At 53.9% G+C, this 139,190-nt stretch overlaps 4 protein-coding genes across 6 annotated transcripts; 2 read left to right on the top strand and 2 right to left on the bottom strand.

Moving 5' to 3' along the window:
* Positions 1-69,332: 69,332 nt before the first annotated feature.
* Positions 69,333-79,544, bottom strand: RHBG (Rh family B glycoprotein). Its single transcript, XM_030965267.1, has 10 exons — positions 79,349-79,544; positions 76,442-76,628; positions 74,537-74,687; positions 73,667-73,820; positions 73,208-73,374; positions 72,087-72,224; positions 71,837-71,970; positions 71,507-71,628; positions 70,679-70,746; positions 69,333-69,401 (listed from the first exon to the last, which is right to left on the bottom strand). The coding sequence occupies exons 1-10, from the start codon at positions 79,527-79,529 to the stop codon at positions 69,333-69,335; spliced, it is 1,371 nt and encodes a 456-aa protein (XP_030821127.1). The 5' UTR covers positions 79,530-79,544.
* Positions 79,545-83,741: 4,197 nt separating this feature from the next.
* On the top strand, positions 83,742-88,962 carry HAPLN2 (hyaluronan and proteoglycan link protein 2). The gene is made up of 5 exons (XM_030965268.1): positions 83,742-83,892; positions 84,615-84,965; positions 86,250-86,366; positions 86,994-87,179; positions 88,679-88,962. Exons 1-5 carry the CDS (start codon positions 83,751-83,753, stop codon positions 88,960-88,962), a joined length of 1,080 nt encoding a protein of 359 aa, XP_030821128.1. The 5' UTR covers positions 83,742-83,750.
* A 2,762-nt stretch (positions 88,963-91,724) lies between these two features.
* BCAN (brevican) lies at positions 91,725-120,141 on the bottom strand. 3 transcript variants are annotated; one of them, XM_030965264.1, is made up of 15 exons: positions 120,010-120,141; positions 113,163-113,255; positions 112,680-113,072; positions 111,550-111,724; positions 109,254-109,381; positions 107,745-108,038; positions 105,996-106,241; positions 105,053-105,169; positions 104,540-104,896; positions 100,283-100,390; positions 99,557-99,715; positions 97,133-97,215; positions 95,116-95,260; positions 93,542-93,724; positions 91,725-92,182 (listed from the first exon to the last, which is right to left on the bottom strand). In XM_030965264.1, the coding sequence occupies exons 2-15, from the start codon at positions 113,245-113,247 to the stop codon at positions 92,157-92,159; spliced, it is 2,499 nt and encodes an 832-aa protein (XP_030821124.1). In that variant the 5' UTR covers positions 113,248-113,255; positions 120,010-120,141; the 3' UTR covers positions 91,725-92,156. The 3 variants fall into 3 exon arrangements, with proteins under 3 accessions (XP_030821124.1, XP_030821125.1, XP_030821126.1); XM_030965265.1 differs by lacking the exon at positions 105,996-106,241; XM_030965266.1 differs by lacking the exons at positions 91,725-92,182; positions 93,542-93,724; positions 95,116-95,260 and adding an exon at positions 96,856-96,882.
* Positions 120,142-126,609: 6,468 nt separating this feature from the next.
* On the top strand, positions 126,610-138,626 carry NES (nestin). Its single transcript, XM_030965258.1, is given in 10 exon segments — positions 126,610-127,445; positions 127,447-127,530; positions 128,964-129,088; positions 130,282-130,355; positions 132,164-132,742; positions 132,745-132,956; positions 132,959-134,419; positions 134,421-135,549; positions 135,689-136,603; positions 136,606-138,626. Coding segments are annotated over 10 exon segments (6,555 nt in total). The 5' UTR covers positions 126,610-126,716; the 3' UTR covers positions 137,853-138,626.
* The last annotated feature ends 564 nt before the right edge of the window (positions 138,627-139,190 follow it).

Genomic DNA, 139,190 nt, shown 5'->3' with positions numbered 1-139,190 from the left:
TCTGGAGTGAAAGCAGGCTGCCTCCCTCCTCTGGTGCGAGGGATGGCCACGGAGCAGGTTGCCATGGAGAACGGGGATTATTCTGCGCGTGTGTGTGTGTGTGTGTGTGTGTGTGTACAGGCTGGGGGGGAACATCGTAATTTTTTTTTTTTTTTTTTCTCAAAAAAACCCCCCATTTCTGATGGAGGGTGATGCCGTCAGCGGCCGTGCTCACCCGACCTTGGGAGCTACAACCTCCAACCCCATCCCCATCCCCTCCTCCCCTGCTGCTGCTGCCCCAGCCCCTCCATCGGACTCTTATCTCCAATAATCCCCCCTAAGAGGGCTTTCTGCTTGTTATGACACCCAGTGAAAGCGTGGGAGAAAGATCCTTTCTTCGCCCTTGTCCTCCACAGCCAGCCACTAGCCTGAATGGGAGGCTTTTTTGTGTCTCTGTGTGCCTGACTAATTGAGCTGAAGGACTTGCGTCTGGAAGGGCTTGAAAGGGACTTTTGTTGCCGCTGTGGAGTTTGTGGAAGGAGAACGAGCTCTGCTTTCTTAGGGAACGCGGCTCCTGGGCAAATTTGACTCTCGAGTGCTCACGCCTCCCAGTTCTTTGGGAAAATAAGAAAAAAAACAAAAAAGGGTGGTGGGATTGGATTTTTTGTGTTGTTTGTGTGGTTTTTTGGGGGTGATTTTTTTTTTTCAGCGCTATTGGTGCTGGAGAATTGAGTCTGGCAAAAAAATAAAATAAAATAAAATAAAAACCACCCCGGCCCTGGACGGTTGGTGAGCTAGCTGTAAAAAAAAAGCGCTTGGTGAGATGAGTTAAAACTGGCGAAAAATAACAGTATCAGAAGCCCTCCAAAAATAACAGTATCGAGAGCTCTTGCCTCCAAAAATAACAGTATCGAGAGCCTGTGCCTCCTGCAGCTTTTAAAGCCTGATAATCCAACCCCAAATCTTCTCTTGGATTCCATGGGAAATTCCTTTGTGGTCCAAGGATGCTTTCACATCCTGCTGCATCCAGAGAGGAGATGAGCACCAGCCATTACAAGAGTTTAAGTGGCTGCTGCAAAATTCCTCTTTTCCTCTCAGCCTTAACAGGAGTGCTGAGAAGTTGGGATTCTGCCTTAAATTGGTGCCAGGTGATGCCCAGGTGGCTCCTGGCAGCACCAGTGGCAGTGTGGGCATCAAGAAGGGACCTTTCTTCTACCTGAGACAGCCCCAACCCTTTATCTTCCTTAAAGCACCCAACATCCTGCTTGGTAGGAAAACCAAGAGGTTTTTCCATAGCAATTTGGGAATTTAAAGGCTTTTTTTCCACTGGGAATTTTGGTTTGGGGCACCTGGGCTGTCATCCCTGTTGGTATCTCCTGCTGCACTTTGTTCCCATCACAAGAATTTGGTGTTTCCACGTGTCCAGGATATTTTCTTGCTGTCTTTGCTAATTTTTCACGATACTGAATTATTTCAAAGACCTTCTTCAGCCTGAATTTTCCCCATGGTGTGGCCGTGCAAAACCAACTGCTAAATGTCTCTCCTGAAAAACACCCTCTGGCAAGGAGGGAACGTGGGGTTTGGGAGGAAAAAACGGCTTTTGAGGCAGAAAACTTCTTGGCATGTGGCAAAGAAGGGTTTTGAAGTGGCTGGTGGGAGAAATGGGGAAGAAAGTGGCTGTATGGGGTCACTTTGTTCCTGCTGCTTATTTCTCATGGGTTGTGCAGCCCCTGCACCTTGTTGAGAAGCTGCTTGAAATTATCGTCCAAAATATATTTTCAATAAATATATTTCCACTGTAATTTCACAACACCTCCCCTTGCCCCTTCTTCCTTTATTCCATAGATCTTGCAGGTCCCTCCGCACAAAAAATTACTGTAGAAGCTGCCAGGATCCATTCCATCCCCTGTGTGGATAAACCCTCACAGGTGTATTATTGATTTCTAACAACAAGGGATTAAAATGTATTGAAAATTGTGTTTTTAATGGGGTGATGTAGAGGCTGCAAATGCCCAGGGAACCTCTTTTTCCACCCTGCACCCAAAGGCTGCAGTTGGGTGTCTTCAGGAGTTTTCCAGGGCCAAAGAGGTGCATCAAGGATGGGGGAAAACCAGAACAAATGGGTTTGAAACTGATGTAGACATGAGTGGTGAAATTTGATAGAGAGGGAAGGTGAAGGTAAAGCGAGCTGAATGAACAGGAGGCCTTCTAAATAAAAAAAAAAACCCTATCAAAAATTTAAAATTCACTTTTGGAGATGGAACCAAACCCTATTTTCTTGTGACTCCACTTGGAGTTTTTAAATCCAGCAATTTCTGCACTGCTTTCTGCCAACATTGTGCTAAACCCAACCTTGGTTTTGTGTCCTGCAGCCCGAGGCCTGTCCTGCCGCAGATCCTGGGATGCCCACAACACCAGGTATGTGTTAATGCATCCTGACTCCTTCCTGGGCCAGGAAATGACAATTTCTGGGTGTCTGGGTGCTCATCAGGCAGCATCTGAGGAGTTTGTCCTGTCAGCCCCACGCCAGGATAATCCAGTATTGGTCATTAGTGATGAGCAGCTCCCGGCCACGCCTGGGCATTGCTGCACCCCCAGCATCCTCCAGCCCCTTTTTATATTTTTTTTATATTTTAATTTTTTTGTGTGTGTGTGTTTGTTTGTTAGTTTTGTTTTTTTTAATATATGCTTTCCAATAACTAATTAAAAAAGAGAAAAATCACCCAATTCCACTTTTGGAATGATGTGTGAACTTGGAAATTGGGGCTTGGAATCAAAACAAGATGAGGAGAGCAGAGCAAGGCTGCTGCTCCAATGGGCTGGAGGCCAGAAGATGTAAAGAAACCCAAATTACTAGTGCCTCTTTTTTAAAAAATATTACTCTTTTTATATTTTTAATTATTTTTTAATTTTATTTTTAGTAAGGAAAGGGGTTTGCCAAAGTGCACACCTCAAATATATTTCACCCTCTGCAGAGAGGCCTTATTATGCTGGAACCAGCTTAATGAAATAAAAGGGTTTATTTTTTTTTATAACTGACCAGTAGTTCTCCACTTGTGCATTTCGGAGCACAGCAAAGTGACTCTAAACCAATAATCTTTGTAATGTTTCAAACCAAACCCCCAAAATGTGGGAAATTGTCCTTGCACAGATTATTGCTGCTGCACTTAATCACTTACAGCTCAAATAACAAGAGATTTTGAGCAGATCGGGAAAAAAGATCAAATGTAAAAGGAGGCATAGAAAAGAACAGAAAAATCAGGAGGTTTTGGAACAGATAAGGAATAATTCTTGGGCAAAACACAGCAATAATCCCTAAGTGCTTTATTATTGTGAATCAATACAATGTTGCTATAAAATATTTAGAATTCTGCCATGCATCCATTTCTCTGTAATATTCATAATTCCTGCAATCCCAACATTCCGTGAGCACGAGGTCACTACCCAGAATTTCCTTGTTTCAGTTCCCAGCTCTGGGGCATTCTCATCTTTGGGGCAGGGATCAGGAATCAGGATTTTTACAAAGGTCTGGAGGAGTGGGGCACCGATGCCACAAAGGTTTTTAACGCACTCTGGGCATGCCAGGATGCTGGACAGGTCACAGAGATGTGGATTGGGACCCCAAGGCCGCCACTGCCACCCTCTGCTCCTCCCTCCCTCTCTCCCCGGAGGACCACGGGCTCACCCAGCACTGGGGGAAATCGTAATTTAATTTTTTTCCTCAATGAAAACACTGTGAAGAAAAAAAAAAGGGGAGAAGAATGGAATCGTGGTGCATTTTGTGACTTTATTCCCAGCAGAAGAAGAGCCAGGGGCTCCAAGGCCAGCCCAGTGAGCGGGTTCGATGTGAGCAGCCAAACCCTTGTGGCTGCCAGGACCCTTCTCTGCTGCACCACCGGAGGGTTTCTGCCAAGAGCGGCCTGCTCCTCTTCTTTCCCTTCCATTCCTTTTCTTTTCTTTTCTATCCTTTCCTTTATTTTCTTACCTAATATTTCTTTAATTTTATTTTTCAATTTATTTTTTAATTTTCATTTTTCTTTATTTCCCTTTTTCTTTCCCTTTTTCTTTCCCTTTTTCTTTTCCTTTTTCTTTTCCTTTTAATTTTCTTTTTTAATATTTAATTTCCCTTTCATTTTATTTCTCCTTTTTTGTTGTTGTTGTGGTTTTCCTATTTTTTTCCCTTTGTTTTCTTTTCCCATTTTAATTTCCATTTTCCCCCCAATTTCAAGCTTAAGCCTGCTTTGTCTTGTCTCCCCTGCCGGGGCGTTTAACGAAGGGCCAGCCGCTCCCACGCCAGTAGGGTTTTTTTAATTGTTGTTGTTGTTGGTATTTTCCTGATGCTTTGTTCCACCCTCCCCACCTCGGTGCCCATCGAGGGGTGCGGGTCAGGGTGCCCACCATGGATGGGGAAGCACAAAGCCCCAAGGAAGACACGAGGGCTCTTGTTATCCTGGCCGCGCAGGAAAGAGTTAACCCATTAGAGATTCCGAGCCCTTCTTCCGATAGTTAAACCTGATTTGCATGCATTTGCATAATGAATGTCATTTGCATTCTTGGAGGTTGGCTACTTCTGTGGGAAAAGTCAAAGCGGGATTGCGGGGAGGGTGAAGGGGGGTCGGTGAAGAAAGAAGGGAAGATTTTTTTCCCCGCACCCCCGCGCATCCCTGCCCCTCGCCGTCCTCACCCAAACGCTCTTTTCCTTCCCCTCTTTTCCCCCAGTTTTCCCCCCTCGAGGCCTTCCTCCCTTCTCCCTTCCGCAGGACACAAAGGCAGCCATCGCTGGCTAGGCCGTGCTGAGGCCAGGCGCATCCTCTCCCGCTTGCCCCCCTTCCCCTCCTTTAATTTCTGCCTCTAATTCCATCTTGGCTCCCGTTCCCGGCGCCCTCGCGAGCGGGGGGCTGCGGCCCCGGCCCTCCCCTCCCCGTGGGTGCATGCGTGCTGAGGGGAAGGCAAGGTGGGAGCCACCATTTTAGGCAGCTGCTGTGTAAAATGGCCGATTCCCCTCGGCCGGGCCCAGCCATGCGGGCGGGAGCGTTCCGGCGGCTTCCATCGTGTTCTGATGGCTTCTGTGGGATGGGACAGGGCTGCTTGCGGTGCTTCGGGTGCTGCAGCTTCGCCATGGAGCCTTCGGCCTCAAGGGGCTCATCCCGGTCTCACTGTGGGGTCTTTGGCCTTGAGGGGCTCATTCCAGCCTCGAGGGGCTCATCCCAGCCTCATCCCGGGGCTTTCGGCCTCAAGGGGCTCATCCCGACCTCAAGGGGCTCATTCCAGCCTCGAGGGGCTCATCCCAGCTTCATCCTGGGCCTTTTGGCCTCAAGGGGCTGATCGCAGCCTCACTGTGGGGCCTTCAGCCTTGAGGGACTCATCCCGGCCTTGCTGCGGGGCCTTCGGCCTTGAGGGGCTCATCCCTATCTTCGGCCTCAAGGGGCTCATCCCAGCCTCGAGGGGCTTAACCCAGCCTTCAGCCTTGAGGGGCTCATCCTGGCCTCAAGGGGCTCATCCTGGCCTCACCACGGAGCCTTTGGCCTCAAGGGGCTCATCCTGGCCTCACCAGGGAGACTTCAGCCCTGAGGGGCTTGTCCCGGCCTCACCGTGGGGTCTTTGGCCTCAAGGGGCTCATCCCATCCTTGAGGTGCTCATCCTGGTCTTTGTCCTGGAGGGGCTCATCCCGGCCTTGCTGGGATTTGGGATTTCCCTCTTCCCGCCATCACTGGGTGTGTCACCCACAAAACCCCCCAGCCAACCCACACCCCAAAATCAGCCGCTTTTCATTTCATCTCCAGGTTTTGCACCACCAAAGGCAGCTCTATCATCTTTTTTTGCTGTATTTTTAAAAAATTATTGTCCAAAGTACCCTCCGTGCCTCCTGTGGGGCTTGAGGCTTGGCTGCAGAATTTTTTCCTAGATGCACTAGATGACGTTTCATTCTTTGTGTACTGTGATAACATTAGCGAAACAGCTGTTTAATTAATTTTTTTTACCCCTCCTTCTTTTGGACTAGAAAAATTCAATAGCCTCATTTTTTTCTGTTGCTGAAACCATTTCACGGCTGTTTAAGAAATGGGGGAAGAATCAATGTAAAACAAGAGTGACTTCATCCCCTCCTGCCATCCTGGGCTGAGGTATGAGAAGCTTCACCTGGTCTAAGAGATTTCTGGGCAAAAAGTTAAGGGTAATCTCAGAGAGGAGAAAAATTCTCTTCACACAACTGGTGGGATGTGATTAATTTTACCACAGCACCTGAAATATATTGGGGTGTTTTATCTGAAGACCCATTGCAAGGGGTTTGTGGTTTTTAGGTGAAAATCTTGGTGTTCCATGAGGCCGCGTTTGTTGTTCTTTTTAATTTCTCCCCATCCCTCTGTTGCCATGAGACCTGGAAACTTAAAAGCCTAAATATGCTAAGTGAGTTTAACCCTGGTGTGACGGGAATTTTGAAAGCAGATTAAAACCAACTCGAAATTTATCCCTAGAAGGAAAATAAATCACATTTTTTTGCTTGCGGGCTGATGCTGGAGTCCCAGACACACCTGGCTGGGGGCAGCCCCATGGGGAACGGGGCTGGGCTTGGCTCTGGCCTGGTCCCTGGTGGGGCCTCTGGGGTGGCAGGGGCTGGGGAAGGGGGGACGTCACTGCTGTGTCCCTTTAGCTGGAGCTGGGAAGGGCCACGCGCTCCCCTCTGCCTGCCAAACGTGCTTAGTCAGGAATGGGAAATACTTCCCTAAAACTTGCAAAAATGCACTAAGGCTCTTAGCTCTTGGGCTAAGCTGCAGCTACTAAGTCCATTTCTCACTGCTTTTATTTATAAACGTCAGGCTGTGCTGGGGGATTTTTTTTCCTTTCCTTTTTTTCTGGTTCTTTCCCTGGGATGGGGCACAGGAACGTGTTGGAAGCGGAGCTGGAAGGAGAGGATGGGTCTGGGCATTGCTACCAGTGCCACTCACTGGCTTGGCACCACTGAATTTCCACAGGATCAGATTGTGTCTGATTTCTGTGGTGTTAAGGATGATTTATGGGACTAATGGCCAGCAGAACAAGCTCTTTCTCTGGCCCTTCCTCAGTTAAACCACATCAGTTCTGCACTGGGTATCTAAATCCATGTGTAGCCTGGGAGTAGCCATGGCTGGAGGCAGAGAAATCTTAAATTAGCCAACCAAAACCACTACACAGAGTTTAGACACATGGAAAGTACATAAAGTGAAGATTAATATATTATTAAAATATAAACCAACTCTGTAAGGACACTCCAAAGCATCCAAAGGGTCAGGGCTGCTCACTTTTGGTATTTTCAAGCAGGTATGAGCAGTGCTGGAGGTTTTTCTCTTAGTTCCTGCTGCATTGAGGGTGGCAGTCACAGAGTGCACCTGAGAGGCTCCTCCTTTGGTCCAGGACTCTTTCCTCAATGGGAACCAAAGTGCTCAGGACAGCCAGAATAAATCCCCCCAGCCTCAGGGGGCTCTGGGCTTGGGTTTGCCTTTGGGCTGTGGTGCAGCAGCCACTGCCCTGGGCAGGGAGGGAGACCTGGAGAACACAGCTCCCCAGAAGACAAAGAAAGAATAAAGAAAGTGTTGTTTGGTTTTTTTTTTGTTTTTTTTTACTTAGATTTAGAGGTTTTGGCCCTGCTTGTGGCTTTTGAGTACCTGGAGTTGGTTTTGCTACACAATGCAGTGAGATGCTGGCTGGCACAACAGCTGGCGGGGACAGGGAATGGTGCAACGAGAAATTTAAAATTTCATTTCATTTCAAATTTGATTTCGTTTCAAATTGCCCCAGAGCAGATCCCAGCTCCTCTTGCTCCCTACAAGGCTAAGGCCCCACACAAGCATCTCAAATTAGGAAACCAGCCCAGTTTCAAAGATGCTGAGAGTTTTCCAGACAAATTCTCTCTTCTTCATTCCTCTTTCATGTCAGAAGTATGGCTGTAATCTCCCTGTCCTGGTGTAATCCAGCCAGAGAACATGAGTCTGACATGCAACATCCTCTTTTCTCTCTCTTGCCAGGCTGGATGTGGGTTCACCCTACCTGCTGCTGATGAATTGTCTCTGGCCCTGGTGAGAGTTCATGGGAACATCCTGGTAAGGGGATTTTTAAAAATTTTGGATTTTTTTAGAAAACATTTCCCTAAACTTACACTGGGTCTGGTACCAGCAGGCTGCTGGGATGGGCTGAGTGTCTCCTGACAAGTGCTTGGTGACTGGTGAGACCTCATGGTGACCATGTGGTAGGGGAAAAAGAGGAGCCAAAATCTGCATGGTCACCAGCACCTTCCATGCTGACCATTTGGCCCAAAGTGTCAAACATCTGGATTTTTTTCTGTGTTTAACATCTTTTTTTGTGGGTTTGTTAACTGGTAATGCCCAGGCCCTGGGAGAGGTGTCTGTCTCATTTTCAGGAATAAAGAAAAACAGGGGAGGGGGGATTTCCTGTTAAATAGAAAGGGGATAACAAAGGTGTTTCTGTTGTGTTTGGTTTTAGCTCAGATTGTCTCATTACTACATGAATTAGCAGTGGGGGTTATATGGTGAACCCCACACTCCAAAATCCACGAGGAGATGCCAGCAGGACCTTGTCTTGAGTGACCCTCAGCAGAATCCCCTCACCACGGCTGATCCCTCCTCATCCTCCTCATCCTCTTCCTCCTCTCCCTGCACTGCTGGCCTGGAGCATGATGTGGATCCTGATTGACACCAGTGCCTGTCCAGGCTGACCAGAGCTGCTGACCAGCACCAGACCAGCTTGGGGACACAGCACCAGTGCAGACACACACAGGGTGCAGAGGACACCAGGACATGCCCACCCTGCCCGCTGCGCTGTGGGCACTCACTGGTGAGCCTGGGGATGTGGAACCACCGTGCTGGGTCACACTGGGCTGTGGGGAAGAGATCCACCTCAAGGGATGGTGAGCCTGGGGATGTGGCACAACCATGCTGGGTCACACTGGGGTGTGGGGAAGGGATCTACCTCGAGGGATGGTGAGCCTGGGGATGTGCACAACAGTACTGGGTCACACTGGGGTGTGGGGAAGGGATCCACCTGGAGGGATGGTGAGCCTGGGGATGTGGAACCACCATGCTGGGTCACACTGGGGCATAGGGAAAGGATCCACCTCGAGGGATGGTGAGCCGGGGGATGTACTGGGTCACACTGGTGCATGGGGAAGGGATCCACCTGGAGGGATGGTGAGCCTGGGGATGTGCACAACAGTGCTGGGTCACACTGGGGTGTTGGGAAGGGATCCACCTGGAGGGATGGGGATGGCAGGTAGAGCCCACAGCGGTGGGCAGCTGGCCCGAGGAGGAGCTGATGGCCAGGGGAGAGGTGCTGGGAAGGGACAGTGTGTTTATTATGGAGGCGCAGCTGAAGCGGGTCCTTTGCCAGTGGTCAAGTCTGAATCACAAACTCTGCATTGTTTCCGAGTGTGTTCAGCGCATTTCCCTTCTCCCCCTCCCTTTCCCTTTCCTCTCCTCTCGCCCTTGCACAAAGCTGTCATTGTGCCGGGGACTTGGTGATGGCAGCGTTGTTATTTGGTCAGAAAAAAAAAAAAAAAAAAAAAAAAAAAAAAAAAAAGAAAAGAAAGAAGTGGGGAGGGGGGACCCAACAAGGTGAAGAGGTTTAAATCAGCTTAGCCCAAATGCCAATTAAAAACCAAAGAGGATTAGGCTTGTGATCAGCAGAATAGACAGTCATTGTACCCGGAGGAGGTTCCCCCTCCCCAGGCCCGGCGCGGCCGTGCCGCAGGTTTGGCTGGGATCGGCACCGCGCTGCTCCCCCGGCAGGACGGGCAGGGCAGGGGCTGCCCCTGAGCCGGGGCTGGGCTGGGCACCCGGCAAGGCACTCGGCAGGGCACAGACAGGTTCCTGCTGCAAAGAGCTTTTCTCGCATTTTTTAAGGACTCTTGTCCCGCCTTGAGTTCGGCTGAGCAAGGAGAGGTTTCAGCCTCTCTGCCAAGGGGGAGGTCTGCCCTGAATCAGCTCTTGGGCTGGAGCATCCTTTGGCCAGGGGCTGGTGCAGGGTCGCTGGGGTGAGGTCCTGGCAGACACTGTCCCCACCTTGCCAGACCCCCAGGTGTATCTCAGGTGCTCGTGCTTGCTGAAGGCTCTCTCCAGCTGGAGGAGCCTTGGTCAGACCTTTGCTCCCCAGCAGCCAGCACATCACCCTCGGCCCCAGGCCAAGGTGACAAAGTGCCAGGACCATCACACGAGTTCTACTCCAGTGGGCAGGCAGAGAAGACTGGTTCTCTGTTCCATGGATGGAGATGTGATGTCAGTGCTTTCTGCCTGGTTTAGCTGTCTGCACTGCCCACAAACTGCTGGTTACTGTCAGGTAGCCAGAACTCCTTGTAGCCCCCTCGCCTGTGAGAGGAACCCAGGCTGGCTGAGGTGTGTCTGGGTGATTCCTTGGGCTCAGAGCCATGTGGCTCACCCAGTTCTCTCCCAGTGTGTTGGTAAATTGGTAAACCTCCAGGAACAGGAAGATGCTCTGCACCATGGTGGTAACAGGGGTCAGTCTCATTCCTGACTCTACTTACAGTGCAGTGAAGGCAAATCCCCTGCAGCCAGAATGGCCACACTGGTGTGAAAAGGGTGTTGTCAGAGCTGGAGTGTCCTGATGCCACACTGGCTACTTAAAATGAGTCCTCACTTAGGCAGAAAATGTAATTCTAGACTGACTTTGAGGTTTTGTAAAGGAAAGTTACCAAGTGTAGGTGGGAGCTGGGCCAAGCAGGGAGAGGTTTAAGGGACATCAGCAGCAAACTCAGGTGGAGCTTGAGCATCTCATGTCTGAGTGGGGGTGAGCAGCCTGAGCCCCCCTCTTTTACCCTGGCAGCTGGGGGTGCAAAGAGAGCCCTGCACTCCTGTGCTGCCTCTTCTCAGTGGCTCTGCCAGGTGGATCCTTTCTGCTAATGGGGGCCACCTCCTGGCTTGGTGGCTTTGGAGCTTGGTGGATCCCAGTGTTCTGCTTTGCATGGGAGCCCAGGGATGGCTGTGGCTCAGCTGGTCCAGCTCCAACCATCTCCTGGAAGTCACTGAGCTGAGACCTTGCCTTGAGACAGGGAGAATCAAAAGGGAGTGAAAGGGCCTTTCCCCTCCAGAGCAGAAGAAGGAGAGACCCTCCAGCTTCTGCACCAGGAGCTGCTTGTCCCCGATCCTGGGCACGGCCAGCACTGGCCGAAGCACCAGAGTCCTGGTGCAACAGGCAGCTCTGGTGCTGAAAAAAACAAAAAGCAGAAAAGAAAGCAGAAAAGCTGTGAAGCAAAGGAAATATGCTTTGAGGAGATGGGGAAAGGGTGAAGGGGATGCCGTGGGCTGGGAGTTGCAGCTCCTCCACCTCCCCTCCTCAAATCCCCGGTGCCACCGCCATCCCCATGCCCGGGGATGCCCAGCGAGCTGTGGGAGCGGGGGAAGAGGGCAAGATCCGCTGCTGCTTTTTTTTTTTTTTTTGTGGCTGCCGTGTAATTTATGATATGAGAGCGAGAGCCATTGTCTGGACCCATCCTGTATTTTTCCGAGGGCTTTGCCTCTCTTCCCAGCCCCCCGCGGCGCTGCCGCTACTGTACGGTTGCTATGGGGCTGCTCCCCGCGCCGCGGCTATGCGGGCCAGGGCCGGGGAGGGCTGCCCGCATCGCCCGGACCCATCTGGAGCCCCGGGCCCGCTGCCGCAGCCCGGCGGCCCCGCTGACGTGCCGAGGGCCTGGGAATGGGGCTTTGGGCCCATCCAAGTTCACGGCCACCGGAGGCATTCAGCTGTTGGAGGAGCGGGGGGGCGGCAGTGGGATCTGGGGCGTTTGGCTCCATTCTCCCTTCCCTTTCAGCGCCGGCAATGTCCTCGGTGCATACAGATCCCCCGTCCCTTTCTCCTCCTGACAAGTGCGCACATAAATAAATTACCCCACCGGGCGAGTGTGGAACAATCTGTCCCCTAAATTCTATTCATCGCCAGACAGGACTCATTATTCCCCCGATTAAAGCCGCTGGAGTAGCTTGCAAGGGTTACAGTTACTCTGTCAAACTGTAAATAAGACACTAAAAATAAAGGGCGCTGGCGAGGGAAGGGGGAAAGGGAAGCCAGACTAATGCCTGCTGCTAGGGAAACCGAATGAATCCCTAATGACGCCTGTGTACAAACTGCAAATAATGAAGGAAAAGTGACAAACAGACCTCAGCCGGGCTGTGGCGAGGTCTTCTCTCTGTGATGGCAGTGGGGACCAACTCACCCCTTCCTCCAGGGACAGCCAGCAGGAGAGCTGGACCCCCTCACACACCCCTCTGAGCAGAGCGTGTCAGCCCTTGTCCTTCTCTTGCAGGAAGGTTTGGCTCTCGTGGGTGTGTTGATTTTTTTAGGCACAGAACCCACCTCTGCCTGAGCCCACATTTTGATGTTTTAGAGAAAAAAGTCCATTGCTTGTGGTCTCAGAGCAGCCCCCAAAGTTGAGTTTGTGCCCTGCTGTTAGAACAGCTCAGAGCTCTGAGCTAGGACAGGGCTAGGACCAGGGGGTTAAACCCATCCTGCCCAGAGCCCTGAGGGATGCAGCCCAGGCTCCTTCCCACCTGCAGCAGGGCATCGCTGCCATGGCTGAGATGGAGATGCAGGGCTGAGTCCCAGGTCTGAGCAGCCTGGGCCATGATAGATCACAGGGGAGGATGTGTCCAGCCCTAGAAACCTCTTTGGGTAAAACACAGTCCCTTCCTGGCTGGTCTCTTGCCAGACAATAAAGATAGGGATATTTGCCTTGCAGCAGATCCTTTTTCTCCTTTGATATCTTAGACCTGAAGAAATGAGGCAAAAAAAAAAAAATCAGCTATAGGCTTGTTGTGGGTGTTTCTCAGTTCCAGAGGGACTGAAATGTGAGAGTTTTATTTCAGGCCCTGCTTGAACTATTCCCACCACCCTCACTGGGTGAAAGAAATGCTGTAATTCTCTGTGTTGCTCAGGGGAATATTTTGATTCACGCCCCCCAAGCCTGTAAAAGAGAAAAGACAGCTCTGGCTGTGTCCCTCCGGGTGGATTCTTGCTCTCCAAAGGAGAGCACCAAGCAGGGAAGGTCCTGGCAGGGCTGTGCAGTCCTTGGGAGCCAGAGCAGAGCAGGCTGGACTCTGAGCCCTCATCCCCCAGATCTGTGGGGATGCCTCAGTGCTCTCCCATCCTCCCCCAGAGGCCAGCAGTGCTGGGGCCTCTCTGGAGCCTCATCTCCAGCAAGAGCAGGGGGAGCAGCAGTGCTGATGATCCCTGCCCTGTGGCTGCTGTTCAGCACAGCACCCACCTGTCCTCCCAGCAGCAGCAGAATTGCAAGGGGCCTCATGCAGGCAGAGGGTTTTTTAGAGCCTTGTAATGCTTCTACAAGGCTCAGACATCTTAAAAGGGATTTTTCAGGCCAGCTGAGCTAGTCTGGAGCCCAGTTGCATTTCCCAGTCAGGTCAAACCAAGGCTTAGCAGATTTCTTTCCTTTCTGTCTTGGGGGAAACAAACCCTTTTCACCCACAATTCCTGGCTGTGAGGCCTCATGACTCCAAAGCAGCATTCCTGGGACATTCCTGGTGCCATGGTATGTGCAGAATTTCAAACAGAAGCTCATGGCTCCACATCTCCATGTGCTCTCCCTGCTGGACTCTGTTATTTGGGAGAAGCTCCAGGATGGAGCAGGAGATTCATGATTGCCATTGGTAATAATTTAATAATTGGCATTGCCACTGCTCATGGCAGAGTCTGTGCAGCTCCTACAGCCCCAGGAGGGTGTGTGCAGGTGCTGATGAAGGAAGAGCTGTGCTCCTGTCCCTCCCCTGCAGCATTTACCAGCTTAGCTGGAAAAAGAGCAATTTGAAATGATCTCCTGACCAGCCAGACCCGAGCAAGTCAAACCCATACTGGGTTGTCCTGGTGCTCCCCAGCCATGGAAATTGGGCAGCTCTTCGCCACACCTGCTCCCTGGAGTTTGCCTTTAGAAGAGTTTTGGGCGTAGGGAACCTCATGGTAACCTGGGAGAGAGATTTGGGGTTTTGTTCCCTACCAGGAAAGTCTTTGCTTGCAGGCTCAGGTGCTGGGAGCAGCATCAGGGCCAGGGATGGAATTGGGAATACTCAATCCACTTGAGATCACACCAGCAATGGCAAAAAGGAACTTATTTGCCTTTCCCTGCCTGAACCTCTTGGGTCACATTTTCCAAGGTTTCTCTCAACCTGTAAAAATAGGATTATCACTACTTTTTAATGGAATCTGTGATTCCCCTCCATGTGAATCCCCAGTGCCAGAAACTCAAGCTCTGCCATGGTGTTTGAGGAGACTGGGTGTTGCTGGCCCTTGAGCAAAGCACATGCTGACCAGAATTGCCCTGGAGAGATGAGGACAATCAGGGAACGCTCCATTTTAGAGCTCTTCATAGCAGTTCTGAGAAGATTCTGTGCCTTCCTTCATTTCCTCAAGACACCTGACTGTGCTTTTCACCCATCCACGGATGTCACCTGGATGTGTCCTTGAACCAGGAGCTGCCAGCTCGCTCTTGGACCTCCAAAGCTGTCTCAGCAAGGTCCAAAGGGCCGTGTTCCAGCCACGCCCCTGTCAGCTCCCTTTCCTTTTCAAGGATTAGGATGAGGCAAATACCTCCAGTCTGCTTTAATCCTCAATACCTGATTCTGCAGGAGGCGCACACGTAGCACACACACATCTCAGTAATAGCCAGGTAACTCGCAGGGCTAAATCACTCTGGGTTTTTTTTCATCATAACCTCCCTTTAAAGCACATTTAAATGCTTCCCTGCAGGCTCATGTGAGGGCTGTTAAGGGCTTCATTTGAATAAATAAGGGCACAGGTAGAGGAGGAACATCACCACAGCCCCTGGAAACCCAGAGCCAGCCATGGCAGCGGTGGGCTGGCCAGTGGCAAAGGGCCTCCATGTTATATATTCCATAAAGCAGAGTAATTAAGTATTACTAGTTTTGATGACTTCAAACAGAGTGACTCCAGGAAATAAGCCCCTTCTTTATAATTAGTGGGATTTCCTCTGCATCAAACGGAGAGATTGATTCTTTAATCTGCTCACATGCTTTTGATTTGGTCTTTCAGCTGCTTGTACCAACTGCTTCTACTCCCTGCTCTTGCCGATAAAACCTTGCAAAGGAGATTTTAGGAAGGCATGACCTGAGTTGAGGTCCAAGATTTTCTTTGTGTGTGGCTGTTTTGTGAATTCCTAATTTGCCAGAAATTATGATCACGATGATAACAAGAATAAAAAAAGTAACACAGACACGGCTTTTAAACATCTACCAATGTTTAGGTCAAATAATTGTGGTTTGGGGTTTTGTTTATTGTCTTCTCAGCACACCTCTTAGCTCTGGCTCATGCTTTTTAATACCTGAAAAGGTAATTTTGGCTTCCTGTCTGCAGGTGGGCTGGCCCAGGTTGGGCTCCCTGCATAATTTCCTCTTGTAAGAGCACACCCCTAATGCCAGGTCTGCTGGCATCCCAAGGGCTCCACTGAAATGAGGGCTGGACATGTGCAGAGTGGCTTTGGATATTTCAGGGGTTGGGCCTGATTCAGAACTAAACACAGGAACTTGGGAAGCTCTGTCTGAAATTAAACAGATTGTGGCTGCCCCATCCACGGGAGTGTCCAAGGCCAGGCTGGACAGGGCTCATGGCAGGGGATAAATGAGATGAGCTTTAAGGTCCCTTCCAATCCAAACCATTCCACAATTCTATGGAAATCCCTGCAAATGTTGCTGGTTTCCAAATGAAGAGATCAGGAAAAAGTGAGAACTTGCCCCCTGCAAGAAGCTGATGTGAACAATCACCTCCCTCCTGGGCATCTCCATGGGGTCAGTGGTGCTGCGTCAGTCTTGTGGGAAATGTGGGCTGGGGTCTGTGCTGGTTCCAGGCATGGCCTAAACCTCCCATGTGCTTCTCCCACCTCCAAAGCAGCTCAGACCTCGAATCATCTCAGCAAACAGCCCCTAGCTGGGTTTTCTTCTGCCATGTGAGGTTCTTCTGGGACTGCTGAGGAGATAAAAAAGGGGGAAAAATTGGGAATGTGCTGCTTTCCATCCACCTTTTGACGCTGTTGGAAATGTGCAGGATGAGCAAGAGAGGCTGGTGGGCCTCATGTGCACCCCAGAGGGTGAGAATGAGAGGCCAATGGCTCAGTTTTGGCAGCTGCAGGGCAGGGACTGGCGCCACAAAAAAGGTGGGAAGGGCACACGGGGCTGTGCCAGCCCTGGCAGGTGGCACCAGCCTGCAGGGAGGAGCTGTGGGGAGGGGATGGATCCCCCTGGGCTCACCTGGAGCAGGAGCAGGAGCAGGAATGCTGGAGCAGTGGTTGGTATGCCCTGCACAAGCCTCCCCGCGTCGGGAGCGGTGTCGAACACAGATCGTATAATTAGGGAGCCAGTGAATACGTAACTGTACATTATGCAAATAGTGATCAAAATCACTGTTTTCAGCAGAAATGCCTGAAGATCAAGACAGAAGCTTCATGCAACCTTAATTTAATCTGGTCCTGCAGGAGTGGGGAGGTCTGATGGATGACCCAACCTTGTGCCTGCCCGTGTTTAGCAAGGCTGGGGTGGGAGGCGGGGGGGAGGAGTGCTGGAGCATGCTAAGCGAGGGGGAAGTGGCACTGAAATCATGTTAGCAAACAGGGAAAAAGGGCAGAAAGAGCTGATGTTTACAGTAATTTTATTTTTCTTTGAATTTCAGGTGAAGAGCATAAGGCTGGAAGAATAGGAAAAATTAAAAAAAAAAAAAAAAAAAAAAGAAAAAGAGTCTCCAACCCCAGGAAATCTGTGTTAATTGCTTATGAATGTCTCTGTCTAAAAAATTATCGAATTGATGTTGTCGTGCTTTTTTTTGACAGCCTGTCTGTTACATTTTTTTAAAATATTCATGCACCAAAATCTAATTACTAGGCAAATTTAATGATAATGAAATGAAGGCACTTTAGCAGAAAGCATAGGGCCTTGTTAATGTTTTCTCAGCCTCTGTCTTGTTCATATTTTTAAAATTATTTTTTTACAACTGTCTTTCTTGCGTATGAAAAAAAAAAAAAGATTGCTGAAAATAAAACCCAGATTGCCGATAATGTTTGTGGTGGTTCTGTTTGTAATGATGGGGAATTTGCAAGGTGATTAAAGGTGTTTTGCAAAAATCAAATGAGCCTAACCTAATCAGATAAGGCAGATGAAATATTATTATTAGAGGGGTAACATTAAGAGCATGCCTGGAGGCTTTAACGAAGATGAAGCGTCTCGTGCACCGTGCAGGGCCAACGACAGCCTTGCCATCCTCAGGGCCCCTCCTGCCCCTTTCCAGGGCAGAGGCATCAGGCAGGCCTTGGTTGTGCTCTGCTTGGAGGCCAGGCAACAGTGGATGGTTGCAGGATACATGGATGGCGAGGTGTATGTGGTTGGAGGATAGGATGGTGATGGTTGGAGGATGGATGTGATGGTTGAAGGATGATATGATGGTTGGAGGATGGATGTGATGGTTGGAGGATAGATATGATGGTTGGAGGACAGATGTGATGGTTGCAGGACACTGTGATGGCTGGAGGATAGATGTGATGGTTGGAGGATAGAGATGGTTGGAGGATGGATGTGATGGAGGATGCACATGATGGTTGGAGGATGGATGTGGCGGTTGCAGGATGGATGTGATGGTTGGAGGATGCACATGATGGTTGGAGGGTGCGTGATGGTTGGAGGACACGTGATGGTTGGAGGATGGATGTGATGTTTGGAGGATGGATGTGATGGTTGGAGGATGGATGTGATGGTTGCAGGATGGATGTGATGGTTGCAGAATGCACATGATGGTTGGAGGGTGCACATGATGGTTGGAGGACACTGTGATGGTTGCAGGATGTATGTGATGGTTGGAGGACAATGTGATCAATGGGGAATGCAGGTGATGGATGGAGTGTGCAGGCCATGGTGGGTCTCCATGCTATGGTGGGTGTCCATGATGGTGTCCATGCCATGGTGGGTGTCCATGCTGTGGTTTGTGTCCAGGCCATGATGGGTGCCCATGCCATGGTGGGCGTCCTTGCCATGGTGGGCGTCCTTTCCATGGTGGGCGTCCTTGCCATGGTGGGTGTCCGTGCCATGGTGGCGTCCATGCCATGGTGGGTGTCCATGCCGTGGTGGGCGTCCTTGCCATGGTGGGTGTCCGTGCCATGGTGGGTGTCCATGCTGTGGTTGGTGTCCATGCCATGGTGGGTGTCCATGCTGTGGTTTGAAGTGTTTTTTCCATGCTTGTCCAAGCCATGGTGGTGTCCATGCTGTGGTTGGTGTCCATGCCGTGGTGGGTCTCCAGGCCTTGGTGGGTCTCCAGGCCATAGCCTGTCCTGCCCTGCAGCTCTGCCCCTGCTATTTCTATGACCTAAAGGCTCTGGCTGGTGCTGAGGATGGTGTCAAAGGTTTTACTGGGGGTTCTGGTGACCCCAAACATTTCTGTAGAATTTCCACTTCTGGAAGGCCATCAGGAAATTTGCTGTGGTTGGAGTGACCACCACCTGGAGGAGGGGGTGTGGGTGGGAAGAGATGTGCCAGCTGGGCTTGTTGGCTGTCCTGTGGTGGGTGGCTGGAGGCCAAGCTCACACCCTTGTGCTCGTGCCCCCCAGGCCTCCCCAGCACAAAGGGAGGGCTCTCTGTGGTCCTTGTTCCTGTGGGAATGAAGTGTGTGGGAATTCACAGGTTTGCAGCCCTGGCTGTGGATGTGGCTGGTCAGAACTGGTTTTTCCTCCCCAGAAATGCTGCTCTGCATCCTGGGCTCACCAGCGGCAGGTCAGTGGGTTGGAACAGCTGTGCCAGGTCTTGGGGTTGCACCAGTACAGGGCAGGATGTATTTTGGACCTCCTTTGATTCTCAAACTCCCTCAGCCAGGGCAAGGCTCCCTGCTCAGCCCTCCTGCACTGCAGCCCAGATTTCTCCAATGTGGCAAATCTCCTGGAAGTAGCTCCCAGACCACGTTAATCCCCTTAATCCTTCCTGCAGCCCTTCCCTGCTGGTGCTCAGGCACTGAAAGGCTCCTGACACATCTCTCAAGTGCTGCAGCTGCCTGAGGAGGGATCCCAGCTCCTCAGAGCCAGGGCACCAGCCCTGCCTCCCTTTGTGCCTCTGGTTTCCACACCTCCTGCTGCAAAGCCTTGGGCACTTGTAGGTCTGAGTGCAGGACAGGGAGAGCTTCCTAACTGCTCCCAAACCTGCCACACACATTTGGGGTCTGGATTTCCAGGCTTGCAGCGAGGAATTCTCCCCCTGCACTCAACCCTTGATAAAAGATTTGTCTCCCTCCTCTCCCCAGCCCCCACCATCAGAGCTGTGCTTGCCCCTGCCCTGAGGAGGTGGCAGGAGCAGTTCAGTGACACGGGGAGGGCTGGCAGACTCTGCCATGGGGACCCCACGAGTGCTTTTGCCTCCCTTTTCTTCTGTGCTTCTCTACCCGTGTCTCCTAAAGCGCCTCATGTGGTTTTTCTCTGGCCTTCTGCTCACGTCACGGGGGAGCAGAGCAATCCCTGGGTTCACTGCATGGGATCATGGAATGGTGTGGGTTGAAAAGTGCTTTAAAACCCATCTTATTCTGCCGCTGTCCCAAGCTGCTCCAAACCCCATCTAACCAGGCCTTGGACACTCCCAGAGGTGGCACAGCCTTCTCTGGACAACCTGTGCCAGGGCCTCACCACCCTCATTGTAAAAACCTCCTTCCTTAGATCAAATATAAAGGTCTTGAATATAAATATAAAGTTCTTGTGATATGTGGGAGGCTGTTTCATGCTCAGCTGTCCTGAACAAAAGCCTGAGTGGACTTAGGAGTGCTCCCAGGCTTGCAGACACACACACACACAGAGCTCCTGAGCTGTATTTTTCCTCCAAAGTGACAGTTTTCTATTAGAGAGCTGCAGCCCAGCACGATGATTATAATTGTCACTAATTTCTTTCTTTAGCAATCAGGTTTGTACCTTGACACTGTGGCATGGAACGAGGCAGATTCCCCCCATTCCAGGCTGGATCTCGAAATGTTTGCACCCCCTGATTCCCCTCAGCGAAGCTGCTGCTGATGCCAACTTTTGGTTGATGGTGGGAGAGGGACAATATTAATAAAAATATGGGCAGGGAGTGGGAGTGCCTCATGCAAACCCCTTCTGCAGGGGCAGTCACCCTCAGGAGCAGACAAATCCCAAACCCACCCCAGAGAAGGCTGGATTCAGGAATGGAAGGCACTTCCCTGCTTTTGCTTTGGGCTGGGGCATCCCAGGACCAGCAGAGTTCTGTGTAGGTGTCCCCTCCCTGAGCAGACCTTCACTCTGGTGCCCTTGGCAAGAGGAACCTTCTGCTGGTCAGGCCTTTCCCAATTAACCCATTAAATGAGTGCAAATGGGATGGGATGGGATGGGATGGGGTGGGATGGGATGGGATGGGGTGGGATGGGATGGGATGGGATGGGACGGCAGGAGGGCAAGGTGGGATGAGTGAAAAGCGGCTGAGAAGCTCATGGGGGTTCAGAGATGGGGGTGAGATGAGCTCCTGCATTGCTCCTGCACTTCTATCAGGGTCACCAGAATTTGGCCCTCTTATTTATTTATTTATTTATTTATTTATTTATTTATTTATTTATTTATTTATTTATTAGCTTAAGCCTCTGAAGAGAGTGCTGCAGAGATTCCCAGGGGGTATTGGCTGGCAGAGCTCCCATGATACCCTCCAAAATATCCCCCCCAAAAAAACCCCAGAAATAACTCAGTAAAACAAAGCAATGGATTGTTCAGCCAACTAAAATTACCAGCATGTCAAATAAAATATGTACAGCGTTAAAATAAAATTTGCATTGCAATAATGCTTTATTAAGCACATTAGGAGATTAAAAGAATCAACCCATTTGTTCCCATTCACGTTTCGTCAGGATTTGCATTTCTTTTTTTTTCCCCCACCTCCAGCTCGCCCCTCTCCCCTCGCTTGTTTGGGAGTGATTTTCTCAACGAGCCCTGCAAAGCTCTGCCCCAAAGAAGGTGTGTGTGTGGATATGCCGAGGGGTTTTTAAATCAAAGCACTTGACTTGGTGCTGTTTGTCTGCGTGAGTGTGCGGCAGAGGAGGGCTGGGATGGAGAAGAAAAGGTTTGTCTGCTTCCATTGCAGCTAAAATGGTTAATTAAGACAATAGAGGCTCTCTAACAATCGGGGCCGGGGCTGTGAATGCTTGTCTAGACTCTATAGTTCAGCTGCAACTTCTCTGTCGGAATTTTAACTTGGCCCGGCTCGTTTCCCCTCCCCTCTTTCCCCGCCTCTCAGCTCATGCCCATAAGTTCTCTTTTCTCTTTTGTTTGTTTTTTTTTTTTTTTTTTTTTTTTGTCCTTAATCAATCTTTTGAGAGCTCGGGGCCGGATTGACAGCTCTGCCTGTCTGAGGGTTTGTGTTTGCCACGGCTCTGCCTTCCCAGCACGGCAGGAGTCATTGTTAGCAGGGTGCTCTGTGTGCTCTGTGCCCGCCTGCCTGGGGCTGGGCTCAGCTCCTGGGGCTCCCTGGAGCTCCCCAAAATCCTGGGAGCGATTTTATCTTTATGGCTGCAAGCCTTGGAAAGGACTGGGGAGGAACTGGGGAGACACCAGGGCTCGGGGTTCTGGGGTGCTGGCACACAGGGTGGCATTTCTCTGGCTCCTGCAGCCCAGGGTGCTCTGAGCTGGGGCTGATCCTTCTCTGGGTGAGGCTGGGGGAGGCCAAAATCTGCTCCTGGTTGTGCTGGGCAAGGTGTGCCAGGTGGGTGAGACAAAATCTGCCCCTGGCTGTGCTGGGCCAGGTGGGTGAGGCTAAAAACTGACACTGGTTCTGCTGGGTGAGGTGTGCCAGGTGGGTGAGGCCAAAATCTGCCCCTGGTTGTGCTGGCAAGGTGGGTGAGGCCAAAATCTGCCCCTGGTTCTGCTGGGCAAAGTGTGTCAGGTGAGGGAGGCCAAAATCTGCCCCTGATTGTGCTGGGCAAGGTGTGCCAGGTGGAAGAAGCCAAAAACTGCCACTGGTTCTGCTGGGCCAAGTGTGCCCGGTGGGTGAAGCAAAAAACTGCCACTGGTTGTGCTGGGCAAGGTGTGCCAGGTGGGTGAGACCAAAATCTGCCTCTGGTTGTGCTGGGCCAGGTGTGCCAAGTGGGTGAAGCAAAACAAATGCCATTGGTTCTGCTTGGTGAGGTGTGCCAGGTGGTGATAAATTGTCTGGTTGTGCTGGGTGATAAAAAATGCCACTGTTGTGCTGGAGGTGTGTGGGTAAACACTGGTTATGCTGGGCAAGTGTGCAGGTGAAAAATGCCCCTGTTCTGCTGGGCAAGTGTCTCGTGGGTGAGTTTAAAATCTGCCCCAGGTTGTGCTGGATGAGATGTGCCCTGCCGAAGTGACCTGGCTGCCCTTCCCCCTGGGTTTGCAAGGAGCTGCTGTGGCCCCAGTAAGCAGCAGGTGCCCCCAGGCAGGGTCACAGCTTCCCCTGGGGCTCCTAAAGCAGCTCTGAGAGGCCTCCAGGCTGTGAGGAGGGACAGCTGAGGACAGACCCCAAGTGACACCTGGATTTTGTGCTTTTTTGGCAATTGCACCAAAATGATCCTAAAAACACCAAACAAAGGGCACGCCAAGAGTTCAGCTTGCAGCAGAGGGACCTGGCGCAACGTTTGGAGCCCATAAACCTGAGATCAACCCCAGGGCAGGAGAGGGGTGGCTGTTGGCTGGAGCAGCTCCCCCAAAGCCCAGGGATGCTCCCCAAAGCTGAGATGTTGGGGTCTCACAGCGTCCCCCACCACACCCCATCAGAGTTTCTCTATTTTACCGCACATGGGGCCTCAAACCTCTCTTTCTCCAGCCCAGGGAGAGGCTCCTGTGGGGCTGCAGGAGGCTGCCTGGTGTCTAGGTGGCTTTAAAGGCAGCCTGAAGTGGCTGCACTCAGATAATGGATGCACAGCGGGAGGGAACCTCTCTGGAGGAGGACTCGGGGATGCAGCCACACGCTGAAATATGGACGAGATTATTCCGAGTGCATACATGCAAATGAGGCCCGTCTGCAGACAGGAGAGACAAAAGGTCATTAGCTTCCCATGTAGAACCCTCCGTGCAGGGCCTAATTTACTGTCTTGCCCACCCTTTTCTACAGATCTTGCATTTTTAGGCTTAAAGCTGCGGATATTTTGGCAGGTTTGATGGGTGTCGAGCAGCTCGGGGTTTATTGGATGTTGTGGTGTGGGAGGGAACGCAGGAGTTCAGCTTTTCCTCAAAAGCTGCTTCCACACTGCAGCTTGCCTTCTCAATTCTCCTGGTGCATGAGATTCCCCAGGTTTCCCCCAAAATCACAAATTTCTGCCTGCCCAGAATCTTGCTAGCAGCTCTTGGGGAATTTTTGATGATGCTTGATTTTCCAGTTGAAGCTGGAGTTGAACACAGGAGTTCAGCTTTTCCTCAAAAGCTTCTTCCACACCCCAGCTTGCCTCCTGAATTGAGGTGCACTCCTCCTGGCAGATGAGATCCCCCAGGTTTCCCCCCAAAATCACAAATTTCTGCCTGCCCAGGAGCTTGCTAGCAGCTCTTGGGGAATTTTTGATGCTCTGGATGATGCTTGGAGCTGCTGGAGGGGGATTGTGAGGCCATTCCTGTGGCTGCTGGATGGAGGGGGGGGGGGGGTGGGGGAGAGCGGTGTGGAAAAAACCCCCCTCCCCCGGTTTTTCTTAAAAACAAAAATTTTTTTTTTTCCTGGGGGTTTGTTAGCAGCACTTGTGGAATTTTTTGGATGCTTGATTTTCCAGTTGAAGCGGAGTCGAACACAGGAGTTCAGCTTTTCCTCAAAAAGCTGTTCCACACCCCAGAGCGCCGACCCTCCGCGCATCCCCCCAGGTTTTCCCCAAAATCACAAATTTCTGCCTGCCCAGGAGCTTGCTAGCAGCACTTGGGGAATTTTTGATGCTCTGGATGATGCTTGATTTTCCAGTTGAAGCTGGAGTTGAACACAGGAGTTCAGCTTTTCCTCAAAAGCTGCTTCCACACCGCAGCTTGCCTTCTCAATTCTCCTGAAACATGAGATCCCCCAGGTTTCCCCCAAAATCACAAATATCTGCCTGCCCAGGAGCTTGCAACAGATGTTGGGGAATTTTTGATCTCCTGGATGATGCTTGGAGCTGCTGGAGGGGGGGATTGTGTGGCCGTTCCTGTGGCTGCTGGATGTGGAGGAGCTGGAAGCGTCCTTGGGGCACCCAGCTGTGCCCAGAGCACCCATCCCTGCCCAGGCTGCTGCAGCAGTGCTTGCACAGGGAGCTCCCCTCGATGCTTCTGGAGCTGCTGCCTGAGTTTTGAGCCCTGAGCTAATGGGGAAAACTCACAGCATTTCCCTTAAAATTCAACACTTTAAAATAAATGGATTAAATAAATTATTTTAAGACATCCATTGATTTTTAAGAAATACATTGCTTTTTAAGAAATAAATGGATTAAATAGATTATTTTAATACATCCATTGATTTTTAAGAAATACATTGCTTTTTAAGAAATAAATGGTTTAAATAGATTATTTTAATACATCCATTGATTTTTAAGAAATACATTGCTTTTTAAGAAATAAATTGATTAAATAAATTATTTTAATAAATAAATTGATTAAATAAATAATTTTTTTTTAATAAATACATTTATTTTAAATAAATGATTAAAATAAACATCCTTAAACATTGAATTCTGCCACTCTGCCTACCTGAAGGTGCCATGGGCAGGTGGCAGCGGTTGGGGTGAGGTGGGGATGGGTACAGGCAGGGCAGGACTGGGCTATTTTAAATAAATGATTAAAATAAACATCCTTAAACATTTAACTTTGCCCACCTGAAGGTGCCATGGACAGGTGGCAGAGTTGGGCTGAGGTGGGATGGGTGCAGGCAGGGCTATTTTAAATAAACTATTAAAATAAACATCTTTAAACATTTCATTCTGACACTTTGCCCACCTGAAGGTGCCATGGGCAGCTGGCAGAGGTTGGGGTGAGGTGGGGATGGGTACAGGCAGGGCAGGACTATTCTAAATAAATTATTAAAATAAACATCCTTAAACATTTAACTTTTCCCACTTGAAGGTGCCATGGGCAGGTGGCAGTGGTTGGGGTGAGGTGGGGATGGGTACAGGCAGGGCAGGGCTATTTTAAATAAATGATTATAATAAACATCCTTAAACATTTAACTCTGCCCACCTGAAGGTGCCATGGACAGGTGGCAGAGTCGGGCTGAGGTGGGATGGGTGCAGGCAGGGCTATTTTAAATAAAGTATCAAAATAAACATCTTTAAACATTTCATTCTGACACTTTGCCCACCTGAAGGTGCCATGGGCAGGTGGCAGCGGTGGCAGTGGTTGGGCTGAGGTGGGATGGGTGCAGGCAGGGCTATTCTATATAAACGATTAAAATAAACATCCTTAAACATTTAACTCTGCCCACCTGAAGGTGCCATGGACAGGCGGCAGCGGTGGCAGAGGTTGGGGATGGGTACAGGCAGGACTATTCTAAATAAATTATTAAAATAAACACCCTTAAGCATTTAACTCTGCCACTCTGCCCACCTGAAGGTGCCATGGACAGGCGGCAGCGGTGGCAGGGGCTGGGGCTGGCACGGGCAGGGCAGGGCAGGGTGGTTTGCCTGGCACAGCGCTGAAGCTGCTGCGGGTTTGGGGACCCTGGGGCCAGCCCGGGGCGCAGGAGCAGAGCGTTTGCTGGCAGCCCTGCCTCCCCCAGGCGGGCTGGGATTGAGAGTTTATTCACGCACTAATCAAAGTGACATGATGGTCGTGGCAGACTAAAGCCATTCACTCCCCGAGCTGGCGAGGTCGGGAGGTCGCCCAAGTTCACAAGAATGGCGCTTTTGTGATGCAGATGGGCCGAGAGCGGCCAGACGAGCGTGGCAGGGTCCCCCCACGGTGACAGGGGACCCGAGTTCTCCTAGGGCTATTACCCCAGAGAGGCACAGAAAGCTCTAGAAAAAGTTCAGACAGCGATGGCCACAGGACAGGCCAAGCGATGTCGGCCTGAGCTGCCGTTCAAATTTCTCATCTCAGGTAAGTTGCCAGAAAGAACAAACACCTAAGGCAAAGGAAACACCTAAAAAGGGCCAGGGCTGGGGGCTTTGGGGTTTTCTTTCCAGCATCCCTGTCAGCTTGGTGCAGGCAATTCCTGCTGGGATCGGCATGGGGTGATGTGGGACCTCTTTTCACCTTGAGACCCCCAGGGTGTCTGTGGGGACCAACAAATGTATTATCTCAGGTAAGTTGCTCGCTTGTTCATTTATAAGAATACAATGCATAAAACCCTATTCATAAATTCAACTTTGCTTGTAAAAACTTTTTGCAACTTAGAAAGCGATTTCGAAACACTAAACATAAGTCTATTGTTCTATTCCTCACATCTTCCTACAGCTAACAAGATGCATCAGCAATATTCATAATTCTGCCATAACTGAAGCCTGTCTTTTTTCCCACAAACCTAAAACCTTTAACTTTAGAGATTCTCACAACTGAAGGCAAAGGAAACACCTAAAAAGGGCCAAGACCAAAGGGACCCTCTCTTGATCATAGAATGGGTTTTCCTCTGTCACCAAAGGTCCAAGAGAATGACAAAGCCCCAAGAGCTGGTAGCAGAACTGATTCAGAAAGCTGGGATGCAGGTCAGGGAGCTGGCAGGATGTGATTTGAGTGCATTCACATTCCAATCAGGTTAAAATTGGGCACAGAAGGCTCTAGAAAAAGTTCAGACAGCAATGGCCACAAGACAGGCCAACCAATGTCAGCCTGAGCTGCCGTTCAAATTTCTCATCTCAGGTCAGCTGCCACCCCTCCATGGAATCATTTCCCAGTGGGAGCAGAAACAAACACCGAAGGCAAAGGAAACACCGAAAAAGGGCCAGGAGCAGAGGGACCCTCTCTTGATCATAGAATGGATTTTCCTCAGTCACAAAAGGTCCAAGAAATGACAAAGCCCCGAGAGCTGGTAGCAGAACTGATCTGGAAAGCTGGGACCCGGATCAGGGATGGGGCAGGATGTGACTTTGAGTGCATTCACATTCCAATCGAGTTAAAATCAGGCCAAATTACTAAGAAAGTGTTGAAACATTTGCTTCGGGAAAATGAGGCGTTGCAGTTTGCTCTGGATTCCTGCTCAGGACGAATTTCTATCAATTGGGCTGCCCACAAACTTTTCTAACAAGAAGTTCCATTTACTTTGAAGTTGTGGACGCTGGGCTGTGCCCTCTGCGGGTTCATGGGTGGGGGCTGCAGGTGTGGGCACAAAGGGGGTGAGGTGACAAACATCTGGGGCACAGCTGGCCATGGGATGGGACCTTGGGCAGGCACCCAGCACCCCCTGCCCACGGCTGGGTCTGGGGGCTTTGGGGTTTTCTTTCCAGCGCTGGTGTCAGCTCCAGTTCCTGCTGGATGGGGTGAGGTGGGATCTCTTTCCACCTTGAGACCCCCAGGGTGTCAGTGGGGACCAGCTGAGCTGGGAGAGGCCAGAAACCCTTTGCTGTGGTCCTGAGGAGCCAGGCCTGGAAGGGGAGATCACGTCCCATTCCACCCTCCCCAACCCGAGGATTTAATTTTGTTGGATAATTCCTCCCAAGGCTTTCCATCCCAGCAAAAAGGAACCAGTTTTGCTCAAATTGACTGGTTTTTGTTTTTAGGCAGAGCAGTGCTCAACCCTAAACTGACACACAGATGCTGCTGGGCAGGAGGGATGAGGACAGAGGGACGAGGACAGAGGGACGAGGACAGAGGACAAACTGCCTTCCTGCAGCAACCTTTGAGCATCGCCAGCCTCCCCTCCCTCTGCCTCCTGCCCAGCCTGTGCAGGCCCATTTGATAGCTTTACAGATGTGATGACAATTTTAGCACCTCTAAAGCTAAGCAAACCCCCCAACCCAATTTTTATAATTGGCTCTTGACCAAAATGAGAGTTTCTTTGAGGGTGTTTCGAACAAAGCGCGCTGATGGAAGGGGCACCCTGAGCCACAAAAGGCCTTGGCTTTGATCCTTTCTGCTTTTATTGTCAGTGGAGGTAAAATAAATGGTTTAAAAATTAAATTGGTGCAGGGTTTTTTTTAAATTTAAGCAATGCTTTCATGGCAGATTTGAGGCAGGGACTGTGCTCAGGCACCTCTGTGGGTGAAGCAATGAGGAGTGAGGTCAGTTTAGGGTTGAGCACTGCTCTGCCTAAAAACAAAGGCCAATCAATTTGAGCAAAACTGATTCCTTTTTGCTGGAAAGGGAAGCCTTGGGAGGAATTATCCAACAAAATTAAATCCTCGGGGGGGGGGGGGGGGGTTGGGGGTGGAATGGGACACGACAACCCTGGAGGAGAATTTGTTAAAAAACACGAGCAAACTCTGCAAGAAAGGGAGGTTTTCCCTTTCTGGGGGTGAGAGCTGAGGTTATAACCCCAAAGTGCTGGGTTTGGACTGGCACAGTTGCACTTGGTGTGACTGTGGGACGTCCTGGGGCTCAGCAGGTCTTGGCTGTGGCGGTGCAGGGCAGGCTGAAGGTCTCCCCTGGATTGCAGGATCCCTGCTGGCCTCCCTGATAGAGAGATCCAGGCAGTGGCAGGGCATGAAATCTGCTTGAATTGGCAACTCCCAGCTCGTGCTGCCTGATGTGCCTAAAATGACTAAATTACCTCTGTGTGCCCAGGGTGGGCAAAGCTGCTCAGAGGGGACTTTGGAGACAAGGCCTGGTCCATGTTGGGGGGTGAGCTTGCTCAGCAGTTGGGGAAAATTGAATTTATTCCTCTTCAAATCGTGCCTCAAGTATGATTTCTCTCTATTTGAGGTGTGCTCCTTGGCATTTTTGCTGCTGGTCAAGATGGAAATGTCCTGTTCAGCCTGGTTCTGTGAGGACAGGGATGTGTGTGCCCAAATGTGTCATAGAGAGATCTGGGCAGTGGCAGGGCGTGAAATCTGCTTGAATTGGTGACCCCCAGCTCATGCTGAAACGACTGAATTACCTCTGAAATGACTAAATTACCTCTGTGTGCCCAGGGTGGGCAAAGCTGCTCAGAGGGACTTTGGAGACAAGGCCTGGTCCATGCTGGGGGGTGAGCTTGCTCAGCAGCTGGGGAAAATTGAATTTATTCCTCTTCAAATCGTGCCTCAGGTATGATTGCTCTCTATTTGAGGTGTGCTCCTTGGCATTTTTGCTGCTGGTCAAGATGGAAATTCCCTGTTCAGGCTGCTGGAAATTCCCTGTTCAGCCTGGTTCTGTGAGGACAGGGATGTGCGTGCCCAAATTTGTCTCTGCTTCCCAAAAAACCCTGTTGGGACCCCTTGGCTGCAAGTCCTCATCTATCCAGCAGCACTGGGGAGGAACGAGGGAGAAGAGCAGGCTGGAGGGGTAGGGAGGGATTTACTGCCACATTTTCTCATATCTGCTTTTTAAAATGATTCTGAGGAACTTTTTGGTGCTCCCTTGGTGCTGTTGGGGAGATCCAGGAGGCCCGATGGGGTGAAGTGCTCCTTGCCAGGGCTGTGCCATGCCTGGGGAGGGGGGATGGCACTGCCAACACCAAATGAAGCCCACAGGGACCATGCCCTGGGCCAGGGAAAGCAAAGGAGAGGCACAAAGGGGTGGGATGTCCTTTCTTCCCCCGGTGGAACACAATGTGATGGATTCAGCGAGGGCCAGCACCACCCTTTAATGCACTTCCAGCTGAACGGGGGTTTCTATGGCAGCAGGGAGAGCCAGGCAGGGCCTGGAAAGCTGTTAGAGCAGAGCTGTGCCAGGGGCATGGGGGGCACTGGTGCCATTGTGTGTGCAGGCTGTGCCAGGCGCATGGGGGGCACTGGTGCCATTGTGTGTGCAGTGCTGTACCAGGGCCATTGGTGGTGCCATTGTGTGTGCAGGGCTGTGCCAGGGGCATTGGTGCCATTGTGTGTGCAGGGCTGTGCCAGGGGCATTGGTGGTGCCATTGTTTGTGCAGAGCTATGCCAGGGACATTGGTGGTGCCATTGTGTGTGCAGAGCTGTGCCAGGGGCATGGGGGGCATTGTGTGTGCAGGGCTGTGCCAGGGGCATTGGTGGTGCCATTGTGTGTGCAGAGCTGTACCAGGGGCATTGGGGGCATTGTTTGTGCAGGGCTGTGCCAGGGGCATTGGTGGTGCCATTGTGTGTGCAGGGCTGTGCCAGGGGCATTGGTGGTGTTGTGTGCCAGGGCTGTGCCAGGGGCATTGGTGGTGCCATTGTGTGTGCAGGGCTGTGCCAGGGGCATTGGTGGTGCCATTGTGTGTGCAGAGCTGTACCAGGGGCATTGGTGGTGCCATTGTGTGTGCAGGGCTGTGCCAGGGGCATGGGGCCATTGTGTGTGCAGAGCTGTGCCAGGGGCATTGGTGGTGCCATTGTGTGTGCAGGGTTGTGCCAGGGGCATTGGTGCCATTGTGTGTGCAGGGCTGTGCCAGGGGCATTGGTGCCATTGTTTGTGCAGGGCTGTGCCAGGGGCATTGGTGGTGCCATTGTGTGTGCAGGGCTGTGCCAGGGGCATGGGGGGCATTGTTTGTGCAGGGCTGTGCCAGGGGCACTGGGGGCACTGAGGGACACTGGTGCCAGCCACTCATGCGCTGACAGCCCCAGTGCCCCCAGTGCCCCCAGTGCCCCTGGTGCCCAAACCTTCCTGGGTTTTTCATGTCCTCACACAAAGGGGTGGCAGCTTCAAACTGGGCTGTGCCTGGCATTGCTCTGCCACCGTGCCCGAGCCATTGTGTGGTGACAAATATGCCAGGGCAGCAGGAGGCAGAGGTGCCCCCAGGCAGGAGCAGGGCACGGTGTGTGCCAGGGCTGGGCCATCCCCCCGCTCTGTCCTGTTGTGCTGTCTGTGGCTGGAAGGGCATCACCTGTGCCCGTGCCAGGGCAGGATCTCCTGAGCTCCGGTCTGGCTGAGGCTCAGTTTCTGTGCCAGTGCCACCCACCCAGGGCAGGGATGGGTGCTCTGGGCACAGCTGGGTGCCCCAAGGACGCTTCCAGCTCCTCCACATCCAGCGGCCATGAGCAGCTCCAGAGGAATGGCCACACAATCCCCCCAGCAGCTCCAAGCGTCATCCAGGGCATCAAAAATTCCCCAAGAGCTGCTAGCAAGCTCCTGGGCAGGCAGAAAATTGTGATTTTGGGGGAAAACCTGGGGGATCTCAGGCGCCAGGAGAAGTGCTGTCACAGACATCTTTTATGAAAAATCCTTTTTTCAGGATTTTTCCTCCTAAAAAGCTGAGAGGCCTCAGGAACAAAATGTGAACATTGATTATCTGCTGCTGTGGAATGCAACAGGGGCATCTGTGATTGGTCTCGTGTGGTTGTTTATAATTAATGGCCAATCACAGCCCAGATGGCTCGGACTCTGTCTGAGACACAAGCCTTTGTTATCATTCCTTCTTTTTCTATTCTTAGCTAGCCTTCTGATGAAATCCTTTCTTCTATTCTTTTAGTATAGTTTTAATATAACCTATATCATAAAATAATAAATCAAACCTTCTGAAACATGGAGTCAGATCCTCGTCTCTTCCCTCATCCTCAGACCCCTGTGAATGCTCACAAAGTGCACCTCAGTTCAGCAGGCAAGCTGCGGTGTGGAAGCAGGTTTTGAGGAAAAGCTGAACTCCTGCGTTCAACTCCAGCTTCAACTGAAGAAACAAGCATCATCCAGGGCATCAAAAATTCCCCAAGAGCTGCTAGCAAGATTCGGTTCTCCCAAAGCAGGAGCAGTGGAAGGGTTGGTGTTGCTGGATTGTTTCTCTGCTTGCAAGGCTCCTCCTGGGGCTGCCTGGGGCTGGGTGCACGCTCAGGAGGAAGGAACAAGCACCTCCTTGTCCCCACTGCTGTCTCCTGCCAGGATCTCAGGAGGTGGTGACAGTGGTGTCCCAGGACAAGGGAAGAGATGAGAACCTTGACTCCATGTTTCAAAAGGATGATTTATTATTTTATGATATATATTAAAAAAAAAATGATATACTAAAACTATACTAAAATAATAGAAGAAAAGGTTTCATCAGAAGGCTGGCAAAGAAAGAAATGATAATAAAAATCTTGTGACTGACCAGAGTCCCAACACAGCTGGACTGTGATTGGTCATCAAGTAGCAACAATTGACATGAGACCAATCAAAGATGCACCTGTTGCATTCCACAGCAGCAGATAATTATTGCTTACATTTCATTTCTGAGGCCTCTCAGCTTCTCAGGAGAAAAAAATCCTGGCAAAAGGGTTTTTCAGAAAACGTGTCTGTGCCAGGTGACAGTGGCACTCTGGTGGAAGGGAACCCCAGCTCTGCCCTCAGGGATGCAGCAGCCTGAGCTCAGCTCCCAATCACCCATCTGGGCACAATTTTGCCACAGACCTCCAACATCTTGTGGCCTCCTCCTCCAAGGAGATATTCACCTCAATCCTCCTTCAAGGAGAAATGCACCTCAGTTCTCCCTCAAGGAGAAGTGCACCTCAGTTCTCCTTCAAGGAGAAATGCACCTCAATCCTCCTTCAAGGAGAAGTGCACCTCAATGTTCCTTCAAGGAGAAATGCACCTCAATTCTCCTTCAAGGAGAAATGCACCTCAGTTCTCCTTCAAGGAGAAGTGCACCTCAATGTTCCTTCAAGGAGAAGTGCACCTCAATGTTCCTTCAAGGAGAAGCGCACCTCAATTTTCCTTCAAGGAGAAATGCACCTCAGTTCTCCTTCAGGGAGAAGTGCCCTGTCACTCCGGAGTTCCCTCCACATGCAGGAGTTCAAACTGGACACGTTAATTACTTGTCCATCACGTGTTTCCAATCCCAGCTGCACTTAGAATATTTGTGAGTTAAGTTTCCAGCAGATCCATCCTATCCACAGTTATTCTGAAATGTTGGTTCACTTTTCAAACAAAGCAAAAAAGGGGCAGGGGAAAAAGCAAGCAAGGGAAGGAACTTCAGGTATTATGTCTATGCTGGTGCATTCCATAAGAATGGAAAACAGGAAGATCAGCAACTCCAACCCCTGGAAAAACCCTTTGCTGCTCTAGACTTTTGTGGTCACTTTGAAAAAGTGCAGCTGAAGTCTCAAGGGTCCCATCTGTCGCTTTTGGGAGGAGATTTCAGGTGAAACATTTGATTCAACATATTTAAAACCCCAGAAATAATACACAGAGTAGAACTAACTGTAAAGTAACTTACCTTTGATTTTTTGCCCAATGGCCTAGAACAAGAAAAAAGAATTGTGCAGATAAGAGAGAAACCACATGTACACATACCACTTCATAAAGCAGCATTAGCTTTTGACTTTCCTCCTTTTAAATGGTTTCAAGTTATTTAATTATCTACTGTCACTATAGGACACGAAGCAGAAAGATGCAGACACTGGATTTTCCAAGGCAAAAAAGAGAGATGTTTAATTCTGACTCTGACATTTATAGATTTCCAAAAGTGACAGTGGATTGGAGGGTGACAGTGCCACCTCTCCAGTGACACTGGACAAACCAACAGTCCATCAAATTTCTCCTCCTCCATAAAAGAATGCAAACCAATAAGTTATTCACAGAAAGTGTGTGAGAAAGTTCCTTACAAGAATGTAAACATCAGAAGGCTTAGAAAATCTTAAAAAATCAGGGTGACTGCACCTCAATTCTCCTTCAAGGGAGCAGCTATGCTCAGCTGTGCCTCTCCAGCAGCTGCAGGTTGAGTTGCTGCTCCACTTCATCCAGGAGAACTTTTTGAACTCTTCCTATTCCATCTGCAGTGCCTGGGCTGGAGGTTTGGAGCTGGAGCTCCCTGGTGCAGCCAGAGACAGAAGAGCTGCTCTGGGGGGAGACCTGGGTGGGTTTTGGGGGGTAATTCAGTCCTGCTCCCAACCAAGGGAGGGGTTTGGGGGAGCCCTGGGCTGGCTTTGGTGGGGTGTTCAGGGCTGCTCCTACCCAAGGGAGGGGTTTGGATGAGCTCTGGGTGGGTTTTAGGGGGTGGTTCAGGCTGTTCCCATTGGAGGGAGGGGATTTGGGGAAGCCCTGGGCTGGTTTTGGGGGGTGATTCAGTGCTGCTCCCATTGAAGGGAGCGGTTTGGGGGAGTCCTGGGCTGGTTTTGGGGGATGGTTCAGGGCTGCTCACTGAAGGGAGGGAGTTTGGGGGAACCCTGGGATAGTTTTGGGGGGTGATTCAGTGCTGCTCCCATTGAAGGGAGCAGTTTGGGGGAGCCCTGGGCTGGTTTTGAGGGGATGATGGGTGGTTCAGGCTGCTCCAGCTGAAAGGAGAAGGTTTAGGGGAACCCTGGGCTGGTTTTGAGGAGTGGTTCAGGCTGCTCCCACTGAAAGGAGAAGGTTTAGGGGAGCCCTGGGCTGGTTTTGGGGGATGGTTCAGGCTGCTCCCACCCAACGGAGGGGGTTTGGGGGAGCCCTGGGCTGATTTTTGGGGGTGGTTCAGGCTGCTCCCATCAAAGAGAGGGTGTTAGTGCACCCCCACATGCTTCATCTACTGCTGCTCCTCCTGATCAACCACAAGTGGTTCCAGATGGGCCCTTCCCCCATCCCAGGGGACTCCTCATGCTCGTCCTCACCAAAAGCTCCCTCTGCCTCACCAAAAAATGGCCACCAACCTCCTCCTTTCCCACGGGCATTTCCAGCCCTAATCTTCCGTTGTTGTTGAGAAAATATTTGGAGTGAGATTTTTCCTGAATCCTATAAATTCAGGGCTGATCTCATGAAGGCAGCCGGAAGGGGAAGAGGATGTTTTAAATTCATTGGCAATACTTGGGGTTTTTCTTCCCTTCTCCTTCTCTCTTTCTTCCACTTCTGAGGGAGAACAAGAGATGAAACTTCAATGTTTTTCTCAGAGTGAAATTGCAAAGTAAATTACTTTAGACTCTATAATGTGAAATATTAAAATGAAAAGTGATTTTTTTTTTCAACAAGCTCAGTCTTCCTTCTTGAAAAGCCCAAAGCAAAATGTGTTGATCTCATTTCAGCGCTTCTCCCCTCACAATTTCTTTTTCCAAACAAGCTCTTTGTAGGCATGGACTGTGTTTAGGCATGACATCTTGCTTTTGATGAATTGTCATTTTCCATCAGAAAAATGTCCAGCCAGCTCCACCCACTAATGGTGATGTCCCCAACAACCTCAGTTTGTGCACAACTGCAGAGGGGAGCTCATCAGGATTAAAAGATTGCTGCCATCCCTGCACCGGTCTAGAGTTGGATCTCCAAAATCCAAAATTGTAAGAGCTGAAATGAGAGATGTGAGACTCCAGGGGCTCTTCAAATTGCCGGTTATTGTATCCAAGGTGTCACAGCAATCCAGGGTTGTGGGTGACAGAGCTGTGCCTACAGCTGTCAGCTCCAGAAGACCGTGTCCCTCATTCAGGCTCTTAATAAAGGCACCCCACGTTGGGCGCCACTGTAAGAGCCTAAATGAGAGATGTGGGGCTCCAGGGGCTCTTCAAAATGCAGTTTATTCCATCCAAGGTGTTACAGCAGTCCAGGATCGTGAATGACAGAGCTGTGCCCACAGCTGTCAGCCCCAGCTGCAGGCAGGCCTGGAGACCCTTTGGTTTTTGTTACATTGCATTATAGACTTTTTTTTGCTGAGCATCTTAATACAGCAGAACCAATCTATACCTTAACTTTTACCTACAGCCTATCATAACTGCTATAATTACCATATTCATGTTACTGTTCTCCAATCACTAAAAGTCAGTACATTACAGTTTAAGCCAGAAGTTGTTTTTCAGTTTTCTTGCAGGGGAAAATTCTGAGACCTTTTTTCTACCTGCCACATTTGCTGACTTGTTTGCCTGTGCTGTCTTTCTGCTTGGTAAAAACATCTTCTTGTCTGAGGTGGGTTTATCCTTTGCTCTAAGCCATAAAAACCCCTTCTAACTAACACAAAATACCCATTGCCTCCTTGGTTATCCAGCAAGATTGCCTCAGCAATTCTTTTCTTCCATATCAAAACTTTCTTCCATCTCTATTCCTTCATCAGACTCTACATTCAAAAGTCTTTCTGCTAAGCATCTGTGAGACTTTCTTGTCAAACTTTCATCCTTCCCAACACAGAATAGTGCTGGGGCCACTTCTGGGTGCTGAGGCTTGGCTGGGTTTGGGGTGTTTGTGTCCAAACCCAGATATTTTCACCTCTGAGCACTTCCCCACCCCACTGGAGCAGCCTGGAACACCCAACTCACCCCAGGGTGCAGGAGATGAAGGTTCCCCCCTGCCTCTGTCAGGGTTTGGGGAGAACTGAGCAGCTCCAGGCTCGGGGAAGGTGATTCCTGAAGGGTTCTGTGCTCATTCTCTAATGGGCAACTGAAGTTACCCAGGGGACCAAAGAGGCACCTCCTGGTGTCCCCACTGTGACCTGAGAACCCAGCAGCGCTCCAGGGTTTGGGGTGAAAGGGATGGGGCCATTTCCTGCCTGTCTGGGCACTTTGGGCACCTGAAGAGCGCAGAGGAGGCTCCTTTTCTGCCCCAGCAGAGGTGAGGTGTGTCCTCTGAAAGAGCCCAAACCAGACCTGGGCATGGAGAAGGTAAAAGCTGTAAATAATTCACCTCCAGAAAGCAAGAGCAGCTCTCAGGAGGAAGGTCCAGCACTCCTTCAGTTCTTCTTGCCAAATGCTTGACTCAGTGAAGATGCAGGATTATTTTTTAAAAGCATAATTTTCTAGTTTTTTCCCAAAAATAATCAGATGGGAAGCAGATGGGGCTGGGCCTTCCTATGCCCCAATGTTTGAGCCCTTTGGCTGACAACAAAAGGTTTAAAAGAGGGGAGCAGAGCAGCAGTGGTGGCTTTGTGCCATGGAGGAGCTGCTGGCTGTGCTGCAGAGTCCCCCACCCTGCCTGGGGCTGGGGTCCCCCGTGCTGTCCCCCACTTTGGGGGCTGGGGAGGTGCCACAGCTGCCCAGAGCATCGGGGAGGGCAGGAGGTGGCTCTGGGAGCCTCTGCTGGCCCTGGAACTGGAACTGCAGTGCAGCCCTACATCCTCCCAGAGAGGAAAATGAGGGGAAACCCCAAATGGAAACCCCAAAAAGAAATCCCAAATGCCAGGGGGAAAGTAATCCCAAAATCCAAGGCACAAGAAATCCTAAACTCCAGGAGACAAAAAGCACCCAAATTCCAGGGGAAAAGAAAAGAAACCCCACATTCCAGGGGAAAAGAAACCCCAAACTCCAGGGCACAAGAAATCCTAAATTCCAGGGGGAAAGAGAAGAAACCGCAAATTCCAGGGGAAAGGAAACCCCAAATTCCAGAGGGAAAGAAACCCCAAATTCCAGGGCACAAGAAATCCTAAATTCTAGGGGGAAAGAGAAGAAACCAAAAATTCCAGGGGAAAGGAAACCCCAAATTCCAGGGGAAAAGAAAAGAAACGCCACATTCCAGGGGAAAAGAAACCCCAAATTTCAGGGCACAAGAAATCCTAAACTCCAGGAGACAAAAAGCACCCAAATTCCAGGGGAAAAGAAAAGAAACCCCAAATTCCAGGGGAAAGGAAACCCCCAATTCCAGAGGGAAAGAAACCCCAAATTCCAGAGGGAAAGAAATCCCAAACTCCTGGACAAAATAAACCCCAAATGCCAGGGGAAAAAAACCTCCAAATTCCAGGAGAAAAGCAAAGAAATCCCAAATTCCAAGGGGAAAGAAAAGAAACTCTGATTTCCAGGGGAAAAGAGAAGAAACCCCAAATCCAGAGGAAAAGAAACCCTAAATTCAGCTCTGGGGCTGAAGGAAGGTGCTGGGAGAGGATTTAACTCAAACACTTCTGAATTTTTAATGGCTGGATTGATTTTAAAGGTCTTTTCCAATCTAAACTATTCAATAAAATGCATTTATTTCCCTTGTTCTGGCTGTGGGGAGGGAGGGCTCTGCTGCACAGGGCGGGTTTGGGAATGTTGGTGGAATTGTTGAAATAACTTTTTTTCAGGTGAGGCAGTAGATCCCTGCCTTCACCTGCAAAAAAAGTCAGGAAAAAAGTGGCACAGAGGAGAAAAGGGGGATGTCAGTTAAATTTTTTAATGGAATACAAGAATTCTGTTAAACTTTAGCCAAGAAAAAAAAATCAATAGTTTCTTGTATTTAAACTAGAGAAAACCTCCTTGAGTAAACCACATTTTTTTCTTTTGGTCATGTAATAGCCACATAGTCCTAGATAGCATTTATATAGGATTTTTATAGGATATATATAGCATTTATATAGGATATATATAGGATTATATAGGATATATTTATAGCATTTATATAGGTTATTTATAGGTACAAATATAGGGAAAACACCACAAAAAATAAAAAAAAACCTGAAAATACTTTGAATATAACCAATTTCTGTGCACTTCCCTGTGCTCCCTAGGTAGGATCATTAAAAATAATAATTTTTAGATATGATGAAGTATTAATAAATCTTTGAGTTAAGCATCAGAGCTGGTTTTGAGGTTTAAAATTGTGGCACAGAGCAGTGATACCATGTCACCATAGCCCTGCCACTGTTTTTGCAGCCTGAGCTGCTGCTGCCACAGCTGACCCCTCATAAATATCCTGTTCCAGTGCAAACGAGGAAAAACATTGATTAAGGCGAAAATTCCCCATCTCCCCTAAATGAAAACAAATCCCTTCCCAGCCGCGCCGGCATTTTTAAAGGGAATATTTGTCAGCGGCTCAGCGTTGTTATTAACGGGCTGGGGGGTGGGATGTGGCACTCGGCTGTGAATGAAGTGTTTATTTTCCGTTTATTTTCTGCACGTTAATGGCACTAAAAGGCCGGGCAGTCCCGAGACAAAAGGCTGGGGCAGGTACGGGGTGGGAAAGGGATCCAGGGCTGGCACCATCCCGGGCATTGCCCTGCCAAGCAAGGAGCCGGGCACCTCCCGGAGGTGAAATCCCGGAGGTGAAATCCCAAATCCCGCCCCGCAGCCTCCATGCCGGGCTCGTGGAGCAGCCCAGGCGAGAGACAGACACGTAAAAATAGATTTGGATTCTTTTTTTTTTGAGGTTGTTTGTGTGTGGGGCTGGCACGTCCTGCGCCTGCTCCTCTTCTCCCAAACCTGTTCTGGCCGAGCGCTTTGTTCATTGGAAGGATCTTATTGAAAGGAAGATGAATTAAAAATAAATAAATAAATAAAAAATCAGCAGCCAGCTGCCCCCATCGACCCCCCCAGTAACTGCCATGGCTTTGGCACTGCCTGGCAGCTGCTGCCCTCTTTTCCTGTGCTGTGTGCCAGGGTGTTGGCACTGGGAAGTGCTGCTGGGTTCAGTGGGGAGAGAAAGGATCCCCTGGGCATTCAGGGGGGTGCCCGTGTCCCTGGCAGGGGTGTGCCCGTGTCCCTTTCAGAGTGTGCCCGTGTCCCTTTCAGGCTGGTGCCCGTGTCCCTTTCAGAGTGTACCTGTGTCCCTTTCACGTTGGTGCCCATGTCCCTTTCAGGGTGTGCCCATGTCCCTGTCAGGGTGTGCCCGTGTCCCTTTCACGTTGGTGCCCGTGTCCCTTTCAGGTTGGTGCCTGTGTCCCTGTCAGGATGTGCCCGTGTCCCTTTCAGAGTGTTCCTGTGTCCCTTTCAGGGGTGTGCCCATGTCCCTTTCAGATTGGTGCCCATGTCCCTTTCAGGATGTCCCTGTGTCCCTTTCAGGATGTCCCTGTGTCCCTTTAGGGTGGTGATTTCATCCATTCCCCTCTTTGGGGTTTCCAAGGGGGGTTGGTGAGCGCTGCCCTGTTGTTTGGAGGGGATGTAGGGGTGCTCCCGTGGTGCCAGGCTGGGCTCAGGGCTATCCTCAGGGGGTGCCCTCTGTCCCTGCCTGCTGGTGGCAGGGCTGTGGCAGGAGGGATGTGATGTGCCCTGGGGTTTTGGGGCTCACCACACAATCCCCCATCCCACTGTGACCCTACCCCTGCCCCTCACTCAGCTGGGCACTGGGACCTTCCCAGGAGCTCCCAGCTGTGCCCAGCCCGTGGGCAGGGCCCTGAACCAGCTCTGGGCAGGTCAGTGGGGTGGGCAGGGACAGAGAGGCTCCTTCTGCCCTCCTGCCCCATGTGTGCCACCTTTGCTGGCTCTGGGGTCACCTCCTGCCCTGTGTGCCACCTTTGCTGGGGTCACCTCCTGTCCTGTGTGCCACCTTTGCTGGCTCTGGGGTCACCTCCTGCCCATGTGTGCCACCTTTGCTGGCTCTGGGGTCACCTCCTGCCCTGTGTGCCACCTTTGCTGGGGTCACCTCCTGTCCTGTGTGCCACCTTTCATGGCTCTGGGGTTACCTCCTGTCCTGTGTGCCACCTTTGCTGGGGTCACCTCCTGTCCTGTGTGCCACCTTTCCTGGGGCTCTGAGGTCACCTCCTGCCCTGTGTGCCACCTTTGCTGGCTCTGGGGTCACCTCCTGCCCTGTGTGCCACCTTTCCTGGGGCTCTGAGGTCACCTCCTGCCCTGTGTGCCACCTTTGCTGGCTCTGGGGTCACCTCCTGCCCTGTGTGCCACCTTTGCTGGGGCTCTGAGGTCACCTCCTGCCCTGTGTGCCACCTTGCTGGGGCTCTGAGGTCACCTCCTGCCCTGTGTGCCACTTTTGCTGGGGCTCTGGCGTGGTGGCTGTGGCACTGTCCCCTCTCCCTGCCCCTTTGCAGGGATTTAATGGGATCAGGGATTTTCCCAGCCCTCGTGTGCCCAACCCCAGAGCTGTTGCTGGAGCAGGAGCACTGCAGGGAGGGGGGAGCCTCTAGAGGATGTGAAATATGAAATATCCACTTTAGCAGCACCCTGCTCAGAACTGTGTTTGATTTAAATTATAATTTTGGCTTTATCCATTCCCCAGACAGGTTTTGGTGCTGCCTCCCAGCAGTCCTGCAGAGAAATCAGAATTTCTCTGTTCATGGACACCTCCCTGAGCTGCCAGAGCCAAGGCAGGCTTATTTATCTCAAATATCTCATTACTTGACAACTGTGGCTCTAAAAATTGCTGCTTTTGTTGGTGTCACCTGCAAGGAGGGAAGGATCAGGCCTGGGCTGCTCCTGCAGCCGAAGGTGGTGCCAGAGGGAAAAGTTGAATCAAAGTTGTCAGGGTTAGAAAGAAATTAAAATCTCAAATTGTTTATATATGATTAAATGATGTGTATGTGTGACTTCATCCTCTTCCAAATGGAAATGGATTTTTATTTGTTTTTATTTCCTTTCTAAGGGGGAATTAGGATAAAAAGGGGTTCAAGGGGAACAATACCCTGGGAGTGGATGTTAGTGAAGTCGAATTTATCCTGAGATTTTCCTCACTGTCCTGGGGGGGGCTGCAGAGAATGGTTCCAAATGAGAATGGGTTTTATTTCCAAATGAGAATGGGTTTTATTTCCAAATGAGAATGGTTTTTATTTCCTTTTAAGGGGGAATAAGGATAAAAAGGGGTCCAATGCCCAGAAAAAGAGGAGCAGTGCAAGGAGAACAAAAACACTGGAGTCAGTGTTAGTGAGGTTGAATTTATCCTGAGATTTTCCTCACTGTCCTGGGGGGCTGCAGAGAATGGTTCCAAATGAGAATGGTTCCAAATCAGAATGGTTTTTATTTCCAAATGAAAATGATTTTTATTTCCAAATGACAATGGATTTTATTTCCTTTTAAGGGGGAATCAGGATAAAAAGGGGTTCAGTGCCCAGAAAATGAGGAGCAGTCCAAGAGGAACAATACCCTGGGAGTGAGGTTGAATTTATCCTGAGATTTTCCTCTCTGTCCTGGGGGGGCTGCAGAGCCTGGCAGCCTCCTCCCAAATCCCTGCCTGACACAGGTGAAACATTTCCTTGGCGTTTTCCAGAGAGGGAGAAGAGGGTTCAGGCTGAGGCAGGGACTATGTGAACTCGAGTCTGGGCTTTTCTAAAAATTCATTTGAGGGGAAAATGTGGGGCTGGCTTTGGGTAGCACTGGTGACCCCTCAGCTGGGCTCTGCTAACAGCAACGCTTGGTTTCAAAGTCACTTCTGGGTTTTTTTTTTCAGCTTGACAAAAGTTTAAACTTTCCAAAAGAAACATTAAAATCCACATTTAAATTCCTAAAAATTTTGGAGATGTTGTCTTTCCGGTGCTTCCCTAAATGCCGCTTGCTGATTTTAATTTTTTCTTCCTTTCAAAGCAAATCTTCAGTGTCATTTATATGAGGTGGAAGATTTCTGTGTAATAAAACAGCCCTGAGTGTTCTCTCCCCACCCCAGAGCTGGGAAACCTCTGGCATTGCAGGACATGAATATCTAATTTATTTTTTTTCCTCTCTAAAATCTGCGTATTGGTGACAGATTTTAGTAGAAAATGGGTTTGTACTGAAGAAGGGAGAGGGTAAAAAGGGGATTTCAAGGGGCTGGAAAAAGCCTCGGAGCTGGGAGGATGCAGAGGGAGCACGGGGACATCTCCCGTCTCTGCTGGGGGAGGGCTCTGCCATAAAACTTTTATTTCTGCTTCTTGCAAGAAAAAAGTGGAAACAGGACAATCCTGGCTCTTCCTGGGGAACCAGCAGCAAAAAACCCCAGCAATTTCTAGATTTAGGAAGGGATTTTCTAGCCCGGAACACGCTGGGTTTTGGTTAAATGTGAAAAATCATTCGCTCGAGGCCAATGGAATAAATCAGGGAGAAATGTGAAATCCTCGGGTGTGAGTGTAGGGAGTCCTGCACAGGAGGCACAACCCTGACTCTTGCTTCAGGGATGGGTTATGTGGTGGGAAAAACAACTTTTCATCAATTTTAGCAATTATTTATGTGATATAAAACGACCTAGTTAATACCGTGTTTACAGTGAGTCTGATGAAATAGTGACTGAATATATCAGCAAGAAAAATGGGCAAATTTGAAGTTTTTTTTGTGAAAATAAAATAAAAAACAATCTAAGTGCAGTGTTTTCTAACAGACCTATGCTGTTTAAAAAAATATAGCAGTAATAATAATAATAATAATAATAATAATAATAATAATAAAACACGTCAGATTTAATTCCTATAATTATAAATATAGGACCTGTGTTTAGGTATGTTAAAAAAAATAAGACTAAAATTAAAATAAGTGAAATTTATATTAGAGGATCAAATGGAAAGCTTAAACTCCACAAATCATCGGCTATTTCTCAAGATTTTCAGCTGTAACTGGTGGCTCGGGAGAGATATGGATTTTATTTTGTTATTTTGTTATTTGGGGGTATTTTTGGGGGCTGCAGCTCGGACACGGCCGGGGGGTGATGGATGGAACGGGAACAGGAGGGACCGCGCCGCCTCTGGCTCGGGGGGGTCGCGGCTTTTGGGACAATTTCGGAGCTGCTGCTGCTCCTGCTCTGGTTTGTTTTGTGTAATCGGCTAAAATCCCCGTGTTTGTGGGGTTTATTAAAAAAAAAACCTTAAAAAACCCCCAAAAAACCAAACCAAAAAAACCCCCCAAACTAACAAAAAAACCCCCAAAAAACCAACAACAACAAAAAAAAACCCGAAAGAACCAACAAAAATTCCCCCAAAAACCAAAAGATAAACGCGTTTTCCATCTCCCAGCCCTTCAAACCTTTTTCTTTCTGTTTCGTGGTGTTTTTCTTGCCGTTCCCCAGCGCTGCCCTCCCCAGAAGGGATGGAGGGGCAGCCGGGGGGGAATGAGGGGTCCCGAATGGGACTCGGCTCTCCGGGATTTCCCCAAACCAAACCCCAAAACCACCCTCCATCCTCGCTGCAGATATTTGCAATTTATTTCCCATTAGCCCCAAATTTACCAGAGACGACAGACTGAAAGGGATGGCCGAGGAGGGGCGGGGGGGAGGAAAGCAATTCAATTAATTTGTAATCTTGGTTTTCATTAGAAAATGTAAGAATAATGATAGCGTCCAGCAGGCCGGGGGGATCATAAATGGAGATTTCCCCCTCCCAAATCAGATTATAAAATAAGCTTTAAAAATTAAATTAGTCGGCACGGAGTTGATCGGAGTAACCCCAGACTATGAGCGAGGCGAAGGCAACAAATGAAAATAACAAAGGACACAAAAGTTGTCGCCTCTTCCCTCTGTCGGTGCAACCTCGGCGGCTGCTGGGGGGTCCCGGAGGGGAGCAGGGCCGGGAATTGGGGAGGGGATGAGCCGGGAATTGGGGGGGATGAGCCGGGAATTGGGGGGGATGAGCCGGGAATGGAGGGTCCCGAAGGGGAACAGGGCCGGGAATGGGCGGGGGGATAAGCTGGGAATAGTGGGGATGAGTTGGGAACTGGGGGGGATGAGTTGGGAATTGGGGGACGAGCTGGGAATGGGGGAGGATGAGTCGGGAATGGGGGGATGAGCTGGGAATGGGGTGTGATGAGCCGGGGATGAGCTGGGAATAGGGGGGACGGGAAGGGGGGGGGGGGGATGAGCCTGGAATTGGGGTCCCGAAGAGGAGAGAGATGGGCAGGGAGATGGTGGCGATGAGCCGGGAATTGGGGGGAAGGGGATGAGGCGCGATAAGCCGGGAATGGGGGGAATGAGCCGGGAATGGGGGGAATGAGCTGGGAATGGGGGTGATGAGCCTGGAATTGGGGAGGATGAGCAGGGAATGGTGGCGATGAGCCGGGAATTGGGGAGGATGAGCCTGAAATGGGGGGGATGAGCCGGGAATGGGGTTGCAGCCGGCTCGCAACAACTCAAATCATTCATTCGCAAACAGGGTTCTGCCGGCAGCGGAAAGATCCGCGTTGAACTGGCAGGAGCGGAGTTGTTTTACCCCGGGTTAAACCCAAAATCTGCAAAAAGAGATTTCTGGGGAGAGGTGCAGCGCTGGACCTCGGGCTCAAAGCGCGCAGTCCCTCCTTTTAAAATATTCATTGGCATTTCTCGTCTCTCTCTTTTTCTCTCTTTATTTTTTTTTTTAATTTATTTCCCACGGAGGAGCCTCCCCGCACCGTCCCGGGTGGGATTGGCTCCCCCCGGCGCTGGGAAGAATTGGGGAGAATTGAGGGGTTTCGGGAACTTTCTCACGCCCCCACCCTTCCCAGCCTAACTTCAGCTTCGTTTTCTGCCTTTGCTCCTCTCGATTTTCCATCCCGTCAAATAGACCAAAAAAACCACCCCTCTTTAAATTGATCCAAGCCGTATTTTAATTTTTGTTTTTTTTTTTTCCTGTTAAAATCGTTGAAGTGGAATTATCTCCCCTAAAAGGCAAGAGGGGAAAATTGGGGGAATTTCTTGGGGTTTTGGGGCTGCTCCCAGCTCTGTGCCGCAGGAAGTGTAAAATCTCTCCTGCCACACGCTCAGACAAAGCCGTCTTGTTACCCGGGATTTGTCGGGTCAAGCAGGATCCCGTTTTAAGCCAGTTACTAAATGTAATTCTCCCACTTCGCCTCTTAATTTAGCAAACGAAAAAAAACCCAATTTTTAGCTGGGGGCATAAACGGCAGCGATCATTTGCCCCCAGAAGTTTAAAAAAAATTTAGGGATTTTAGCCACTTTATTATTCCTGCCACTAATGTTTGTTCATTTATAGAATGAACAGTATTTGAGAAATGTTTGAGTGCGCTACAATTTCGGTGTTTAATTAGAAATTATTTTGATAAAATACCGTATTTGTAATTACAAATTTAAATATCCACATTAAAAAAATTTCTTAACAAGGTTTTTACAGGGTCCTGAGCTGGTGGGAACCAATTTAGCTCCTTTGTGTAGCATCATCCCAGGGTATTTCCTATTATTCTTAGGAATTTGGATTGATTCTTTATTGTGAACTAAACATTTTCTTAGTGTTCACATTTTTTTCTCTTGGAAAAAAGCAGTAAAAAAAAAAAAAAAAAAAAAAATTGACCCAAAAATTGAGTTTGTGTTTTGGAATTTATTCTACACATACAGAGAAACAGGAGATCTCAGGTGTTGGGTTGAATAAAAGTTTTTAAACGTGTGTCAGTCCTGCTCAGAACCAGCTTTCATTGCAAAAAAAATCCTTGAAATTCTCTGTTCCAAACATTAATCCATTGTGAAGCTGGTTGAAATTTTCATTAAAATATTAAAGCAAAATTAAAGCAAAAGGATAAAAAGTGCAGGAAGTTTTTACTTTTTAAAGATATATAGTGTCTTTCACTGTCCCTGCTCAGCAGCTCGTGCAGCAAAGCCACTCCAGCAATGAAACGTTAAGTCTCAAATATTTTTGTCTCTCATTAAGAAAAGGGGGAAAAATAATAAAAAAAAAAAGAAACTTCCAAAAGTTTTGAGAAATTTTCTTAGAAAAATACAAGTATTCCCAGGGATTCAGCTGGGTGCAAAAGGACAAAAGAAAAAAGAAGAAGAAGAAAACCAAAAAATCAATGTTTTTTATCACCCAGCCAGTGCACTGGAAGGGACAGATGAGTTTGGAGGGGATGGGTGGTCATGGCAGGGCACAGCAGCGGGCTGGGGGCTGCAGCCCCTCTGGAGGAGTTTGGCTGCTTTGGATGCAGAAGCATTTTAGCCACGTTCATGGTGGTTCCCAGTTTGTTGGATTTTACCCTGTGGAAGAGCTGGGAAAAGGATGGCAAAGCCTGGTGCCCTGCAGTTGTCTCTGGGTGTGATTTTCACCTGGCACAGCGGGCTCCCTGTGTCCCTGGCACCGCTGGGGATGGCGTTACAAACCTTTCACTCTGCCCTGAAAGATTCTTAATGGATTTATTTCATTTTTTGACCGTGGAAGGCGGAGGTGTCCTCAAAATCCACCCTGTGCCCACCCTTGCGCGTGGTACCAGCGCCCAGCATTGTGCAGGGCTCTGCAGCCCCGCTCGGCCTTTTGTCAGCCCCCTTTTTGTGTCAATCAGATGCCTTTTGTCAGGTCCCAGACATGTTGTGTCCACAGGCACACAAATCTCCCTGCGCGGAGCAGAGCAGGGCAGAGCAGGGCGTGGGGAACGCAGGGCGCGCTCAGCGGCCACGCGCGGGGGGCACTGCCACCACAAACCCCCCCTGAGGGGCTGGCACGGAGATGTGGGGTGCCTGGGCTGGCAAAGGTGCAGGGCCCATTCCCCACCATGTCCGTGTGTCCTTGGGTGCTGTCTGTCCCGCAGAACGGAGCCGAGAGTTTCCCTCTGCTGTTGTTTTTGCCCATCCTTTGAGATGTTTTTTTTCAGTTTTCCACCCATGTTTCTCAGGGATGGGTGAGGTGTGACTGGCTCCTCAAGCCACCCCTGGGAAATGTTGATTTTACTGTTTGATCTGCTGGTTTTGGGAGATCTGCTCACAAACTGCACAGCCACAACTCGGGTTTGGGCTGGGCGCACCTTGACCACCGATGTCTCTTCGCCCCAACTCCTGCCCATCCTCAGCTGAGCCCCGAGCCCGGGGGATATTTGCTGCAGCTCAGAGGGCAACTTTGGGCTAAACCTTCCTGCTCTGGGCACTGGCAGAGCAGGAATGAGGTGGCTGTGCCCACTTGTCCCTGGTGACAGAGCTCTGCCTGTCCCCACAGCTTTGCCATTACCCCAGGCCCGACCAGGCCCAGCTGGGTCACTCCATATCCTCAAGCACTGTGCCCTCGATGGTGCCCGCAGCTGCACGGGCCTGGCAGGGGCAGAGAGGGATGGAGGGAGGCAGGAGCACCCCCAGTGAGAGATGGAGGCAGGCAGTGGCCCCCAAGTGTGGAAAATCCACAGCAGCGGCCGCTCTCCTTGGGCACTGACAAAATGGCACCAGGGCACCCTCACAGAGGGGTGGCTGTGGCAGAGGGAGGCAGGAGCACTCTCAGTGAGGGATGGAGGGAGGCAGGAGCACCCTCAGTGAGGGATGAGGGAAGCAGGAGCATTCCCAAAGATGGATGGAGGGAGGTAGCGGCCCCCAAGTGTGGAAAATCCACGGCAGCAGCCGCTCTCCACAGGCATCGACAAAATGGCGTCAGGGCTCCCAAATGGCACCAGGGCACCCTCACAGGGGGTTGGTTGTGACAGAGGGAGGCCTGAGCATCTCCAGTGAGAGATGGAGGGAGGCAGGAGCACTCCCAAAGAGGGATGGAGGGAGGCAGTGACCCCCAAGTGTAGAAAATCCACGGCAGCGGCTGCTATCCCTGGGCATTGACAAAATGGTGTCAGGGCTCCCTCACAGAGGGGTGGTTGTGACAGAGGGAAGCCTGAGCATCTCCAGTGAGAGATGGAGGGAGGCAGGAGCACCTCAATAAGGGATGGAGGGAGGCAGGAGCACCCCCAGTGAGGCATGGAGGGAGGCAGTGACCCCCAAGTGTGGAAAATCCACAGCAGCGGCTGCTGTCCCTGGCATTGACAAAATGGCGTCAGGGCTCCCAAATGGCAGCCAGGGCACCCTCACAGAGGGGTGGCTGTGCCAGAGGGAGGCAGGAGCACCCCCAGTGAGGGATGGAGGGGGGCAGGAGCATCCCCACTGGTGGCAGTGGCCCCCAAGTGTGGAAAATCCACAGCAGCAGCCGCTCTCCCCGGGCATCGACAAAATGGCGTCAGGGCTCCCAAATGGCGGCCGGGGCTGGCGGGGAAGGGCCCGGCGCGGTGCCAGGGCCGCTGCGAGGGCACAATGAGTGGCACATAACGGCCGGGGCCACGGCCGCCCCTCGCCATGGCCGTGCCAGCTGTGCCCCCCTCCCTCTGCCTTGGCACAGGCAGGCAGCCCCGCCATGGCCGCCTCTGAGGAGGATTAAGGCCGCAGTTGTGTCTCCCTCTTTCTTTCCCCCTCAGTGGCTGAGAACAGGAAACGTGAACCTATCTGAGACTAATTGACTTGCAAATTAATCGTTTGTCCCTGTGCCTGATAATTAGTGCTAACGATTTTTACGCACACCCCCCCCCCCCCTCCTTTGCTCTCTCCTCCTCCTCTTTATTTTAAAGGGGGCTGTTTTCCCTTTCTTTTGCTCCTCTTTTTATCCACCCTCGCTCCAGTTCTTCCCTGAGGATCCCCAGCTGCCCTTGGGGTGGGGATGGCACCGGGTTTGGGGTGCAGGGGCCTGGCAGGGCACACAGCTGCTGCTCTGCTTCCCACGCCTCGGTGCCAACCTCCACGCCAAGGACAATGAGCGGGGCTGGGAGAAGGGCTCAGGATTTGGGGGGCTGCAGAAGGGGCTGGGAAAAGGGGGAATGGTGATCAGGGACGTGACATCCCTACAGCTGAACCCACAGTTCCTAATTTCCCAAACAGCCAGGAAATGGGTGTTAAAAAAAAATTAAAAAATTAAAAATCACTTCAAAAAGAAGCAAATTGGATTGTTTTCTCCAGCCTTCCCCCTTCCTCTGTTTTTCTTCCATGGATATTTCTTGTTGTCACGAGTCAAAAAAGGCATTTCTCCAGCAAAAAGGCAGCTCAAAGGGAAAATTTGAGGCTGGGGATTGGAATCGCTGGTGGTGTGGCTTTGTCCAAAAGTGCCACCTGAAGAAAGGGTGCTGCAGGGGATGGACAGAGCTGCAGCTGGAGCATGAAGACCATGTGAGAAACGGGGGGAAAGTGGGTTTGTGGTCATTTTTGGGGTCTGAGGCCTCTGGGTGCAGCCCAGTGGCGCTCATTTGTGCCTGGGAGCAGCTCAGGGCTGACAGGAGAGGATGTGTTCATATTGTTCGTGATACATCAACAGGAAAACGCACTTCTGTTGAAATGGATGTATTTTATGAGAATATTTCCCTGTCAGCAGCAGAATAACCCCACTACTATGATATTCCAATGTGTTTATTGGGGTCTGGTAACATAACATACCATAAAGTACCGAAGTACTTTACTTTCAGTAAACTCCTGCTGTCTGTTACCTCTCCAGTGACACTGCACGGCACAAATAATTGAAAATTCTGCATGTAATTGTCATGTTCCAGTGCAATTCAAACCCAAACACTTTGTTGCTCCTGCGTGGGAACTCTTGAGGAATTCCACTCAACAATTTTAATTTTTTTTTCTTCCCTGTTTGTTAGGAGGAAAAGATGCCATTTGAGGGAGCTGTGTTGGGGAGGAAGGGGACCTTTTGTGATGCTGAGCTCCTCTTTAATTCCCTGGCTGGGTGGGATTTGGAGAGAGGTAAAACAGCCCCTCTGTGCCATGCTCAGGCCCCTGACCAGCCCCAGGTTGTGGCAGAGCCAGGGTTTTTCCACCTTTGCCATTCCTGCCCCTGAGTCAGGCTGCAGGACAGACACCCGTGTCCAGCCTTCTCCAGAGCGGAGAAGCTCCCACTGACCATCTCAAGCCCTTCAGCCACAAGGTGCTTCCTTCTCTGATGCTCAAATAATTAAAGAGATCCTTTTCTTCCAGCTCTTCCCCCCAACTGCTCCTGGTGCCTGACACTGTTTGTCAGCCAAACCCTGCTGTAATCCTGGTTTTGCTCCCCTTCCTACCCTGCATTGTGTGCAGGGCTCTCTTCATTTCTGCTTGTGCAGCTCAGGGGCTGCTGATCTGCCTTCCCTGGGAGCTGGGAGTCCATAAACCCTGAGCCTCTCCCGGCCTCTGTGCTCATCAACTCGCTCTGTTTGGTTTGTCCTGAGTTAATTACACACAAACTGGGGCCTGTTGGCACACAGGGGCTCTTTGTTCCTGCAAGAATCACTTCGCCCTCCGAGGTCACTGCGGCCAGGACCTGCTGTCCCCGAGGGTCACCCTGCACTTTCAGTGGGATCCCTGGTCCTGGCCAGGCTGGGATTGGGCAGGGGGAAAACTGGAATGTCGTGATCAGGGTGGGATGGGACAGGTGGAGCAGGGGGGAGCTGGAATGTCCTGACCAGGGTGGATGGGGCAGGTGGGAAGCTGGAATGTCCTGGCCAGGCTGGAATGTCGTGATCAGGGTGAGATGGGGCAGGGGAAAAGCTGGAATGTCGTGACCAGGCTGGGAATGGGACAGGTGGAGCAGGGGGGAGCTGGAATGTCATGGCCAGGGTGGGATTGAGCAGGTGGGAAGCTGGAATGTCCTGGCCAGGGTGGGATGGGGCAGGGGGAAAGCTGGAATGTCATGGCCAGGCTGGGATGGGGCAGGTGGAGCAGGGGGGAGCTGGAATGTCATGGCCAGGGTGGGATGGGGCAGGGGGAAAGCTGGAATGTCCTGGCCAGGGTGGGATGGGGCAGGGGGAAAGCTGGAATGTCATGGCCAGGCTGGGATGGGGCAGGTGGGAAGCTGGAATGTCATGGCCAGGGTGGGATTGGGGCAGGTGGCTGCAGGGAGAAAGCTGGAACAGGAACTGAGGCACTGCTGGTGCCTTTTGGGTCAAGCTCGTTGAAGTAATGGGGTGATTAGCAAGGATTGCTGAGCTTTGTGGTTGGGGAGGAGGAGAGAGGGTGAAAGAGACGTTAGGGCTGGATTAACCCCTGTCAGACCTGTACCAGATTAAGCACAAGCTCAGTGGGCTGTAAACGCTCCCCAGAGCAGCTCTGGAATGAAAGCGCTGCACTTTTGTGTCAGGGACCCGACTTCCAGAGCATCCCAACTCCTCTTCATGCTCCTCAGGCCGCATCCTTTAACTGCCCTGAGCCAACACCCCTGTGTTTTAGAGACCTGAGTGCCACATCAACCCGGACACTTGGCTCTGATTTGCTTCCCAAAGTGCTCAGGAGCAACCAGTGAACTTTTCTTGGGCTTTTTGTCCCTTCAAGAGGTTTTGGGTGATGTTCCCGTGTGTGCAGCACTGCGGAGGGAGAGGCTGGCCTGGCCATGGCTCTGGTGGGTCTGGAATAGTTTTTTGGCATTCCAGAGCAGCAGAGACCCTGAAATCCCGTGTGGGGGTGGGTGCTGCTCAGAGCCTCTGGCCAGGGACAGGGCTTGGTTTGTTCTCCTGCTGGCTCAGCTTTGCAGGGGGACAGGAGTGGCTGCTGGGGGGTACAGGCAAGAGCAGCCAGGGCTGAGATGGCATGGGTATTGTAAAATTGTAAAATCAGGCCACCCCAACTCTGGGAATGATTGGCATCTGACTCCAAGGCTTTAGAATGCTGAACACTCGCTTGATTAAAACTCTATTATATTACATTATATTCTACTATATCTATATTACATTATATTCTATATATTACATTATATTCTACTATACCCATATTACATTATATTCTATATATTACATTATATTCTATATATTGCATTTTATTCTATATATAACATTATATTCTACTATATCTATATTACATTATATTCCATTTATTACATTTTATTCTATATATAACATTATATTCTACTAAATCTAGATTACATTATATTCTATATATTCCATTATATTCTACTATATCTATATTACATTATACTTCTAACTAACTACTCAAAACTCGTGACTATCTGCTTGAGAGTTTTGATTTATACACGTGGATCCAATTGGTCACCTCAGGGAAGCAGTCTCTGGAATATATTCTACATGGGCACAAACACAGGAGTAACAAATCAGGATTGTTTTGGTCTCTGTGCTTCCTTAGGAAAAAAGCTGAGAGGGAGAATGACGTTTCTCTCTGTTCAGAGAATGGGAGTGCCACACATGGAGGGCTCAGTGGCCCTTTGGCAGGACTGTGGTCATCCTGAAAACCCTTTCTGACCCTCTCCCCAACCCAGGCACGACCTCTGCTGCTGCTGGGGGAAGTCAGTGCCTGCCCTCTTCAGCATCCTTCAGGCTCCTGCTGGGTGAGACCAAGGGATGAGTTACAGCTGGTTTGGGAGGGTGATGGGGCTGAGAACTGGCAGCAGCAGTGGGAACGATGCCCTTCAATGCCCTCCGGAGGGGCAGAGGGGCCTGGGAGCTCAGCAGTTCTGCAGGGGAGGTTCCCACTTCTCAGAATCTCTGCTGCTCAGAGTGATCCCGAGTGTGTTAGAAAGTCTCTTTTCCCAGCCCAGAGGTTGAAGAAGGAGTCAGAGCTCTTCAGTTCTCACTCTCAAGGTTGTTTATTGTTCCTTATCTATAAAATTCTTTCTCCTGCCCAGCCGAGGTCTGTCCAGCAGGACAGACAGAGGCACACTGGCCACCCTCGGGGTGGTGTTATCTTTTTATACTAAAAACTACGTGTACAATATTTACAATAGCTTCCCAATACCTATCACCTGTGTTAGACAGTGAGCTTCTACTCTAAACCAAGCTGTAAGTGCCACCATCACAGCAGCAGATGGAGGCCAAGAAGAAGGAGGAGAAAGGCTGGACACACCCAGATCCCTCCATCGTGCCTCCTGAACCCCCATTCTAAAAACCCCAAAATTCTATTTTTTCACCCCGTGATAAATTCACTATCATTCTACTTAAACTGTTGTGGCTTGCTGATCTTCATACAAGGTTGGTAATTTTTTCCATGGGTTATAATCAAAACCACACAGGTGTCTTGGGCTCTGTGCCAGGGTCCCTGAGCCCCCTGGCAGGGGTTGGAGCCACCAGGACAGCCAGAGGGATGTCCTGAATTCCAGCACCCACTGCCCCTATCCTCGGGCAGGAGGGCACTGCCCCAGAGGTGGGCACTGCCCCAGAGGTGGGCACTGCCCCAAAGGAGGGCACTGCCGCAGAGTGGGCACTGTCCAGAGGTGGGCACTGCCCCAGAGGTGGGCACTGTCCCAGGGTGGGCGCTGTCCCCGAGGTGAGCACTGCCCCAGAGGTGAGCACTGTCCCCAGAGGTGGGCACTGCCCTAGAGGTGGGCACTGTCCCAGGGTGGGCAGTGTCCCAGGGTGGGCGCTGTCCCCGAGATGGGCGCTGTCCCCGAGGTGGGCACTGTCCCCGAGGTGGGCACAGCCCCGTGCAGCCCCCGGGGCTGCGCTGCCCCGGCGCTGCCTCAGGCGCTTTCCCAACCCTGCGCACCTGGTGCTCCGTCAATGCAGCCACTTGGCTAAATGTGGGTCATTGTAGGAGGATGCAGCCACTCGAGCAAACAAGCCTCAATTGCCCACTGATTGGGGTGGCTGAGAGCACCATCGCTGAAATTTCTGAGGGGGGAGGCATTAATAATCCCCATTCTGTCTCTGCAGCCCTTGCCCCCTTGTTATTTCCCTCTTTGTGTCTTAATTTGGCCCATTATTATTATTTTATAAAAGGGCCTTTTCTCCACCCCCTCCCTCTTGAAGACACTCCTTAGACCGATGGGAAAATGGCAAGGAATAATTATGAAAAACATCAGTGAGGAGAGGGCCATCTGAGAGGGATTAAAGGATTACAATTAAAACTCATTTTAGGGAGGTGATGTGACATTAGCGTTTTCATTCTTCCCCCCCACCCCCCTTCCCCAAACACCCTCCAGGATATCTGGGTCTAAGTTGATTAAATGACAAACTCCAGCTCAGAGGGAAACAACAACAAATTAAAAACTGAGTAAAATGAAAAAAACAACAACCCAAAAATTGATTTACAAAATGAAGTGAAAACGAGGTCACTGAGAATTACTGGGAGTCTGGCGGCAGCTGAAATGGGGTGGACAGAGCACCTGCCGCTAATAGCAGGTTTCTGCTGGTGGGAGCATCTCCCTGCTCCCGCTCCTGCGGCAGGTGAAGCTGTGTGAGGAGGATCCAGCAGGAGGCTTGGGCTGTGGCAGTGGTTGTTTTGGCAGGGCTGGTGCTGTGCGCTGCTTTTGGCAGCTCTGCGTTCCGCTGAGGCCGCGCTGGGCTTTGCTTTGGGAGCCGGGTGTGGACGCAGTGCTGGCCCTGCTGTCCCTCCAGCAGCGAGCCTGGGAGGTGCCCCAGCGCCAGGGCACTGCTGGGGCTCTCAGTGTGTCCCTTCCTGGCCCATTTTCTCATCTCTTTGCAGCTCTTGCTGGTGGCTGGAGCCAAGCAGCCCCTGCCCCGCACAGCTTTGAGCAGCCCAACAGCGTTCCCAGTGCTGGGACACACTCTGACCCTCTCTGCAAAGCCGAGCAGAGCCCGTGCTGCAAACACCTTCCCTCTTGTCCATTGGGGTGCACAAAGGGCCCTGCCCATCCTGCCTCCCTTGTGGAGAATCCTGAGGGTGGGAACTGCTCCCAGTGGCATTGAAACTCAGCGCTGTCAGAAATGAGGGGAGCTGGGAAAGGCAGCGGGCTCAGAGTGGGAGCTGGCGCTGCCAAATGGGAGAACACACACACTGAGCTGGGGGTTTAGTTGTTGTGGAAAGCAAATTCTAGGATGATTGCTGGCCATTTCAGTGAGTGAACATGAAGCCTGGGATGGGGGATTTCCCTTTATAAACCAAAAATGTCTGTGAATCAAACTGTTCAGATGATGTGGACACCCAAAGCACACTGCCAGCCCTGTCGGAAGGGAGGATTCATGAAGATGCGGAGGCAGATGAGTGACTCAGGCTCTGCAGTTCACAGTGCTTGGGAAGTTTGGGCTGAGCTGTAGGGCCCCAATAACCACAGTGGGACTGAGCCAACATCCTGCCCCGAGAGCCCAGCTCTTACTGCTTCAACTCAGGACTTCTGCTGGTCACAGGCACTCCAAGATGTGTTAGAAAGTCTCTTTTCCCAGCCTGGCTGTTGAAGAAGGAGCCAGAGCTCTACAGTTCTCACTCTCAAGGTTGTTTATTGTATCTTATCTATCAAATTCTTTCTCTGGCCTGCCGAGCTCTGCTCAGCAGGACAGACAGAGGCACACTGGGGTGGTGTTATCTTTTTATACTAAAAACTAGATGTACATTATTTACAATAACTTCCCAATACCTATCACCTGTGTTAGACAGTGAGCTTCTACCTTAAACCAATCTGAAAGTGCCACCATCACAGCAGAAGATGGAGGCCAAGAAGAAGAGGGAGAAAGGCTGGGCACCCCCAGATCCCTCCATCTTGACTCCTGAACCCCCATTCTAAAACCCCCAAAAAATCTATTTTTCACCCCGTGACAAACTAACTATCATTCTACTTAGACTTTTGTGGCTTGCAGATCCTCATATAAGGTTGGTAATTTTTTTCCATGGGTCATAATCAAAATCACAGGGGTCTTGGGCTCTGTGCCAGGGTCTCTGAGCCCCCTGGATTTGAGCAATTCAGGACAGCCAGAGGGATATCCTGGGTTCTGACACTCAGCCACAAAGCCTGGAATGTGGGTCCTGGGGACACCCTCGGGGTGGTGTTATCTTTTTATACTAAAAACTAGATGTGCATTATTTACAATAATTTCCCAATACCTATCACCTATGTTAGACAGTGAGTTTCTACTCTAAACCGATCCAAAAGTGCCACCATCACAGCAGCAGATGGAGGCCAAGAAGAAGAGGGAGAAAGGCTGGACACACCCAGATCCCTCCACCTTGCCTCCTGAATCCCCATTCTAAAAACCCCAAAAATCTATTTTTCACCCTGTGATAAATTCACTATCATTCTACTTAAACTGTTGTGGCTTGCTGATCTTCATATAAGGTTGGTAATTTTTTCCATGGGTCATAATCAAAACCACAGGGGCATTTTGGGTTCTGTGCCAGGGTCTCTGAGCCCCCTGGATTTGAGCAATCCAGGACAGCCAGAGGGATGTCCTGAATTCTGACACAAAGCCTGGCAGTGTGGGGTCTGGGGACACTTTCCCTCCAAGCCCACCGTGCAGCTTCAGGGTGCAGAGTGAGAGCAGAGAGGAGCTTCTCCTCCATGCTCCTGCTCCTCCTGCCAACGAGGCCAGGCTCAAACCCAGCCTCTTTGCTTTCCCCTTCATTCAGCAGCCTGGCACAAGCGGGCATCTCACCACGTGGGCACGCACGTGGGCGCGAGCGCTCGTCATGTGAGGTGCCATATAGTGCCTGAAATTGGGAGGCAGGGAGAGCTGGAAAAGCTGAACGGAAGGGAAACTCCCCCTCCTCCCCCCACCCCCCCCAGATCCAGCCTATTTTCTTTCCTCTCCTTTTGTTTCTGATTTCCGGAACTATGCGGCAAAGCAAAGCGTGGGGAGAAGAAAGAGGCTGAAGAGAGCTGGCATCTGGCAGGGAAAAGAACAAAATAGCAGAGCAGGGCTTCCCTAGGCAGGAGCAGTGGCTGCTCGGGAGATGGGCAAGCCCTGGGAAAATTCAGGGTGGAAAATCCAGCTCACTCTAAGCATGGAGCTGGCCCAGAGCTTCTGGTGAAGGCAGCAGAGGGGTGAGCCCAGCAGCTTGAATCGTGCCCTGCTCATGGGCACCCTCCTTGTTCGCCTCCTTCACAGAACCTGCTCCTTGACTCCCTCGTGCTCCATGCCCCTGAGCAGTGAATTCCCCCAGGACGTGCACTGCACCTCCTGCCCAGCGTCAGCATTCTGCTGTGGTTTGGCCCCAGACACAGGGGAGGTGGAGATGGAGGCCATTCTCCTGCAGAGGTTTTCTCTGAGCCTTGAATGATCGCTGTGGCACAGTTCATCCTGTGATGTCCCTTTTACAGTCAGGGCTGAGAGTTGCCTGAATATTTTTTTTTTATTATTCTTGTTATTTCCTCTGTCCCGACCAGTACAGAAAGAGGTCTTTGCATACAGACCCAATGTTAATTAGGTAAATTAATTAGTACCAAGATGCAGTGTTTTCCCCCTAAGGAGGAAATACAGTAAACTCCATTTTTGTGAGTTTTTTATTCAGCCAGGGGGGTCGAAGGAGAATAGCCGTGTCAAAGAAGCTGCCATTTTCAAGGTCCTTGTGTCCCTTCTGCGCCGCCCTAGAAAGGGAACAAAACTCTGTTGACAGCAAAATCTCAGCAGGAGCCCCTGGGCTGAGGGGCAGAGGGAAGCAAAGTGGAAAGGGTGCCAGGTTTCCGAGCGCCTGGAGGGAACAGCCTTTGCTCTCAGAGTTTCAATGGACTGGGGAAAGCAAATCAGCCCTTTCAAGGCCAATCATGCTGCTCTGGAAGGCACACACTGCACACAATGCCCTGCTGGCAGCAGGAAAGGGACTGGGTGGCCATGGCAAGGCCCAGGGCAGGAGAGGCACCGAGGGCCAAGAGCTCCTGCTCCATCCAGTTCACAACTCGGAGCCTGGGAAAGGGGCTGGGATGTGCTGGAGCATCAGGAACAGCCCAAGGAGGCTCCTGCTCCATCCAGCTCACTCCTCAGAGCCTGGGAGAGGTGCTGGGATGTGCTGGAGCATCAGGAACAGCCCAAGAAAGCTCCTGCTCCATCCAGCTCACTCCTCAGAGCCTGGGAAAGGGGCTGGGATGTGCTGGAGCATCAGGAACAGCCCAAGGAGGCTCCTGCTCCATCCAGCTCACTCCTCAGAGCCTGGGAAAGGGGCTGGGATGTGCTGGAGCATCAGGAACAGCCCAAGGAGGCTCCTGCTCCATCCAGCTCACCCCTCAGAGCCCCGAGAAACGTGCTGGGATGTGCTGGAGCACCAGGAGCAGCCCAAGGAGGTTGTTAGGTTGGGGCAGATGGGGCACCCATGTGTGTTGCTATTCTGTGCTGTCTCTTCCCTCTCCTCCAGCAGAGTGATGGTTTGTGTGGTAAAGGAGCATGGAAGCGCTGAGCAGCTCCCTGACCTTCTCCCCACGCCAGCCTTTGATTCACAGTTTTGAATTCATTCCACCCTGCAAGCCCGCGTGCCAGGAGAGCCCGATCCCAGCCCATGAGCTGCTCCAGTGTCTCCCCTGGGCCCGGCACGAGTGGATGGACAGACTCCCCGAGATGTGCCACGGGATGGGCAGATCTGTGCCTGTATCTGGGGTGTTTTAGTGCTCCTGGCTTTGCCTTGGCAGCCTCTGCCAGCCCAGCGCTCTGCCCACAGCACCATCTCCTGTCGGCATCGCTCTGCCTTGCAGGGCAGTGCATCCTGGGAATTTCCTTCGCCCCAAGTCCGACAGCGCAGCTGATCTTCCGTCATCACCGCATTTACCGCCCCCTCCCCGTCCCTGAGCAAAGGCAGGATGAAAGCGGCGGGTTTTTTTTTCTTTCTTTTTTTTTTTTTTTTTTTAATGGCGTTTTATTAGCCTCCAAATCAGACAGGCGAAACAATGGAGTTCTGTCAGCGATGGGCTTTCGTGCTGATTTCATCTCCTCTCTCATCCGTATGCAAACCAGCTTCCAGCAGGCTTTGGCCATGCCATGGAAACCGAGGTGCAAGCCCGGAATTCTGGGGGTTCTCGGAGTGAGAAATCTCCCGGTCGCTTTTTCCCATTTGCATAATGCAACTTTTCTTCCCCCGCAGACACTGAGGCGCTTTGTTTATAGAGAGCCGAGAGAAAAGGGGGATGCTGGGGACAGAGGAGGGACCGCGGGGAGGAGGGAAGCGCCCGGTGGGAGTGGGGAAGACGAGGGCAGCGCTCGCAAAAAAAGAAGAACACGCAGAGAACAGTGCGGGGCGACTGGAAGGGAATTTATATGAGGATGGGGACTGGGAAATGGGGATGGGCCGGTTCCCCGTGATCCTGGGACCCGAGCGCTCCTTTGGCCTCTCTGAGGCAGCCGAAGGGTGTCGGGGGGACTTGGCGTGGCTGAGGATCCAGCTGGGAGCCGGGATCGGCGCTGAATTAAAGGCGGTTGTCATGATAATGCCCCCCAGAGGAAGCAGGAGCCTTTTCAAGCCTCGCATGAAATACCTCAAAGGGTTTTGTGCGAGAAGCCTCTAAGATCTTCAACTGGTGGAAAGCGAAGTTTGTGTGGGGGAATGGTGACCCACGGGGCACGGGGGAAGGTGGCTCAGTGACAGCCAGCAGAGCGTGAGGAGGGATAAAATCATCCCAGATTTATTCCCAGTGTGTGTGAGTGAGGCTGGGAGAGAAGGAGGTTAGCAAAACAAAATTACAACTGAACTGTGTCCCCTTGAAACGTGGCATGGGGAGGTGGGAGAGTGAAGGGATGGAATTGACCAGTCTGCACCAGTATCCCCAGTTTGTTGAAGGTATTGGGGCTGATTTCCACCCCCTCTTCTGCACATCTTCTGCAAAGTGCTGATCTCTTGCTCTTTGCAAAGCAGAGATCCAAGGGGCTGCTCCTATGGGGCTCCTCACAGGGTAGGGTGGCTCAGTGACAGCCAGCAGAGCGTGAGGGGGGATAAAATCATCCCAGATTTATTCCCAGTGGTGTGAGCGAGGCTGGGAGAGAAGGAGGTTAGCAAAACAAAAGTACAACTGATTTGTCTCCCTTGAAATGTGGCAGACTGCAAGGTGGCATGAGGAGGTGAGAGGGTGAATTGACCAGTCTGCACCAGTATCCCAGGTTTGTTGGAGGCATTGGGGCTGATTTACACCCCACCTCATACATCTGCAAAGTGCTGATCTCCTGCTCTTTGCAAAGCAGTTTGAGATCCACAGGGCAAGGGGCTGCTCTTATGGGGCTCCTCACAGGGTAGGGTGGCTCAGTGACATCCAGCAGAGCGTGAGGGGGGATAAAATCATCCCGGATTTATTCCCAGTGGTGTGAGTGAGGCTGGGAGAGAAGGAGGTTAGCAAAACAAAAGTACAACTGAATTGTGTCCCCTTGAAACGTGGCAGACTGCAAGGTGGCAAAAGGAGGTGAGAGGGTGAAGGGATCAAATTGACCAGTCTGCACCAGTATCCCCAGTTTGTTTAAGGCATTGGGGTTGATTTACACCCCACCTCATACATCTGCAAAGTGCTGATCTCCTGCTCTTCTTTGAGATGCACAGGGCAAGGGGCTGCTCTTATGGGGCTCATCACCTCTGATGGCTGCACCTCCTAGAAACAAACCTGTTCCTCGTGGCTCCATCCCGGGCAACAGACTTTGATTTGTGAATTGGATGGATGCACGGTTAATAGTAATAATAACAATAATAGCAACGAAATGTATTAATCAGTGACGGATGACAGACACCAAACCTGCAATTAGAAGTATTTTAGGATATGTAAAAATCCCTGTAAATGATTTGCAAATGAGGTGCAGACAGTAAAGCAGGCGGCAATGGAGATATTTTTGGGTTTTGCCTCAATGTGGGACTGCTCTGTTTTTAAGGTGCTTCAATGTGAGTTGGATGTACAGACACGCTCCTGAGGGAAAGTCTTGTGGCTGCTGCTGCTGCAAAATGTGTGACTGCTGCTCCAAAGTGTGGGATGTGAAACCCAGGACCAGTGAAATCCTGCAGGGCAGGGCCAGCAGAACCACAGGCAGGAGCCTCAGTGATTCACAGGGCCCTGGCTGCACGTGGAAATTCAGAAATTGCAGGGATTTGGTGGGAATTGTTCAAACCTCACTTGTGCCATTTGCACTTCAGGGGTGTGGCTGCACACGATATTAGAGTTACTCCAACCCTGTTAAAGGGCAGCTGGGATTCATATTGCATGAACTACACAATGTGAAATATTAAATCTTTACCTGTGGGCAGGAAAATTCTGCAGTCTAATCCCAGAATCTGGTGTTCTGGGACAGGAAGAAAAGTGGAGGGGAAATATTTGTGCTTTGGAGGGTTCTGCTGTAACTCTGTGGAGTCCCTTCAGGCAGCAGGGAAACTCACCTGGACATCCCTGCCAGGTGCACTGGGACTCCCTGGAGCACAGCTCTGCATCACCCATGTGCTGTAAGGAGCAGCTGGGATGCTGCAAACGCTCTGCAAAAGGGATGGGGATTGACAGGAGTCCGGTTTGGGGCTTTTTCTCTTTGTGTTTTAGTCTGGTTTCTGCAGAAAATGAGATTTCTGCCATCACAGGGAATTCTGTCATTTCTCACCTCTCTCCCAGGAACTTCTGAGATAGGATGGCTTCAGCTCCATTTGGCTCCATGTCATTTTTTGATCCCCAATCAGCGGGAACTGCTTTGGGACTTCAGTTACATTTGTTTTTCCAGAAGCTCATTTCTCCTGTTGGCTCTAAAATACCATTTGACTTCAAGACGAGACTGGAGAAGGGCTGTGACCTTTCCCTTTGGGCAGGGAGGGAGAGGGGTCTCTGGTGGGGCTTTGCCAGGGTGCAAACTGCAAATGCCTCAGCCTAAGGAGCTCTGTGATTAACAAAGCATCTGAGCATTGCAGTCCAAGGAGGCTTCAGAACATTTCTGAAGTTTCTGAAGGAGGCTCACACTCCTCAGACAGTGATTTTCTGCTCCTGTCTCTGTTGAGACAGAGCTGCTGGTGGATTCCTGTCCCAAGCCCATTGTGGTGGCCTTTGGGCAGTGACATGGGAGCAGAGGAAGGAGCAGGGTGTGATTAAAACCCCCTTGGGCTTTGCAGGTGTGCCATGGCAGGACAGGAAGGGCCAGCAGGTCGGGCACTGCCAGAGCAGGAATGGGAATTTCCAGCATCACTCCACGCTCACCCTCTCAGCCTCCAGCCTGCTGGTCATGCCAATTTGTCACCAAGCTGGGATTTCAATTAAACCCCAAAAGAAGGGGTCAGAGGTTATGCAAACACATTGGGAAAGGCCACTTTGCCTGGAGGGCTCTCCCGGGGCCACTGGAGCCGGCCCCTTGCTTTACACAGCCCCAGTGACCCGGGCTGAGGCCAGCATTGTTCCCCCTGCTCCATTCAAGAGGCAGTTTGTCAATAAAATTGACCTCTTGGCTCCTGGGGGTGCTGCCACCTCATCTTTGCCCTTTTCCTGGGTTTGGCTGGAGCAGACCTGAGGGGCTCTCTGTGGTGCCTGTGCCATGCCAGGGGTGAGGGCAGGGCTGTGAGCAGGACGGTCACACACTGCAGGAACTCACAGCAGCACTCACAGCACCTTCTCCTCCCCACGGGGGTTTTTGTTCTGCTTTCTGCCTTTGGGGCTTTTGTACCTGAGGGCAATTTCCAGCTGGATCCCCGGGAAACACCATCACAAACATCAGGTGTCACAGACATCTTTTATGAAAAATCCTTTCTTCAGGATTTTTCCTCCTGAGAAGCTGAGAGGCCTCAGGAACAAAATACAAACAATGGTTATCTGCTGCTGTGGGATGCAACAGGTGCATCTGTGATTGGTCGCATGTGGTTGTTGCTAATTAATTCCCAATCACAGCCCAGCTGGCTCGGACTCTCTGTCCGAGACACAAGCTTTTGTTATTCATTCCTTCTTTTTCTATTCTAAGCTAGCCTTCTGCTGAAATCCTTTCTTCTATTCTTTTAGTATAGTTTAAATATAATATATATCATAAAATAATAAATCAAGCCTTCTGAAACATGGAGTCAGATCCTCGTCTCTCCTCTCAAGACCCCTGTGAACACGGTCACAATCAGGTTCTGTTCATCCTCTCTAGACCTCATTCTCCTTTCAGGGCCATCATTCTCCACAAGAATCCCACATTGATTTTCTGCCCCTCCCCAGCCAGGCTGGGTTGGGATGACCTCGAGCTCCCTCCCTGTTACACAACTGACACCAAAGTCCCCCCCAAGGCAGCAGCTCTCCCTGCCAAGCCATGTGCCCACCAGCACACCCACCCAGTGTGGGCACGATCCCATTTTTGGGGAGGTGTTGACGGTTGTCACAAGGGTTTTGGGGTGAAGGAAGAGACGAGATGGGCTCCATGATCAGAAGGCTTGATTTATTAAGTTATGATATATACATCTATTATAAGTATACTAAAAAGAAGAAGAAGGGGAGAGTTTCCAGAAGCTGCTAGCTACCTAAGAAAAGTAAAGAATGAATAACAAACCAGCTCTCTCAGACTGTGTCCGATAGATCTCAGTTCTGGATTGGTCACCAACTCCAAACATCCAATCTGGGCCAATCCAGGCAGACCTGTTACATTCCACAGCAGCAGATAACCTATTGTTTATGTCTGGTTGCTGAACGTCTCAGCTTCAGCAGGAAAATCCTAAGAGAGGATTTTTCATAAAAGAAATGTCTGTGACAGGGAGGTGTGAGGCTTCCCGTGGGTTTGGGTGGTGGGACTGTGTCAGGATCTTTAGCTGGTCACAGTGACCCTGAGAAAAGTCCCAAAGTCTCTTTTCCCAGCCCGGTGCTTGAAGAAGGGGTCAGGGCTCTTCTTTTCTCGGTCTCAAGGTTGTTTATTGCTCCTTATCTATAAAAAATTTTCTCCTGCCCTGCCAAGGTCTGTCCAGCAGGACAGTTCCAGGCACTCTGCCTGCCCCCGGGGCGGTTTTATGTCTTTATACCAAAAACTACATGTACAATATTTACAATTACTTCCCTATCACCTGTGTTAGACAGTGAGCTTCTACTCTAAACCAATCCAAAAGTGCCACCATCACAGCAGAAGATGGAGGCCAAGAAGAAGAAGGAGAAAGGCTGGACACACCCAGATCCCTCCATCTTGCCTCCTGAACCCCCATATCAAAAACCCTAAAATCTATTTTTTCCACCCTGTGATAACTTCACTATTATTGAATTTAATTTGTCATGGCTTGCAGCTCTTCATCTAAGGCTGGTAATTTGCTCCACGGGTCATGATCAAAACCACAGGGGCATTTTGGGCTCTGTGCCAGGGTCCCTGAGCCCCCTGGCAGGGTCTGGGCTGCTTAGGACAGCCAGAGGGATGCCCTGGCTCCTGACAGGACTGCAGCAGCCCCTGTGCTGCTGCACTAATTGCACTGGGCAGTGCTGCAAACAAGCCCTGCTTGAACCCACAAGGCTGAGGAGGCCATTTCAGCTGCCAGATAAATGGATATCATGGAGCAAGTGGCAATTAGCGTGGGTAAAGAGCCCCTTAGTGACTGTCCCTTACATAACACCTTTGTTCCAGGCCCTTCACTTCATACTCAGTTTGTAAATAAACTTGACTCCCAGCTTTACTGGGGCCTTTATTCCCTCTTTATTTTTATTTTATTATTCTTTGAACCCAGGGAAGAAGGAGTCGATTGTTCACCCCCAGGGACATGCAGCAATCTGAGCCCTGCCCAGCCTGGCAGTGCCCACTCACCCCAAAAGGGGCACTGGCATCAACCCACACCAGAGCCACCCACGCAGCCACCAGGGCAGCAATTTTAATTGCTTTGCCCCCCTGATGAGGCCTGGGGGCTCATTATGCCTCTGGCAATGAATGGGGGCCTGAAAAGGTGGCTCTGTAATTGCAGGGGCAGTGGAGACTGAGTTTGGGGTCAGGGAGGAACTGGGGGGCTCTGGGTCAGTCCAAGCACAGGGACCTGGCTCTAATTCCCATTGTGTCCCCTCTGCCACCATCCAAACTGTGGCAGGGTTTCCGGCACCCACGGTGCCACTGCCAGGCTGGCACTGAGCAGAGGGTCCCAGGCATGCTGGGATGTGCTCTGGAGGGTTTGGGGTGCCAGGGCTACACCCACAGTGCCGTTGTGAGACTGGCACTGAGCAGAGGTTCTGAGGTGGGATGTGCTCTGGAGGGTTTGGGGTGCCAGGGTTCCCTACACCAACAGTGTCACTGCCAGGCTGGCACTGAGCAGAGGCTCTGAGGTGTGCTGGGATGTGCTTTGCAGGGTTTGGGGCTCCCTGCACTCACGGTGCCACTGTGAGGCTGGCATGAGCAGAGGTTCTGAGGTGGGATGTGCTCTGGAGGGTTTGGGGTGCCAGGGCTCCACGGCTCTGCTGCCTTTAACCTTCACTGGTCACTTTTTCATGTCCTTTCCCAAAGGGCAGGGCTGCCTGGGGGGTTCTGAGGCGTTCAGTGCCACGAGCGCTGCCTCTTCCTCCACTGCCACCTCTGCCTGGGCTCTCTCCTTGCTGCTGACCCTTCAGACCAGTACTGGTGATACTGGTCCATACTGGGAAGCTCCTGGCACTGCTCTTTGTTCAGTGTGGGGGGTGGCCAGGCCCCTGCCCCTCTCCCCAGCGCTCCCTCTCCCATATGGTGCCCATTATGGGATGTGTCTGACAAGGAGCTTTCCAGGTGTCGCTGGGATAACGATTCACACTCCGAGGAAGGTGGGAAAGATGATTAGCTGCCTTTCTATCAACCAGCACACGGCATCAGCTGCTCCAGGGTGGGGGCTGTGGATGTGTAAGGACATGTACACCACGAGCTCAGGGAGCCCAGGCTTTGTCCTGCTCCTAATTCCAATGGACTCCCGGGCACCTCTTTGTGTGCCTTAGTTTCCCCAGCTGTAGCACAGGGATGTTGTTATTGCTTTGACTTGTAAAACACCCTCCGAGCAGCTGATTGAGCTCCTGCATTAGCAAGAGGTGAATTAGGCAGGTCTCCTGGCAGCTGGGCTGCCGCGGAGAGGCCAGGGGAGCTGTCAGAGCCGGGGCTCTCAGGGGACGTGAATTAAACACCCTCCGGACACAGGCATGCGGTGCAGTGTGCCTGGAGTGTGTCCTGGAGGCTGGGAGAGCCCCGAGGCGTGGGGAAGGGTCTGTGGTGCCAGCCTGGAGGTTGATTAATCAGCGTGGAAGGGAAGGGTCTGTGGTGCCAGCCTGGGTGGGGGGTAAGCGGGGGTGTGGTTTGTTGTGTTGTTGTGGGGTGTGTAGGGGCTTGCCCCCCTCTTTGTCTGTAATCCCAGCCTGGAGTGGGGAAGGGTCTGTGGTGCCAGTCTGGTGTGGGGAAGGGTCTGTGGTGCCAGCCTGGCGTGGGGAAGGGTCTGTGGTGCCAGCCTGGCATGGGCAGGGTTTGCTCCTGTGTCCGTGCCTCACCCTGTCTGCATCGTGTCCGTGGGGCCTCGGGCTCTTCCCGCTGATGTGTTTTAAATAAAGACTCATTTAGCGATCAGATCCCGGCGTCCCTGAGCTTGGCACGGGCACACCCAACCCCTGCGAGCCGCTGGAATTTCTTCAGCTCTTTCCACGTCTCCAGTACTGCTGGAGAGAGGAGCAAAATAGGAAAAGGAGAGGGAAATGAGCTGTTCTCAGCTGTGGCAAAGCTGCTCTGTCTCACATCACATCTCCCCGGGTCCCTGCGATCCGGAGGTGAGCCCTGCCTTGCGAAGTGACGCAGCAGAGGTTCCCCGCAGGGGAAACTGAGGCACGAGCGGAGTCTGGCACCCAAACGGGGGCAGGGGAGGTGTGAGGGCGGGGTGAAGTCCCTGTGCTCGCTCGGGGTGCGATCACGGGGCCCCTCCGGTCCCGGGACGGCCGCGGGCGCTGCGGGCAGAGCCGGCGCTGCTCTCACCGAGCCCGGCGGGATTATCTGTGCTTAGCTGCACCATCTGTTCCTCAAACTGCCATCATTATGTTCAACTCGGGAAGAAAACGGCCCCTACAGAGAAGCAATTTGTTCGCTGACTAAACCTTTCAGGCTCCCCGAGCACGGAGAGCTCCGCGCTCGCTTAAACAAGCGCGGGGAGAGCGGCGGCCGCGGGCCGGGAGCGGCGTGGGGAGGGCGCAGGGCTGCCCTTAATCCGATTACAAAACATAACAGCCTTTGAGAAGGGCCGGGGGAGGAGGAGGAGGAGGAGGGAGGTCCATTTCACACCCGACCCCGACGTCTGAGGGTCTCGCAATGATCTCACTGCAGCGGATTTTCTCCCCGGCGCAGTGGGGTTGCTTTTGAGATGCGCTGCGAGGAGATCAAAAAGGAGAAGGGGGATGGCCTGGGAAAGGGGAGGAGAGGGCTGGGAAAAGGGTGAGGTGGCTCAGGGTTCTGCAGGGGGATGTGGGGTCAGGGTTCTGTAGGGTCAGGGTTCTGTAGGGGATGTGGGGTCAGGGTTCTGTAGGGTCAGGGTTCTGTAGGGGATGTGGGGTCAGGGTTCTGTAGGGTCAGGGTTCTGCAGGGGATGTGGGGTCAGGGTTCTGCAGGGTCAGGGTTCTGCAGGGTCAGGGCTCTGCAGGGGATGTGGGGTCAGGGTTCTGTAGGGTCAGGGTTCTGCAGCGGATGTGGGGCCAGGGTTCTGCAGGGGATGTGGGGTCAGGGTTCTGCAGGGTCAGGGTTCTGCAGGGGATGTGGGGTCAGGGTTCTGCAGGGTCAGGGTTCTGCAGGGTCAGGGCTCTGCAGGGGATGTGGGGTCAGGGTTCTGTAGGGTCAGGGCTCTGCAGGGGATGTGGGGTCAGGGTTCTGCAGCTCAGGCAAGGGGCGATGAGCACCAGCCCTCCTGCCCCTGCTGCCCCCCGCGTCTCCCTGCTCACGTCACACGGGCGTGGGGACAGGGATGTGTCCTCCCCTGCCCCCTGAGCGAGCAGTGGGGCTGCAGTCCCTGCAGAGACCTTCCTCAGGGCCTGCAGTGGCAGCAGAAACGCGTGACCCACTTCCCTGCGTTTCGTCATGGAATTTCAGTGACACCAAGGCGTTTATTGTGCTGATTTCACCATTTTCTGTAACGGACAACGAAAGCGGGGAAAGTTTAAAGTGGTAGTTTGACTTACATCAAAGCAAGATGTTTTGACTTCCTGCTATGTTTTAAAGTGATGTTTTATGATCACCTGCAAACAAAAGCTTTTCATTAATAATTTCATTAATGCATTGAATTAATGAAATTTTGAAATTGAAATTTTTAAATGTTGTCCTCTTTTTGTCCAGTCAGTTAAAGGAAACCCATGTGCTTCAACAGCAGCAGACACCAGAACAAGAGGGTCCCACCTGTGGCTACAAAGCATTTCCCCCAAACTTTTCTGTGCTGGCCCTGCACCCCCTGTCCCCTGTGGGGCTGTGTCCCCTCCTCAGGGATGGTGGCACTGGCAGCTGGGCACACCTGTGCCCGCAGGAATGAGCGCCAGTCTGGCACAGGAGGTGTGAAAGCGTCTGGCAGCCACCCCACACTGGTGGGAGATGGGACCCCAAGGTGTCCCCCCCACTGGGGACCCCCAGTAGATCCAGCATGGCCCCTCTAGGAGCCCTCTGGGGCTGTGGCCCTGCTCCAGTCGCTGCAGGGCTCTCTGTGGGTTCCAGAGTGTTCCAATCTGCTCCCAGGGGGGTGGGAGCCCCTCTGTGGGGGATGTGGGGCTGGGGTCTGCAGGGGAATGTGGGATTGGGGTTCTGCAGGGTCAGGGTCCTGCAGGGGATGTGGGGTCAGGGTTCTGCAGGGGGATGTGGGGTCAGGGTTCTGTGGGGCTGGGGTTCTATAGGGGGATGTGGGGTCAGGGTTCTGCAGGGTCAGGGTTCTGCAGGGGGATGTGGGGTCAGGGTTCTGCAGGGGATGAGGGGTCAGGGTTCTGCAGGGGGATGTGGGGTCAGGGTTCTGGCTGTCCTGGGGTTGAGGAAGCCCCAGGACAGAGGCCAGAGGAGCATCTCTGTCACAGCAGGGCTGAGTGCTGGGGGTGTTTCTGTGTTGAAAGGAGCCGCTGGTGCAAGGTGAGGAGTGCTCAGGGGGACACAGGGTCACCCCTGTGCTGGTGTCACCCTGCTCCCGCCCCTGGGTGCTATCCCACCCTCCAGAGGCTTCACCATCCTCAGATGGGTGGCACAACCCATGAAACCAAATGGGCATCAGTGTTCGGGATGCAGGGCAAACTGGGGGGTTTGCCTTCCTCCCTGGATGACACCTGAAGGAAACAGCCAGCTGAGCTGGGCAGGCGCCATGAGAATTCAGGGGCAAATCCTGAAGTTACGAAAAACAAATCAATATATTTTAATTGCTGTGCGCACAAATATCTGTACAAAGTCTTTGCTGCTTTCTGTTCAGCCTCCTGGGCCCGCTCCCCAGCACAGTCATCCCTCCTCTCCCCATTGCCTTCCTCCAGAGAGCAGCTGATGGGGAAACTGAGGCAAGGAGCAGGGAGGGGACGTGGCTGAGCCAAGCCTGGACACCCTGAGGTGACCCTGGCAGTTCCCACAGCAAGCACAGGGATAGTGCAAGCACCTCTTCACCCTGCAAAGGCCTGTGGACACCCAGCTGCTCCCAAAATGTTTGGCTGGCTCCTGCTGGGAGGTTCAGGCTGCCAGAACCAGCTGGCACTGGCCATGGCAGACCCCTGGTGGTGCAGGACCTCAGAGGGGTTTTGGGGTCATCACACCAGGGTGCTGATGCCCAGCTCCTCCTTTCCACTTGCACTAGGCTCAGATCCTTCCTCAGGCACCTGCACCAGAGACAAGAGAGAAGCAGAAATGGGCCCTGCTCAGGGACAAGAGAGGAGCAGAAATGGGCCCTGCTCAGGGACAAGAGAGGAGCAGAAATGGGCCCTGCTCAGAGACAAGAGAGGAGCAGAAATGGGCCCTGCTCAGGGACAAGAGAGAAACAGAAATGGGCCCTGCTCAGGGACAAGAGAGAAACAGAAATGGGCCCTGCTCAGAGACAAGAGAGGGGCAGAAATGGGCCCTGCTCAGAGACAAGAGAGGAGCAGAAATGGGCCCTGCTCAGGGACAAGAGAGGGGCAGAAATGGGCCCTGCTCAGGGACAAGAGAGGAGCAGAAATGGGCCCTGCACCAGAGACAAGAGAGGGGCAGAAATGGGCCCTGCACCAGAGACAAGAGAGGGGCAGAAATGGGCCCTGCACCAGAGAAAAGAGAGGGGCAGAAATGGGCCCTGCACCAGAGAAAAGAGAGGGGCAGAAATGGGCCCTGCACCAGAGACAAGAGAGGAGCAGAAATGGGCCCTGCTCAGGGACAAGAGAGGGGCAGAAATGGGCCCTGCTCAGGGACAAGAGAGGGGCAGAAATGGGCCCTGCACCAGAGACAAGAGAGGAACAGAAATGGGCCCTGCTCAGGGACAAGAGAGGGGCAGAAATGGGCCCTGCACCAGAGAAAAGAGAGAGGCAGAAATGGGCCCTGCTCAGGGACAAGAGAGGGGCAGAAATGGGCCCTGCTCAGGGACAAGAGAGGAGCAGAAATGGGCCCTGCTCAGGGACAAGAGAGGGGCAGAAATGGGCCCTGCTCAGGGACAAGAGAGAAGCAGAAATGGGCCCTGCTCAGGGACAAGAGAGGGGCAGAAATGGGCCCTGCTCAGAGACAACAGAGGAGCAGAAATGGGCCCTGCTCAGGGCACTTTGGGGCTGGGTGGGGGCTTGACTTCCACCAGGAAGGTTTAGATGGAATATTGGGAGAAATTCTTCCACTGGAATTCTCCACCGCTGGCACAGGCTGCCCAGTGGAGTGGTAAAATCTCCATCCCTGGAGGGATTTAGCAGATTTTTAGGGACATGGTTTAGTGGTGGCCTCGGCAGCAGTGGAACGATTGGACCTGGTGCTTTTAGAGGGCTTTTCCAACCTAAAAGGAGTCAGGGATTCTCTGACCAGGGGTATTTACTGCAGCTCACCTAAATACTGCTGCAAGAGGAGCGAGCTGGGGGAAATATCCAACCCCTGCCGCTGCCTGAGACCCCAAACCCCCTTTTTACCAACAATTCCCCAGCTTTACCTCCCACAAGCCGGGGCTCTCCTCGTACTGCGCGGCCGGGCAGCACCTCAGCACCTTGAGGACGGTTCCTGAGGACGCCCAAAGCCGGGCGAGGGCGTCAGAGAACGGGGCGGCCGCTGCCCGGGCTTCCCCTGACATCTAGCGGCGGCGGCGGGGCGGCGGCGGGGACCGGCACCGGGGAGCGGGGAGCGGGGGCGCCGGGGGAGAGGGGGAACCGGACCGGCAGGAGCGGGGGAACCGGGATTGGGGGGAACCGGGACTGGGGGGAGAGGGGGATGCTGGGGGAACCGGCGGGAACAGGGAGCCGGGAACGGGGGAGCCGGGAGGAGCCGGGGGGAACCGGGCGGGAACCGGGAGCCGGGATCGGGGGAGAACCGGGGGAAACCGGGACCAGGGAGAACCGGGGGGAACTGGGACCTGGGGAGCCGGGGAGCCGGGACTGGGGGGAACCGGGAGCCGGGACCGGAGGGATCCGTGAGGAGACGAGACCGGGGGGAACGGGGGGAACCGGGACCCCAGGAGGAGCACGGACCTGGGGAAAGCCTCAGCCCCGAGGGGAGCTCCGGACACGACGGGGAGCACAGACCGGGGGTTCCCCCGGGCAGAGGGGAGTAAACCCCCTTGGATGGCCCCGGCCCTGCATGGGAAACCCAGCCCCAAGGGGAACCCTGGCCCCGGGGTCGCCCCGATCCCCGCTGGGTTTGCCCAGTGCTGAGCCCCCCTGGGCTCTGCCTGGGGGGATGCTTTGCTTGGGGCTGCTCCTGCCCTTTGCCCCAAACCCATCAATTCCCTGCCCCTCACGCCCTCTGTGCTGGAGGCAAAACTCACCCGTGATGAAACCCCCGAGCGTCGCAAGCAGCAGGGTGAGGGGCAGGGCCCTGAGCTGCATGAATGCTTGGTCAGTGGCTGTCCGGCTGCCCTGGGCCACCAGTGGGAACACCAGCTCCAGCCTGCATGCCAGAGAGAGGACAGGCTTTGGGGAGCTGGTTTCTTTGGGGAGTTTGCTGGTTTTGGGAGCTTCGTTTGGCTCACAGCTCTGGGTAATACCTCCTAAAGGGCTGCTGTACCAGGGGAATGGAGCAGCCCTGATCTCAGGGGTTGTGGCGGCCCCAGCTTGGTGCATCAAGCACTGGCACCCCCGATCCTGGCTCCTCTCACCTGTAACCAAAAGTGTCTGCGGTGGCCAGCAGCGTCAGCAGCGTCCCCAGCAAGGCCCCCAGCACCCCGGGCAGCCCGTGGGTGTTGTGCACCCCACAGGTGTCCTGGATTTTCAGCTTGGAGTGTAGCACGGGCTGGGGAGAGCACAGGGAAGAGCTGGTGGTGGGCTGGAGCCTCCAGGGGGGCTGTGGTTCAGCCCTGTGTTTGCAGGTTTGGGATCAGCATCCTTGCCTGTCCCAGGGTGACTCACCGTGAAGAATCTGAAGCCAAGGGGGGAGATGAGGCCAACCAGAAACCCCGCAATGAGGGCACCAAAGGGGGTGAGCAGCATCTCCCCAGCCATGCCCATCACGGCCATGGCAGCCAGGGTGGCATCCTGGATCTGAACCTGATGGAGCAGGACATGGTCAGGGGAATGGGCTCCATGGAGAGCACCAGCATGGGACTGGGAGGGGGGGGGTTGTCTTCCTCAAATTGGTGTAGCCATGATATTCTCTGAAAAATCCTTTCCTTAGGATTTTTCCTCCTGAGAAGCTGAGAGGCCTCAGGAACAAAATGTCAACAATGATTATCTGCTGCTGTGGAATGCAACAGGTGCATCTGTGATTGGTCTCGTGTGGTTGTTTCTAATTAATGCCCAGTCACAGTCAGCTGGCCTGGACTCTCTGTCAGAGACACAAGCCTTTGTTATCATTCCTTCTTTTTCTGTTCTTAGCTAGCATTCTGCTGAAATCCCTTCTTCTAGTCTTTTAGTATAGTTTTAATATAATACGTGACCGTGTTCACAGGGGTTTTTGGTTGAGGGAAGAGACGAGGATCTGACTCCATGTTTCAGAAGGCTTGATTTATTATTTTATGATATATATTATATTAAAACTATACTAAAAGAATAGAAGAAAGGATTTAATCAGAAGGCTGGCTAAGAATAGTATAGCAAAGAATGATAACAAAGGTTTGTGGTTCGGGCTCTCTGTCCGAGCCAGCTGGACTGTGATTGGCCATTAATTAGAAACATCCACATGAGACCAATCACAGATCCACCTGTTGCATTCCACAGCAGCAGATAACCATTGATTGCATTTTGTTCCTGAGGCCTCTCAGCTTCTCAGGAGGAAAACTCTTAAGGAAAGGATTTTCCATCAAAGATGTCTGCGACAATAATATCTATCATAAAATAATAAATCAGCCTTCTGAAACATGGAGTCAGATCCTCGTCTCTTCCCTCTTCCTCGGACCCCCGTGAACATGGTCACAAATTGGTTCTTAATGAACCTAAGAAAGCCTGACAGGCCTCCCCTTTTGCCCTGGGTGTGTTCAGGCCTATTCCTACAGGGCAGGGTGTGGCTTTGTCCCAGGAGAGGACTGACCTACCATCCTTGGGGTGCTCTCCTCATAGAGGACAGGAGAGAGGATGAAGGTGGACACGGTGCTTGCCACCAGTGAAAAGTAGGAGTTGAGCGCTGCCCAGTTCTCTGCATCGTGGTGGACAGTGGTGGTGGAGGTGAAGCTGGGCCAGAAGATCCACAGGTAGATGGTTCCTGCAGGGAATAGAACAGGTCTTGGTGCTGGAGTTGATCCCTTGTGGGACAGAAACGTTCTGTGAAGGGCCAAGAGATGCACGAGGCCACAAGGGAGGTTCAGATGGAACACAAGGAAAAGGTTTTTCCAGAAGAGGGTGGTGCTGCCCCAGACAGGTCCCTGGGGAGGTGCAGGACATCTGGCCTTGATGTTTGCTGCAATGTCCTGGTCAAAGCCACAGCCTCACTACCCTCAGATTGGTGACAACCCTTCCACCAGCTGCTGTAGGTGTTGTAGATTCGAGCTCCATACCAACCACAGCAAGGACATCCTTCTGGTGCCCCTTATCCTGCTGCTCTTCCCTCTTCCTCTTGTCCTTGTGGGGCTGGTACAGGACCCGTGAAACCATCAGGCCAAAATAAGCACCAAAGGTGTGCATGGTCAAGGAGCCTCCTCTGTCGCTCACCTGGGGAGTGTGGAAAACACGGAAAGTGTGTGCACGAAGTGGGGTGATGTGGAAACCCAGGGCACCACCAGAGATATTTCTCTTCTCTGGGGTGCCCTGATCCCCATGGAGCACTGACCGTGACCCTCATTCATGGAGAAAGTTTCCTAAACTCCAGAATAGACCAGAATCCACAAAAGTGTGAAACAGATTATAGAGAGTACTGTGGGTGCATCACTTGGTGAGAAATTGAGGTTTGGGGTTTTTAGTGTGCAAGATGGAGGGTACAGGGTGTCATCCTGGGTTTCTTCTTCATTCTTCTTCATGGGTTTGGGTGTCGTTTTGTAATTGGGTAGAAAAGTCCATATTGCAGCTCTTTGGGATCAGTTATTGGGTTAAAAGAGAAAATAATCTAGATGTCAGTTCTTAATTGGATAGTTTAGTCTTAAAAGACCTTGTAACAAGAGATTGTGAGCCATTTTGTGCCTTCTAATGAAAAGCTGCTGAACTCATGACTGTGAGACTGTTTTACTGTTAAGAAATAATAAAGACTTCAGTCCAAACAGGAATTACTGTCTCAAGTGCCTTCAATCCAGACCCAGGGAAACAACAGCTGAGACCCCCACAACCAGTGCAAATACTACAGCAGGGTGAGGGATTTGTCTCTCCAGATGAGGCAGAGCTTGCCATGAGCAGCCCAAACCCAGGGCCACTCCCTGTCCCAGTCAGTGACTCACCCCCATGAGACTGAGCAGGATGAATTCATTGAGGGTGCACAGGGTGACTTCCAGCAGGGCCAGCAGCAGCAGCTGCACAGGGTTCAGCCTGCCCAGAACAGCTCCAGCGGAGATCAGAACAGCTGCGGTGCAGAAATCAGCACTGACCACGCTGGGAAGGAGAGGAAGAGTGTGGGACTGGAGCTGGCAGTGCCAGGGGTGAGCACAGGGCTGGGGAGAGCTGGGAGGGATCAGGAGCTGCTGGTGACACAGGGATGGCTGGGCTTGAGGCAGGTGAGGGGCAGAGTGCGCCCCTAAATCCCTTGGCAGTGCTCACACAGCCCTTGCCAGGGCGGGATGTTGGGAAGGATGAAAGTCGGACAAGAAAGTCTCAAGCATTTGGCAAGAAGAACTGAAGGAGTGCTGGACCTTCCTCCTGAGAGCTGCTCTTGCTTTCTGGAGGTGAATTATTTACAGCTTTTACCTTCTCCATGCCCAGGTCTGGTTTGGGCTCTTTCAGAGGACACACCTCACCTCTGCTGGGGCAGAAAAGGAGCCTCCTCTGCGCTCTTCAGGTGCCCAAAGTGCCCAGACAGGCAGGAAATGGCCCCATCCCTTTCACCCCAAACCCTGGAGCGCTGCTGGGTTCTCAGGTCACAGTGGGGACACCAGGAGGTGCCTCTTTGGTCCCCTGGGTAACTTCAGTTGCCCATTAGAGAATGAGCACAGAACCCTTCAGGAATCACCTTCCCCGAGCCTGGAGCTGCTCAGTTCTCCCCAAACCCTGACAGAGACAGAGGGGAACCTTCATCTCCTGCACCCTGGGGTGAGTTGGGTGTTCCAGGCTGCTCCAGTGGGGTGGGGAAGTGCTCAGAGGTGAAAATATCTGGGTTTGGACACAAACACCCCAAACCCAGCCAAGCCTCAGCACCCAGAAGTGGCCCCAGCACTATTCTGTGTTGGGAAGGATGAAAGTTTGACAAGAAAGTCTCACAGATGCTTAGCAGAAAGACTTTTGAATGTAGAGTCTGATGAAGGAATAGAGACGGAAGAAAGTTTTGATACAGAAGAAAAGAATTGCTGAGCCAGTCTCACTGGATAACCAAGGAGGCAAAGGGTATTTCATGTTAGTTAGAAGGGGTTTTTATGGCTTAGAGCAAAGGATAAACCCACCTCAGACAAGAAGATGTTTTTACCAAGCAGAAAGTGAGCACAGGCAAACAAGTCAGCAAAGCTGCAAGTAGAAAAAAGGTCTCAGAATTTTCCCCTGCAAGAAAACTGAAAAACAACTTCTGGCTTAAACTGTAATGTACTGACTTTTAGTGATTGGAGAACAGTAACATGAATATGGTAATTATTGTAGTTTTGATAGACTATAGATAAAAGTTAAGGTATAGATTGGTTCTGCTGTATTAAGATGCTCAGCAAAGCATAGAATGCATTTGTAACCAAAGAAAAGTTTATAATGCAGTGTAACCAAAAGAAAAGTCTATAATGCAATGTAACCAAAAGAAAAGTTTATAATGCATTGTAACCAAAAGAAAAGTCTATAATGCAATGTAACCAAAAGAAAAGTTTATAATGCATTGTAAGCAAAAGAAAAGTTTATAATGCATTGTAACCAAAAGAAAAGTCTATAATGCATTGTAACCAAAACCAAAGGGTCTCCAGGCCTGCCTGCAGCTGGGGCTGACAGCTGTGGGCACAGCTCTGTCACCCACGGCCCTGCACTGCTGTAACCTCTTGGATGGAATAAACTGCATTTTGAAGAGCCCCTGGAGTCCCACATCTCTCATTTAGGGTACTCAAACAACCCCATCCCACTTGTCTGCAAAATCCTCCTCCAAAGCAGAGCGCCGGGTTTTACAGAGGAGGGAGCCAGCGTGCCAGGGCTGGGCTGGGCTCAGCAGCTCCCTCCTGCCTTACCTCTGAGCTCCCACGTAAATTTTGCCGTTGAGGAGGAAGCGAAGCATGCCCTGCATGAGGACAGCCCACTGGATGGAGAAGGCTGTGATGAGGATGATGATGGCAGCACTGCCTGGCCCATAGCGGCTGAGGAAGGCCACCAGCAGCCCAAAGCTGAGGAGCAGCTGGACGTGGACATCCCGAAACCCTGCCGGGGGAGAGGCACAGGGATGGGTCTGGCGGTGCTGAGGGAGGGCAAACACCCTCCTGATGGTCCCTGAGGGGACCCCAGGCTTGGGGAGCTGAAGGCTCTGCTCTTGATGTGAGTCTGGAGCCACAGAAGAGATCTGCAGTGAGGAGTGCAGGGACAGCTACAGGCACCATTGTGTCACAGACATCTTTTATGGAAAACCCTTTCCTTAGGATTTTTTCCTCCTGAGAAGCTGAGAGGCCTCAGGAACAAAATATGAACAATGATTATCTGCTGCTGTGGAATGCAACAGGGGCATCTGTGATTGGTCTCATGTGGTTGTTTCTAATTAATGGCCAATCACAGTCAGCTGGCTCGGACTCTCTGTCCGAGACACAAGCCTTTGTTATCATTCCTTCTTTTTCTATTCTTAGCTAGCCTTCTGATGAAATCCTTTCTTCTATTCTTTTAGTATAGTTTTAATATAATGTATATCATAAAATAATAAATCAAGCCTTCTGAAACATGGAGTCAGATCCTCGTCTCTTCCCTCAACCTGAGACCCCTGTGAACACCATCACACCCCTGCCTGCTGTGTACCTGTACAGGGACAGGGACAGCCACCCCTGACCCTCTGCAGCCTCTCCTGGCCACCCCATCTGCAGCTGCCCTGTGCAGACATCTCAGCACATCCACCCCACAGCACAGAGACCTCGGAGCTGTCTGCACCCACCAGAGCAGCGTGCAAGTGGCTCTGAGATGTCAGCACCCCTGAAGGCATCATGTCCCAGTTCAGGGCATGAGGAGAGAGGGAGGACGAGCACAGAACTGGGATCGGTCTGGCACCGTTTGGTGGCAAAGCAGAGGATGGGGGGCTCGATTCTTGCTTGGGCTGAATGCCCTTTGCACCTCTGCAGCTGACAGCTGTGGGGCGGGCTGCTCCGTGAGTCACTGCAGGGTGGGGATACGTGGGCAGGAGAAACCGGGAGAACCTGCTGGCTGCCAACCTCAGCCGGGGAGCTCTGCACACCCTGAAGTGCCAGGAGCAGCTGGTTAGCTCTGAAATGCCAGGAGCAGCTGCTGTGCTCCCTTATCAGGCATGGGATGATGATCCCCAGTTTTTCACTGCATTCACTGATCCCTTCTGAGCTCCAGTCCTCCCTGGAAGGGGCTCGGTGTGAATCCCCTGGCACTGCAAACCTGACTGGTCAGCTCTGCACACCCTGTCTGTGCCAGGAGCAGGTGAGGAGAACCTGGCAGCCACCCTGGCTGTGCTCCCTACCAGGCATGGGATGATGATCCCTGGATTTTCTCTGCACTCAGTGATCCCTTTTGAGCTCCAGTCCTCCCTGGAAGGGGCTCGGTGTGAATCCCCTGGCACTGTAAACCTGGCTGGGAAGCTCTGAAATGCCAGGAGCAGCTGCTGTGCTCCCTACCAGGCATGGGATGATGATCCCCAGTTTTTCACTGCATTCACTGATGCCTTCTGAGCTCCAATCCTCCCTGGAAGGGGCTCAGTGTGAATCCCCTGGCAGTGTGAATCCCCTGCTCCTGGCACTTCAGGGGCTGCAGAGCTTCCCAAACAGGTTTGCACTGCCAGGGGATTCACACTGAGCCCCTTCCACAGAGGACTGGAGCTCAGAAGAGGTCACTGAGCACAGTGAAAATCAAGGGATCACCATCCCATCACTTGTGCAGAGCTTCCCACTGACCAGCTGGGGTTTGCAGTGCTGGGGGATTCACACCGAGCCCCTTCCACGCAGGATTGGAGCTCAAAAGGGATCACTGAGTGCAGAGAAAATCTAGGGGTCATCATTCCAAACCCAGCTGGTCAGTGGGAAGCTCTGCACACCCTGAAGTGCCACTCAGTGGCACTCAGTGCTCTGCACTCAGTGCTGCCTTCTGAGCTCCGCTGCTCCAACACACACATCCCAGCCCCAAATTTCTCTCTTTTGCTGCAAGCATTTCAGAAACCCTTGCAGCGTGTCTGCTTTACCCCTCTGGGAAGCCCCAGCACCCCAAGCCTGCAGTCCTCTGTGGAAGGGGCTCAGTGAGAACCCAGCAAACCCAGCAAACCTGGCTGGTCAGTGGGAAGCTCTGAAATGCCAGGAGCAGCTGCTGCGCTCCTACCAGGCATGGGATGGTGATCCCTAGATTTTCTCTGCACTCAGTGCTCCCTTCTGAGCTCCAGTCCTGCGTGGAAGGGGCTCGGTGTGAATCTCCCAGCACTGCAAACCTGGCTGGGAAGCTCTGAAGTGCCAGGAGCAGCTGCTGTGCTCCCTACCAGGCATGGAATGATGATCCCTAGATTTTTTCTGCACTCAGCGATCCATTTTGAGCTTCAATCCTCCCTGGAAGGGGCTCAGTGTGAATCCCCCAGCACTGCAAACCCCAGCTGGGAAGCTCTGAAATGCCAGGAGCAGCTGCTGTGCTCCCTTATCAGGCATGGGATGAGGATCCCCAGTTTTTCTCTGCTCTCAGTGCTCCCTTCTGAGCTCCACTGCTCCAACACACACATCCCAGCCCCAAATTTCCCTCTTTTGCTGAAGTATTTCAGAAGTTCTGAAGTATTTCAGAAACCCTTGCTGCCTGTCTGCTGTACCCCTCGGGGAAGCCGCAGCACCCCAAGCCTGCAGCTCGATGCTGCCTCTCTGGTAGCTCTGGAGCCAGCGGCAGCTCGGCAGGTGACACCCAGCGCCATCCCCTCAGCAGGAAGGCTCTGCCCTGGCCGTACTCACGGGGCTGCAGGGAATCCGAGCCCGGGCTCCTCCGGCTGCAGTTCAGCGTCGGGGGGCACGGCCCGGGGCTGCCCTCGGGGCTGTACCGCACCAACGTCGCGAACAGGAGGATGAGGAGGATCTGCAGGAGGAAGCAGAGCCCCGAGAGCCGCAGCCTGGAGGCGGCTGCGTGCTCAGGCATGTCGGGGGGCAGGTGAAGCCCTGCAAAGAAGGGGGTGCGCGGGGAGGGAGAGCCAGGCTGGGGCTGCACGCTCCTCCCGCCGGGGTGGCTGCGAGCTGCTCCTCGCCTCCAAGGGAGTGCCGGGAGCGGGGCAGCGCTGCCAACACGGAAACCCGGCCTCGGGATGCCCCGGCACACCTGCCCAGGTGGTGATGCCACACCAAGTGGCTCCAGGCGCTGTGCTGGGAACTGTGTGGGCCGTGTGGGGTCGGTGTTCCTCTCTGCTGGGGTGGGGGGCTGGGGGTCTCTAGCTGGTCAGAGTGACCCCGAGAAATGTTAAAAAGTCTCTTTTCCCAGCCCGGTGCTCAAAGAAGGAGTCAGAGCTCTTCATTTCTCGGTCTCAAGGTTGTTTATTGTTTCTTATCTATAAAATTCTTTCTCCTGTCCAGCCGAGGTCAGCTCAGCAGGACAGATCCAGGCACTCTGCCTGCCCCTGGGGCAGTGTTATCTTTTTATACTAAAAACTACGTGTACAATATTTACAATTACTTCCCAATACCTATCACCCATGTTAGACAGTGAGTTTCTACTCTAAACCAATCTGTAAGTGCCAACATCACAGCAGAAGATGGAGGCCAAGAAGAAGAAGAAGGAGAAAGGCTGGACACGCCCAGATCCCTCCATCTTGCCCCCTGAACCCCCATTCTAAAAACCTCAAAAATCTATTTTTCACCCTGTGAAAAGAAATAAAATAAATTCACTATCATTCTACTTAAAATTCCGTGGCTTGTAATTCTTTATACAAGGTTGGTAATTGTTTTTTTCCAAGGGCTAAATCAAAGGCACAGGGGTCTTGGGCTCTATGCCGAGGTCTCTGAGCCCCCTAGCAGAGTCTCCAATCCTCCAGGGCAGCCAGAGGAATTTCCTGGGTTGCCACAGGCAGGAGATGGGGGGGGATGCATGAGGTTTCTGCCTCTGCATTGTGTTTAGGTGGTTTAGGGGACTGGGTCAGGCAGAAGAGGCGCAGGGTGATGCACAAGGGACTGATCTGCTATGGAGGTGCTAGCTCAGCAAAGCTAGGCCCAAATTCCCTGGTCAGAAGGAAAAATGAATGTTCAGAGGGCTCTTGGGGTGAGATTTCCTGTGGGGTCGAGAGGGGAGAAGGAGAATGTGAACTTTGAAGAACAGGACCAAGGAGCAGAGTCAGAGGCTCCTGATGGAGCCCACGCCAGGAGCTGAGCACCAGGGGCTCCTTGGCTTTTCTCTGGCTGCCTCTGCTTCTGCAGAGGTGTTGTAGAGTGGGAGCAGATCCCAAAAAGGGAGAAAAAGAGACAAGGAGCAGAGAAATAACACAGTGTGGGTTGAGGAAGTGACTTGGGTGACTCCTTCCCACAGCACTGGGCCAAACTCTGAACTCAGATAAGCAGTGGTGGGCTGGGGTCATGCCCTGATGCTGATGGGGTGGGGAAGGGGGATGAGTCATTTATGGGAGCCCCTGCAAGTGTTCTGCCTCGGGCTGTGGTTTGCTGAGGGCTGGGGACGGTAGCTGGTGCCTTCACTTGGGGAAAATGTGAGAAACAGCTCGTCTGTGATAGCACAGAGCTGGGAATCAGCATCCTGCAGCCAAGAGCTGCTGCAGGGGGAGAACAGGATGTGCTTCTGCAGCCGTGGGCATGGGAAGTGTGAGGGAGGGAGATGACAGACTCCCTGAAGAGCCTCGGACCCAGCCCATAGCCGTGAGGAGCTGCAGGAGGAGCTTGCAGTGCTGCTGCTCCAGTTTAGCCTCCCTCAGCCCGGGAGAGCAAAGCTATGGGCACCTTCTGCTCATCACAGTGATGATCACAAAGCTCTGACCTCTGTGAGCTGGAAGAAGCTTCCAGTTCAACCTGCTGCCACCAAAATTGATGCTTCTCCTTGAAAAGAGGCTGGGAGCAGTGGGGAGCAGCTGGGGGATGAGGGCACCTTTCGCTCATCACAGTGATGATCACAAAGCTCTGACCTCTGTGAGCTGGAAGAACTGTTGGGGAAGGTGAAACAGGAAAGCCTTATAAATACGATTGTCTGGCAAAAGATTTTGAGAATATGGAAACTATAAGCAAGATTGAAATGAAAGCAAGCTTTGAGATCCCTCAGTTACTGAACAACTGGAAAACAATGGTGTGGCCAGCTGAAGGTGATCCCCTTTTGATGGAACAACACCCTCTGCCTGCAGACAGGCCCAAGGGTCAGAGCAGACCCTACAGCTTGGCAGAAGGGGCCCAAAGAGGAGTTTTTAGGGTTTAAAATGTAACACAGGATGGTGATGTAATGATTCTTATAGGCTGTATGGAAACGCTGTAGGATTTGTATCTTGTACTAGATTGGTTAGTGAGAATTAGAATATTCAACACAGAAGATTTATTGTATTGTAACAGGAACTTCGCCCTCTTACCCTTTTAAGCTCCTACCCTTTTTACTCTCTTACCTTTTTTACTCCTTTATGCTCTTACCCTCCCATCCTCTCTACCCCTCTCTTCTCTCAGTCCTGCTCTGAGCTGTGCCTGGCAGCTCCCACAGGGCCCTGCACCCAGGCCCCTTGCAATAAACCCCAAATTCCAAAAGGCCCCTGCACTTGGCCCTTTGCAATAAACCCCAAGTTCCAGGCCCTGGCTGCAGAGATCTCTGCTCTCCATCCGTCCAGGTCGTCCTGCCCCCGATGCTCCTACAAAGAATCTTCCAGTTCAACCTGCTGCCACCAAAATGGATGTTTCTCCTTGAGAAGAGGCTGGGAGCAGTGGGGAGCAGCTGGGGGATGAGGGCACCCCGATGCTTGTCTCCCCTGGGGGGGCTGCTTGCTGTGCTGTGTGCGCCATGGCCAGGCCAGGGTGGTGTTGGGGTCACTGCTTGTCCTGTGCCTCCTTTGAGAGGAGCTTCCTCCACCCTTGGAGATGGACCCTGGGGGAGGAAGGAGCTGTGGCAGCCCAGAACACAGCGCCATTGTGTGCCTGTGCTTTGCTGCTGGCCCGAGGGCGTGATGGGGAAGCCTCTCCGATGCCTTTTTGGAGGGCAGGATAAATCCAGAGGGACTGGAATGTGGGGCAGGCCCCTTGCACATCCCTCCGGAGCCTCAAGGGGTGGGAACACCATCCCTCCATCAGAGGGATGGGGAGAGGGGAAATGAAATGAAATTAATTAAATTAACCCTTGCTCTGCTGTCTGTGGGCTCAGAGAGCTCCATCCCAGCACAAGGGGGGGCTTTGCCAGCCCAAGAGGTTTTTCCTGAATTCGCAAAGGGGACATCATCCCTCCATCAGGGATGAGGAGAGGAGAATTAAATTAACCCTTGCCCTGCTGTCTGTGGGCTCAGAGAGCTCCATCCCAGCGCAGGGGGGCTTTGCCAGCCCAAGAGGCTCCTGGAGCCTGATGCTGTCCTTTTCCCTGAATTCCCAAAGGGAACATCATCCCTCCATCAGGGACATAGAGAGGGGAATTAAATTAACCCTTGCCCTGCTGTCTGTGGGCTCAGAGAGCTCCATCCCAGCCCAAGGGGGGGCTTTGCCAGCCCAAGAGGCTGCTGGAGGCCGATACAGAACTGAAGTCGTTCTCCCTGAATTCCGAGTCGTTTTCCCTGAATTCCCAAAGCTGTGCCCTGCAGATAAAGGGATGTTTGTTACCCGGGCACACTGTGTTTTGCCGAGCAGAACAATAAAGAGAAAGACACTCACAATGGGAAATTGTGCTTCCTCCTCCCCGTGCGCTCCTCGGGGAGGTGTTGGAGGGGGGACAAAAAAAAAAAAAACAGAGAAGAAAGCAGGAAGAGACGGTGACAGGGCAGGGAGAGAGGGCACCATGGGAGCGGGCATCAAGGGCCAGGGGGGTGCCAGGGCACTGCCCGCCCCAGCACGGTGACAGGGGAGGGCTGGCTGGGAGCACCTGCTCGCCACCTCCCGTGTGCCCGTACTGTCCCCGTGTCACCTCTTCCTCCGTGGGACCCCCAGCCCCAGCATGGGGTGTTTGTGACAGAGCAGGGCAGCAGCAGGAGCTGCACGTGGGCGCGGGGCGTTGGATGGGCACGGCGGCTCCCCCAAGGACCTGGCTGGCCACGGTAAGAGATCGGGGCAGTGCCAGCAAGGAGGGTTGGCACGGGCTGTGGGGTCGGGATCCTGCAAACCATGTCCTCTCTGCACAGCAAATGTCAGAGAGCCCCCCCAGAGCAGGGTCACACCCTCCAGGCCCCACCAAAGCCGGGGGGTGTCCCTCTGCATGTCCCTGAGCCCTGTGTTCCCCCCAGGCTCCGTCCTGCCCCTGGCTCTGAGGATGCACAGGCTGCTCCTGCTTGGCTGCCTCTGGCTCCTGGCAGCACCCCCAGGGTCCAGCATCTTCCAGAGGCCAACGGGGACCCCAGGTAGGGAGCAGGGCCTGGGGGGCAGGATGTGGGGCCCTATATATATGTATATATATGAATGTGGAACGCTGTAGGGTGCAGGGCCTAGGGGGCAGGACGTGGAGCCCTATATATATCTATATATATGGATGTGGGGCCCTATAGGGTGCAGGGCTGAGGGGCAGGATGTGGAGCCCTATATATATGTATATAAATGGATGTGGAACCCTGTAGGGTGCAGGGCCTGGGGGGCAGGATGTGGGGCCCTATATATATGTATATATATGGATGTGGAGCCCTATATATATGTATATATGTGGATGTGGGGCCCTATAGGGTGCAGGGCTGGGAAGCAGGATGGGGAGCCCTATATATATGTATATAAATGGATGTGGAGCCCTGTAGGGAGCAGGGCCTGCAGGGAGGACTGGGCACTGCTGTTTGGACTCAGTGCTGGAGAGGGGAGGGGATTTTGAGCGGGTCCAACCAGGGCAGGGGCTGAGCTGTGCCTCCTGAAGGTGCAGGAGAGGTGAAGAGGAGCCAGGATGGATGATAGAAACCATCAGACACTGGTGAGGGTTGATGCAGAGGAGCCAGGATGGATGATAGGAACCATCAGACGCTGGTGAGAGTTGATGCAGAGAAGCCAGGATGGGTGATAGGAACCATCAGACACTGGTGAGGGTTGAGGCTGCTCAGGGGGTGTTGGAGGGGTGGTGCTGAGGCTGCCTGGGGGGCTGCAGCCCCCCTGCACCTGCAGTACCTGCTGGAGCCCCTGCACCCCACGGTACACACGCAGCGCGGTGCCACGGCCACCCTGCCCTGCGTGCTGCGCGCTCTGCCTCGCAACTACCGCGTCAAGTGGAGCAAGGTGGAGCCGGCCAACTACGGGGAGAGCATCATCATCATCACCAACGGGCTGTTCCACAAGAACTACGGGCCCCTGAGCCCGCGGGTGCGCCTGCGGCACAGCCACCGCTACGACGCCTCACTCACCATCAGCAACGTGGCGCTGGAGGACGAGGGGCGCTACCGCTGCCAGCTGGTCAATGGGCTGGAGGATGAGAGCATCTCGCTCACGCTGCACCTCGAGGGTGAGATTGGAATGATCCCTGGGGGATGAGAGCATCTCGCTCATGCTGCACCTTGAGGGTGAGATTGGAATAATTCCTGAGGGATGAGAGCATCTCATGCTGCACCTTGAGGGTGAGCTTGGGGTGCATTATAGCAGTCTGGGTTTTTGGGATCTGTCTGACCCTGGCTGCCATTGCTGTCTATTGTAAACAAAGTGCCCTGACCAAGGCAGGGATGATGAATCTGACTCCATCTTATCAGAAGGTTAATTTATTACTTTATTATACTATATTATATTAAAGATACTAAAGAATACAGAAAAGATGCTTACAGAATGCTAAAGAGATAATAATGAAAACTCATGACTCTTTCCAGAGTCCCGACACAGCTTGGCCCCAATTGGCCAATGAATCAAAACAATTCACACTGGAGTCCAATAAAAAAATCACCTGTGGGTAAACAATCTCCAAACACATTCCAGACTAGCACAACACAGGGGAAGCAAATGAGATAAGAATTGTTTTCCTTTTCTCTGAGGCTTCTCTCACTGCTTTTCAGCTTCTCAGGAGAAAAACACTGGGCGAAGGAATTTTTTCAGAGACTGTGAATGCCACAGGTGTCCCGGATAGAGGGGTACCGCTCAGCACAACCTGTCCAGGTCCCTCAGGCAGGCTCCCAGCTGCAGGCAATCTTAGCAAGCAGCTCAGCTCTTAAGTGAGATCAGCTCTTAGGTGAATTCAGCTCTTTGGTGATTTCAGCTCTTTGCTTGCTAAGCGCCTCGGCAGACTCAGGGATGAGAGAGAAGAGTTGTATGAGGTTCCAGATGTGTCTTTATTGGCAGCTTCTGTGGAGGGTGACAGTGACAGCTCTTCTCCTGAACCCACATACCCCTAGTTTTGCCTGAACTGGGAAGAGATAGGGGTTTATATAGGGTATGTGGGTTTTGGGAAACAATAGTCCAATAGTAAGGGTTGAGGTGAATATGACCTATGGTCTTACAGAGAGATAATGAGGGTCCAAGGCAGAAGAGCAGTCTCTTGGTCCAGTCATCATGACCAGGCATTTCTCATCTTAGGCAACTGACAGCCAGGGAGGCCTTGCAGGCCCTGTGGCTGCTACAGTCCATCCCTGGGGGATGTGGCAGGAGGGGGACGCTCAGCTGGAATGGAGCCTATGGCTCTGTGCCTCCACCCCCACTGCATCCCCATTCCCCAGCCTTAAATTCAGCCCTGAGTCCTCAGGGGTGTTGAGTCAAAGCCTCCTTGGGAAAAGCTTACCCCTTTACCCCCTCTCTGTCCCTCCAGGTGTTGTCTTCCCTTACCAGCCCAGCAACGGGCGCTACAAGTTCAACTACCACGAAGCCAAGCGAGCCTGCGAGCAGCAGGACTCCCGCCTCGCCACCTACCAGCAGCTCTACAAAGGTGAAACATTAAAAAATAAACCTCCTTTTCAGCCCAAACCCACACCTGTCTGGGGACAGGGAGGGGGGAAACACCAGTGATATGAATATGAACAAAGCCAAACTTTCTCTGGAGAAAGAGGTTCTTGTTTATTAAAATACCTGCAAGGAATGGAGTACCCAGGATAAGCCCAGGCACCCACACAGCCAAAAACAGAACAGTGCGCCACCCCCAAGTGCACTGGGTTCTCCCCAGAAAACAAGTTTCCAAAAAAAGAACCTCGACCCAATCGAACTCCCCCTATTTATAGCCGCCTTCAAGTCCAGGATTGGTCCGTTTTGGTTCCACATGGTGATTGGTCCATTTCCAGGTTTCTCGTTGGTCTTTAATGCCGTTCATTCTGGACCAATCGTTTCTTCAAATGATTGGTCAGATCTTCTATCCAATCCCTCTTTGACCTCACCTTGCCCCGCCAAACCGCCCTTCTACCGAACCCTGGACCCTTTTCTTAGAACATTCTAATAACCCCCCTTAGCATAATATGATTAATATAACATAATTAATACAATATAATTGAACTATACCCTAATTTAACATAACTTTACTGTTACCTATAACACTGTGAATGAGCTGCCTCTCTCCCCACAGCCTGGACGGAGGGGCTGGACTGGTGCAATGCTGGCTGGATCCTGGATGGGACCGTGCACTACCCCATCATCAACTCGCGGGAGCCGTGCGGCGGCCGCCTCCTCCTGCCCGGGGTGCGCACCTACGGCGCCAGGGACAAGCAGAAGGACAGATTCGATGCTTTCTGCTTCACCTCTGCTCTTCAAGGTAGTGCTGCATTCCCCTGTGCTTCTCACAGCACCCCAGAGCCCTGCTGCCCACCCAGATCTGCAGCACGTTGTTTCTTGTATTTGCGGGGTTCCCAGACGAAGGAAGGAGTGATGAATCTGACTCCATGTTCTTAGGAGGATAATTTATTATTTTGTGATCTATATTATATTAAAGAATGCTGTATTAAACTAAACTAAACTATACTAAAGAATACAAAAAGCATACAGACAGTAGGCTAAAAGATACTAATGAAAAACTTGTGACTCTTTCCAGAGCCTTGACACAGCTTGGCTGTGATCGGTCATTAAGTTAAAAACAATTCACATGAAACCACTGAAACAACCACCTGTTGGTAAACAATGTCCAAACCACGTTCCAAAGCAGCAAAACGCAGGAGAAGCAAATCAGATAATATTGTTTTCATTTTTTCCCCTCAGCTTCTCAGGAGAAAAATCCTGGGCAGAGAGATTTTCCAGAAAATATGACAGTGACAGTTGTTTGCAGGAAAGATGCTCACGTGCTGTGTCCCCCACTCCATCCCCCAGGCCAGGTCTACTTCATCCAGTACCACCTGAACTTCAAGGCCACAGTGAACTTTCATTCACATGAAACCAATGAAACAACCACCTGCTGGTAAACAATGTCCAAACACACGCCAAAGCAGCAAAACACAGGAGAAGCAAATCAGAGAATTATTGTTTTCCTTTTTCTCTGAGGCTTCTCAGCTTCCCAGGAGAAAAATCCTGGGCAGAGAGATTTTCCAGAAACTATGACAGTGACAGTTGTTTGCAGGAAGGTGCTCACCTGCCAGGTCCCCTGTTATATTGGAATATTACCAATATAGCCAGACAGGACATGCCTGAGCTTGCTGAACCAAATAGTGGCAACTGTGGTGTTTCACCCCACAGACACTTTGGGCTGGCTGGTGTGTGGTGTTTCACCCCAGAGACACTTTGGGCTGGCTGGGTGCTGCAGCTGGGCACGTGGGGACAAGTCCAGGCCTGCAGGAGCTCTGGTGGTGCTGGGATGGAGCTTCCCCCCATACCAGGGGCTGCTCCTCAGGTTTATCTCTGCCAGAGAAGCTTTAAGGCGATGGTGAAGGAAAGGAGTCGGTTCTGATGGAGGGTTTGGATCCAGAGCTTTATTCTGGCCCACAGGCCTCTGAATGCAGCACCAGCTCCAACAGAACTCCCTGAGCCCGTGGCTGCTGCTCCTTTGAACCCCGGGGAGAGGGGCAGGGAAGGGGTAGGGAGCCACCAAGCAGGGACAGGAGGGGAGGGACAAAGGGACAAAGGACACCTGGATGGCCCAATGTCCCCCCAGGGGTTTGAACCTGCCAATCACTCGATTCCTTCTGGAATTCCAGGACTGACAGACAGCGCTGGGAGGGGAAAGGAGAGGTGACTGACACACCTGGGAGGGAATTACCAGGGGAGGGACCCGAGGTTCTGGGCTAAACCCTGAAATCACAGTGCAACACACTCTCCATCCTCCAGGCCAAGTCTACTTCATCCGGGGCCACCTGAACTTCAAGGAGGCGGCGCAGGCGTGCCGCAACCAGGGGGCTGCCCTGGCCAAAGTGGGCCAGCTCTACTCAGCCTGGAAGTTTTCCCAGCTGGATCGCTGTGACGGGGGCTGGCTGGCGGACGGCAGCGTGCGCTACCCCATCACCACACCCCGGCAGCGCTGCGGAGGGCTGCCCGAGCCCGGCGTGCGCAGCTTCGGCTTCCCCAGCAAGGAGATGAGGACCTACGGCTCCTACTGCTTCGTGGGCAAGTGAGGACACGGGGCTGAGCACAGGGACAGCACTGGTGGTGGTGTTTGAGGACAAAGGACCCAGCCCTGGTGTGGTGGTGTTTGAGGACATGGGGGACAGCAGTGCTGTGCTGGTGTTTGAGGATCCCCAGGACGAGGGGAGCGATGAGAACACCTCGACTCCATGTTTCAGAAGGCTGATTTATTATTTTATTATATGTATTATATTAAAGGAAAATTAAATACTAAAACTATACTAAAGAAAGAAAAAGGAGGACCTGCTGTTTCATGGGCAAGTGAGGACACGGGGCTGAGCAGCTGGGACAGCACTGGTGTGGTGGGGTTTGAGGACACAGGGGACTGTCACTATAAGGCACGAAAGAACACAAGCACACTACTTTTTCAAGGTGAAGGAAGAAAGAGGAAGTTTATTTTCTTGACTCTAACATTTATAGTTTTCCAAAAGTGACAGATTGGAGGGTGACAGTGCCACCTCTCCAATGGCACTGGACAAACCAACAGTCCATCAACTTTCTCCTCCTCCATAAAAGAAGACAAAACAATCAGTTATTTACAGAAAGTGTCTGAGAAAGTTCACTACAAGAATGTCAATATCAGAAGGCTTAGAAAATCTTAAAAAAACAGGATGACGCCTTTGTGGGGTATTCGGGACTCCCTGTGGGGTGTTTGGAACTCCTTGTGGGGTGTTTGGGACACGTTGGGTGTTTGTGACTCCTTGTGGGGTGTTTGGAACACCTTGTGGAGTGTTTGGGACACCTTGTGGGGTGTTTGGGGTGTTTGGGTTCCTTGTGGGGTGTTTGGGACACCTTGTGCAGTGTTTGGGACACCTTGTGTCAATCCCTGGTGAATCCCTGGTCAATCTCTGATCAATCCTGGTGAATTCCTGGTCAATCCTGGTCAATTCCTGGAGAATCCTGGTAATCCCTGGTGAATCCTTGGTGAATACCTGATGAATTCCTGGTGAATCCTGGTGAATTCCTGGTGAATTCTGGTGAATTCCTGGTCAATCCCGGTCAATCCTGGTCAATCCTGCTCAATCCTGGTCAATCCCTGGTCAATCCTTGGTGAATCCTGGTCAATCCTGGTCAATCCTGGTGAACTCTGGTCAATCCCTGGTCAATCCCTGGTCAATCCCTGGTCAATCCTGGTCAATCCTGGTCAATCCCTGGTCAATCCTGGTCAATCCTGGTCAATCTGGTCAATCCCTGGTCAATCCTGGTCAATCCCTGGTCAATCCCTGGTCAATCCCTGGTCAATCCTGGTCAATCCTGGTCAATCCCTGGTCAATCCCTGGTCAATCCTGGTGAACTCTGGTCAATCCTGGTCAATCCTGTTCAATCCCTGGTCAATCCCTGGTCAATCATGGTGAACTCTGGTCAATCCTGGTCAATCCTGGTGAACCCTGATCAATTCCTGGTCAATCCCTGGTCAATCCCTGGTCAATCCTGGTCAATCCTGGTCAATCCCTGGTCAATCCCTGGTCAATCTTGGTCAATCCCTGCCCAGCCTCCCTCCCCCAGCCACGAGGGCTCTGCCTGGTGCCTGGTGGTGCTGGGCTCGGGCTGGGCACTAACAAGTGTCACTAATTATATGTTGCCTTCTCAATTAATAAAGCAACAGCAAAATTCTATGGCAAAGGCGCACAGGGAGCTTGCCTGGCTCCTGCCCTGGCACCTCCTGGCCTCTCCAGGAGGGGAATTTGAGAGGGACTTTCCATCCCCAGCGCCTCTCCAGGGGTTATCTGTGCTCTGGCCACTTCACTTGAGGGTTTTATGGGTGTAGCTGCTCAACACAGCCCAGGAGAGCCACAAAAAGCTGTGGATCAGCGCAGGGCAGGGGGATGACAGCACGGGGAGGTGCTCTGGCACCAGTGATGTGCTTTCCCAGTGCTCCCCTTTGCTGGGAGCAGTGTCCCATCCCAAGCCCTGAGTGGTACCCAGCTCTGCTGGGATCTGGGGGCACTTTGGGGTGGTTTCCCCCATTTCTGTGGCTCCTGGGGTGTCTCTGTGCCCAGCTGTGGCATTTTGGGTGGTGTCTGCGGCTCCTGGGGGTGTCTCTGGGATGTGGGGGCATTTTGGGGTGGTTTCCCCCATTTCTGTGACTCCTGGGGGTGTCTCTGGGATGTGGGGGCATTTTGGGGTGGTTCCCCCCATTTCTGTGACTCCTGGGGGTGTCTCTGGGATGTGGGGACATTTTGGGCAGTTTCTCCCTGTTTTTGTGGCTCCTGGGGGTGTCTCTGGGATTTGGGAGCATTTTGGGGTGGTGTCCCCATTTCTGTGATTCCTGGGGGTGTCTCAGGGATTTGGGAGCACTCTGGGGAGTTTCCCCCCTGTTTTTGTGGCTCCTGGGCTGTCTCTGTGCCCAGCTGTGGCACTTTGGGTGGTGTCTGTGGCTCCTGGGGGTGTCTCTGGGATGTGGGGACACCTTGGGCAGTTTCTCCCTGTTTTTGTGACTCTTGGGGGTGTCTCTGGGATTTGGGAGCACTCTGGGGAGTTTCCCCCCTGTTTTCGTGGCTCCTGGGCTGTCTCTGTGCCCAGCTGTGGCACTTTGGGTGGTGTCTGTGGCTCCTGGGGGTGTCTCAGGGATTTGGGAGCACTCTGGGGAGTTTCCCCCCTGTTTTCGTGGCTCCTGGGCTGTCTCTGTGCCCAGGCTCTCCCCTGCTGCCACCCTCCGTGCTTTGGGGCAGTGCCACCCGCCCCTGTGCCAGCCCCCCCAAATAACCAGCTCACCACTCGGTGCCATCTGTTCACTGGTTTTAATGCCCACAGCAGCACGGGGAGGGGGTTTGGGCAGCAGGTCCCCACTCCAAGCCTGCTGCAGCAGCTTCTGCTTCCCAGGGAGGTGCAGAATCCCCCCCAGACCCCTCTGGGTGGGTGCTGAGCTGCAGCAGAGCTCGGATGTCCCCATGCCAACCCCAGCAGGATGGGAGGGTGATGCTGGCCCGTGGTGTCCCCTGGATTTCAGCTCTGCTGTGGCTCTGGGGACACAGCTCCTGCTCTGCTGCATTTTGGGGCACCGTCAGCTCCTTTCAAGGGGCTCTTTTAATTTTTTTAGCATTTCTTTGTACAGGTATAAAACAAACGAAGGGGGCAGACACCCAAAGCGAGGTTTCACTCCACACTCCGAGGTCCCAGTGCCGTCCCCATCCACACCAGTCCGGGCACTGGGGAGGTGCTGGCTGCCAGCCCAGGCACTCCCTCACTTGTTGGGGGGCTCAGCCACACCTGGGGGGACACAGAAGTGCCGGATGAAGGGAAAGCACCAAGGGGTGTCAGAACTCAATACATCCCTCCGGGTGTCCAGAGTTGCACACAGCCCAGAACACCTGGGGATTTGATTTTGACCCCTGGAGCAAGTTGCCAGCTTTGTATGAGGATGTGAGAGTCACACAGGTTTGAATGGTGTAACAACAAAATGATCACAGGGTGAAAATTCCTGTAGATTTTAGGATTTTTGGTATGGGAGTTATGGGGACAAGATGGAGGAACTTGGGCATGTCCAGCCTTTCTCCTTCTTCTTCTTCTTCTTCTTGTTCTCCATTTTCTGCTGTGGTGTTGGCACTTTGGGATTGGTTTAGAGTAGAAGTGCACTGTCTAACAGAGGTGATGGGTATTGGGAAGTAATTGTAAATATGTTATATTTAGAATAGAAACTCACTGTCTAACAGAGGTGATGGGTATTGGGAATTATAAGTATCTTATATTTAGAATAGAAGCGCACTGTCTAACAGAAGTGATAGGTATTGGGAATTAAGTGTAAATACATTATACATCGTTTGTAGCATAAAAGGACAACACCACCTCGGGGGCGGTCAGAGTGCCTGTGGGAATCCACAAAATCAGAGGGTTTTGGGAAAGCTGCAAAAGGCAGGCCCTAGAGACAGCAGAACTGTGATTAGAGCTAAAGCAGCAGCCATGAGATAGGTCAGCAGGAAAATTATTTAAACTGTAGAAAAGCAAGGGCGAATAGAACAATGGCCTGTGTATTAATGCCTGTCTGAATAGCCCTCTAAGCTGCAGAAAGTTTATCTAGCAAGATATTAGGAAGGTTAAAGCTTAATAATGGAGCTCTGTGCGTTGTGTTTTAAGGCTCACAAGCAGGTATTGTATTGGAAATAAGAAACCATTGTTTTAACTAAAGGTACGTGTGCTTATGGTAATTGGATAGAACTACTGTCAATGTGCTTTTGCTTTGTGTGATTGGTCAAGAAGCTTATAAAGTAAGTTGTAACATTAAGTTTTTTGGCCTGCTGCCTGGAATGTGAGCTGCTGGCATCTTCCCATTGTCATGATCATGTAATGGGACGGATGCTGAAAAATAAACCAGCTCAAGGCACTTTCCACAGCAGCCCCATCTCATTCGCGTCTGTAAATAACCCCCCTTGCCGGCGTCACAGACCTCAGCTGGGCAGAAAAAAAAATTTATAGATAAGAATTAATAAACAACCTCAAGACCAAAAAGCGAAGAGTCCAGACTCGCTCTTCAGTTGCGCGGGCCGAAGCGGAGACATCCTGCGCATCTCGGGGCAGCAATTATCAACACAACCCGACACCGCGGGGGTCACAGGGGGGTTCAGCACTCACCGGGCCGGCACGCCAGCTGGGGGGGCTCCCAGGTGCCATCCTCCCGGCAGCGGATGATGGGCGAGCGGCGGGGAGCGAGCCCCGGCCGGCAGCGGTAGCGGGCGGTGGAGCCGATCTCGTAGCGCTGCTTGGCTCTGCCCAGGGCTCGGGCGTGGATGAGCGCGGGGGGGGGCCCGCACTGCACTGCAAGGGGACGGGGGGTTATTGTAATAAAGCCCCCCCCAGCCCGCGGAGCACAAACAGGGACATTGCATTTCCCAGCCCTGAAAGCCCAAAGAGGGGTAAAAGCCCCCCCAGCCTGGAGCCCGAACAGGGGTAAAGCCCACCCAGTTCTGAGCCCAAACAGGGCATTGCAGGAAAGCCCCCCCGCCCTGAAAGCCCAAACACGGGTAAAGGCCCCCCAGCCCAGAAAGCCCAAACGAAGGTAAAGCCCCCCCAGACTGGAGCACAAATGGGGGTAAAGCCCCCCAACCCAAACAGGGTCATTGCAGTAAAGCCCCCCCACGCTGAAAGCCCAAATGGGGGTAAAGCCCCCCAGTCCGAGCCCAAACAGGGGCATTGCAATAAATCTCCCTCAGCCTGGAGCCCAAATGGGGTAAAGCCCCCCCAGCCCAGAAAGCCCAAACAGGGATAAAGCCCCCCCCAGCCTGGAACCCAAACAGGGGTAAAAGCTCTCCCAACCCAAACAGGGCATTGCAGGAAAGCCCCCCCGCCCTGAAAGACCAAGTGGGGGTAAAGTCCCCCCAGCCCGGAAAGCCCAACAGGGACATTGCATTTCCCAGGCCAGAAAGCCCAAACAGGGGTAAAGCCCCCCCAGCCCTGAAAACCCAAACAGGGCATTGCAATAAAGATCCCCCAGCCCTGAAAACCCAAAACAGGACATTGCAATAAAGCCCCCCCAGCCCAGAAAGCCCAACAAGGGCATTGCAGTAAAGCCCTTCCAGCCCGGAGCGAGCCCCAGAAAACCCAAACAGGTCCCACACCCAGGACTCGTTTCCCCACTGTGGAGGTGGTGGTGAAGCCCCTCCTCGGGATGGGGGTGAGACAGAGTGGAAATTTTCCAGAAATCCACTTTGATTGAGGTGGAACGTACATCTCTGAGTTAGGTCTGTAGCTTGCAAACATAGCTGTTTAATCTGCCTGCTCTCCTAAAAATCTGTGCTCTAAGAAACTGCTTCAGTGAACTACAGAGATTAAAGGGGAGGGCAGAGACAGAAAGAGAGCAGGGCAACCTGACCCAGGAATTCTTGCTGATAAAGAAAAATTAGCAGCAAATGTCATGCAAAATTTGTCAAAATGAATATGTATGAACCTACTGTGAAATTGTGGAACAATGAAATTCTGACCAATTGTGAAATTGCATGCATGTGGATTGGAGAGGGAGCTAAAAAAGGATCTGGAGTTCCCAGAGGCACTCATGTCATTCTAGGGGAACGATCCTAATAACCGCTGTAATAAGCATACAACTTCCACACATTTACAATTTTCGCAAATGTACAACTTCCACCGCTTTACAATTTCACAAAAATCGTGCCGTTTCTTTGCTTCCACAAACCGGGCGCAGCCCAGCTTACCCAGCCCCATCTTGCAGGTGTAGGACAGGTGGTAATTGCAGGGCACATCGCTCCACTGCCCACCATCGTGCCACACGATGACCACGCAGTTCTCCCCGGAGAGGAAATAGCTGTCGGGCTGCCCGGGGTGCCAGTTCTCGTAGAGCTGTGGGCACAGGGGGCACAGGGGGTGCAGGGGGCATCCAGCACACCCTGCAGGTGTGGGGGGCACCCCTGGCAGCGCCACCCCCGTCGGGAAGGAGGTGCCCCCTCCATGGCAAACCCCAGGTGTGGCTCCCTGGGGTTGTTCTTGAGGTTGTTTGAAATAGGATGGGGGCGGAGAGGGTTACTGGGGTTGAGAGTATTGTGAAAAATGCGTGTATTTTATGATTGGCTGTTCGCAAATATTAAAATGAATATTATATGTGTTGTGTTAGAAAGTAATGCTGTATTAATTCTCTTAAGTGGTGGGTTAAATAGAGTTTTAGGTTATAAAAATTGTTAAAATAGAAACGATGCTATGTAGGTTACTTTTTTTAAAGAAAGGACTCGCACTGAGCAGCCACAGGACACCTCAGTCTTTCAGAGAAAAAGAATTTATTGCCCTCTTATCAGAAGAAATGAACTTCTTCCCACCTCGAAGGCGCTGTCAGGATTCAGATGATGACCAGACAGAATCCTGTGTTTGACTGGAATTTATGCATCATGTATGAGGTGTATGAATATGCAACAGGCTGTTGTTTTTAAGGGTTATTCCTCTGTTAACATGGGTCCTTTTTCGGGCTGGTGCTGCCCAGAAAAAGGCACCCGGACATCTGTAACTCTTTGTATTTATTGTCTCATATTGTCCTAATTCAATTTGTCCAAATTATTATTACTCTAATAGTATTACTATTTTTATAACCATTTTAATACTATTAAACTTTTAAAAATTTTAAAAACAAGCGATTGGCGTTTTTCACAGTATGAATGTGTTTTAGGACGAGTGAGAGGTCCATTCCTTTCACTTGGACTTGCACCAAGATGAGTGGCTCCTAAAACCACTGGATTACTGCTATCCTTTGAAAGTAAGGAGACTGAGGTTTTATACTCGGATACAAGAGTTAGCAGTTCTCACTGGTTTTACCTCTCCTCAGCAGGTAAGAAGGGTTTCAATTCTATTTTTTAGAGTCACGGTCTAATGTTTTGGTTGAAAATTTACTTGCATATGGAGAGATTAGTTCAGGTTTGGGGATTAGGAGCATCATGGGGATGAGATGTAGGGCTGTGAGGAGATGTTCTGGTGTGGAGGAGTTTTGGACTGATGTGATGTGGGATGGGAGAGTGCCTGGTTGTGATGGCGTTCACAGGGGTCTCAGGATGGGGGAAGAGACGAGGATCTGACTCCATGTTTCAGAAGGCTTAATTTATTATTTTATGATATATATTACGTTAAAACTATACTAAAAGAATTGAAGAAAGGATTTCATCAGAAGGCTGGCTAAGAATAGAATAGCAAAGAAAGATAACAAAGGTTTGTGGTTCGGACTCTCTGTCCGAGCCAGCTGGGCTGTGATTGGCCATTAATTAGAAACAATCAACATGGACTAATCAATGATCTACTTGCTGCATCCCACAGCAGCAGATAATCAATGTTTACATCTTGTTCCTGAGGCCTCTCAGCTTCTCAGGAGGAAAAATCCTAAAGAAAGGATTTTCCAGAAAAGATCGTGACACCGCACTGTGTCATTATGAGCATGTGCAGGGTGAATGAGGCGATAAGTAGGATTGCAGCTCCTGTTAGGACAACTGTGAAGGCAGATCGGTTGAAAAGGTGATTACAACAGTTAGTTGTGCTATGAGGTTTGCTGTTGGAGGCAGCGTTTGTTAGCTTAGCAGGTGCTGGAGTCAGCAGGTGCCTGGGGATGCCCAGCCAGGTGAGGCAGGCAGCTCCTGTTTGGGAACCCCAAAACCCGGGCTGGGGGGGGAGGATAAGGAGGTGCCAGGCTGGGTGGTGCCCCCGCTGTGAGGGCACCCAGGGCTTGGCAGCCCCACTTACCAAGGGGCTCCCGTCAGACCACTGGAAATCGCCCTCGATGGTGCGGTCGTTGAGGCCGATCCACTGGTACTCCCTGTACTGGTCTGGGGGACACGGGGGGTGGTGGGGACAGGGACACAGCCAGTGCCACCTGGGGGACACGGGGGGGTATTGGGGACAGGGACACAGCCAGGTGCCACCCTGGGGGACATGGGGGGTATTGGGGACAGGGACACAGCCAGTGTCACCTGGGGGACACGGGGGGGATTGGGGACAGGGACACAGCCAGGTGCCACCCTGGGGGACATGGGGGGTATTGGGGACAGGGACACAGCCAGTGTCACCTGGGGGGCACAGGGGGTATTGGGGACAGGGACACAGCCAGTGCCACCTGCCAGGAGGGGCTGAAGGGCTGCTGGGGGATACAGGGTGCACTGGGGACAGGGACACAGCCAGTGTCACCTGGGGGACACGGGGGGTATTGGGGACAGGGACACAGCCAGTGCCACCTGGGGGACACAGGGGGTGTTTGGGACAGGGACACAGCCAGTGCCACCTGGGGGACATGGGGGGTATTGGGGACAGGGACACAGCCAGTGCCACCTGCCAGGAGGGGCTGAAGGGCCGCGCTCAGGGGGATTTGGGAGCTGGGATTGTCCCTCGCCCTGCAGCGGGGAGGTGCTGGGAGGTTTGGGGACACCCGAAAGGGACATCAGGGAACCCCTTTACCCCTCAGCCCCGGGGAGGCAGGACAGGGCCGGCCGGGAGAGGGCGGCAGAGCCTGGTACCCGCCTGTCCTGCCTGTCCCCTCCTGTCCCCACCTGTGTCGCCTGTCCACGCCTGTCCCTGCAGGTCATCACCTTGCCCTGCCAGTCCCCACCTGTCCCTGCAAGTCCCCACCTGGTTCTGGTGGTCTCCACCTGTCCCTGCAGGTCCCCACCTGTCCACACCTGTCCCCACCTGTCCCTGCAGGTTTCCACCTTGCCCTCCTGGTCCCTACCTGGCTATGCCACTCGCCACCTTGCCCTGCCAGTCCCCACCTGTCCCTGGAGGTCCCCTCCTGTCCGCGCCTGTCCTTCCCGGTTCCCATCTGTCCCTGCAGGTCCCCGCCTGTTCCTCCTGGTCCCCACCTTGCCCTGCAGGTCCCCACCTGGTTCTGCCGGTCTCCACCTGTCCCTGCAGGTTTCCACTTGTCCCTGCCGGTCCCCGCCTGTCCCCGCCTTGCCCTGCCTGTCCCCACCTGTCTGCACCAGTCCCCACCTGGCTCTCCCAGTCCCCTTTCAGGTCCAGCCAGTCCCTGCCTGTCCCTTTGTGTCCCTCTGAGGTCTCTCCTGCCCCTTCCTCCTCCACCCTGAGTTCCTTCAGGCCTCTTTGCTCTCCGTCCCGTTCCCACAGCACTTGTCCCCTGCTCTGCCTTCCCCCATCCCTCCAGGGCTCATTTCAGTCACGTCCTGGCTCTGCCTTCACATTTACACACCCACCCCTCTGCTGCTCTGCCCACCCATCACTGGGTGTGGGATTTTGTTGGAGAGGGGACAAGATCATCGAGTCCAGCCATCCCCCACAGCCAGGGGCACCTCTGTCCCCTGGTGCCACATCCACAGGTCTCCTAAACCCCTTCAGCCATGGGCACTCCCCTGGGCAGCGTCTCCATGGAGGAATTTTCCCAATATCCAACCTAACCTTCCCCATGGTGCACCTTCTGCTCCTGTCCCTTTTTCCCTGGGAGCAGAGCCCGACCCCCAGGTGACTCCATTCTCCTGTTAGGGAACTGTAAAAAGGGAGAAGGTGCCCCCTGAGCCTCCTTTTCTCCAGGCTGAGCCCTCCCAACTCCCTCAGGTCCTCCAGAGCCCCTTCCCCACTCCATTCATTTCTCTGGACACTCTCCAGAGCCCGACCCCCAAGTGACTCTGCCCTGTAAAAAGGGGGAAGGTTCCTCCTGAGCCCCCCTGAGCTCCCTCAGGTCCTCCAGAGCCCCTTCCCCACTCCATTCATTTCTCTGGACACTCTCCAGAGCCCGACCCCCAAGTGACTCTGCCCTGTAAAAAGGGGGAAGGTTCCTCCTGAGCCCCCCCTGAGCTCCCTCAGGTGCTCCTGAGCCCCTGCCCCAGCTCTGTTCCCTTCTCTGGACACTCTCTGACCCCCAAGTGACCCTGCCCTCCTGTCAGGGAGCTCTAAATGAGAAGGTCCCCCCTGAGCCTCCCCTAAGCTCCCTTAGGAGCTCCTGAGCCCCTTCCCCAGCTCTGTGCCCTTCTCTGGACACATTTCAGGGCTGAACCTGTCTGCTCCCACGGCCCTGCCTGTACCATCCGTGTTCTGGCCTGTCTGTCTGTCTGTCTGTCTGTGTGTCCATTCAGCCCTGCGGGGCCGGGCTCCACCTCCTGTCGAGCTCGCAGCGCAGCCCTGCAGGGCTCAGCAGCAGCGAGGGACAGCAGTGTCACGTACCGTTGATGAAGTCCTGCTCCTCGGGGGTCAGGATGGTGGCCAGGTGCCCCCCGTGGTGCCTGCACTGGCTCTCTGCATCCTCCCAGCTCCTCCGCGTGGAGAAGTGACGGTAGCAGGAGCCCTGGAAGCTGTCCCAGCCTGGGCTGCAGCTCCTCAGGGCTGAGCCACGCCAGGGGAGAGAGGAGAGGGTGAGCGCGGAGCCCGCCGCACCCCAAACTCCTGATCGCCCTCCTTCGTGCCCCCTGGGCTGCAGCAGGAGCTGGGCAGCGTGGCCAGGGTGGCACCAGGGCACTCACATGGCACCCAGGGCACTGACATTGCCAGGGTGGCACCAGGGCACTCACGTGGCACCCAGGGCACTCCCATGGCCAGGGTGGCACCCGGGGCACTCACAGGCCAGGGTGGCACTCCCATGGCCAGGGTGGCACTCACATGGTCCGGGTGGCACACAGGGGACTCTCATGGCCAGGGTGGCACTCCCATGGCCAGGGTGGCACTCACATGGTCCGGGTGGCACACAGGGGACTCTCATGGCCAGGGTGGCACTCCCATGGCCAGGGTGGCACCCAGGAGACTCACATGGCCAGGGTGGCACTCCCATGGCCAGGGTGGCACCAGGGGACTCTCATTGCCAGGGTGGCACTCCCATGGCCAGGGTGGCACCAGGGCACTCCCGTGGCCAGGGTGGCACTCACATGGCCAGGGTGGCACCAGGATGGCACTCACGTCTCTCACAGCCGCTGCCCCCGTAGCCAGGCAGGCACAGGCAGGTGAGCTGGGCGCCGTCCTCCACGCAGGTGCCTCCGTTCAGGCAGGGGTTGGGGACACAGCCACCTGCAAGGGACAGCAGCCGTGCTCAGCACAGAGCTCGGGCACCTCCTCGGTGCCCAGCAGTGCCACGGCCTCCTGGGCATCCTCAGTTCAGAGGATTTCTCCCAGGCTGAGCCTGAGAATCTTAGAGGAAAGAACTCAAACCATTATTATCTCTCTTTCTGTCGGCATTGTTTGTAGTTATGGTTCTCCACAGCGTGTCATCCATGGGCACCGATAGTGTGAGATGTTTCTAGTTTGAGGCCAATTAGACATGTCTAATTTTGAGCTCACCAATAGTGTGAGAAGATTCTAGTTTCAGACCAATTAGATGTTTCTCATTTTGAGCTCACCAATAGTGTGAGATGTTTCTAATTTCAGACCAATTAGATATTTCTCATTTTGAGCTCACCAATAGTGTGAGATGTTTCTAGTTTGAGGCCAATTAGACATGTCTAATTTTGAGCTCACCAATAGTGTGAGAAGATTCTAGTTTCAGACCAATTAGATGTTTCTCATTTTGAGCTCACCAATAGTGTGAGATGTTTCTAATTTCAGACCAATTAGATATTTCTCATTTTGAGCTCACCAATAGTGTGAGATGTTTCTAGTTTGAGGCCAATTAGACATGTCTAATTTTGAGCTCACCAATAGTGTGAGTCCCCAATATAAATTTGCTCACCAATAGTGTGAAAGTTTCTAGTTTCAGACCAATTAGATGTTTCTCATTTTGAGCTCACCAATAGTGTGAGATGTTTCTAGTTTGAGGCCAATCACCTCAGTGAGTCCCATTATAAAAAACCCTCTACTCTCATTAAACAGAGCCTTCTGATCCACCTGAAGAGTGGAATCTCTCTTTCCATCCCCAACTCAACATCCTCATCCCTGCAGCATCTCACAGCAAGCAGGTCTCTGACTGGCTCTGGGGCCACCAGCTCTGGGCCAGGTGAGATGTTTCTAGTTTCAGACCCATTAGATGTTTCTCATTTTGAGCTCACCAATGGTGTGAGATGTTTCTAATTTCAGACCAATTCGATGTTTCTCATTTTGAGCTCACCAATAGTGTGAGATGTTTCTAATTTCAGACCAATCACCTTACTGAGTTCCATTATAAAAGACCCTCTCCTTTCAGAGCCTTCTGATCCACCTCAAGAGTGGAGTTTTTCTTTCCATCCCCGACTCAACAGCCCAACATCCTCACCCCTGCAGTGTCCCACAGCAAGCAGGTCTCTGAGCTGCCTCTGGGGCCACCAGCTCTGGGCCAGGTGAGGCTCTCAGGTGCACCAGGACGTGCCTGGAGCAATCCCACACCTCCCTTCCACCACGGGGTGTGAAGAGCCTGGCAGCCCTGGCCCAGAGCTGGCCAGACCTGGGGTTTTGGCCTCCCCTGGAGCACAGACGTGAGCTGGACGCTCTTATCTCCCTTTCATCAAGAGCTGGATGTTCTTATCTCCCCTCCCCATGGTCATTGCCACGCCAGCCCCTGGCCCACTCCCTCTGCCCAGGCCCAGCTTGTCACAGACGTGTTTTATGAAAAATCCTTTTTTCAGGATTTTTCCTCCTGAGAAGCTGAGAGGCCTCAGGAACAAAATGCAAACAATGGTTATCTGCTGCTGTGGGATGCAGCAGGTGCATCTGTGATTGGTCTCATGTGATTGTTTATAATTAATGGCCAATCACATCCCAGCTGGCTCGGACAGAGAGCCCGAACCACAAACTTTTGTTATCTTTTTCTATTCTTATCTAGTCTTCTGATGAAATCCTTTTTTCTATTCTTTTACTATGGTTTTAATATAATATATATCATAAAATAATCAATCAAGCCTTCTGAAACATGGAGTCAGATCCTCATCTCTTCCCTCATCCTCAGACCCCTGTGAGCACCGTCACACCAGCTCCTGTTTTCCCTGGCTGATGCAGTGTTTTGGGAGGGAAGCACAGACCATAAAAGCTGCTGGTACATCCCAGCCACGTGTCCTTGGCCTGGCAGCAAGGTGACAGCAGGCCTGTCCCTCTGGTGTCACCTGCAGCCTGGCCAAGGCTGATAACTCAGCCAGCACTTCCCCAGGAGCCCGTGCTGGTCATTAACGAGCCCAGAGCACAGCGTGTGCTCCCAGCTCAGAGCGTGATGAAGGGGCTGCTGCTCAAAGTCCTTGACCCGCTCCAGCCCGATCATGCCCTGTTTTATGGTCCTGGGCTTGTGACAAGGGCGATGCTGCCACCCTCACCCTCCCCACGAGGTGCTGGTGGCTCCCTGGGGTGTGCAGCCCGTCCATCCCCGGCAGGGCGAGGCATGGCACAGGATGGGTGACCCAAAATGTCCCGTGGCTGGCTCCTCCTGGGCATCTCTCCTTGCCAAGGCAAAGGCAGCCGTGCCACGGGGTCTGGCCACGCTGCACAGAGCCCCCTTGGTGCCCTGGGGCTGGGCTGGGCACTGCCCTCTCTGTCTGCCTCTCACAAGTGCCCATCCATGCAGGAGGAGGGTGGGAACTCTGAATTTTGGGAGGAAATCACAGAGCTGGACGTTGCCAGGCTGTGGATGCAAATGGAATTCCTAATTCAGGGGATTTCTCAAGCCCTGTGTGTGTTCCTGTCATGCCCTGGGGTGGGTAGGGACCCCAGAGGTGCCCTCTGCTGCAAGGAGCGGGGTGGGGCAGGGGATTGGCACTGGGATGGGCATCAGAGCCGGGATCACCCCCAAGGGGGGCAGAGTGGGGCTGGTGGGTGACCCCCACCCACCCACAGCAGCTCGTGCTCCCTCTGCTCACCCACCTCAGCCCCTGGGGGATGGGGTCCATAGGGGTCTGCAGTGATTTTAGGGAGAGCTGCACAAGGCAGGGTGGTCCTGGCGGGGCTCTGTGCCCCCCATGTGCCCCCCTGCTCATGCCATGCAGCATCCAGCCCTCACCCCCCTGCCAGGGCACTGCAGGGTCAGTCCTGGGGGACATGGAAGGGGGGAAAAGCAGCCCCAGGGCAGTGCAGGGTCAGTCCTGGGGGACATGGAGGGGGAAGAGCAGCCCCAGGGCACTGCAGGATCAGTCCTGGGGGCACATGGAGGGGGAAAAGCAGCCCCAGGGCAGTGCGGGGTCAGTCCTGGGGGGCACATGGATGGGGGATAAGCAGCCCCAGGGCAATGCGGGGTCACTCCTGGGGGACACATGGATGGGGAAAAGCAGCCCCAGGGCAATGCGGGGTCAGTCCTGGGGGACATGGAGGGGGAAAAGCAGCCCCAGGGCAGTGCAGGGTCAGTCCTGGGGGGCACATGGAGGGGGGAAAAGCAGCCCCAGGGCACTGCAGGGTCAGTCCTGGGGGACATGGAGGGGGAAAAGCAGCCCCAGGGCACTGCAGGGTCAGTCCTGGGGGGCACATGGATGGGGGATAAGCAGCCCCAGGGCAGTGCAGGGTCAGTCCTGGGGGCACATGGATGGGGGATAAGCAGCCCCAGGGCACTGCAGGGTCAGTCCTGGGGGCACATGGAGGGGGAAAAGCAGCCCCAGGGCACTGCAGGGTCAGTCCTGGGGGCACATGGAGGGGGATAAGCAGCCCCAGCCCACCCAAGCCCCCCCAGGGGTCCCTTCCACCCCATTCCCGGGCAGGGCAGGGCCGGGGGCGGGGATTAGTTCGTCAGTGGGAGAGGCGCAAGGACGAAGGGAAGAGCTCGCCGAGATGCTTGTTCTACAAAGCTTTTTAATTAATTCCCTTTATTAGTACCACGGTTAGTCAGAGCAGGGACTGGGGCCGCCTTTCACTTATCGAGGCTTTTTCATGGAAACAGTCATTAAAACACTTCACAGAAGTAGAAGAGATTTAAGTGCGTGCAGAGATCAGACCAATTTGTTTGACAAATATGTGCTTCTCCAGACCTGAAACCTTCCCTTACCCAGCTGAGAGAGAGAAAGAGGAGACACGGACGGACAGACAGACAGACAGAGGGCAGCACAGCGTGAAGGAAAGGTGTTGGCTATCTCTAGTGCCACAGAGCAGCCAGCACGGCTGCCCCGAGGGCCAGGCTGGCACGGCAGGGACCCCGGGCCGAGCAGGCGCCCGCGCCGACGCTGGCCCGCTCGGTGGGCAGGGCGGGCAGGGGGGGCACAGCCGTGCTGGGGGTCCCTGGCACGATCACCCCGGAGGTGCCAGGACGGGGAGAGCTGAGGCCATCCCTGCGGGTCCCACCTGCTTCTCCCGGAACGGCCGCAAGGAAACCCTCCACGGTGCCAACGGAGGGATGCTCTTCCTCCTCCTCCTCCTCCTCCTCCTCCTCGGAAGGTGCAGCAGGCATCGCTCGGTGTGTGCCCGGGGCCGGTGCGGTGCTGCTGCGGGGCAGCCACGGAGTCGCTGCGGGCGAGGGCAGCCACACGGCCCCCGAGGGCTCCTCTCCGTCCTCCTGCGGGGGCGCGGGGGGCAGCGGGGACACCCCGGGGCTCTCCCCGACATCTCCGGAGAGCTCGGCGTCCTCAGCCCCAGAAAAGGGGGTGCTGGCCCCGCCGGATTTGTGCCCGCGGCGGGGGCTGCCAGCGGCTGCTCGGCTCTCTGTCGAGGTGGCAGAAGCGGCACCGGTTGGCGCTGGCACTCGGTGCCCGGGCGGCCCGGGGCTGGCAGGGCGGGCCGGCCGCCCCAAGGCGTCCCGTGGAGGGTCCGGGCGCTCTGTGGGCGGGCGAGGAAAGCCCTCGGGAGGCTCCGTGTCACCTGCTGGCGCAGCGGTGGGTCCCTCCGGCTCCGTGGGCTGGCCGCGGTGTCGCCCTCCGGCCGGGCTCTCCGGGGATGCGCTGCCCGCTCTGCCCGGTGCTGCTCCCTGCGGCTCCTCTGCAAAGGGCAAGGCGGAAAGGCAGTGAGGGCTGGCACTGCCGGGAGCCAGCCAGGGCACTGCGGGCACCGCCAGGCTGCCCACCCTGCGGGCACTGCCCACCCTGCGGGCACTGCCAGCTCTGCCCACCCTGCGGGCACTGCCAGGCTGCCCACCCTGCGGGCACTGCCAGCCAGGGCACAGGGCTGCGGGCACTGCCAGCTCTGCCCATCCTTATGGGCACTGAGAGCCAGAGCCCAGGGCTGCGGGCACTGCCCACCCTGCGGGCACTGCCAGCGCTGCACATCCCGCGGGCACTGCCCACCCTGCGGGCACTGCCAGCGCTGCCCATCCCGCTCGCACCCAGCTGTGCGGGGCGATGGGAGTGGCCCCGAGCCCGTGTGACGCTGCCCCCTGTCCCCTCCGCAGGGCGCGCCTGACCGAGCTCTGCCCCGAGCGGTGGCAGCCGCGCTCAGCCCCTCACCGCTGCCCCTCGCCTCGTGTCCCTGCAGCTGCCAGCTCCCTCCTGCAGCTCCCGGTGCTGCTAAAACCCTCTCCAGCACAGGCCGTGCACGCTGGGACACGCAGATGTCCCTTTGTCCCTGCACTGCCCTACACCAACACTCCGCTGCCCCATCCATGGGTGAGGACGGGGACAGCCAGGGTGACCTGGGCACCCTCAGGTGCCTCTGCCCTGTGGCTGCTCTCTGTGCCCCAGCCCTGGCACCACCGTGACAGTGCCCACTGTCCCCCGTGCTCCTAGGCAGGGATGAGCTCCCCAGCTGAAACGGGACCTGCCTCGGGGCTGGCCAGGGCTGTGGGGAAGGGGAGGTGGGGTGGGGTGACCTGAGGACACAGAGGTAGCTAGTGGCCCCAGGGTGTCTTCAGGGGTCTGGCTTGGCTTGCTCAGGTCAGGGTCCTCAAAGAGGGGGACGGCGTAAATGGCCCCTCGCGACTCGAGCTCCACGGGCGCTCGGGGCAGCTGCAGCTCCTCCAGCTTTTCTGCCACTGTGACAATCTCCTGGAGGAGATTCTCCTCGGGCTCTTGGCCTTGGTATTTTCCTGCAGCCTCAGGGAAAGAGTTTGTCCCTTCTGTGGGCAGAAAGAAAGTGGGATATTACTGCCCTGTCCTGGCTCCGCAGCGCTCAGAGATGAGCTCACCCCATGGCAGGCCTGGAGCCTTGGCACCCCAGGAGGGAGCCAGCTCTCCTCAGCCTCCCCTTCCCCTTCTAGATGAGGTCAGTAGGGGGAGGATCAGGCCCTCCCAGGTGCTGGCAGAGCTGGCAGTGCCAGCAGCCCCAGCAGGAGCCGTGGGGCTCAGCAGCCCGTGGTGGGGCCAGATCCTAAACCCTGCCTTCCCCTCCCTGTGGGGATCCTCCTCTACGCCCCCATCCCCACCCCGGGGAGGGCAGACATGCACGGGGGGTTAGTGGGTTACAGGGGTTGTGGGATCATGGCACGGGTCCATCCTGCCTAACCCAGGCTTTCCCTGCTGACAGATGGGGAAACTGAGGCCCAGAGATGCTCAGCATCCCCACACTGTGAGCCCCCACAGCCCTGAGCAGACACACAGAGAGGTGGGGTCAGGCAGGAGGAGCAGAGGGACAGCTCTGCTTCCTTCTGTGCCCGTTAGCCCTGCCAGCCTCTGTCCTGCCTCACTGCTCACCTTGCTGCTCCCCACAGGTCTCCTTCCTGGCCAGCATCACCCCAAACCAGCCTGGCAGGCTGTGCCCCACAGCCCCAGGACCCAGGAGTGCTCCCCAGGCCTGCAGCCCTGCGGGATGAACCCTCCTGGAGCTGTACCCAGAGTGATGGTGCCATGCAGGACACCCCTGTTCTGCCACAGTGAACGGGCACCAAGGACATGCAGGGCCTCCCTCCTCTGCCACGGCGTGTCAGCATGCACTGCTGGAGCCATGCAGAGCATCCCTGCAGTACTGAGAGCTGTCAGCATGCACTGCTGGAGCCATGCAGAGCATCCCTGCCCTATGGAGAGCTGTCAGCACACAGTGTCAGCACCCTGCAGAGCATCCCTGCTCTATAGGAGAGGGGTCAGCATGTGCTGCTGGAGCCATGCAGAGCATCTCTGCTGCATTGAGAGCTGTCAGCATGCACTGCTGGGACCCTGCAGAGCATCCCGCAATTAGAACTGTCAGCATGACTGCTGGGACCTATGACCTGCCCTATGGAGAGCTGTCAGCACACAGTGTCAGGACCCTGCAGAGCATCCCTGCCCTATGGAGAGCTGTCAGCATGCACTGCTGGAGCCATGCAGAGCATCCCTGCCCTACTGAAAGGGGTCAGCATGCAGTGTCAGGACCGTGCAGAGCATCGAGGTGTCAGCGTGCAGTGTCAGGACATGCAGGTTACGCCTCCCTCTCAGCTCTATCGGCATGCAGGGCACCCCTGTCCTAGCGCAGCAGCTTCAGCCGGTGTCAAACACCCCTGCCCTGCCCCGACAGCGCAGCCCCGGCACCGAGAGCACCCAGGGATCCCAGCAGAACCCCGGCACATGCACCACAACCCGGGGGCTTCCCCTGGCCTCCCAGCGGTCCTGTTGGGGAGCACGGGCGGGCCGGGGGTGCCCCTGTTTACCTCGGAAGCAGTACGCATCGTATCTGCTCTGGGCATCGGGGAATCCCGTCTGGTTGCGGAATAGGAAGATGGTTTTGACGCCGGGCAGAGCCCCTCCGCAGCGCTCCCGGGGGGTGACGATGGGGTAGCGGACGCTGCCGTCGGCCAGCCAGCCGGGGCTGCAGGCGTCCAGCCCCGCGTTCCAGGCCGCGTACAGCTGGCCCGGGCTCGCCAGCTCCGCGCCCAGCGCCCGGCAGCGCTGCGCAGCCTCCTCCAGGGTGAACCTGTCCGGGGATGTCTCCAAAAAGATCTCACCTGGGGAGAGAGGAGGGAGAGGGGAGTCAGAGCCGGGGAGGGGGGCAAAGGCGGCGGGAGTCCCCTCGCCTCCTCCGCTCTCGGCATGAGCCCAGGAGCCGGAGATGGAGAATGCAGCGTGTGGAGGAACAGCGGGGGCTGGAGGAGAGCTGCCTCCCTGCCTGCCTCCCTGCATCCCTGCCTGCCTCCCTGCATCCCTGCCTGCACCTCTGCCTGCATCCCTGCCTTCATCCCTGCCTGCATCCCTGCACCCCTGCCTCCATTCCTGCCTGCATCCTTGCATCCCTGCCTGCACCTCTGCCTGCATCCCTGCCTGCATCCCTGCACCCATCCCTGCCTGCATCCCTGCCTGCACCTCTGCCTGCATCCCTGCACCCATCCCTGCATCCCTGCCTGCTTTCGTGCTTCCTTCCCCTGCCTACATCCCTGCCTGCTCTCCTGCATCCCTGCCTGCATCCCTGCTTTCCTGCCTGATTCCCTACCTGCTTCCCTGCTTGCATCCCTGCCTGCATCCCTGCATCCCTCCCTGCTTCCCTGCCCATGCACAGAAAGCCACAGTGCGGGCACGTTTGGAGCTCTCGCACCATGTGGGAATGATCCCTGCCCTTGCAAACAGAGCTGAGACTTTGAAGCGCCCCTGAACGGGACTGCAGAGGAGCAGGTCCATGCCCTGCACTGAGCAATCCGCACGTGGGACATTTCTGAGGACACCTGCAAGCCCAGTGAGCACCTGGGTGAGGTTTCATGCTCAGGAGGGCTGTGGACCAGTGCCCCAAGGCACAGCATGTACCAACCCCACAGCTTCCCCTGCCTCCCTGTCCCTCACCCCTGGCACCACCAACCAACCCCACAGCAGCTGCCACCACCAGTGGGGACACCCAAAGGAGGGACCAGCCACCCCCAGGCACACAGAGCCAGGCAGGATCTGCAGCCCTGCACCTCATGCAGAGCACGGCACACACACAACCAAACCCCAAAGCTCCCAACCCAGCGTGCTGCTGGTCTGGGACACATCACCGTGGGCACAGCCCAGCCTGGGCACTGCCTGCTGCCAGGGACAGAGCCCCCACCCCTCCAAAGTGAGCCAGGAATGCTTTAGGAAGCAGCACAGCAGGTCCCCATGCCCAAAGACAGCACCTGCAGCTTGTTCACTTGGGTTTACAACTGGTTACAGGGGCAAAAGCAGATGAGGGCAAGAGGCGGCACCGCGGGCACCTGGCAGGTCCTCAGCGTAGCAGTACACGTCGTACATGTCCTCGGGGTCCACCACGCCGTAGTTCCTCACCCCAGGGAAGCCGTTCATGTCTCCATAACAGGCCTCACGAGGGGTCTGGATGGGGTACCTGGGGCAGAGAGCACGGGGGAGCTGCTCACTCCCTGGGGAACCGGCGGGCAATGACGCCATGCCTGGAGCCCCAGGGAGAACTGCCAAGGTGTTATAACCAAACAAACTCCAAGAGAGCACACACAGATGGGTTACAACCAAACAAACTCCAAGGGAAAAGTGCCGCAGTGTTCACAACCAAACAAATTCTGAGGGAGAAGTGCCAACCAAACAAACTCAGAGGGAGCACACACAGATGGGTTACAACCAAACAAACTCGGAGGGGGCACACACAGATGTGTTAAAACCAAACAAACTCCAAGGGAGAAATGCCAAGGTGTTACAATCAAACAAACTCCAAGGGAGCACACACAGATGTGTTACAACCAAACAAACTCCGAGGGAGCACACACAGATGTGTTACAACCAAACAAACTCGGAGGGAGCACACACACAGGTGTTACAATCAAACAAACTCAGAGGGAGCACAGACAGATGGGTTACAACCAAACAAACTCGGAGGGAGCAGTGCCAAGGTGTTACAACCAAACAAACTCCAAGGGAAAAGTGCCACGGTGTTCACAACCAAACAAATTCTGAGGGAGAAGTGCCAACCAAACAAACTCCAAGGGAGCACACACAGAGGTGTTACAACCAAACAAACTCCAAGGGAGAAATGCCAAGGTGTTACAACCAAACAAACTCCGAGGGAGCAGTGCCAAGGTGTTACAACCAAACAAACTCCAAGGGAGCACACACAGATGTGTTATAACCAAACAAACTCAAATGGGGCACACACAGACGGGTTACAACCAAACAAACTAAAATGGAGCACACACAGATGGGTTACAACCAAACAAACTCCAATGGAGCACACACAGAGGGTTACAACCAAACAAACTCAAATGGAGCACACACAGACAGGTTATAACCAAACAAACCCCAAGGGAGCACACACAGAGGTGTTACAACCAAACAAACTCAAATGGAGCACACACAGACAGGTTATAACCAAACAAACTCAAATGGAGCACACACAGAGAGGTTATAACCAAACAAACTCAGAGGGAGCACACACAGAGGTGTTACAACCAAACAAACTCAATTGGAGCACACACAGACAGGTTATAACCAAACAAACTCAGAGGGAGCACACACAGAGGTGTTACAACCAAACAAACCCCAAGGGAGCAGTCCCAAGGTGTTACAACCAAACAAACTTGAGGGAGCACACACAGAAGAGCACTGACGATGGGATTACAACAGTTTATAAAGGGGGGCAGTCTCAGGGGAGGAGACTGCCACAAACCAATCAGAGAATCAGAGGCTAGCAAGGAGGAGCATGGGTGTCACGGACGTATTTTATGAAAAATCCTTTCGCTAGGATTTTTTCTCCTGAGAAGCTGAGAAGCCTCAAAGGAAAAGAAAAACAATAATTATCTGCTGCTGTGGAATGCAACAGGTGCATCTTTGATTGGTCTCATGTGGTTGTTTTTAATTAATGGCCAATCACAATCCAGCTGTCTCAGACTCTGGTCAGTCGCAAGATTTTATTATCATTCCTTTCTATTCCTTGCTAGCCTTCTGATGAAATCCTTTCTTCTATTCTTTTAGTATAGTTTTAATATATCCATATAATATAATATAATATAATATAATATAATATAATATAATATAATATAATATAATATAATATAATATAATATAAATCATAAAATAATAAATCAGCCTTCTGAAATATGGAGTCAAGATTCCCATCTCTTCCCTTGTCCTGGGACTCCTGTGAACACCACCACACATGGGGTGGGTTCACATCAACCTAACACCAATGAGGAAGAAGGAGGGAGGAGTGAATACATAATTAGCAAATGGGTGAAGGGAAACAGCATAATTGACAAAGAACTTTCTGGCTAAAGGGGTGTAAAGAACCATAAGTGACAAGCTGTAGGGGCTGGGTTTAGAGGATTGACAGGGGAGAGTTTGGGGACATGGGAAGGGTGGAGGAGATTGACATAAGGAAAAATATGGGGTAAACAATTTCTGGGAAGAACTCTTTGGGAAACTGAACAGGGGGCATGGAGCGAATTGTTTTTCTAACATAGAAAAATCTAATGTATTACAAATTAAACAATTAAAACCCAAAAGCAAACCGCAACAGGGCATGGCCCCGGGCACAGGGGTGCCCACCTGACGGTCTGGTCGGCGATCCAACCGGCGTCACACTGCTCGTAGCCCCCCAGGTAGGCGGCGTAGAGCTGCTCGGGGGTGGCGATGCTGGCACCGATCCTGGCACAAGCCTCCTGCGCCTCGGGGAAGGTGTAGGCGTAGCGCATGGAGCCCTCCCGGTAGTGGAACACCACCCCTGTGGGGACACACGGCCGTGGGCAAGGGGCTTCACAGCAGCCCCCCACACTAAGTGCACCCAGGGTGTGACCACAGCTCTCTTCACAGAGAAACCCTTCCCAGGATTTCTCCTGGGGAAGGCAGGGAGAAAGCTCAGGGAAGGGAATGAAAACAATTCTTGTGTCTCCTTGCTGCGCCTGTTGTTTGGCACATGTGGAATGTGTTATGGGGATTGCTTAGCAGAAGGGGTTTGTTAATTAGACTGGTGATGGTTGTTTGGATTGATTAACCAATTAGGTCAAAGCTGTGTTGGGACTGTTGGAAAAGGGTCACGGGTTTTTCTTTAATATTAGTATAGCGTAGTACAGTACACTTTGAGTGTAGTATAATATAGTTATAATAGCTTATAAAGCAATTAGTTAATAAACATTTGCTTAATAAACTAATATAAAGCAATTATAGTATAGTATAGTATAGTTTGAGTGTAGTATAATGCAGTTATAATAGCTTAAAAAGAAATTCGTTAATAAAGTAATTGCTTAATAAACTAATATAAAGCAATTAGTTAATAAAGTAATTGCTTAATAAAGCAATTGTTTAATAAACTAATAAGCTAATTGCTTATAAAGCAATTAATAAACAATTGCTTAATAAAGCAATTACTTAATAAACTAGCAAACTAAGAGCTTATAAAGCAATTAGTTAATAAACAATTGCTTAATGAAGCAATTATTTAATAAACTAATCAACTAATAAACTAATTGCTTATAAAACAATTAGTTAATAAACAATTGCTTAATAAAACAATTAATGAAGCTTAATAAAGCTTAATAAAGCCTTCTGAAATCACCAGAGTCATTGCACATTATTCCCCTGCTGGAGGTCATCCCGCTACAACACCCAGGGCAGCGTTTGCCGAGCCAGGAGAGGGCCCCAGGCTGCCCCCAGTGCCACCTCTGCCCAGCCTGAGGTACCTTTGACTTTGACGTGGAGGATGTCGTGGCCGTCCTCGATGCCGTGCTGCACGTCGCAGCGGTAGATGCCCGAGTCGTTGGGGCGCAGCTCGGTGAGCAGCAGCGAGGCGTTGGTGTAGCGCTGGTGGAAGATGGGCAGGGAGGCGCGCAGCCGATAGTCCTCACTCACCTTCACCCTGTCCCCACGAGCTACCAGGATCTCCACTTCCCTGCCCTCAGAGATGAAGGTCCACTTGACCCGGGGTGTGCCCAGGACGGCGCGGCGGCCGCCGGTGCTGGCGGTGGGCTGGGGGCCAAGGTAGGTGATGAGGCAGGGGATGGTGACATCGCCTGCCAGCACGGCCTCCAGGGCTGGGTGCCGTGGCATGGACACCTGCAGAGCCTTGGGGTCCTCTGGGTGGGAGAAGAGAGGAGATGTGAGCAGGGTTGGTGTGAGAGAACCCCTGAGATCCCCACTAAAGCACCAATGGGGTGCTGAGTTACCTGTGCCATCTCCAGGGCCAAACACCTCCGGGAGCACCGTGGGGACAAACAGCCAGAGCAGCAGCAGGGGGAGGGCTGGGGCCATGCTCTGCCCTGCAAGGGGGGAGAAAAAACCACCAGCTGTGCTCAGAATCCATAAAAGCACCAAAAATCTCCCATCCCTGCAGGAGGGGAAGAGGCTGGGGAGATCCCCTGGACCCTGGCGGGGTGTGGGGTGATGGATGTGGAATTGGGGCGGGAAGGGAAGGGAAGGGAAGGGAAGGGAAGGGAAGGGAAGGGAAGGGAAGGGAAGGGAAGGGAAGGGAAGGGAAGGGAAGGGAAGGGAAGGGAAGGGAAGGGAAGGGAAGGGAAGGTGCCCTGGCTCACAAGAGGAAGAAGACAGCATGAGCAACCAGGAGCATTGGCTGGGAGCCACTGGGTGCCATCCAGCCCCTCTGACCTCCCCTGGGGACAGCAGAGTCCAGCCTGGCCTGCAGAGCACGGATGGTGCCAGCCCAAGCCCTGGCTGCAGCAGGCAGGGAGGCGATGCCAGCCCCAGGGCTGTGTGCCCGTGGTGCCACCGTGAGAAAGCTCAGCGGGTGTTTAGTGAGGAAGGAGGCGCTGAGGGAGCTCAGGGGGCAGGCAGGGCACACTGCAGGTGTGCACACGTGTATCACAGACATTTCTTTTATGAAAAATCCTCTCTCAAGGTTTTTCCTGCTGAAGCTGAGAAGTTCAGCAACAAGACATAAACAATAGGTTATCTGCTGCTGTGGAATGTAACAGGTCGGTCTAGATTAGCCCAGATTAGATGTTTAAAAATAATAACCAATCCAGAACTGAGAGCTCTCTTGGTCTGTGCCGAGAGAGCGGGGTTTGTTGTCATTCTTTACTTTTCTATTCTTAAGTTAAGTAGCAAGTTCTGGAAACTCTCCTTTTCTTTTCTTTTTAGTATAGATAAAATAGATGTATATATCATAAAATAATAAATCAAGCCTTCTGATCATGGAGTCAGATCTACGTCTCTTCCTTCACCCGAAACCCCTTGTGACAGCCGTCACACACGCGTGTGTAGGGGACACAAATTGGGTAAATGAAGGGAATGTGAATGTAATCTTATCTCCCAACGAGTTGCAGCTGGACCCTATCACTAAAGATCAGGAGCAGGCCGGATGATAACAGGCAACACCTGTAGCCGATAAGAACTAGGGGCATAAAAGAGTGGATTGGTGGAGAGAGGGGTCAGATGGGCGCTGCAAGGACCAGGAGCAGTCAGTGCTTAGAGGAGCTGCCTACAGAAAACATTGAGGAGGTGTGAAACTCTGAGGGCGTGGAACCCTTGCACCATAACGGTAAAAGAACTCTTGATATATAAGACAACGTATAATGATAATAGACCTGTTGTAATACATAAGACAACATGCGTGTGTGTGTGTGCTTCTGCACGCCTGCCCTGCCAGGGGGGCCTCATGGATGGAGCTGAGGTCAGCGAGCAGGGGGGGACAGCCCAGAGCACCCAGAGCCCGGGGGAGGGGGTAGGGAAGGAGCAGGACGGCTCCTTTGCCATTCCGCTCATGCCGGAGGCTCCCCGTGCGCGGGCTGGGAAAAGCGAGGCTGCCCAAAGCAGCCTTTATGTCCCGTGCCTCCCTCAGGCTGCCTGGCACAAAGGGCTGCCACCGGCGGGCTGGGGACCAGCACTGAGAGGAGAGTGCAGTGGCCAGCCCTGCCATCACCCAACCCTCTTGGGGGAGCAATAGAGGGGGTGATAAGCACATTATGGGGGGCTCTGGGTGTCCTTGCTGAAAGAGAGCCCTGGGGCCAGCCCTGCCATCACCCAGCCTCTCTGGGGAGCAGCACAGGGGGTGATAAGAACATCATGATAAGCACATTATGGGGGGGCTCTGTGTGTCCTTGCTGAGAGGAGAGTGCAGTGGCCAGTCCTGCCATCACCCAGCCCTCTCTGGGGAGCAATAGAGGGGATGATAAGAACATTATGAGGGGCTCTGGGTGTCTTTGCTGAAAGAGAGCCCTGGGGCCAGCATTGCCATCACCCAGCCTCTCTGGGGAGGAGCGCAGGGGGTGATAAGCACATTATGGGGGGCTCTGGGTGTCCTTGCAGTCTGGCTGCTCTTGCAGCTGTCCAAAGAGGAGGCTGATGCTGGGAATGTGGGGAAACGTCCCTGCCTGGTGCATTCTCCATACCCCCTGACCCCTCTGCAGAGGCTCCTTGGGGCTCCTCAGCCTCCCACGCCAGGGAGGCATCGTGCCATTGCCTGGGAACAGAGCAGCCTGAGACTCGGAGCAGATTTGTAATTTATGAGCTCTTTGCACTGTATTGATTTCAGCAGCCACAGGAGCAGCTCAGGCCATGTCCAGTGTCTGGCTGCAGGGACAGCCTGCCAGGATGCTGCCCTGGTCACCCGTGTCCCTCTTCAAGCTGTGTTCCCAGAGTGTGCCCAGGGGACCACTGCTCCAGGGAGAGGCTGTGAATCCAGCCCTGGGCACCACACAGTGTGCACACACACCCCAGCACCAATTACCATGGATGGGCAGCCCCTCCATGTACATCCATTACCATGGTCTACATCCCTGGCACCACACAGCATGGATGTACAGTCCCTGGCACCACACACGATGGGTACACAGCCCCTGGAGCCATGGTCATACATCCCTGGCACCACACAGCATGGGTACACAGCCCCTGGCACCACAGATGTACAACCCTGGCACCACACAGCATGGATGTACAGTCCCTGGAGCCATGGATGTACAGCCCTGGCACCACACAGCATGGACACACAGCCCCTGGAGCCATGGATGTACAGCCCTGGCACAACACAGCATGGATGTACAGTCCTTGGAGCCATGGTCACACACGCCAGCACCAATTCCCATGGATGGGCAGCCCCTGGAGCCATGGATGTACATCCCTGGCACCACACAGCATGTGTGCAGAGCCTCTGGAACCCTGGCAGCACAACACCATGGATACACAACCCCTGGAGCCATGGATGTACAGCCCTGGCACCGTCCACCATGGGTGCACAGCCCCTGGAACCACAAATATACAGCCCTGGCAGTGCCCACCATGGATGTACGGCCCCTGGAGCCATGGTCACACAGCCCTGGCATTTCACACCAGGGATATACAGCCCTGGCAGTGCCCACCATGGACACACAGCCCCTGGGACCATGGATACACAATGCTGGCACCACATGCCATGGATGTACACATCTCCTGGAACCCTGGCACCACACACCATGGACACACAGCCCCTGGAACCACAGATATACATTCTCTGGCACCACACAACATGGATGTACATCCCTGGCACCACACACCATGGACACACAGCCCCTGGACCTATGGTCATACAGCCCCGGCACCACACACCATGGGTACACAGTCCTTGGCACCACACACCATGGGTACACAGCCCTGGCACCATGGATGTACAGCCCTGGCACGACACCCCACGGGTGCACATCCCACAGCACAAGGCACTGTGCACGCACAGCTCCCAACACCAACAAAAAGCCCCTGGCACCACACCCCATGGGCACCAAACGTCCTGGGCAGACCACAGCCCTCCCCTTCCCAGCAGGGGCGGCCAAAGCTGGTCTGCCCAGTGGTGCCAGGGCCAAGGCAGGAGCTTTCTGTGCTCCAGACAGATATTTTGAATGCAGCCCCATGGTTCTGGAGCGAGGGACAAAACCCTCCTGCGTGGCAGCCGTGGCCAGGCTCCAGCACGGGGGCTGGTGCCACCCCCTGGGCAGCCAGGCAAGGCAGGCTTTTGTCACTGGCACCTTTTCTTCCCGTCCCCAAGGCGCCGGGGTGGCGCGGACAGCAGCCCTGAAATCCCGGGGAGGAAATCCAAGAGATAAAATTCCACAGGAATTGGGCAAGCTGGAGTGTCTGCCCTCCTCCTGTGCCCATCCCTGAATGTGTCCTGGCACTGGGAATGGGGTGTGGAAAGGGTTAAAGCCAGTTTCACCCTGCCCCATGAGCAGAGACTCTCAGACTTTGGGGTTTGGCGTTGGATTTTTGGCTGTTGGGTATTTTTCCTGTTTGCCACAAATGGAAAATCCCTCAACCCACAAGTTCTGAGGGAAAAGCTGAGAGCAGGACGAGGGAAGAGCAGCCAAAAAAATGTTGAATAATGATAATGGCAGCAACTCGTGAGGCTCAGTTGTCCCAGAGACCTCAGAGCTCAGGAGCTGCCGGGATCAGACAGACACACAGGCAGGCACGTGGCAGGGCCAGCTAACCTCCATTTCTGTGGGAAACCAGGTGGAAAATGGAACTGAAATCTATTTTGGGACAGCACTGCTCCTCCTTTCTCCCCTGAGCTCGGCCCTGCTTTCAGAGCTGGCTCCTTGAACGTGGCACCTGCACGATCTGGGGCCAGGGCTCAGCACTGGAGCTGTGCCAGTGGATGTCCCTTTTTATCACTGGAGAGGGGTTTGTGGGTGTCCCTTAGAGGGGTTCGTGGGTGTCCCTTAGAGGGGTTCGTGGGTGTCCCTTAGAGGGGTTCGTGGGTGTCCCTTAGAGGGGCTTGTGGAGGTCCCTTACAGGGGTTTGTGGAGGTCCTTTTTTATCTCCGGAGAGGGGTTTGTGACGTCCCTTAAAGGGGTTTGAGGATGTCCCTTAGAGAGGTTTGAGGATGTCCCTTAGCGGGGTTTGTGGGTGTCCCTTTTCATCTCCAGAAGGGTTTTTCTCCTGTCGCTCCACGTGACGTTGCTCCCGCCGCTCCCAAGGTGCCCTGCCAGCCCGCAGCGAGCCGGAGGAGGAGGAGGGAGCAGAGCGGTGCCTTTCCAGGGATGCTCAGCTGCAGAATGAGTCAGCAGCCTCCGGCACAGCCTGGCCCCGCTCCAGCCCCGTCCCCACCGGCAAAGGGCTCCGGACACGGCGCTGCCGCGCGGGGACCGGGACGGACCCGCTGTCCCGGCCGCCGTTCTCCCGCGGCTGCTCCGTGTCCGTCCCCCCGGAGCTACAAACCGGATCCGTGCCCACCCCCGCGACCACCGGAGGGGTCCCCGGGGGGAGCGGGGCCGTGCCAGGCGGTGCCAGCCCCGGGAGTGCCCGGCGGGCTCCTGGCAGCGGAGCTGGCAGAGCTGAAGGGCCGGAAGGAGGTGGGGAGGAGGGGGGTCCCTGCAGCTGCCAGGAGCCCGAGCCCCCCGAAGAAAGGGGCTCCTTGTGCAGGGGAGAGCGCGGGGAGGGTCCCGGGGGAGATTGAGAGGGGCGGGGGGGCGAGCAGAGCCCGCAGGAGCCGCCAGGGCCACCCCAGCACGTGTAGCCCCGGGTAAGTGTGTCACACGCACACGTGAAAGGTTTGCACACGCACCCCCGCCTTCCCGCGCTCTGCTGGGGAAACTGAGGCACGAGGCGGGGCAGTAGTGCGGGGTGGAGCGGAGGGGGTCCCTGATTTCAGCACCGCAGCTCAGCTCAGAGCCAGCCCCCTGCCAAACTCCCCCCTCCCAGCACAACCTCACCCCCTGTCCCAGTTTCCCCAGTTTAAACCATTCCCTGAAAAGCAGCTCTGAAATATCCTGCTCAGCCTCTCCCTGCCGTGCCCGAGCCCAGGAGCTGCAAAACGCTCCAGGATGGGCACGGGGAGGATTCTCCCACCCCCCGGGCGGCCAAAAGGAAGAGCAACAGGTTGCGGGGTGGGCTGAGCCGGGAGAAGTGACAGGAGCAGAGGTCCCTGGCGGGGATGCTCAAGGGCAGCCCCTTCACGCTGGGGATGAAATGCTCCGGCTGCGGGAGGGGAAAAGGGCTGCGGGAAAATTCCCTCTCCCCGGGACACCCCGGCGGGTCTGGGGTTCGCAGCGGGGCTGATGGGTTGGAAAAAGCCGTGAAAATCCTGAAATATTTCACCCCCCGGCTCCTCCTGCCTCCCGCGCTGAGACACCAGCAGAGAGAGCTGGGGAGGACAGGGAGAACTGTCCGAAATCCCAAAATCCCAAAATTCCAAAATCTCAAAATCCCAAACCTTGGGCTCAGCCCCAGCCCCCCCGGACCGGGCAGCTTTGCCCCGAGCCCAGAGCAGGGACACGGCCGGGAAGGAACGGGGGGAGCCGGATCCCTGCCCGGCTCCGTGCCTCAGTTTCCCTTTGCACTGCTGCAGCCTCCTTGGGACAAGGACCAGGGACTCTGCAGGACAAACGGAACACACCAACCTCATCCTGGATCCCTGGCCTCTCTCCCAGAACGGGGCTCCTGAGGAAACAGCCCCGAAAATGCCCTTTGTGCCCAACACCTCTGAGCCCCGCTGCTGGGCTGGGCTGGGCTCTAGGCTGGGCTCCAGGCTCTAAGCTCGGTTCCAGGCTGGGCTCTGGGTTGGGCTTTAGGCTGGCTCTAGTCTGGGCTCTAGGTTGGTTCCAGGCTGGGCTCTGAGCTGGGCTTTAGGCTGGGCTCTAGGCTGGCTCCAGGCTGCAGCAGCCGGGCAGCACCAAACTCCTTTCTCCTCCCAAGTTGGCAGAGCCCCCCCAGCCCCCGCTGTGCCCCCGGCGCTGCGGAGCCGCTCCGAGCCAACCCCTTCAGAAACCTCGGGACAAGGACAAAGCTCCCCGAGCACCCCCCGCGGCAGGGCAGGACGGTGCGAGGGGAAAAACCCCGGGAACCCTCTGAGCTGAGCCAGCTCGGCTCTCGTTTCGCTTTCTGCCCGTGCGGAGGTGAATGAAAGGCGAGACCGGGATGGAAAGCGCAGATCCCGGGGGCACCGCAGATCCCGGGGCACCGCAGATCCCGGGGCACAGCAGATCCCGGGGGCACCGCAGATCCCGGGGGCACCCCCGGTACCCCCCCAGCTCACCTGGCTCGGTGCGGGGCTGGAGCCCCCGGGGTTCCCCGGTACCCCCAACTCACCTGGCTCGGTGCGGGGCCCCGGCCCCGGGGCCCGGCGTGCGGCTGAGCTGCGGCTCCTCCGGGGCAGCGCGGGCAGCTCGGCAGCAAGGCTGGCACGGAGCTGCACCAGGCATAAGTGCAGGCACCGAGAAAAGAGCCTTCTGTGTGTGTGTGTGTGTGTGTCCGTGTCCTCCACTCCGCTTTTTTTTTTTTTTTTTTTCCCTTCCCCTTTCCCTCCTCCTTTTATATTTATTCCTTCCCCTAATTAAGAAGGAGGAGAAAAAAAAAAAAAAAAAGATACTACCGTGTTGGCAGGCTGCTTGTCCCTCCCCGTCCCTCCCTCCTGGCAGCCGGCAAAGCCCGCACGAGAGGAGGATGAGGAGGATGCTCAGCACGGTGTTAAGCCGATGCAGCAGAAGTGGGGAGCAGAGGATGGGGGTGTCCCCCCCCCCCAGACCCCTCCATGGCTCGGGAATGCCCTTGGGGTGGTGATTCCTGGGATTTGGCAGCTTCGGCTGGACGGGGAGGGGGCGGCGGGCGGGGGTCCCGGTAGCCAGCAGAGGCTTTGTCATGTAAAACCCCTTTGCTGCGGGGCCGAGGTGGCTGGAGGAGCCCGGGGGCTTTGCCAGCCCCGCTGGGGTGGTGGGAGCAGCCAGAGCCGAGCTGGCAGAGCGCGGCACTCACAGCCAAGCTCGCTCCGTGCCTCAGTTTACCCGCCCGCATCTGCGGCAGGGCCAGGATCATTGATGCATCTTTAGGCTGCGATGCCTCAAATCCTCAGTCCTGCAGGAATTTTGGGGCCCTGGGCACCAGCGGGGTCTGGTGGGCAGCTGGCACACCCCACTGGCAGAGGGGCAGCACCCAGCAGCTGGCACCGGGGGTTTTTTGAAGCAGATCTCGCTGAAAGTTTCCCTGGCACGGAGCATTCTCTGGCCGGGGGGGCGGCGCGGAGCTGCCAGGGAATTGCTCGGGTGAGTTTGCAGAAAGCCTCAGCTCCATTCCTGAGCTGAATTAATCATTTGGCACCCTGGGAAATAATTGCGGGCGGCAGAGGCGGCCCCGGCAGCGCTGCAGCTCCGGGGGAGGGGGGGAATGGCCAGGGGGGTGATGGGACACAGCGCGGGGGTGGCAATCACACACTCACACTCACACTCACATTCACACTCACAGCACGGGGATGGGAATCACACTCACACTCACACTCACACTCACACTCACACTCACAGCATGGAGATGGGCATCACACTCACACTCACACTCACACTTACAGCATGGGGATGGGAATCACACACTCACAGCACAGGGCTGGACACTGACTCACACTCACACTCAAACTCACACTCACACACACACACACACAGCACGGGGCTGGGCACTCACACTCACACTCACACTCACAGCACAGGGATGGGAATCACACTCACACTCACACTCACACTCACACTCAGAGCGCTGGGATGGGAATCACACACTCACAGCACGGGGCTGGACACTGACTCACACTCACACTCAAACTCACACTCACACACACTCACACTCACAGCACGGGGCTGGGCACTCACACTCACACTCACAGCATGGGGATGGGAATCACACTCACACACACTCACACTCACAGTGCTGGGATGGGAATCACACTCTCACTCACACTCACAGCATGGGGCTGGACACTGACTCACACTCACACTCAAACTCACACACACTCACACTCACAGCACGGGGCTCGACACTGACTCACACTCACACTCACACTCACACTCACAGCACGGGGCTGGGCACTCACACTCACACTCACACTCAAACTCACACTCACAGCATGGGGTGCGGCACTGACTCAGAAAATATGATGGTGACATGGGCAGACTTAATTGTTCTCCAACCCAAACCTCATCACCACTGGCTAATTAAGAAACCTCCCTTTGGTAAAATGCATAACATCCAAATAACATCCTTTCCACGTGTTCACAGCACCAGGTGCAGCGAGTGAAGGGAGGAATTACTTGTTATTCTTTTCTCTGATCTCCTCACCGCCTTTTCTCTGCCAACACCTGGGAAAGTTGTGTGAGTGCTGCCACAGTCCTTGGGACACCCAGGGGCTGGAAGGGGCAGGAGGGAAGGGAGAGGAGCAGGCAGGAGAAAAGGGAGAGCGTTGGGAAGGATGAAAGTTTGACAAGAAAGTCTCACAGATGCTTAGCAGAAAGATTATTAAATGTAGAGTCTGATGAAGGAATAGAGACGGAAGAAAGTTTTGATACGGAAGAAAAGAATTGCTGAGCCAGTCTTGCTGGATAACCAAGGAGGCAAAGGGTATTTTATGTTAGTTAGAAGGGGTTTTTATGGCTTAGAGCAAAGGATAAACCCACCCCAATCAAGATGATGTTTTTACCAAGCACAAAGACAGCACAGCAAACAAGTCAGCAAATGTGGCAGGTAGAAAAAAGATCTCAGAATTTTCCCCTGCAAGAAAACTGAAAACCAACTTCTGGCTTAAACTGTAATGTACTGACTTTTAGTGATTGGAGAACAGTAACATGAATATGGTAATTATGGTAGTTATGATAGGCTGTAGGTAAAAGTTAAGGTATAGATTGGTTCTGCTGTATTAAGATGCTCAGCAAAGAAAAGTCTATAATGCAATGTAACCTAAAGAAAAGTTTATAATGCGTTTGTAACCAAAAGAAAAGTGTATAATGCAGTGTAACCTAAACTAAGGGTCTCCAGGCCTGCCTGCAGCTGGGGCTGACAGCTGTGGGCACAGCTCTGTCACCCACAACCCTGCACTGCTGTAACACCTTGGATACAATAAACTGCATTTTGGAGAGCCCCTGGAGTCCCACATCTCTCATTTAGGCTCTTACAGTGGCGCCCAACGTGGGGTGCCTTTATTAAGAGCCTGAATGAGGGACACGGGGCTTCTGGAGCTGACAGCCATAGGCACAGCTCTGTCACCCACTACTCTGCACTGCTGTGACACCTTGGATACAATAAACTGCATTTTGAAGAGCCCCTGGAGTCCCACATCTCTCATTTAGGCTCTCACAGGAGAGGAGCGGGCAGGAGCAGGGCACAGCCCCTGTTAAACCCCCCAGAGGATCCCCATCCCTCCCTGCAGCTCTGCAGGTGCTGGGGCTCAGCCCTTCCCAGCCAAGCAGCCCAGCCAAGGGCATGGGGGACCCCCACAGGGACCCCCAGCTGCTGGAAGGGGCAGGAGAGAAGGGAGAGGAGCGGGCAGGAGCAGGGCACAGCCCCTGTGAGACCCCCAGAGGATCCCCATCCCTTCCTGCAGATGCTCTGGCTCAGCCCTCCCCAGCAGCCAAGGGCATGGAAAGGCACGGGGGACCCCCACAGGGACCCCCACCAGCCCCAGCTGTGTTCAGGCTGGAAGGGCTTCAATGCCCAGCTGTGCTTCCTCCTCCTCCTCCTCCTCCTCCCCCTGCTCCTCCAGCCCTGCTCAAAGTCACGTCCCAGCCCGTGCCATGCACCCCGTGCCATGCACCCCGTGCTAGGCACGTGCCAGCTCCCACCTGGGACTGCAGGGCACCCTCAGGCTGCCACCCCCACAAAGCTCAGGAGCAGGAGTCTCATGAGCTCTTGGAGATCTATTTCTCACCCCCAAGATAGCTCAGCTACCTTTGGAGGCATAAAATCAGCAAAATGGCTTCTGTGGCAGTGTTGGAAACAAAAAGTTTTAATAAAAGTCAAAATAACAAAACTCTTTACAGAGAAAAACCAATCCAAGCACAACAAGCCGTCCTGCCCCAGTAAAACACCTCACAAAAGCAATTAATTTCTTTATTCATTTTCTAATCAATTGCCCAAACAAAACTTTTTAGCTCCTGTGCAATTAGCTATCCTTAAGTTTGAAGTCCTCCGGACCTAGGAGATGCCTTTTTCACCTAATCAAAAAGAGAAACTTCTGGGCTTCTTTGCTTTTTAAAGGAACAAAAGATAGTTTTCTCACTCTGTCAACAAAGAACAAATTCCTACAAAGCTGCGCCACTGCTGAACAGCCATGGGGACAGACCCCTGTTCCCTATTCCCCTGACCCTGAGAACCCCCCAGTGGTGCCATCCCAGGGGGAGCCCTGACCCCAAGAACCTCTCAGGGGCACAGACATACCATTCCCAGGGGGTTCTGACTCCAAGAACCTCTCAGGAACACTGAGATCCCCATCCTGGGGCATCCTGAGCTCAAACATCCCCCAGGGACACTGAGATCCCCATCCTGGGGCATCCTGATCCCCAGAGTCCCTCAGTGACACTGACATCCCCATCCTGGGGCATCCTGAGCTCAAACATCCCCCAGGGACACCAAAATTCCCATCCTGGGGCATCCTGAGCTCAAACATCCCCCAGGGACACCAACATCCCTGTCCTGGGGCATCCTGAGCTCAAACACCCCCCAGAGGTCCAGACATTCCCACCCTGGGGCATCCTGAGCTTAAATATCCCCCAGCGACACCAAAATCCCCATCCTGGGGCATCCTGATCTGCAGAATCCTTCAGGGACACCAACATCCCTGTCCTGGAGCATCCCAAACTCAAACATCCCCCAGGGACACCAAAATCCCCATCCTGGGGCATCCTGATCCCCAGAATCCCTCAGGGACACCAACATCCCCATCCTGGGGTATCCTGAGCCCTCCCTGGGCTGCAGGCTTTGGCCCATCCTGCTGAGCCCTGCTGCTGGCTGAGACACCGGGGCCGGGCACCCCAAAAGGCAGGAGGAGGAAGAGGATGCAAGGCCAGGGAGGAAGGAAGGAATTGCTCACTCCCAGTGCAGCCATGAGCACTGGGGGTCTTTTTGCAGCAGTTTTGGGGGCTCCTGGACATGCCAGGTGGGAAGAGGAGGAAAGTGGGAGCTGGCAGGCAGTGAGGAAGGGCAGCCCTGCAGCAGATGTGCTCTAGAAATGAGGAGGAGGAAGATAAAATCACGCGGCATCACCTCAGCGAGACCCCAGATCGATTCTCCAACCTCAGCGCTCCCCGGGCTCCTTAGCAGCGTTTCAATCTTGGCTGTGAGAGGCAAACCAGAGCCGGGCCGAGGAGCCAGACAGGATGTCTGGCCGGAGATGAGCCGGAAAGATGATGATGCCCTTGGGGACCCCCGAGCCGGCTCATCCCCTTTCCATCCCCCCTCCGGGCACCAGGGGACAACCCCGACCCTCCCCGGGGCTGCTGCTGCTGCTCCCCGGCCCCAGCAGCCCCGGACGGTGCGGGGCTGGCTCTGGGGATGCTTTGCCAGCAGAGGGGACTGTTGCTTGTCTTGTTGCTTGTCTTGTTGCTTGTCTTTCCAGAAGAGCTCGCCCAGAGCCTGTCCCGCGGGAGAAGAGACATTCCCGTCCTCCTTGCCCTGCTGAGGACCCTCCCGTGGGAAAAAAAATCATCGTCTCCCGGGAGAAAACGCTGGCAAGTCACTCCCCGAGCGATATTTTCCTCGTTTTCCTGCTCCTTTTGTTCGCAAAAAAACACCCGAGTTTGAAATTGTGAATCGCTGCCCTTCCCCCGGAGGAGTCATCTGGGGTGAATAAAGAGAGAAACACAAAAAATATAAATATAAAAAATACCCGACCGTGACTGCTGGACCGCGCAGAGGGTGGAAGCTCTGGCGGAAACCAAGTTTCGGAGGAGCTGCTCCCGTTGGGCTCCTGCACATCTGGGAAAGGGGAAGCTCACAGCTGGACACAGCTGGATGCAGCGCCCCGGGGAAGCACCGGCTGAGCTGTGCTCGCTCTGCAGAGGGATTTCCACAGGATGGATCCAGGGACCTGCCCAGAGGTGTTCTCGGTGCAGCCATCACCTCCCCAGGGCTGTGAGAGAAAGGTGCCCATGGACCAAAGAAATGCGTGTTCTCTGTGTTTCATGAAGCTTCGGAGGCTTTTAAGAAATCTGGTGTTTTAACTAGCCATAGAATCAAAAATGCAAATCCTAACAAATATTACCAGGCTCTCTGAAGTTAGGACAGGGAACCAATATTTTTGATTATTAATTTGAACAGGAACTCAAAAGGGATGGTTTTTAATGATTTCTTTTTACATTCTTTATATTGTTATCGTTTCTTTCTTTATTTTATTTCTTACTTGAAGATGATGGTGGAACCCCCTGATTTATCTGATGTAAATCCAAAGTGTCTGAATTAATACGGATGTTTGGAATTAGAACTCAACTTTATCCTTTCTTCATTTTTTTTCCTCTCACTTTCAAAAAAAATGTAGTTTATTTATTGAAAGGCAAAGTTCCAATTGAACATTTCTTGGGCAAAGATTTATCAGATCCAACATGAACTTTGATGTAGATCTGTACCAAGGGGCTGTGAGACCCTCGGGTTTTGGGGCTCACAAGGCACCACCGAGGGATGCTGCAGCCAGGCTGGGCACCTGCCAAGCGCCCTTGGACACATCCCAAGCTCCTCGCCGAGCCCCAGGGCAGCCCTCCAGCTCCCTGGCATGGCCCTCGGGCTTTAGGGAGAGGATCCAAGCCCTCAAACCACCCTCCCGAAGCGGGAAGCAGCACCTTGCTCTTCCTCAGGGCCGGGAAATCCGAGCTCAGCGTGGAGCCCGCGTGGGCTCGGCTGTGCAAGGGTTAAATCCGGCTGCTCGGCCGGGTCTCGGGGGCCTCCCACTCGGCAGCGCAGGGTATGAATAGCTGCGCTCCCCTCTGCTCGCCGGCGCTCGCTTCCCTCCCCGCCTTCCCCGCTCTGCCTCGCGTTCTCGCCGCATCCTCCCGGCCATGCTGAGCACGGAGAGTTTGGCGGGGCCGAGAGCCCTGGGAGAGGAATCGCTGCAGATGTGGGACCTCAACAAGCGCCTGGAGGCGTACCTGGCCCGCGTGAAGTTCCTGGAGGAGGAGAACGAGGTGCTGCGAGCTGAAATCCAGAGCAGCAAGAGCGGCCCGGCCGGGGAATCGTGGAGGGCCAAGTACGAGGAGGAGCTGCGAGCGCTGCGGGATGCGCTCGATGTCGCCTTCAGGGACAAGTGCACGGCCGAGCTGGCCAGGGACAACCTGTACGAGGAGGTGCAGCTGGTGAGAAGCAGGTGCCAGAAGGAGCAGGCAGCCCGAGAAGAAGCCAAGAAGGAGCTGTCCTTGAGCAGGAAGGAGCTGGAGGAGGAGAGGAGAGCGCAGATCTGGCTGAAGGAGAGAGCCGTGCAGCTGGAGAAGGAGGTGGAAGCCTTGCTGGAGGTGCACGAGGAGGAGAAAGCGGGGCTGGACCAGGAGATCGCCACTTTCTCCCACAGCCTGGAGAGTTTCCGCTGCGCCCCGGTGGCTCTGCAGCCCGGGGAGGTGGAGGATTACTCCAAGAGACTCTCGGAGATCTGGAAAGGGGCGGTGGAGACCTACAAGGCAGAGGTGGCTCAGTTGGAGGGTTCCCTGTGCCAGGCCAAGGAGAACCTCTGGAAGGCGGTGGAGGACAACCAGCAGAGCCAGCTGCAGCTGCAGCACCTGGAGAAGGACCTGGCAGGGGCTCAAAGCTCGCAAGGAGCTGCTGGAGGAGAGCCTGGCCCGGCAGTGGCAGGAGCAGCGCGGGGAGGCAGAAAAGTTCCAGGCGAGTGAAGATCCCAGGGGAGGGGACAGCAGAGGGCTGGGGGTGCCTGGGTGGGCACAGAGGACACGTCCCTGAGCAAAGAGACGCGAGAGATGGATGGGGGGAGGCAAACAGAGGGAACAAACCCCAGGGAAGGGATGGAGCTGCAGAGGAAGCTGGGGAGGGCAGGAGGAAGAGCAAAGCGGCTTGGGGACATCTCGGAGCGGCTTGGGGACATCTCTGTCCTTGGGGACAACAGGGACCCGGGGCCACCAAACTGCAGGGGAGCGGCAGCAGCCCCCGAGGGCTCCCCCAGCCCCCTGCCCGGGTTCGAGGTGCGGATCTCGGGGCAGCCGCAGCCCCGGCGCCGCCCCCGGTGTGCGGGAAGGACAAACTGCCAAACTCCCACCGAGTCCGCTGCAGCTGCGGTCCGACAGCTGCAAAAGCGATTCAGCGGAGGGAGGAGGAGGCGGAGCGGGCTGGAAATACCGAGAGCGGCGTCACCGCTGCCCGGGGAAGGGTTTCCCTTTGTTCCAGCTCCCGGGAGCAGCCCTGGGTGTCCCGGGGCAGAGGATGCCGCCGCCTCCGCTGCTCTCCTGGAAGTTGTTTCTTTCCCACGCTGCCCGTGAATCAGCCCGGCCTTTCCTCCCTCATCCCGTCCCCTTTCAGTCCTGATCATCTCCCCCATCCTCAGCCCCCCAGGGCTAAAATGAGCTCCAGGCTCGTCCCTGAGCACCCTGCGGGGATGAGCGGCGTGAGGGGGGCTCAGGCAGGGCTGGGGGTGACCCTGACCCCCTTTGTAGTGCCCGCAGCTCCCATGGAGTTGTTTCTTTCCCACGGGCCGTGAATCAACCCGGCCTTTCCTCCCTCATCGCCCCCATCCTCATCCCCCGGTGCTAAAATGAGCTCCAGGCTCGTCCCTGAGCATCCTGAGGGGATGAGCAGAGCGGGGTTGGGTCAGGCAGGGCTGGGGGTGACCCTGACCCCCCCTGACCCCCTTGTGGTGCCCGCAGCTGCCCATGGAGTTGTTTCTTTCCCTCGCTGGCCGTGAATCAGCCCGGCCTTTCCTCCCTCTTCCCATCCCCTGCTCATGGCCCCCATCCTCATCCCCCGGTGCTAAAATGAGCTCCAGGCTCATTCCTGAGCATCCTGCGGGGATGAGCAGAGCCGCCGAGCCCTGCCCAGATCTGTGGGGCTCGGGCAGGGCTGGGGGCGACCCTGACCCGCCCTGTGGTGCCCGCAGCTGCCCATGGAGCAGGAGCAGCAGAGCCATGAAGTTGTTTCTTTCCCAATTACCTCGGCCTTTCCTCTCTCTTCCCATCCCCTGCTCATCTCCCCCATCCTCATCCCCCGGTGCTAAAATGAGCTCCAGGTTCATCCCTGGAGCATCCTGTGGAGCGGGGAGGAGGTCAGGCAGGGCTGGGGGTGACCCTGACCCCCTGTGGTGCCCGCAGCTGGCCATGGAGGCCCTGGAGCAGGAGCAGCAGAGCCTGCGGGCGCAGATCGCCCGGGTGCTGGAGGACAGGCAGCAGCTGATGCACCTCAAGATGTCCCTGAGCCTGGAAGTGGCGACCTACAGGTGAGCCCCGGCTGGGCACGGCGGCGGGCACGGCCGGGCGGTGGCACCGCAGGGACAGCCCCGTGCCCCCCCCCCGAGCGGCCGTTCCTTCCACATGGCCCCGCACAAAGGGGCCGGGGGGACGATTAGCATGAGAATGGGGCTGGCCCTGCCCGGCCGAGCGTGATGTCACCGTGCGGGGACACTAATCCGGGCCACGGGGGGAGGGGAGGGGGCGCGGCAGCGAGGGGGGCTCCTTCGGGGTCCGTGCCGAGCCGTGCCAGAGCAGCGGAAGCAGCCGTGCCTCAGTTTACCCGCCCTGTGTCCAGCAGAACCAGCCGTGCCTCAGTTTACCCGCCCTGACCCCCTGTGTCCAGAGCAGATCAAGCTCCCGTGCCTCAGTTTACCTGCCCTGACACTCTGTCCAGAGCAGCACATCCAGCTGTGCCTCAGTTTACCCACCCTGTGTCCAGCAGAACCAGCCGTGCCTCAGTTTACCCACCCTGTGTCCAGGGCAGCACATCCAGCCGTGCCTCAGTTTACCTGCCTTGATTCCCCCTGTGTCTAGAGCAGCACAAGCAGCTGTGCCTCAGTTTACCCACCCTAATGCCCTGTGTCCAGAGCAGCACAAGCAACCGTGCCTCAGTTTACCTGCCCCGTGTCCGGAGCAGCACATCCAGCCGTGCCTCAGTTTACCCCCCTCGACCACACCAAGCAACCGTGCCTCAGTCGGCCCAGAGCAGCACATCCAGCCGTGCCTCAGTTTACCTGCCCTGATGCCACAAGAACCTGTGCCTCAGTTTACCCGCCCTGACCCCCTGTGTCCAGAGCAGCACAAACACCTTGTGCCTCAGTTTACCCACCCTGTGTCCAGGGCAGCACAAGCACCTTGTGCCTCAGTTTACCCACCCTGTGTCCATAGCAGCACAACCAACCAGCTGTGCCTCAGTTTACCCTCCCTGTGTCCTGAGCAGCACAAACACCTTGTGCCTCAGTTTACCCACCCTGTGTCCATAGCAGCACATCCAGCCATGCCTCAGTTTACCCGCCCTGACACTGTCCAGAGCAGCACATTCAACCGTGCCTCAGTTTACCCGCCCTGACACTGTGCAGAGCAGCACAAGCTGCCGTGCCTCAGTTTACCCGCCCTGGGGTGCCCAGGGAGCCCCCAGACCCCTGCAGCACCCCCCCCCAGCCCCTCTCCTCTCCCCCAGGACGCTGCTGGAAGCCGAGAGCAGCCGCCTGCAGGTGCCCGCCGGGGAATTCAGGGTGACCAACGGGGTGAGAGGTAAGGGAGCCCCGGTGCCAGCCCTGGCAGGGTTGAAATGGGTTGAAATGTGGATTTAGACACTTTTCCCTGCATTTTCTTAGTGGGGGTTAAATATGGATTTAAACACATTTTCTTGAGGGGGCTTAAATGGGTTTAAATGTGGATTTAGACACTTTTTCCTGGGGGGGGTTAAATGTATTTAAATGTGGATTTAGACACATTATCCTGCATTTTCCTGGGGGGGGTTTAAATGTGGATTTTGACACATTTTCCTGGTGGGGGTTAGATGCATTTAAATGTGGATTTAGAAACATTTCCCTGCATTTTCCTGAGGAGGTTTAAATGTGTTTAAATGTGGATTTAGACACATTTTCCTGGGGAGGTTTAAATGTGGATTCAGACACATTTCCCTGCATTTTCCTGGGAGAGGTTAGATGTGTTTAAATGTGGATTTAGACACATTTCCCTGCATTTTCCTGGTGGGGGGGAGAGGAGTTAAATGGGTTTAAATGTGGATTTAGACACAATTTCCTGGTGGGGGCTAGATGCATTTAAATGTGGATTTAGACACATTTTCCTAGGGAGGTTAAATGTGGATTTAGACACATTTTCCCTACATTTTCCTGGGAGAGGTTAGATGTGTTTAAATGTGGATTTAGACACATTTCCCTGCATTTTCCTGGTGGGGGGGAGAGGGGTTAAATGTGTTTAAATGTGGATTTAGACACATTTTCCTGGAGAGGTTTAAATGTGGATTCAGACACATTATCCTGGGAGGTTTAGATGCATTTAAATGTGGATTCAGACACATTTCCCTGCATTTTCCTGGGGAGGTTAAATGTGGATTTAGACACATTTCCCTGCATTTTCCTGGTGGAGGGGAGAGGGGTTAAATGTGTTTAAATGTGGATTTAGACACATTTTCCTGGGGAGGTTAAATGTGTTTAAATGTGGATTTAGACGCATTTTCCTGGGGAGGTTAAATGTGGATTTAGACACATTTCCCTGCATTTTCCTGGCAGCATAGGAAGGTGTGAACAGCGGCCGGGGGGGGGCTCTTGGCACGGGGCTCACAGCCCAGATAAGCCTTATCTGCTCCTTCACCAGCCTTATCTGCTCCTTTGCCTCGTTTTTAATTCCCTTCCTTTCATGGGAAGGGCAGCACAGGACGGAGGGCTGTGCTAACAAGCCGAGCATTTCCTTTTCCCTCGAAACAAACCCCAAAAAGAAATGAAAATCCCGAGGGAAGCTTTGTCACCTGCACACTTTGCCCAGCAGCTGTGGCTGCAGCTGGGTGTGATGTTCACAGGGGTCTGAGGATGAGGGAAGAGAGGAGGATCTGACTCCATGTTTCAGAAGGCTGATTTATTATTTTATGATATATATTATACTAAAACTATAGTAAAAGAAGAAAGGATTTCAGCAGAAGGCTAGCTAAGAATAGAAAAAGAAGGAATGATAACAAAGGCTTCTGTCTCAGACAGAGAGTCCGACCCAGCTGGTCTGTGATTGGCCATTAATTAGAAACAACCACATGAGATCAATCACAGATGCCCCTGTTGCATTCCACAGCAGCAGATATCAATGTTTACATTTTGTTCCTGAGGCCTCTCAGCTTCTCAGGAGAAAAAAAATCCTGAAAAAAGGATTTTTCAGAAAAGATGTCTGTGACACGCTGGGCACAAATCCCCCCGGGAGCAGCAGCATCAGGAGGGAGGAATTTCCCACTTTCCAAGAAGGAGCTGGTTAAAAATAGGAGAAGGGGCAGCGAGAGGCAGCCAGGGCAGGGCTGGGAGAGGCTCACGGTTCCTCCTCACTCTTTGCAGATCTCAAACTGGAGCTGAGCAGCAGCAAAGTGGCACCAGCGAGCCCCGAGGCCAGGCGGGTGCTGCCCTGCACCCCGTTCCCCAGGGTGACAAAACACGCCCAAAGTGCCACCCTGACGCCCCAAAGTGCCACCCTGACCCCCCAAAGCGCCACCCTGACCTCCCAAAGCACCAGGGAGCTCCAGAAAATCACCTCAGCCCTCCATGGCAGGGCTGCCAGCAGGGTTGGGGGGCTGGGGGCTCCCACACCCAGCCCACCCCAGGCAGGCAGAGCCTCCCTTCCCCTCTCCCCTGAGCTGGAGAGCTCTGGAGGAGAAGGTCCTGCCTGGCCAGGAGGAGATGAGGCAGCAATGAGCCCAAGGATGGAGTGTGCCCTGCCCAGAGCCTCGGGGGACAGTGGCAGTGCCAGCCTGCAGCCCCTGGCAGCTGCCCACAGGCTGCAGTACCCGGCCCAGCTGGTCAGCGAGGCGCTGGAGGATGCCCTCAAGGAGATGGGAGATGATGCTCAGCCCGAAGAGGAGCCCACACCCAGCTCCACGTGGGATGTCCGTGCCCCCAGCCCTGTTTTCCCCACCGAGGCTGTGCCGAGGGGCCTGGGGAAGGGCAGGAGGGACCAGAGGATGAGGAGAGCGCCGAGGCAGAGGAGGTGATGCTCCAGGGGCTGGCTGGGGAGAGCAGCGCCCTGCAGGACACAGCTCCATCCCCACCAAGCATGGACCCTCCCTTGGGTGCCTCGGGGAGCCAGGAAGATCTGGGAGCCTGGGGGGAGGAGGAGGAGGAGGAGGAGGAAGAAGAGAGGAGGTTCCTGCTGTGCTGAGCCCAAGGGATCCAGAAATGGAGGCCCAGGAAGGGGATGAGGATCTGCCTGGACAGACAGAGAGCAGCTGGGAAAAGCCAGAGCAGGAGAGGGCAGAGACGCCCAGCACGGAGCCCTCACGCCCCTCCGAGGATGAGGAGGAGGAGGAGGAGAAGGGAGATTTCCAGGAGGAAGGAACAGATGTGCAAGAAGAGAAATGTCCCCACAGAGAAGTGGAAGCTGCTGGTGCTGTCCTTGTGCAAAGCCACCTGGCTCTGCCCACAGAAGGTCACCTGGAGCAGGACTTTGCTGATGCAGAGCAGGGAAGGGCTGAGCAGCAGAAAACGCCCAGGTGTGAGATGGACCTGGCTGCAGAGGAGGGAAGGGAACAGGAGCTGTGTCCAGAGCAGGAGCCCTCGGGTGCCCCTGAGGCCATCCCAGCAGAGGAGCCTTCCACAGGAGCTGGAGGAGATGCTGGGGCAGGGGAGGACACGGGCAGGGTGGAAGATGCTGAGGGAGAAGAGGCCAGCAGGGAGGTGCTGGGACAGGAGGATCACGGGGTGGGACAGGACCCCATGGCAGGAGAGGACTCTGGGGCAGGAGAAGATCTTGGGGCAGGAGAAGGCTCCAAACCAGGAGAAGTCCATGGGGCAGGAGAAGACCATGGGGTAGGAGAAGATCTTGGGGCAGGAGAAGTCCATGAGGTAGGAGAAGTCCATGGAGTAGGAGAAATTCTTAGGGCAGGAGAAGTTCTTGGGGCAGGAGAAGATCTTGAGGCAGGAGAAGTTCTTGAGGCAGAAGAAGTTCTTGGGGCAGGAGAAGGCTCTGAGGGAGGAGAAGATCTTGGGGCAGGAGAAGTCCATGGGGCAGGAGAAGGCTCCAAACCAGGAAACAATCTTGGGGCAGGAGAAGACCATGAGACAGGAGAAGATCTTGGGGTAGGAGAAGTCCATGGGGCAGGAGAAGGCTCCAAGGTAGGAGAAGATCTTGGGGCAGGAGAAGATCTTGGGGCAGGAGAAGGCTCTGAGGCAGGAGAAGATCTTGGAGTAGGAGAAGTTCTTGGGGCAGGAGAGGCTGTGTCAGGGGACACCCTGGAGAGGGACAGCAGAGCCCCAGAGGAGCCTGAGGAGCTGCAGGAAGGAGAGGAGGAGGAACGGGAGGAGCTGGAGCCAGGAGAGGAGCCCTGGGCACAGGGGGGTGACGATGGCAGTGCCCAAGAGCCCTGCCCAGAGGACTGGGAGGTGACAGCAGGGGACACTGAGGGGGTGCTGGGGCCAGCCTGGGCAGGTGGCACCCTGAGCAGTGCAGGGAGGCTGGACAGCGAGGAGAGAGGTGGCACAGGGCCAGCAGAGCTGGAGGAGGCCCAGGAGGATGATGAAGGAGATGCCAGGAGCCAGGAGATGAGGCAGCAGCAGGCACTGGCACAGGCTGAGCTGGCACAGCAGGGCAGGGTGGCACACGCCTGTGCCAGCCCCTGCAGGCGCCCCCGGGCCAGGGGACAGCCAGGAGCTGGCAGAGGAACCACAGGAGCTGCAGGGTGAGGGTGGCGCTGAGGGGATCAGCCCAGAGCTGGTGGCACCAGGGCAGGTGCCACGTGAGAACAGCCAGTGGGCATTGGAGGAGACCCCCAGAGACCCAGAACCCACAGAGCTGGGGGCACCGGGGCAGGTGCCAGGTGAGAACAGCCAGTGGGCATTGGAGGAGACGCCCAGACACCCAGAGCTGGAGGAGCTGGTGGCACCAGGGCAGGTGCCAGGTGAGTGGGCATTGGAGGAGGCCCCCAGAGACACAGAGCCCCCAGAACTGGAGAACTCAGAGCTGGTGGCACCAGGGCAGGTGCCAGGTGAGTGGGCACTGGAAGAGACCCCCAGACACCCAGAGTTGGAGGAGCTGGAGGAGCTGGAGAGCTCAGGGCTGGTGGCACTGGGACAGGTGCAAGGTGACAGCAGTGAGTGGGCATCGGAGGAGACCCCCAGAGACCCAGAGCTGGCAGTGGGCACGGGCAGGAGGGTGGAGCTGGAGGACACCCTGCCAGACAGCACCCCCCTGCACCTCTACCAGGAGGAGCTGCTGATGGGGACACCCAGGCCAAACCCTCCAGAGAGGGAGGACACCATGGGGACAGCTCCTGTGTGTGCCACAGCCCAGCAGGGTGAAGGGTGGCAGCAAGGGAGGGACCAGCCACCAACTGCCAGCGTGCCAGAGAGCCCTGAAGAGGAGGCAGAGGAGGCTGAAGAAGAAGAGGAAGGTTATTTCATGGTCTCTGCTCCCAGCCAAGAGGTGTCCAGCTCAGAGGAAGCTGAGATCCCTGAGGACTTTGAAGAAATTCAAGTGGAAGCAGCTGAAGGCGGCCAAGATGTTCTGGAGGTTCCTGGAGAAGCATCTCCAAGGCCAGAGGGCACAGAGCACCTGGAGGTGCTTGCTGCAGGAGCAGATGAGGATGTGGAGGTGCCCACTGAGGAACCTGAGGTGCCAGAGGATGAGGAGGGCTCTGCTGAGCTGGAGGAAGGCCCAGAAGAAGATCCAAACTGCCTCGGGGCATTGGAACCATCAGCAGGAGGTTCTGATGAGCCAGCCCAGGGTGCCACAGGTGCCCAGGACAGAGACCCAGAAGATCAGATGAGGTCCAAACACTGAGCTGGAGGAAGGCCCAGAAGAAGATTCAAGCTGTCTGGGGGTGGTGGAACCATCATCAGGAGGTTCTGGTGAGCCAGCCCGGGGTGCCACAGGTTCCGCAGCATGGGAGGCACCAGAGCACCCAGAAGATCTGGCTGCTGATCCAGATGAGGGTATGGAGATGCCCACTGAGGTGCCAAGGGATGAGGAGGACACTGCTGAGCTGGAGGAAGGCCCAGAAGAAGATCCAAACTGCCTTGGGGCGGTGGAACCATCATCAGGAGGTTCTGGTGAGCCAGCCCGGGGTGCCACAGGCTCTACAGCATGGGAGGCACCAGAGAACCCAGAAGATCCAGATGAGGGTATGGAGATGCCCAGTGAGGTGCCGAAGGATGAGGAGGGCTCTGCTGAGCTGGAGGAAGGCCCAGAAGAAGATCCAAACTGCCTTGGGGCGGTGGGACCATCATCAGGAGGTTCTGGTGGGCCAGCCCAGGGTGCCACAGCGTGCCAGGGACCAGAGCACCCAGAAGATCCAGATGAGGAGCTCCACAGCACAGCTGAGCTGGAGGAAGGCCCAGAAGAAGATCCCAGCTGTCTGGGGGTGGTGGAACCATCATCAGGAGGTTCTGGTGGGCCAGCCCGGGGTGCCACAGGCTCTGCAGCGTGGGAAGCACCAGAGCACCCAGAAGATCTGGCTGATGATCCAGATGAGGGTATGGAGATGCCCACTGAGGTGCCAAGGGATGAGGAGGGCTCTGCTGAGCTGGAGGAAGGCCCAGAAGAAGATCCAAACTGCCTTGGGGCGGTGGGACCATCATCAGGAGGTTCTGGTGGGCCAGCCCGGGGTGCCACAGGCGTGCAGCAGGGAGACCAGAGCACCCAGAAGATCCAGATGAGGAGCTCCAGAGCACAGCTGAGCTGGAGGGGGATGCCCCTGGAGCAACAACCACGCTGGGGCTGGCAGGGCAGGAGGAGGAGGAGGAGGAAGATGAGGATGAGCCCAGAACTGCTCCCCATGACACAACCACGGCCCCAGCAGAGCTCCAGGCCCAGGCAGGGCCTGATGGAGCAGAGCAGCTCCTGGAAGAGCAGCCAGGCACGGAGGAGGGAGCCCTGGGCAGCGAGAGCCCGGGGCAGGGAGGTTCTCCAGAGCTGGTTCCAGACATCCCTGACACAGCTGAGCTGCCCGTGGAGCTCATGAAAGCCTCGGGGATTCTGGAAATAGTGGAGCAGGCGCTGGAGTTCAACCAGGAGCTGATGGAGGGGAGGGTGGCAGAGGATGGGCAGGGTCCTGGCAGGAGAGAGCTCTCCGGGGATGGAGGGGAACACCCTGAGCTCCCCTGGGATGGAGAGGAAGACTCCAAACTCTCTCGAGATGCAGAGAAAGGCTCTCAGCTCTACCAGGATGCAGAGGAAGACCCCGAGCCCTCCCGGGATGCAGAGAAAGGCTCTGAGCTCCCCTGGGATGTAGAGGAAGACTCCAAACTCTCTCGAGATGCAGAGGAAGGCTCTGAGCAGTCCCGGGATGCAGAGGAAGACTCCAAACTCTCCCAGGATGCAGAGGAAGGCTCTGAGCTCTCCCGGAATGCAGAGGAGGACTCAAAACTCTCCCGGAATGCAGAGAAAGGCTCTGAGCTCCTCTGGGATGCAGAGGAAGACTCCAAACTCTCCCGGGATGCAGAGGAAGGCTCTGAGCTCTCCCGGAATGCAGAGGAAGACCCCGAGCCCTCCCGGGATGCAGAGAAAGGCTCTGAGCTCCCCTGGGATGCAGAGGAAGACTCCAAATTCTCTCGAGATGCAGAGGAAGGCTCTGAGCTGTCCCGGAATGCAGAGGAAGGCTCTGAGCCCTCCCGGGATGAGGAGGAAGGTTCCTCCCTCTCCTCCTCCAGCGAGGAGGAGCCCACCGTGCAGGAGGCCCCGCAGGTGATGGAGGAGGGCGAGCTCCGGGCTCAGAACGGGCTGCACCGCCCGGCCAGCCTGGAGGAGCTGCCCGAATTCAGCGAGGAGCTGCTGAACGGCACCTCCAGCGCTGCCCCGGCACGGGAGATCCCCAGAGAGCCCTCGGGGGTGGTGCCAGCACCGGCCCCCAGCCCTGCGGATGGCACTGCCACCAAGCCGGGGGATGGCACTGCCACCAAGCCGGGGGATGGCACTGCCACCAAGCCGGGGGACGGCAGCCTCAGGGGGAAGCAGCTGAGCCCCGTGTCCCCTGCTCTGGGGGAGGATGTCCTGAGCCTCACAGCCCTGCAGCAGCCCTGCTCCTCAGGAGACGAGTGACAGCAACCAGGAGGAACCTTCTGGTAGCTCCTTCCTGCCAAATCCCTGTGCCCCCCTGTCCCACCCCGTCCTGATGCTTCCCAGTCTCCCTGTGGGTTTTTAACACGTTTGTGTGGATTTTTTTGCACCCCTTTTCAGAGTGAAGAACCACCAAGTTCTGTTGTACCCTCACAGCCCACCCGAATTCTCGTGTTTGCTCTGGGACCCCCTCTTCATTTTGAGTTTCCTCCTGGAGGAACCCACCTGGTATTTAATTTAAACTCCGTGTTTCTCCATTTCCTGCAAGATTCCCTCTCCAACTCCTCCAGTATTTGCCCCAGGACGTCCAGTTGAAGGTTAGGGACCCCCCCAAACCCCTCCAAGACTCAGAATTTTGGGCTACATCACCCCAGGCTCCCCAGCCTGACCCTGGGTTTTTAACACGTTTGTGTGGATTTTTTGCGCCCCTTTTCAGAGTGAAGAACCACCAAGTTCTGTTGCACCCTCACAGCCCACCCGAATTCTCGTGTTTGCTCTGGGACCCCCTCTTCATTTTGAGTTTCCTCCTGGGTGGGTTGCTGTGGCTGTATTTAATTTAAACTCCGTGTTTCCCCATTCCTTGCAAGATTCCTTCTCCAATTCCTCCAGGACGCCCAGCTGGAGCTTAGGGACCCCCACAAACTGCACCCTGGGACTCAACATTTTGGGGTCCATCACCCCAAGGTCCCCAGCCTGACCCTGGGGGCTGAGCCACGCTGGATGTACCCAAAATTAATTTAATAAAGCCTCATCCTCCCCTCAGGGCTGCCTCTCCTCACTCTGGGGCGGGGGCAGCAGGGCTGGGGAGGGCACTGGCTGGAGGGGTTGCATTTCCAGGCTGGTTTGGGCTGGGATGGTGCCCTGGTGGGGATCTGGGGGCAGGATGGCTGGGATGGTGCTGCCCCATCTCTGGGACAATGCACAGCCCTGGAGCTTCGTGGAGCCCATCCCTGGGGCGGTGCTGGCCCGGTGCTGGGGCAGTGCAGCCCCCCAGGGCATTGGAAATCGCTGAGCAGGCCCTGGAGTGTTCAGCCAGGAGCTGATGGGGGTGAGGATGGCAGAGGGTGAGCAGGGTTTGCAACCCCAGGATGCTCCTCCAGTGCCAGGGTGGTGCAGCCCCGTGGGCAATGCCCCCAGAAGGATTCTCCTCCTTTCCCAGGGTGATCCCCCCAGGGGGATTCTCCTCCATTCCCAGGGCAATACCCCCAGGAGGAGGTTCCCCCATTCCCAGGGCAATGCCCCAAGAAGGATGTTCCCCCATTCCCAGGGTGGTGCAGCCCCGTTCCCAGGGCAATGCCCTCAGGGGGATTCTCCTCCTTT

This window comes from Camarhynchus parvulus, chromosome 25 (genome assembly GCF_901933205.1).
Source record: "Camarhynchus parvulus chromosome 25, STF_HiC, whole genome shotgun sequence".
NCBI classification, from domain to species: domain Eukaryota; kingdom Metazoa; phylum Chordata; class Aves; order Passeriformes; family Thraupidae; genus Camarhynchus; species Camarhynchus parvulus.
The sequence above is the reverse complement of the archived record's forward strand: the minus strand, read 5'-3'. Positions and strand labels throughout refer to the sequence as shown.

Excerpts from the sequence above, each read along its gene's own strand:
- RHBG (XM_030965267.1), bottom strand. The coding sequence starts at position 79,529 with ATGCCTGAGCACGCAGCCGCCTCCAGGCTGCGGCTCTCGGGGCTCTGC. Across the intron at positions 74,688-76,441 it reads ATTTACGTGGGAGCTCAGAG|CGTGGTCAGTGCTGATTTCT; the intron begins GTAAGGCAGGAG and ends TCTCCTTCCCAG. Across the intron at positions 73,375-73,666 it reads GGATGTCCTTGCTGTGGTTG|GAACCATCTACCTGTGGATC; the intron begins GTATGGAGCTCG and ends TATTCCCTGCAG.
- HAPLN2 (XM_030965268.1), top strand. The coding sequence starts at position 83,751 with ATGTCCCTGAGCCCTGTGTTCCCCCCAGGCTCCGTCCTGCCCCTGGCT. Across the intron at positions 83,893-84,614 it reads GAGGCCAACGGGGACCCCAG|CCCCCCTGCACCTGCAGTAC; the intron begins GTAGGGAGCAGG and ends GGGGGGCTGCAG. Across the intron at positions 84,966-86,249 it reads GCTCACGCTGCACCTCGAGG|GTGTTGTCTTCCCTTACCAG; the intron begins GTGAGATTGGAA and ends CTGTCCCTCCAG.
- BCAN (XM_030965264.1), bottom strand. The coding sequence starts at position 113,247 with ATGGCCCCAGCCCTCCCCCTGCTGCTGCTCTGGCTGTTTGTCCCCACG. Across the intron at positions 111,725-112,679 it reads CCTCCACGTCAAAGTCAAAG|GGGTGGTGTTCCACTACCGG; the intron begins GTACCTCAGGCT and ends GTGTCCCCACAG. Across the intron at positions 104,897-105,052 it reads ACCCACCGCTGCGCCAGCAG|AGAGCCGAGCAGCCGCTGGC; the intron begins GTGACACGGAGC and ends CCACCTCGACAG.